Source organism: Streptopelia decaocto (genome assembly GCF_964273445.1).
Source record: "Streptopelia decaocto genome assembly, chromosome: Z".
NCBI lineage: Eukaryota > Metazoa > Chordata > Aves > Columbiformes > Columbidae > Streptopelia > Streptopelia decaocto.
The window spans coordinates 25,725,697-25,869,875 of NC_138657.1; the positions used below are offsets into that span (position 1 = coordinate 25,725,697).

General features: G+C 39.4%; 3 protein-coding genes across 8 annotated transcripts; 2 read left to right on the forward strand and 1 right to left on the reverse strand.

The window, feature by feature from the left end:
• Positions 1 to 3,856: 3,856 nt before the first annotated feature.
• On the reverse strand, positions 3,857 to 17,181 carry LOC309450927 (uncharacterized protein C9orf85 homolog). Its single transcript, XM_082074171.1, has 4 exons — positions 16,985 to 17,181; positions 7,918 to 8,024; positions 5,061 to 5,174; positions 3,857 to 4,300 (listed from the first exon to the last, which is right to left on the reverse strand). Exons 1-4 carry the CDS (start codon positions 17,084 to 17,086, stop codon positions 4,123 to 4,125), a joined length of 501 nt encoding a protein of 166 aa, XP_081930297.1. The 5' UTR covers positions 17,087 to 17,181; the 3' UTR covers positions 3,857 to 4,122.
• Positions 17,182 to 17,502: 321 nt separating this feature from the next.
• ABHD17B (abhydrolase domain containing 17B, depalmitoylase) lies at positions 17,503 to 35,175 on the forward strand. Of its 2 annotated transcripts, XM_082075559.1 has the most exons (5): positions 17,503 to 17,642; positions 18,275 to 18,347; positions 23,846 to 24,320; positions 32,595 to 32,774; positions 33,668 to 35,175. In XM_082075559.1, the coding sequence occupies exons 3-5, from the start codon at positions 23,854 to 23,856 to the stop codon at positions 33,885 to 33,887; spliced, it is 867 nt and encodes a 288-aa protein (XP_081931685.1). In that variant the 5' UTR covers positions 17,503 to 17,642; positions 18,275 to 18,347; positions 23,846 to 23,853; the 3' UTR covers positions 33,888 to 35,175. The 2 variants fall into 2 exon arrangements, with proteins under 2 accessions (XP_081931685.1, XP_081931684.1); XM_082075558.1 differs by lacking the exon at positions 18,275 to 18,347 and having other exon boundaries at positions 17,510 to 17,642.
• On the forward strand, positions 17,606 to 109,418 carry CEMIP2 (cell migration inducing hyaluronidase 2). 5 transcript variants are annotated; one of them, XM_082075555.1, is made up of 24 exons: positions 57,114 to 57,205; positions 70,365 to 70,701; positions 75,594 to 75,734; positions 76,253 to 76,814; positions 79,376 to 79,545; positions 80,691 to 80,879; positions 83,674 to 83,843; positions 88,122 to 88,331; positions 88,713 to 88,918; positions 89,498 to 89,567; positions 92,326 to 92,454; positions 93,675 to 93,763; positions 95,668 to 95,799; positions 96,300 to 96,335; positions 97,039 to 97,194; positions 99,633 to 99,810; positions 100,298 to 100,513; positions 101,196 to 101,404; positions 101,965 to 102,150; positions 103,310 to 103,529; positions 104,125 to 104,223; positions 105,374 to 105,522; positions 106,245 to 106,351; positions 107,105 to 109,418. In XM_082075555.1, exons 2-24 carry the CDS (start codon positions 70,377 to 70,379, stop codon positions 107,299 to 107,301), a joined length of 4,146 nt encoding a protein of 1,381 aa, XP_081931681.1. In that variant the 5' UTR covers positions 57,114 to 57,205; positions 70,365 to 70,376; the 3' UTR covers positions 107,302 to 109,418. The 5 variants fall into 5 exon arrangements, with proteins under 5 accessions (XP_081931683.1, XP_081931681.1, XP_081931679.1 ...); XM_082075553.1 differs by lacking the exon at positions 57,114 to 57,205 and adding an exon at positions 58,111 to 58,252; XM_082075554.1 differs by lacking the exon at positions 57,114 to 57,205 and adding an exon at positions 58,564 to 58,963.
• Positions 109,419 to 144,179: the final 34,761 nt, after the last annotated feature.

The window sequence follows — 144,179 nt, forward strand, 5'->3', positions numbered from 1 at the left end:
TTAATCAGTAGCCAAGATAAGAAGAGCCAAGCCCATGCAAAACTAAAAGTACATCATCGGGCAATGTTTTTTATATCACCTTATACTTCAGAACATTTGATGACTGGATGTCTCAAAGATGCCTGTGTACATTGACAGAGAAGACTGTTAAGGAATTATTCTAGGAGGCACCACTCTGTCTATGCTAGACTCTCCTCATACTGCAATGAATCCAGATTGTCCTAAGAAATCCTTATATATGGGAATTTGGCTTTCTCGAAACTTGTACAAGTCATCAATGACAAGTTCTAACAGTTCAAGCTATGATAAGCATTTCCCCTTGTGAAGTGAGAAGCAACTTGCATGCCTGCCTTAGGCATGCTGGTAGTCCATTATCTAATTAATTACTGTCAGTGTTGAGTCACACTAAATGAGAATTAGTAGCACTCCTAAGGACAATCAGTCAACAGGAATCCAAGTGTGACAGCAGCATCACTGCATCTCCCTTTATTCTTTGGATGACAAATTCTTAATATCTATCATTCTTTTCTTCAGTAATGTACTCAGTAAGGACCCACAAGGTCCAGTTGAATTCCTAAAATCTCCCATCAGTCATCCTAGGTAGACAGTTTTAAATGCATCTCAGTATCTTGCAGGCATGTTGGTATTACTATTTTACCTCTTTCAAAGCTTACTAACACAGATTCATTATTCTTGGTGAAAGAAGAGTTAGAAACCTTTCAAAATCTCCATTAAAAACTCTAAAGATTGTTCCTTTTATGCAACTACCCTAAAGATTCCTAAAGGAATCTCTTTGATGACTTTTGATCTACTCCCTTTTTTAAAAATTTATCATCTATGTAACATTTTACTGAAGATCAGAGTTGAAAGGGGTCCTGCCCCTGTATAAGTCTCTGTTCAACACATTCTTCACAAAAAACCCTTTGAAATTCAGAAATACTACTTAAAAGTATAAGGCAAATAGTCTTATTGTAACTCCAAATTTGTTCTAACTTTAATCGAAATTAAACAAGGAAACTATAATTATTCCTTCTATTTCTGTTAGAAGTTGTCTTCAGCAAAATACAAACTCCTTTTTCCTGTAACAGCAAATGTGCCCAAACCCTAAGTTAGCAATTTTGTGAGCTGACTCACAACCACCGTCATACATGTGTTTAGTAGCAGCCATCATTTCCAGCAGCCTATCTTTTAGCTGCAGTTACGACCAAAGACAGAATGCACGCCAGAATGAAAAGCTGTCTACAGGGAGGCTGGACCAACACCAGCCAGCCACCACTGCAGCTGTGCTCACCCACAGCCAAGTTCCACCAGCTGGACCACCAACTGCCCTTGTAAAATCCAAATAAAGTATTAGTTGTGCAACATGAAGATGCTAAATTCAGAGGACTTTCCCTAATGTTTGTGTTTTGTTGGTACACGTTGCTCATCTGTGGGGCACTGTTCTTCTCCAGTACCAACAGCTTGTGTCACCACTTTGAGAGCCCTTACCCTTATTTTCTCACTGTACATCTCCCTCCAGTTCCATGACACGTTTTCCTATCATTTCAGGATTTCCTCTCACCTTTGGGCAAAGGGCTAGGCCATTATCTATTTTTTCCAAGTGGAAGAACATTTCCTATACGTGTGTCACTTTCAAAAGCCAAGATCACTTTTGGTGACAGTCACAGTTTCCCCTCCAGACCCGTTCTGAAGCTAACTTCAGATCACTTACTAACTCGCCTCTACACTCCCGCCCAGTCACCTCAGCCTGTGGGAGGGATTTTCTTTGTTTATTCCATCTTTATCAATGTCAACTGGCAGGACAACGGGCAATGTCACATTAAGGCAGACGTCACTGCTGTCCTGTGCACTCCTGTTGGGAGGACTTATCTGTCAACACAACATGACCTTCAGACCAATTTCCAGTCACTTCTAAACATACCAATCTCCTTTTCTGCCATTAAGCACCTATTTGTCTCACTGAAAAGCCACAAAAGTCACGATGCATCACAGGAACAAAGAAAATCAGTAAAATGTTTTTTGATAGTTTACTGCTAGTGGTTATCACAAAACCTTAGCAAAAATCTACCTATGCAAAATATCTACATGGGACAAAAAATTAAAATAATCTTAGGGAATCAAATTCGTCAACAGCAGATGGGCAGCATAAAAAAACCCAAACAAACAAACAAAAAGACCCCAGATTACTACTCCCTAGAGATCATCACAAAATATAAATTTAAGATACAAACTTACCAATAGTTTAGAAAATGCAAAAGGGTGCTACAATGTACATTAAAAAGTGAAAGACAAATATAAATAAATAAAAAATTATTTTAAAACATCTTAAGAGAAGGTCTTATGTGCAGTGACAAGCACATATGGTTAAAAAAAAAAAGAGTAAGAGCTGTTTCATGACTGATTACAAGAATTTTTGTGTTGCCTATTATTGTCAACACTAAATAATAAATTTGACCTTTAAATTAGAACAGTTTCTAAGGTGTTTACTGTTGAATGTCTTAGTACTCCACATCTCAGTAATTACATTTTTTTAAAGGCAACTACAGGAGGCACAGGGTGGCTATCTCTACGCAAAGGACAAAGTTTCAGTATTTCCCCCATTGCAGGGGGAATTATGTCAGAGCTGAAGTCCCTTACAATTAATTTGAAGAAGGTAGCTTAGAAATAAAATTTTTCCATGCCTGTGCTGGTTTGACTGAAAATGGGTTAATTTTCTTCTTGCAGTTGGACACTTTTTTTTTTCCATAGCTAGCATGCTCATTATTTGGACTTAGTTTGAGAACAGGAGATAACACCCCAGCACAGAGTTAATGATTTTAATTGCTCTGGTCTGAGAGCCAAGGACATTCTGAGCACTCTGCCCACAGGTGTGAGGCACTGAGGTAGGGGCACATGGATGGGGCAGAGCTTCACTGACATCCATAGTGATCAATGAGAGCATTCCATCCCATTAGCATCATGTTTCATATACAGTCAGGGCCTTCCAGTTGGTCCTGCTCTTCTTGCTGGCTCTGGGGCACAGCTGAGGGAGTTTTTGGTGTGGGACATTTAGCCCAGCCTTTTGCCATTTTGCAGAGGCCTCTGGTATTTTCTACCCCCTACTACTAATCAGGTAGAACACCATAGCAGGTGTAGCTGTTATGCAGTTAGTTAAAATAGCATAGTATATTGTCACAGGCTAAACCGTTTAATTACTAGGAAGCACTTACTCAGTTTTATTCACAGAGGTAGAGAAGAGATCAAACCATCTGGAATCACATGAAGACAGCTACTGCACATTCACAGAATCGCAAAATGTTAGGGACTGGAAGAGACCTCGAAAGATCATCTAGTCGAATTCCCCCACCAGAGCAGGAAATTCAGTTAAGTTCTTCCTAGAGCTTAATCTACATTGAAATAACCCCCAGGAAAAACTGAAAAACAGGAGGAAAGTAACTACATAAGCATCCCTACACTAAAGAAGTGTTTTCATATCAGATCAAACTACCTTAGATCTGCAAAGGAAAAGGTGAGACCTGTTCAGGGAAATTCTAAATAGTCTTCAGATTGTTTATTTTCAAAACATTAGTAGTAACAAGGTCACAAATTTGTAATGCATACTTATTTATTGTACTGGTGATGGCACTCAGGGCCATTTTAGCACAGAAAAGAAACAAGAGAGTGAAGGGTAATGATCACTTGGTATTTTGACCCTGTTTGGAAACTCCTTGACGGAAATCACAAGTTCTTCCTTCAGCGAACTATTACAGTTGGTTTAGCTCTTCCTTTGTATGACAAGACACTGTATTTATTCTAGACTTTCACAGAGCTTTCCAAGTAGCAATACAACAGTCACGTAATATCGAATTTATAACAATTACACAAACAGGCTTTATTCCAGAGAAACAGTAAGTTTTTACAGGTAAGAAATAAACACGCTTTAAGATTCAATTTCTGAAGGTTTTCACAAGAAATTCTGCTCTTAATACAAAAAAATTATTTATACAAAACTCCCAACATATGTCAAAATACAGTGCCAAGATCTATATGCAAGGACTTTAGAAGGCAAAACAGGTTTTCAGAGCAGTTTAAGGTAAACATTGGTTCACCATTTTTTATTGTCTCTCATATAAACTCAACCTTTTAGATCTCTGTCCTTTGAAAATTCATACTTTTAAATTGTTCTTCAAGTACATCAGAATCTTCATCACTGTCTGTACTACTGAAGTTTGCATCAAAATTCAGCTTGGACTCCAATCCACTGCTGTCTTGGTCATTTTTAGTAGTCACACTCTCAGTTCTGTCTTGTCCCTTGTTAATCCTGCAAAAAGCAAGAGGATGTTATCACCACACACTTTTCAAATTTACCTTTCTTTTAAACAAGAATGGGATGGAAGGTAGAATATGCTACCAGGGATGAAAAGGGGTGGGGAGGAAGAGGAGAGGGACAATAACCTGAAGTTGCTTTCACATTAAATAGGAAAGATATAAAAGACAATAAAGGAAAAAGTTTGTGACTAAAAAAGAATAGATATATAAACAGTTTGACCAACTATGCAAAGGCTGGCCAGTTGTCATAAACTCATAAATTAATACAGGATGTTCAATATGGAGAGAACTCTAGTAAAAGAACAAGAAAAAACAAAAGCCTGCTAAATATATTGCAGAAACTGCTCAATATCAGCCCTTGTTTAGTTTTTCTGCTCACTAGTAACTAAATCATCAAATGACAGACAAAATGCAAACAGTAAATTGGCTTATGCATATTTTATGGTGCTCCAGACCAAAATCCATTTGAAATGCTTTGTTCCAAAGAAAGATTTTCAATTTACCCTTTGGTATTAACACAAAGTGTCTTATCCATTAAGACTTTTTTTAGCCCAGCCCCACTATCATCAACAGGCATTTCATCCACAGTTTCAGCAGAAGAAAGTGAGGGTCATGACTCCTACTGACTCCTGTCAAGATTATTCAGAATATGGCACAAAGTACAACAGCTTCTTGGCAGTTTCCAAACAAGCTTTAATAAAAGCAGGATAAACAGTGCAGTACTGAAACTATGTAACCTATGAACTACTTACGGAATTACTATTTCTTCTTCTTTTCCACATTTCGCACAAACTTCTAGTTTACCAGCACATGGTCGACAAATAATATGGTAAGGATCTTTTACAGTCTTCTGGAGGCACTTCACACTGTGAAGAGAAAGAAAATACAATTAAAAAAATATTTGTGGACACTTATTAAACAGTCTGTGTTCAAAGACAAAATAGACATACTTTTCAAAAGAGGAACAACATGTTATAAGCTGGTTTGATAAGAAACAATTGGTGTTTTAACAGCAGCACTATTAAAATCATTGCCTGTCTTCTCTCTCCTGTACCTTTTTCAAGAAGAATTATTAAAACAAGAACTGAAGAGGAAACATAAAATCAAGAATTTTTATGTTTAAAGTAACAAAATAAACCTTTCCATTAATTTCAGTAGGTAGTTTTACTTCAAAAGCTACATAACAATTTCTGGTTTAATGATAAAAGAAAACAAGAATATGGTATAAAAAGATGCATACAATTTACAAGCAAAAAGCTTTCAGTTCAAACACGACAATGTCCTTCTCTTGAGCTTCTAAATACGCAAGGCCAGTGCTGAAGTTTGGTTTCTGTGAATATAAGCCTCAATGAAACTGTATTCTGAACAGAGCCAACATACCCAACCTAATTATGTATAGGGTTTTGCCTATTATTTTTCAAGATACAATAAAACTCTGTAGATTAAGTAACTTCTAAAATGCTATGGCTTTACATTCGGCTGACATTTCTAAAGTCTTGCGTTTTTGGAGAACAGAACCCAAAACTATACATCCCATGTAAAGGTGCTGTCCTAAAAGTCAATTTTTCTTGGATCCTCAGGCACTCAAAATCTGTCAGGAAAGACTTAGCATACAGTTCTGAACAGTGGATTTGCAGACTTGGCTAAAACAGGCTGAAGGAAAATATCAAGTGGTTCTGCATGCCTTATAAGGAGAGATGCACTAACTGTCCCCTAGGAAATACCTGCAGTTAGATGCCACTGGAAATGCCTACTTAGGGTTTTGATTTATTTCTTCTATATTCAGTTGTGCTAGTATTAAAAAAATGTTTACAGTTCTTCCCAGCCATGTGACACCAAACAGGGGCACTTATCAATGCAAGGTGGATAAACTTTTTTTAAAAATACTTTTATTTGTAATAATTAAATACTTGAAATAAAAGTAGAGTAGGGATAACTTGTGGTTTTTCTAACAATTATAATTTTGAAGAGTTAAAAAGCTAAAAATAAGTTGAGGTGTAGAGAAGTCCTCCATTCCCATTGTCTGTGACGTGAAGAATTAATTTTTTTCATATAGTCACATTTTGAATGTCCGTAATGTGTTTACTTAACCTAGAAGCTTTATCCATTGAAAAATCTTCGTACTCTTGTCCTCTCACTATAGCAGCCCACTCAGCCATTGTACTGCTGTAGTGTGGCTAGAAACTGCCACCTGTAGAGCTAGAACAGTCTGCAGCCCAATTTACTTGCTCAAAAATGACAGAAAACATCACATATTTTGTCATAAGCAGCTTTGCGACTTTTTCTATTTCCAATTTTTCTCTGATATGCATGCTTTTTGCCTGCTTTTTTTTCCTTTGGGGATAGGCAGAGAAGAGGTAAAAGAAACAGATCCATCACAACATGATTTGTTACAGCTCAGTACTTTAAAACAGGATGCATACAGTCATTTGAGAAAGAGTTTAAAAAGGACAAATCCCAACTCCATCAGCACTGAATGAACCCAGAATATTTACTTTGAGAACCAGTAAGACTTCTACCGAATATTTTCTTTTTACATGAAAGGATGAAATTGTTTACTAAAACCAAAATATTTGTTGCATACGGTTTCATATTAAAAACTGTTCACAAGTGGAAGATATAGCATGAACAAACATTCCTTCCCTTCTAACCTACTGAAAATAGAAAGAAAATACACTGTCATTCAGGGAACTGCAGAGATACATTTACAGAACCTCTTCAAGCAGTTCCTAGCTATTTCAGAAGTATGTGACTAAGCACAAAACACTAACACAGAGCGAACTACTCTGACAAAGCTGGCTGCATCATACACCATAGCCCAGCTGCAGTTGCTTTGAGTTCACTGTTGCACTGTTGAAACACTGTGCAGCCACAGAAGGTCCTCTGTAGGTGACCAAGTAAGAAGGGAGCAGAGTGCCCACTTCAGAAAATTAATCTATCACAAACCCACAAATTATTTTAAGATATTTATCACCTTTATTATGCATTTATCCAAAAACACTTAAAACAGAACTGTATGCAAACAATGCTAAGCATTTAATATTTAGACTTATACTTAGTTTCATATACAAAAGGAGAAAACATGCTAAGAGGTAACAAAATGCATATATGGCAAACATTTTGTAGGAACTGAGGCCTCTGTAATGTTGAGAACAGTGTTGCTGATGAGTTTTGATATGACATAAAATTAAAACTTTCTGCATTTCTCTAACAGATAGTCTTTGTAAAATACAAATGTTAACAGATGTGCAGATTCCTCTAGTACTGACTTGCAATGAGACCTTAGAAAACCATGTTACAACTGGTTCACATTTCACTTTTTGTTCAGGAGGACTCACTGATGGTTTTAGAAATCTAGAGGTCCACAATTCAAGCATCTTAACAGCAAAAAGGGAAGCAGTTGCTTTTCCATTGTGTTTTCTTTTCAAAAGTTTTAATGACTACTGAATTAGAAAATTAACATTGCATACATATTGTAATTACAGACCCCAAATTTGAAGAGCATCATATTGGTAGCAGTTACTACTTGTGCGTTCCCAAAACTAGAATATTTTCTAAAAAGTCCACAAACTACACTATCAGCAATTAATAGAAAGTACATTAACTCACCATTTTTTTGGTTTTGATAGTGGTTTGTACTTGCTGAATTTTACACGCCACTCCAAGATACCTTTGCAATGCTGACACACTCCATCATGCAGCTTAGCATTTATTTTCTGAATAAATAAAAATTAAAATAAGAAAACATTGAAGATTTCCTACTTTTACAAGTATAATCTTGCTCAGAAAGTATTTGCATCCATCATGTGATTAATACAGTATGTAGAAAGTGGTTTGATATTAACATAAGCATTTCATATACATTTACTGCTAGTAATTTTCTTCAGTGGCAAGAGTGTTAAGGTAGTCCTTTACCTCAAGGTAGTCTTCATTATTATTATTATAATCTTGTTAGCAGTAGTAGTTATTTAGGGTATTATATTGTCAAAAGTAGATGATTATATTTTTTTTCATCTCTAGAGATTTTACAAAACAGATTTAAGTAGAAATAAGCCCTTCAATATGCAGTTTTTATCAAAAGAAGACAGCTTTCAAGCTTTAACATTTAACTTGCTGTTGCTCAATCTACCATTGTACTACATACTTCAAGAAAGTAGTCTCAGAATTTTTTCTCAGATCACAATAAAGTAGAACCCACTCATTAATTGCAGTCAAATCATTCAATGTCTCTTCATCAAAATTTCATTTATGAAAATGTAACATATTTTTGTGCTCAAGTATCTAAGATAATATCCTCAAAATGATCATTTAAACTACAGTATATTTTCAAGACAATGCAAGGTTTACCTTAAGATCATCTGCAACATTGTGGGTTGTTTCCTAAAGAATACAATTATGTCAACTGGCTACTACTCTTTGCACAAGAGAAGTTATTCTGAGATGGAAAGTAGCACCAAACTACATGTTATCTTATACAAAAGCAACATATACTTGTATATTCAACCTGCTTATATTCTCTATCTAAAAATGCCAGCAGCAACTTTATCTATCATACTGTTTTGTGTATTAATTCAGAACTTCAGATGTAGAAACCTCATAATTTAAAAAATGCATATAGCAAAAAATTTATGTTGTGCCTTTTTTTAGATAGCTTAAAAATGGCTACCGTACCGAAATTACATTATTAACATGGTCTAAAACACATCTATTTCTTAGAATGCCTACAAGTTCATTGGAACACATTCTGCATTAATTGGGATTAGAGCTTTCATTTTATTTGTAAAAGAATAACATAAAGTCATTCTATGCATTCTGAAGCTTCTGCAGTAACTTCCTGGTTTTACGACCCACAAGAGCTTCTTACTACTCCAAAAAGTTCTACTTCAATACACTAGACAAAAGAACAAGCCTAGCTTTAAAAACACAGTATCTTATCCTACTCTGAAAAATGTATGTGGCAGAGGAAATGCTACTTAAAAGTAAGACTGTACCATGGGACTTATTTCCCATTGTCTTCATTTTTATTAAGCTTCAAGCATTCAGTATGAATTTTCCCACAGTGCAGTTAAGTAAAGGTGTGATGCTTTTGGTTCAGATGCTTGCTGGTTCAGCTAAAAGACAGTAAACTTTTTTAAAATGATCAAATACAGACTTGAAAGAAACAAGGTTTTGCAGAATGCTTGAATACTGAATATGAAAAGCTCTGGTTCTGATGTCAGTCATGCATTATGAACTAAATTTTCCAATAAACACAAACGTTTCACTAATGTGGAAACTTTCTGAGAAAAGAAAATCATTGGTAAGTTCTCAGCAGATATTTGTTAAATGGCTGGCAATTCAAACTGCTGCCAACACTGACTCTGTTCATTCTTTCAAAATTCATGCAATTTGAAGATTAGCCTTCTTTTCAGTGCTTAACTAGCACAAAGTAAGGCTCCAAGTAATATAGCCTGAATAAGCTTCTAATAACCTGCAAACTGTCCCAAACTTCCCAATTCTCAATCTCACTCTCCCGATTTGCATTCATTAGTAACGAAGGAGGGGAGAAAGACATAAACACTGTAATTTCTATTCCCAGGTATTCTTTATTGTGATCAACTATTTTTACTATTGCTAAGGCAGAACCAAATAAATACCAAGACTGCAACAGTTCAAGTTGAAGACAGCTGGCTGTCTTTCCAAAGGGAGTTAGCTTTCTTGCTGAAAACTACCTTGTTTCAAATAATACCTGCTGACATCACAGCTGAGGATGGGAGTGTTGTTCTTAAGTGATGCAGGGACAGGCTCAGCAACACATAATACACTTGGAATGCAAGAGGCCACACTCAGGACTGCATGTGGCATAAACAGTGTCAAAGAAGAAAATAGGAGCTACTTTCACCTCTCATGTAAAGGAAATGCAAAGTTTGTCAAACAGGCAGCGTATTATAAATTTTGCTAAACATTTGCTAAGGAACAAGGAAATATGCATAGTTATTATTAATGGAGCTTTAGAAAGTTCTTCCCTCTCCTGATATGCTTATCATCTGGCTTCAGAATATACAACAATCATACGGTGATTAATTTATTTTCTACTTTTGTTTTTTATCAGACAAACTAAACCACAGACCATCCCAAATTACAAAGATGCCTCTTCATGTTACTCATACTCTTTGCATGAAAATACCACTTCATATCAAGGCCAAGAGACTAGCAATGTGACATAAAGACTATATTACTGTGACTTCTTCACTTTTGCTTCAAACAATAAAGCCCTGCATCTTATCTGATGCCCTCATCCCACTGTGAAGGGACAATTTGTAATGTCTTTAAAGTAAAAGAGGGGAGATTCAGGCCAGACATGAGGAAGAAATGTTTTACAATGAGGGTGGTGAAACACTGGCACAGGTTGCCCAAAGAGGTGGTAGATAACCCATCCCTGGAGACAATCAAGGCCAGGCTGGACGGGGCTCTGAGCAACCTGATCTAGTTGCAGATGTCCCTGCTCATTGCAGGGCGGCTGGACTAGATGATCTTTAAAGGTCCCTTCCAGCCCAAACTATTCTATGATTAGTCCTCCCTCTACATTAATGCATTGTTTCACTGCTGAAAAAGGTCTTTGGAAGACAAGTAATATACAACAAGCTCTAAAATAAAATAATGTCATTTTATTGCACACCAACAATCACATTATCCACATAAAGCCAATGAATCTCTATCAAACTGGTCTGTGTATTTAGATTACTTCTACACAGTCACATCTGAACTGTTCCATTTTCTTGGTGACACTTTAAATATCCAGTGCAAAGATAAAGATTAAAAACATTGACCAAAATGCTGCCTAAGAGTTTTTACACCAAATTAGATTGTAGCTATGAAGATCACATTTATGTGTAACTTAAGATCCTGATCCAGGCATAAAGATGACTGGACTTTTCAACCTAGCAATCTGTAGGATCACAAATATTAAACAGCAAGTAAAAGAAATCACATGGTATCTGCTCAAAAGGTAACAACTGGAAGACAGATGACTTTCAAGTTCTAATTTCCTCCTAACAGGCACATATACAGCACAGTCTCTTCCCCCTCTTCAGCATTTTCCTGTATTTTTTACTCAATGTTAGCACTTCAAGTATGGGGTGGTGTAGTTAAGTCATTGTCCCAGCACATATGACTATGAGAGAGACTATGATTCTACAATACTTTTACCAGGCTTTTGATTTAGGAAGTCAAAAGAGAATGATGGATTGATGTAAAACAAGCAAACAGGGAGATTTACAGAGTTTGACCTTGACTTGTGTTTGCCTTCTAAGTTTATTTTGCTGAGAAAAAAAACTAAACACCTGATATTTAAATATTACTATTACTAAAACAAGTTGATAATTTACTCTGTTTTTTTACACCAAACTCAACACTTCCTTTGACCAAAAAAAGTATCATATCACTTTCAAAACCTGCACAGACCTGAAGAAGCAAAGAAAGTTGGCCCTAATTAACTCATTAGATTTGGATAAGCTGACTTTTCAGATCTTTGCAATCACCACAGAATATGTAAGTTCTCCTAATAAACTGGAATAGAAGCTTTCCTGGTATCCCAGTTTCCAGTCAGAACGGGGAAGCTATTAGTTAAATCAAATAAATCCTTCTGTTGCTTATTTTTCCTATTAATATTTACTTTATACTATTCTGTACATTGTTTAAACTTTAATATATTCATATTTTCTTTCTTTTGTGCATTTAATAGCTTGCTTTCCTTTAAGGGTACAAAACCACAACCTACATAGAGACCTGAACAGGGTTTGTAAATTTCATTATTCTCTTCCAACTTTTTGACACAGCTTTTATGCAAGTAACTGGCTTTCACACACAAAGAGGTGGTAATGCTTATGGTCTAAAACAGATTCCTCTGAAAGGTTATATTGTTTCTGCCACAGAACTTTCTCCTTTTTTTTCTTTTTTTTTTTTTTTTTACACTCACTTCCCTGTTTCAGCCAATAGATCTTTCCACTTTTCCTCTGCCACACCTCTGTTCAAGTGCAACTCATATAGTGCTTAGAGTATGTCTACAAATTCTCCAAAGAAGTTACAATTATGCAAAACATACATACATAAACAGTCTTAAATTATACAGTCACAAAATATTCCATGTGCACGTTATATACACACTGTCAGGTCAACTGCCTTAAGGAAACAGCATCCTCTGTATGCTCATGTAACCCAGTATTAAATGATTTAACAACTCGCCAAAAGCAGTTCAGAATGTATTAAAGTAAACACATGCACCTACACCTACTAACTTGGCACACAAAATAATCCCTAGCTTAACCCAGCATTAAAGCACTCACAAGCAAGATGTAATGATGGGGTTTCAAAGAAGCTTCACTACCTATTTTGAAGTTTCTAATTATGTGTGAACTCATGGGTATTTTGATTTCCTCTATTGAAAGCAGACTCCTAGTACTAAGCACACATCAGTGGTCTATTCTGCTGTAAATGAATGCCATGTCAATGCCATCCATAAAATTCCTTGTCAGAAGCACAGGTGATAGTGCTTCAATCAACAAGGCTGAATGCAACATTTCTGAATAACTACACTTCTCACAAAAACAAAACTCCACAGGATCTCCAGCGGATGACTACAAAGCAGAGTAGATCAGTGCAGACTAACAAACACAAAACTGTGATATGAGACACCAGCTTTTCAGGGTTCTAATACACATTTCAAAGCCCGAAATCAAGTCCCCCAAAGTACTTCACCTGATCTTGTATTGTATCAGTATTACTTTAAATCCCATTTTCTACGCAGATATCTTCTCATCTCTTTCTGAAAATAAGTACATTTAACATTTTAGCCAAAACCTTCAAGTCTTCCTTGCATCCATTCTAGTTACATATGGATGGCTATACAGCTAGCATTTAAAGCCCATTCATGTTTTATTGCTATGGACTTTAAAACGCATGAAATCAAAAGCTTTCTCTAAGCCCAATTCCAAACGGCCATCTTAGAGATCGGGATGGTTAGGTTTTTTTCAGATCAGTGACCATGGATCTGAAAACATGCCAGTAATCAACAAGAGAATGTACACGCTTGGAAGGACCAACAGTCAACTCCCATCCTCTTCCCCACAAATAACTGAACACACTCCCACACACACTCTCTCTCCTTAGCCACGCACCCCACTCTGAGTTAGGCTGAAGTCCAGAATAGATGTTATGCTTGCTCCATGTCTCCATACATGAAAGGCTATAACCTAGACCTGCATGCACTTCTGAACCCAGATTAATAGGGGTGGCCAGAAAGTAGACTTTAGCCTACCAAGTAACCCTATGTTGCAGCAAGAACAGAAACTAACCAAACTCCAATAACTGTTATCTGACAATTTCAGTTTGCTAACGATTTACCTATATCACCTCTCTGAGCTTCAAGTCACAAACAGTGACTCAGCACTTAAGCTCTGTATTCACTGTTCTGTTCCTACTGACTTCCCACAATCTTGACCAGCAACTCCACTGAAACAAGTTATTTATCCATACAGACAACTGAAGAAGTAGCTGACATCAACACCACAGTGAAATTGAGGTTCAGTTAATAACCTCTGAAAATTAGGGAAATGCAGATTATCATCTGGGATGCATTTAATGAGAGGAAAGAAATGGAGAAAGAGATCAGTTGTTTGGGTGTAAATATGAATCACTTTGTGGTTTACCATCTTATTACAAAGGAGTTCTAAATGTTCTCATTGAATGCTACCTGCTTTCATCTCTAGAACTACTCCAGCATCCATGTTGACTTATGTAATATATTTTACATAAAATGTATATCCATATGACAATGTATATTCCTCATCTCAGTGCTGCAAACAGCTGTTTCTGGAACACACTGTGTAAAGCAAGCACCCATAAACAAATTACAAGATTCAATAACTAACAACACCATGCATCTTACCCTGTCTTCACTCTTCCTTCTTCAGTTCATCCTAGGATGCAAGCTTTCCCAGAACTGTTGTAGACAGCTACCCAAGTACAGTAGAGAGGCAGTGTACTTTACTGCAAGGGTGTTCCACCTCAACTAGCCTATCGCAAGGTAATGCTTCCTTCTAAGGCTGATCATTAGGGGAAAGACAGATGGATCTTTCAGCAAGTTCTGTAAGCAATCAGATCTGTGGCCTTTAGAATTAGAAAACCGATACCAAAGTCAATGTCACAAAGAGAGCACAAAAACTTTCTTAAAAACCCACAAAACAACTGAATAATGACTTCCAGCAGGGAAAAGTCAAAATACCATTAGATCATTTTTTTTCTGCAGATACTGATTCACTGAAAGAAGCAGCAATAACACTGCAAATAACTACCTCAACTCCACCCACAGTACAACCTGATGCTACTGCAGTTAATATTCAACATTGCTAATGCAGTAGGATAAAAATTTTAAACTAGAAAGCATTCTGCAGTCTTTCAAGATAGTATTGCATTGCACAGTGTATAACAGTGGTCAAAGATAAGAGAATGACCCTCTTTCAGCAGCTCTGAGCATTCTTCTGCTAAGCTAGTGAGAGCTGGAAAGGAAGAATGTCCCACTCCTTTATCAACCCTTGTGATCAAATTCCTGCTATTTATTCCTTTCCCTCATCACACCTTGAATGCCTGTGGCGTATCTGATCATTCAGGACTACACAAGACAAAGATGGAAAACTGTAATCACTCAGCATAGTCTGTATCTAAATTATGACATTAATCATCACTTAACCTTTCTTAGTCTAACTCTTTTTCAGATTTATTGAATAGCAGAATCAGGCCTAGTCACCATTATGAAGGTCCCTGCATACCCCTTAGCATTAGAGTTTGTATATGACAGTACATTGAAAGAAAAATGCACCCTTTCCCTTTAAGACACGCTATCTAACCCTGTAATAGGAAGTACCTTCTTCAAGAAGCTTCCTCCCTGTGTTCAGCCATCTCCATGAACTGGCAAGCACAGAAAGAAAGCATTCACTTGAAATAGAAAGGAAAAAGACAATCCTATATCACAGTTTTGCCCACAGTGAATCTTTGCTACATTCAAAAGCTTTAAAAAAGTTTACTTATGAGTGCATGGTACTGTGTAGCCAGTCCTATACGATGTAAAATATTTAAAAAGGAAAGAAAAACAGCCATGTGTGTATTACAGTGATTCTTTCTGTTACAAAACTGATGTCAGAATTCAGTTTTTCTTTGAAGATTCTTCTGATAGACCAATTCTTGAGGATATTTTTGCGTGTGTTTGTGTGTAAAGGTCAGACAGGAAACTACTCTCCTATCAGGTATCATGTAATGACTCACACAATAAACAAAACTGGTGCTGCTTTGAGCCCCAGGAAAGCAGTCTGTTCAACTTGCAGAACCAGTCCTACAACATCTTTAAAAAACAAACAAAAAAACAACGCACAACCCAAAAAACAACACACACACAAACACACACACGCTCCCTCTTTGGTGTTATTGCTTTAATTTAGTACTTTCTTCCCATTCTCTCAGTTCTTTTTGACAACCCAGTCAGGTTTAGTTAAAGGGATGCTGACATAAGAGCAATAGCACCAGATAAGCCTCTTCTAGAATGCTCATTTTGCCTTTTGTTTTATTCATCTCTTTCAATTTACCTTGTAAGACAAAACATCCCATTTCCATTTTACTGCTCAGAGACACTGCTTGGTCTTCATCCTCTCCTGCACTGCTATTTATGTTACCACAACTACAAGCATAGAGCTTGTTCCAAAAATAAAGTGTAAACCATTTCCTTTTCCTTGCTTAGAAAAAACAACAAAAAGACAACAATGGTCTTTTCTAACAATAGTGTGAAATATCAAACCATGATAATGTGTAACAAAAGAACTGATAAAACCTCTGAAGACACCTTTCTACATAACTTCTCAGAAAAGCCACTTAAGATTTTTTTTTAAAGCCTTAAAGCACATGTCTTTTGTAAGCTGTCTCAAAAGTACACATAGTGAAACATGATATTTATATGGATGATGGCAGCGTTGTTAAAAACAAATTCTCAAAAGGTTAAGACACCTGAAGTAAGACCACGTCACAAAGAAGACCAAACACCTTTCAAGAAATCACACGGACAACATTGCAAGGAACATTTACTCCTTGCACAAATGTTTTATTTCCGTCTTCCCCTTAGTAATTTTTTGACTTAACGAGGGCCTTCCATATCATAAGTATGCTTCAGGTATCACACCATGTATTTGCTTATGCAACAGCCTAAGACATGTGGCCAGGTGATAGCTGACCAAGACGGCTTCTAACAGATTAACAATCGCAGGGAGCCTTATGGCCACTCATGGGCCAAAAGTTTCTCCGCCACTAAAACGCAGAGGTCTCCTGGCTCCCACCGCTGTCCGACCCCGTTTCTGATCCCGAAGCCCTTCCAGCAGTAGGCCGCAGAGGGACAGGCCACTGATCCGAAGGCGCCTGTACGCCCAGCAGGCCACAGCAACTCCTCTTCGCGCTTTCGTGGCCAAACACAACCAAACCCCTCCCGCCGCTTCAACCCCCGACCGCTCCGCCGCCTCCAGAGAGGTGGCCCCTGCCGCCGCGTCTCCTCGCCCGCCTGCGAGGCGGCCCGGCCCGGCCCAGCGCAGCGCCGGGAGAGGAGGGGCCAGCCCGGTCCGGTGCCGGTGCGGTGGGGTCCCGGGGCCGCCCCGCCGCCTACCTTGCGCCGGGCGCTGGTGTCGTACTTGTCGTTCCTGAAGGCGTGCGCGTTCTGGTACCGCTGGGGCCGCGTGCGCGACACGTTCCCTTTCTCTGAGCTCATCCCCCGGGCAAAGGCCACTGCCGGCCACACTTGCCCCGGAACCGCTCCGCGCTCCCTCCACTCCGGCCTTACCGCCTCACCATTGGCCCGCGGGCGGTGTCTGTATAACCCTCTGCCAGCGACGGTTCGCTACCTCTTTGCTTCTTCCCGCCCACCCTCCCTCAGGCGGGGAGACTCAGTGGCCGGAGCGGTGCTGCGGACTGCGCCCCCATTGGTCCCTTGCAGCCGGCGGCTGGTCCCGCCCCGCCGCCCCCTTGGCCACTCAGGCAGCTGCTCGAGCCGATGAAGTCGCGGGATCCGGTGCAGCCGCTCCGTGAGGCGAAGGTGGCGCCGCTTCTCTAGGCCGCGCGGGGCGGGGAGCAGCTCTCCAGGGGCCTCGCGTTCTCTGCCGCCGAGCGCGGCTGCGGCGCTGCGGGCGCCGGCCGGGGCGCCGACGACCTCCCACCGCCGCGCCGTTACTCAGCACAACCGGCAGCCCTCCCCGCGCCGGCCGGGCGGTCGAGCGGCGGCGGCTGGGAAAGTGTGGGGCCGCCGCCGAGCGGAGCGTCAGGCGCAGGTACGGGATCCCCTCCCCCCGGCAGCGGCGGGGCCGGGCGGGTGGCGCTGAGGGGGTGCTGCGGAGCAGCCGGTGCGGCCCCGGCTCGGCGCTGGCGGCGGTTCGTGAATCCGCTTCCGAGGTGTGCCGGCGAGTTGACCCCTCGGCAAGCCCGGCCGTTTCTCTCCTGTCCTCCGCGGTCCTTCTCTGTCTGGGGACGAGCGTGTGGCTGCCTCCCCCGCGGCTGGAAGGGCAGCCGCGGCAGTGGCTGCTTCTCGGTGAAGGAGGCGGCGGCTCAGTTCTCCGACCCGAAACGGCAGGGAGGTGGCGGCCCCGGCGACCCCCCTGCCCGCGTCCAGGCTGTGGGCTCGGTGGCCTCTTCCCTGCTGCTCTCGGTGCCCCCAGCACCGGGGAGCGGGGGTGTCGCCTGCCTCAGAGGGCCCGGGGTGCTGCGGGCGGGCTGTTCCGGGGCTCCCGGCTTCGTGGTCTTGCCGTCGACGCCTTCGTTCGGGAAATGGGCAAGCTAACTTCTTAAACACTTGTTAAATTCTGGCTTTCAGTGGGTGTAAGTAGTGCCTCCCTGTCAGCGTTGTACGCTTCTGCGAAACCGTTTTTAGATAGAGACATCTGAGGAGTTCATTTATTTCTCACAGGACTGATTCAGTGTATTTCTTCAGCTTCTGCTGTTGATGGTGGGAGCGACGCTGGCCTTAAAATTGCTCTAAGGTATTACTAATTTAAAAGTTTAAAGTGTTTGGCCAGAAGGTAGCTAGAAAAATACATGACTGCAGAAACCAAAATAATACCAACGGAACGTGGAGCAGTGTTAAAAGCGTGGCTTATTAGTGGTTGACGGACTGGTGCAGTGAAGCACCAGACTGATGTGGCTGAAATAGCGTGGGGGGCTTCAGTTCCTGTCAGTGTGCAGGTGATTTTAGCAGAGCAGTTCTGAGTCTTGCTTGGGGCATGCAAAACATGATGTAATCCCATTTAATCCCGCAGTGTCTATCTGGGATCTTCAGAGGGTTGGTTTGCTCTTTAAATGAGAAGAAATTACTAGTTTTTTCATACAGTGTTTCCTGTATTCCTTTTCATTTTCCAACTGTGCCATTAAGTTTTGAGGTATGTAAAGAAACCAGCAGCAGAAGAATGTCTCTATATACAAGTTAAGCTTTATAATTTCCTAGAATTTGTGAGAATAGTAAAGCTGTTTATTTGTTTAAAATCAAACTGACCACAATGAAGTTTTGGTCCTATCAGGCTTCTCTGGTGTTATGTTGCTTGTTTTGCTCTTTGAAAACTACCTTAAAAAGTTACTTCATGGTATTTTTTGGTATGGCTTTTTCATTATTGAATAGACTTCCTCTGTGTTCTTTTCCAGATGTACCATGTATTCTTTCTTAACAATTTTATTAGTTTAATCCTTTTTATATAATACTTAATCAGACACAGATTTTTTTTTTTTCAACTAAACATTTTGTTACTTCAGCTTGTGAAGTAGTTGAATGTTGATACGCTTCTGTTCCATTTTTAATATAACGCAGATGGTGAAATAAATATTGTTTCAGTAGTGGCTTGAACTCAAGTTTTCATTGCATTGTGTTTGATGAAAGGGAAGCTACTTCAGAGTTTGTTATTTTAGCAGTACATAATGAAAAATGATGATTTAAAAAAAAAGAAACAGAAGAACCCAGCAATTTGAATAATTTGCCTCTTACAGTTAGAGCACCACTGAAATTTACAAACCAGCAGCTGTATTTATGAGTTTGACTTTGTTCTTGTGAATAGTTCCTGTAAAATAGTTAATTTAATTTAAATATAGAATTAGAGTAATTTAAATTTAATGTAAATATAAGATTTCTAGACAAGTGTTTGCAACAGTTGGGCTTTTGAGGCTAATATGTAGTGAAGTACTCAAAGATGTGAATAATAGGAGCCACTTTCTTGTTATTCCTGTCTTCTTCCATCTGCACATCATAATTGCTTATGTGAAAGAACTACATTTGTGTTATCCTAGGAATCACAAAATAAATATGAGATGCTCTTTCAGATTAGACTTTCCCCCTCCTCTTCTTTCAGCCTTAAGGAAAAGGTTAATTGCTGAAGAATGGTTTGAAATTACTGCCTGTAGGCAGTTCTACCTTTGCATTTTCTATGTTAACTTTTTTATTCATAAGAGCGCTGAAGAGATAAATTTGACAAAATTATCTTGCCTTCCTTTTAAAAGCTATCCCAGAAGGCATGGGTGATGCTGCTTGGGTATGTTTTGTTTCTTAGCCTTCCTTGGTGCAATAATATGAGTTTATTAGTTTTCCACTATTTCTTCCACAGAATTCTCCTACTTAATTTATATGAAAAATGCAGTATAATTTTAAAGGATATATCTTTCCCTTATTACGTTCTTTTTGTTGTCAATAATTTTACCAGCATTGGGAACTGCATTTGCAGAACAGCACTGTATTCTTTATTAGTACTAAAGTGACAAATAGAAGGTGAAATAGATACGTTGTTGGGATGTGTTGATCTCTGTGTCTGGTGATGCTACTGTAATGAGCATGAAGATTTACATCATACTTGCTCAGGTGTTAGACTATAACTTAGGTATTCACAACACATCTTAGGCAAATGGGTCCCCTTACAGAGATTCATCTGTATTTGTGGAACTGTATGTTTAAAGGTAATTTGTGGTCAATGGTGGTTTTGGCCTGGTTTCACTAAGAGTTCAGATAAAGCATGTGTCAAGCCTGTTTGTTGTTGGAGTGATTTTTTTTTTTTTTTTTTTTTTTTTTAATGCAACTTGACTCATGATACCTTGTTTGCTGCCCTTAAATCATGTTTTAGACTTAATAAAGTAACTGGTCTTTCTTAAGACTGGTGGTCTCCAAAGCTTTTACCAAGCTTGGGTAATGCTAAATGAAGGGGGTTTTGTGACTTTGAATTATTACCATAGTAATTTCTGGCTGTATGAATCATTAGGCAGTCATGTTACATGTTTTATAACATTAAGAACGTTAAAGAAACACTATTGGGGGTAACATTAAATTTAATCCCTCATTGAATTATCTGAACAGTATAAGTTTTGAAGAAAGATGATGCCTGTTTGTTTGAAGTTAAATTATGACATCTGGTGGATAACTACTACACTGAAATGCTGATTCAGTTGAACTTTTAAACGGTGATATCAGTTGTACTCTATACACCCTGGGGACTCTCGCACATCCTGGTTCTGTTCCAGATCCGGAGGCTGAGAACATGCTCGTGAATACAATGGATGACAAACCAGTTCTAGTATAATAGAAGCATTGTTCGAATTTAGTTGAAGGTATCCTTTGAGGAAGTTCAGTAGGTGTTTGTGTGAGATTTGTTCAGTTAGTGATGCTAGGAATCTGCTGTTTTTCTTGTGTCTTCCCAGTGAAGAAAGTAGCAAGTATTTGTTTTAAATAAGAGTTGGTGCACTTTGGATGGAGAACCCCTCTGGAGTAATAATCTTTATGGTCACTAGATAGAGTTTCCATTGCATTGAGTGGACACTATACAAAGTCTACATTAATATAGGGGAGAAATAAGACTTTAGCCATGGTCTTCAGCATAAGTCATTTGCCATATGTGGCAATAGCCCATTTTTTCCAGTTTTCTGAAATGACTTTGACAAATAGCAAATATTTTCATAATGAGATTGTATTTGTAGTGTTGCTGGGCTGTTTATGGTTATTAATAATGTAAATTCCTGTTTTAATTCTTTCTGACAAGTGGATAGAGAAGTTAGTAAAAGATTCTGTAGCTTTCATTGTATGCTGGAATAGAGTGCAATTTTCTGTTCCTGGCAGAACAGACTATTTATACCTCACTTTTGGAGTATGCTTCTAAATTTCTCATGTAAATTTTTTTTTTTTTTTTTCCCTCTAGATAGAATAAATCACAGTATCTAGCTTTGTCCTTCATCTTTTCTGAAAAGATGGGAAAACTTATTCGGAACAGATTAGTTTAATAGTTTCTGATAGAAATAGAAGTGTAGTTGAATACTGGGTCATAAGCCCTTCTTGCAGAAAACAAAACAAAACACACAACAAAAACCTGTTGAGGCATCACAGCAGTTTCTCTGGGCTGTGAACATGAGCTTTCTATGTAGAGGTGAAAGGAATTGCTCCTTTGGTGCTCACAGCTGTAAGAGAAAAAGGAAAAAAATTGAGTTTTTCCTCTGCATGAGATGGCCCAAGCCTTTTGCCAGTCCATAGACCTCTTCCATAGACCTCCTCCACTTATTGTCCTGATTTGCAGGTTAAAATTAAGCATAATGTCCAGGTCATATCACCTGATGGGGAACAGATGAGACTTTTTGGATTTGAGTGACTACTTGTGCTGATTACATAAATGCATGAGGTTGTTTTTTCTTTAGCTGGCAGAAATAATGGTTGTTTATTCAGGATCTTCTTTTAAGAGACCATCTACCTTTTTGTGGGAGGTCATCAGCATACTTTTCCTACCATCTCCTCTAAGTTGGAAGTGTCAGTCACTCATGTGTGATTTCCCTCTGTTTTTAAGAACACTGGAGACTAAGAGTGAAAGCACTTGGCTGTAGCCGCCTGTGGGGGGGGAAAAAAAAAGGGTTTTGTGGACGACAAAGAGGAGTAGTATTCCAAGAATGATCATGCTGTTTATCGAACTGTCTTGCTGTGCCTGTGTTTACTATTCTACAAGTGTAGTCTGTGTAACATTGTGTGCAGTGTGAATTCATGATCTACTACAGGGAAGAGACATTCACACATTCACAATGCAGGTAATTGTTCTGTGATCTGTATTCAACAGTTCTTACAGCAGTGTCCTTAAAGCTTTTCTAAACAGGATTTTGTACATGCATGTAAACTATGCTTGTATATGAGTTAAAGAACAAACTTTGAAATATGATCTAAATATTGCCAAATATTATAGCTAGCAGTAAGATTTTATTTTTTGATTACCCAAGTAGTTCTGAAACAACATGGGACTGTAGACATCAGGAATCAGTTTGTTTTATTCCCATTTGTAAACTTGGATCTAGCAGTCAAAGTTGATACATGAAACTGTAAGAGCGTTTCTGTTTGCAGTGACCTGGCAGGAACTGAGTTTGAGACCTGTAGAGAGATTTGGGGTGGAAAAGTTGTTTGAGATGAAACTTGAGATACCTTAACACAAGGAAAGTAGTGTAAATGCTTATCTTAGGTGTGCTGGTTTCCAGCATGGCTCCTGGCAGATTTCATTGCTCTTCCTACCTTTTAGGAAAAAGTATTGTCACAACAAAGGATCCCCCCCTCCCCACCACCTTCTCCAAACTGTAAATTAAAAAGACACAGTGCCTGCTTTTCAGGGCAACTGTATCATTATCTAGCTTGCTTTGGGTGTATGTCTGTTTACCTTTTTTTTTTTCTCTTCTACCGCTCTGTTAACCAATGGTGTGAATTGATAGTATAGATTATATTGATTTTGCAAGTATCTGTGATAGAACATTTGTTTTGGGATATTTTTGTTAAAGCGCAGAAGAAAAATAGCTATATCATTACTATAATCCCAATTCCTGTGTGCAATGCAGGAAACCATAACTAATAATTTATTTGAAGGGTTTGGAAACATGTCAGCCAGTATGTGGAGCAAGGAAAAGTTTATGACTGGATTGTAGTGTACAGTGTTTGCTAAGCCAGCAGAAGCATCTTGGTTTTCCTTCTAGGTTTTGACCTTCATGCACCTTTCATATGGCTGATACTGCTTGCAGGAGCCCATAATTGATGACTGCAATACATATTCTATTTAGGAAATACTATAGTGATTTTGAGCTGCATAACATTAGTATTGTGCAAACACTGAAACATATTTTAATTGTTCTTCATCATATGTATTTGTCAATGGCATGAACACTTCTCTTAAAGGCTCAAGATGGTGTACTTCGTTTCCTCAAAAGAAACTCTCCAAAACTCATGTTTTCTTTCCCTGAGTAATAATATTTTAGCTTTAATATCTGGCAGGGATTTCAAGTTACCACTCTTTAATAATATGCTCACTCTAGTAATATCTTTAATAATATGCTCATTCTAATAATATCAAATAAGCTATTATATATGTTTTGTTAAATGTTTCCACTAAAATGATGTATTATCTTCTAGAGAGTTTAATTTTACATTTTCTACAATTTTTTTTTTTTAATATATAGGATTGTAACTAGAAACTGATACCATTCTCTTTTCCTGTTTCAGACTGGAAGATGAATAATCTTTCCTTTAGTGAACTGTGTTGCCTGTTCTGCTGTCCGCCATGCCCAGGGAAAATTGCCTCCAAACTGGCATTCTTACCTCCTGATCCCACATACACACTGATGTGTGATGAGAGTGGTAGTCGCTGGACTTTACATCTCTCAGAGCGAGCAGACTGGCAATATTCTTCTAGAGAAAAAGAGGCCATTGAGTGCTTCATGACTAGAACAAGTAAAGGTAACAGGATTGCCTGTATGTTTGTGCGTTGTTCGCCTAACGCCAAGTATACTTTGCTCTTCTCACACGGAAATGCTGTTGACTTGGGTCAGATGAGCAGCTTTTACATAGGACTGGGTTCACGGATTAATTGCAACATATTCTCGTATGATTATTCTGGATATGGTGCAAGTTCTGGGAAGCCAACAGAGAAGAATCTGTATGCTGATATTGATGCTGCTTGGGTGGCTCTTAGGACAAGGTAAGACGTTAGTTGCCATTTTTCTTTTACAGCATGCATTTCAAATGGTTGTGCTTGGTCTGCGTTGGTCGTTTAAAGAGAAATGCTTTATTTTAGGATTAATGAATTTATATCCAAGCTGACTGGTGGTGCCTTATGCTGCAGACATTGTCAGTATTGTGCAGGATCAGTACTGATATACTAGAAAAATTAAAATGGGATGAAATTTAAGAAGGTATGTTTCAGTCTTGAATGATGAGAAGATAATCCTTATTGTTACAGTTTGAGATCTTCTCAGTTGGAAATGTCAAAAGACAGGAAAAACCTATAATAATCAGTTTTCCAGTAACTGAGCTGCTGGTGTGATGTGGGTCAGAGAAAATGCAGGTTGGTTTTACAGGTAATTCCATGACCTACTGTTTTGTAGGAGGAGCAGCAGAAAAGCTGTTGTAATAGAACCTGGTAAGACTCTGATTGGATTTCTGTATGGTGTTCAGACCACCTTCGTTTCAGAATTCAGACTAGGGGCTACAGAATTTCCTAAGATAGCTTTCTATGTAAAACAAAAAGATTATTGCTGTTAGGAAAAGATAGTGTGTGGGAGAGATTGTAACTGATCTGTGTAAATACATTATGGTGGGAACAAAATTAGTTATGTTAGATCAAATACATTGAAACTGTACAAGGAAAAAATGCAAATAGGAAGGACGTTGCTTCATCAATTTCTGTTTTCTAAACCTCTGGTTTTAGGGAATTAAAATAGTAAGATGAAAGATTATGGAGGCATTCTTTGACACAGGTAAGAATCCCAGGCATCAAATAAGTGCAGCACTGAATACCCAATTCTTAAATTCAAGAGCATTTTTCACCATGGTTTGTTCCATTTACAGCAATATGCCTCTTGTGTTAGAGGTACCCAAACTACAGGGAGATTATTTTTAAAATTCTATATTATCATAAGAATAGATGTTCACCAAAAGAACACCCATCATATTGTGCATTTTGAACCAAAAAAGCTGTGAAAACCTGAATTTAATATAGAGCACCGTGTTATGGTTCAATCAGTGCAACTTGAGCATACTGTTTAATAACATAATATCAATTATGTGACTTGGTGGAAGGACATGCGTAAAAACTGGAAGTCCTGGAGCTGGTTAGTTATCACAGTGCATGTAGAACTTGATCAATGTGATATTAACTATTTTCCTAATATTTTTAAGAGAATTATCCCTTTTCAGTGTTTTAAATACACATATTGTCTTGCATCTCTTTTACATTCTAACAAAGCTGTAGTACTTGTTTTTAAAGTAGAATATTTTATTCATATATTTAAGTAGGGGGAATGCTTATTATCATAAATCTCATACAACCACAGGGGACAGGTATTCAGCCTCATATTCAAAAACACGCGTACTCTGTTGTTAGAGTATCTTTTGGCATTTCTTTTGATTACAGTGGAAAGCTGAGATATAACTAGACATCCATTCTGTAAGCCAAAAGCTGTGGCAGGTGCTCTGGTGACTGTGATTTGTAGCTGATAGATGATCTAGAAGATAGCCAGTAAAATTGACCGCAATTATAATATGGTTTGTGAACAGTGTGAGAGATGGTCTGAATTGTTTAAATCTACCAGAAAATTGAAGAGAACTAGATGATGAAACTTAATCGTTTGTTAATTGTCAGTTTACAGGCTCTGGTTTATGAACCAATTTGTAATTATTGTTTCTTCCTCCCCCTGATGATTTCTGATTGAAAACCTAGAAGGAAATGTGATTGCAGCTGGAATTCTTGCCTCCATTCTTGACCAATTCCTAGTGTACCTTTCCTGATCAAGTAAGGTGGTTCATTATAATATCCCAAGTGAGCATGCCCTTTACTGAACCGTCGTTGTTGGGCAGAGCTCTAAGTACATATGGATTTATCAGATTTTCCCTCTTCCATTCAGGAATGACCTCACCTCTGTCCAGTTTGCCGCCTGCACTTATTTTTTGTGCCAAAACTTCCTTTAGAAGTACAGAATTCTGTATAGTGTGTAGAGCTTGGATTGGTCTGCCTAACTTGTGGATTTCACAAATATGAACTGAATTGTTTTTATGTTGGTGGTGATTGGTATTACTAGTTTCCACTGTGGTACTTTAAGCAACTTTCCAGTTGACAGACCTGGTCTTGCCTTTGTGTCTGAATGTAGCAGGGAGAAGTTCAACATGTGACTTTGGACATACTGGCTCACACAGTCCATGGTGTCGTTTTGAGCCCTGGAACAGTGCTCAGTTGTGTTTAAATACTTGATGAGTATCTGGACCAGAATGTAGCCTCTGCACACTTGCCGTGACATTGGTTCACTTTACTAGCATAGACTGTTCCGTCAGTGTCACGTTGGCACTATCTTTAACATTTTATAATAAAAATGCTCTGCAAAAACAAATTATTCAGTGGATTGTTTGCAGGATAGATTTAAGTGTAGCTGTAACTCTTTGTAATTCATATTGAGATGGGATGAGAGAAGAAAGGGACCTAGACTTTTAAACAGTGCCTCATGGATTTTTACAGGATGAAGAAAAGAATGGAGAAATTACCTTTGGAGGTTGATCACAACCACTCACAGCTCCGTGGGTTCCTTGTTATGAGAAATAGGATCAGAGAATTGAGTGCTAAAAGGTGTTTCTGGGGTAACTGAAGTGCTGATGTGGGCTTCGTTCTACAGTCAACCCAGTTGCTTGTGGTAGAGTAGTGTTTGTCTTAAGTTTTATATCTTGGAAGGACAGTCCAGCTGGTCATCTGTAAATGGGCACAACTGTTGAGAGGAGACTGGACACCTGGGGTGAAATAGTCTGGAACGCTTTTTTAAATGTGGTTGCTGTAAGGGTATGTGAATATTATTATTCCTGTAAATGAATACAGAAAGCTAATTTGGCAGCATATCAGAAGAGGTAAACAGTAGATACAGATGCTGAATTGTGTCCCTATTCTTTACCTGCTTTGAGTTAATTGGAAGCAGTAGCTATGTGTGTGGATGCTGACTGTGGAAGAAGGCAAGGTGATTCACTGCCATCATGTTTAGGAAAGCTGAACATTATCACATTCATGTACATAGGACTGTGTAAAAGATGCAAGTAAGGACATTCTTTTTCTGACTGTCAGAGCTACAAAGTGTTGAAATGGCAGAAGTCATTTTGGGATACGCCTATTTTCTGCCTTCCTGGTCTATGAAGGCCTTTGATGACACCCTAGCAAGGGTGGAAAGGTTTAACCAGCCCCAGGCAAATGAAGGGCAAGTGATGCTCATTCAGAAACCTGAAGACTTGCCAGAATTGCCTCATGACCAGATTTACCTTTTTAAAAAAACAAACAGCTTTTTCATTGCTGTTTATCATGGACTGTATAATAATTGAAAAATTGAAAGGCGAATATCACCATCAGACTGATGTGTCAAAGTGAACAGAATGTTCATCATTTGAACAGCTAAATATAGGAATAATGTGTAATCTATTTGGATGGTGGCCCAAAAGTGTTTTGAGTGTTCCCAAGTTGTTTGTTTTTATTCAAAAGTAGGGTGGGTTTGCTGGTGTGTTTTTGTTTTGTTGTGGGTTTTGTTTGGCTGCTGCTTTTTTTTTTTTTTTCATAGAAGAAAAAGTGCCTTAACTTTTACCTTTTTGGAGAGAAACTGAACTTTATTTAAGTTGATAGGAGAAAGTATCTCAATTTATCATTGAAAGAACTTTTGCCAATAAAATAAGTGTAGTAGCATTGTAAGGTTTAGAAAAGAACAAACCATCATGAGAAAGGCAGAGGAGGTGCAGTTTGTTGATAACTACCTGTGTGGTCAATGGGCTTACCTCTCATAAAACATAGTTCCCTATTTCTCCTAGTAATGTTACACGTATACACAAGAAGGGGAACATGCATATGAGTTGAGGAAGAGCTGTATGCTCATGAATTTTATTCATGACATGGAATGTTGATAGTTAAAGGTGTGGATGATGTTCATGCCCTTCATGTTCTGCAATTTGCAGCTCTAATTTTGTGTATTATGTGCATGATGACAAAAGGTTTTGAAATGAAATGTGCATTGGAAATTACTCAGGATGTTCTCCCTTGTTCCTTGTGCCCCAAGCACTGCTGTTGGTTAAATGTGTGTGTTGCAATAGCTTCACAAGCAGTAGCCTCTCTAAAGCATCTATTGCATCTCTTCATTAGTGTGAACCTGAGAAGTACTATTGGAAATGTAGCCTTTCTTCTAAGGTTGATTTTCCAGATGCTTTATTTTGTTGTTGTAAAGTGAGAAAGTCTTCTAGATTAACAGCAGTAGTACAGAAGTAAAATGATAAATTGCATTCTGTCTCCCTTAGGTGTATCAAGGGCAAATGGCAGGTAATCTAAGAGCCTACAAGTATAGGTAATTTCAGCTGGTATTTCGTTGTTAAAAGTAACTGAAGTTCAAAAGAGAAAAAATAAAGCCAGTCCTTAAAGCCAGACATGTAGTTTGCATAGTGCACATCATGGTAATGTGATGTATATCCTATGAAAAGTATATAATATAATGTGATGAATATCCAATGTAAGTGATGTATGATATATATCAAATTAAAGGGTTCGAGGTAAGGTGGATGAGGCTTTGAGCAACCCAGTTTAGTTAAAGATGTCCCTGCCTGTGGTAGGGGACTGGACTAGATTGTCATCCAACCCTAACTGTTTTATGATTCTATGAAAACAAAAAATGAAGTGGGACACTGGCAGGTAAGAGGTGGACTGCCACTATAGATAAGTGTTTAGTGAAGTGCAGAAAAGGTCTTGTTACAGAGAAATAAAAAGAAAACCATGAGAGAGTTTCTGCTACATCACATTGTGAAGTTTGTCACAAAGGGGGGAAAAAACCCACTATTTCATTCTTGTTTAGCAGTTGTTTTCCTGCCAGAACCTGAAGACATCAGGCAGGAGTGTTCAGGGTTGACTCTTTCACAAAAGACTATGTATATCTCATCAGCATACATAAGTTCACAGAAGAGGCTTCATTAGTCACCCAGTGTTAGCTTGGGCCTTGATTCTAGGGAGTGGTCTGTTGGCATAGTTACAACAATTTATTGACTAGTATGATGATAGGGCAGAAGGCTGTGAGTGCTCAGACAGTCGTGTGGATGCTAGCAAGCTTATGGCAACAGTTGTACGTCTAGTTCTACATAAAAACTACTCTTCAAGTTCCCTGTGCTTTCCAGGCAGATAGCCCTTAGGTGCATTAACATAAAGGATGAATCAGGTGTTAAAAGGAATTGAAATCTCAGTTGCTGTGGGAGGGAATAATGTTGTGGGGAACCTTTAAACTGCAGAAAATATCTATCCAATTTTTGTACCAGGTTCAGTCCAGAATAACTTGTCCCTGAGGAAGAGTGCTTTCTCTGAGAAGGTATATCTGTGCACAGCTACTTGTAAGATTTTGTTCCAGGGTCCTTTCTGGTGATTATGGCTTATAAAAAACCCAAACATAAAAAACCCCACCATTACTACCACCAACAAACGGAAGGCCTGTCTATTCTCACACAAGTTATTCAAGATTACCTGAGTAGACAATAGTGTTTACATTATTCCTATGATCAACATCATGAACACTCAAAGATATCAACAGTTTTTACAGCATGTCTTTGAGCTCCTGTCACCGGAAGAGCTGCTTAGAGCTTATGGCTCTGTAATTGTCATGTTCCACTTCCTCAGGATAGCCTGTAATTCTAATGCACTGATTAAGAGAACAATATTACTGCCACTTTTTCCTCTTCATCTGACACTCCCTCATTTGGGAGACCAGGTGTTTAGTCAACTAATACCGAACTTCTTGAAGTTTACCTGGAGTTTACATGACTGATGAAAGGAGGCTTAGGTGAATTTTATGACTAGGAAACTTACTAACCGTTGTCTTTTCAAGAATTCTTCTGTTTTAGATGAGAAAGTGATCCTTTTGGAAGAGGGGAACAGTTAGGCTCTTCATTTTTCTCTGGACTTTTCAGAAGCCTACTCAAGAGAGGAGACAAGTCTGGAGACAGACAAAGCAGATGATGCTCTCTGGTTTCCAGACTTCTTGGGATTTTTTTGCTGTTGTTGTGGGTGTTTTGTATTTGTTTTGTTTTTCCAAACCAGAATATTAAGAAGTCTGGCTGCTTTGAACCACCACTTCTAGTGATTGACCTATTTTATTTTCCAGACAGTGAAACAAATAGTTTTTGGTGGGTGCTGTGATGGAGAAAGCATTACTTTAATCCAAATATAGTACATGCTTTTCTTGGATTACTTTTTGTAGCTAAGATTTAGCTATCTTTAGACTGAAGGATTTAGATCCAAAAATAGAGGGAAGAATAATGAGAAAGAGGAGAATATATGCTCCAAAATACACTGTAAAGTTTTGCTTTAAATTCTGTGCACTGGCCTGCATCTTGTAAAAATATCTGAGGAAATGTGTGATAATTTGGAAGGTTTTATATTTGAGAACTAAAATATGTCATAATGTGCTGTGTGAAAGGGGTGGAAGGCCATACTTTCAGAGTGAACAAATGTGATTTGAATTATTTTGAATTGGGAGATTAATTGTAAATTTCCAGGTGTTTGACTGTACTTGGGTGTTTTAGAAGAGTTACAAAAATATGATTCTGTTTCAAAGCTTTAATTGATTGTATTTTTGTGTGTTGGAATGTTGAGAAAATCTTTCTTAATCAGAGTGCTTGAATTGTTTTTAATTCTTTGAGAACTGTTATGAGGTGGAGGGCTTGCCTGTAGTTCCAGGCTGATGACTGAGTCTTAGTGGTTTAGAACTCTTAATTTGATTATGATCCTAGAAACTTTCTAGGAAACACTGATAGTAATTAAGTAGCCATGATACAGACAGATTCTGTGAAAGTATCTGTGATAATACTTTTACAGCTTTGTTTTACTGTAGCAGAATACAATTTAAATAGATGGACAGTTAAATATGAATGGTGGATTTTAGCCCCAATTTAGAAAGCTTATTGTGGCGCCTAATGAGTTCTGCCAGTGATACTTACATTTGAGTAATATTTAAATGTGATTTTGTTTTTCTTGAAGTCATCCTTGATTTTTTTCTTCTTTTAGTTGTCTGCCACATACTGATGTAGCACATAGGATGTTTTCTGGCTTATTGAAAAGTACTTGTGGATTTTGGGGTTTTCTTGGTCGGTAATTGGAATGTCTTGTTATGTGTGAAATATCTTAAAATCAGGAACATTAGGAAGAAAAGATTTTTAGACATTACTAATTTTAGTATTTGGTGACCTATACAGTTACCATACAGTTGTTTAGCCGTATTTATAACATACTGGACACTTCACCTCTGTTTCTGTGGATTTACTGGAGGTATGCAAAATGTACTAATTTGAGAACTCCTTTGTGGGCATGGGCGTTGTTATCTAGCTTTGACAGAAAAGATGAATGCATTTATTGTAGAAGAGGTAATGTTTGCGCTTCAACTGAAAATAGTTGACGGTCAGTCCTTTTTAGGATTATAGTCACTTTTCCAGTGTTACTTGGGAACCACCTGTTCTTTGTATCCATATTAATGCAGAAAAATACATTAGATCTGACTTGTATAAGTGTTAACTAGATGTTTCATTACTCTTTTGTTTACCTCAGTTAATTACAGAAAAAAAATAGTTTTCTTTTTATGAGGATGGAATTTTTGACTTTAATTTTGTAGTGCTTATTGGACTGTCTTAGTTGTGGGTTAGGTTTGGATATTTCTCTTGCTAGCTTCCATGTCAAATCACCTATAAGAAAGAAGAATGTCAGTTATTACATAGAAAGCATAATATTTTGGCCACTGTATGAGCATGCTTTAGGTCCCACTAAATTGCTGAGCAATGTGACCACCTTGCAGTTTTTGTCAGGTATCAGTAGAGTAAAGCTTTCCAAATCTTTGCAGATTTGACTGTGCTCCAGTTGACGATAACCATAGAGCCAGTAAGTTTTAAGTCTGCTAAAGTTACTAGCAAAGGCTTTCAACTACTATGCAAGTCACAACTGCATTCACAAATCTGTATTAAAAAAATAACCCCATATTTCATTCTCATTCAGACATAAGGCAAAAAAAGATTACTGTGAATATAGAGTAAATAATTGTCCCATTAGTCAGGAATGTTATAGAATATACTTGCTTGCTCTTCTACCAGCTCCTATTTCATAGTGTATCCTCTTCAGGAAATTTTCATCTTCAGAAATGCTTTTTTTGCCTTGCTGTGTAGTTGTGGTTTTGCTCATTTCATTGATATGCCACTTTTGTTAACATTTTCAATTTTCTAGGTACGGAATCCGCCCTGAAAATGTGATTATATATGGCCAGAGTATAGGAACAGTACCGTCTGTGGATCTTGCTGCTAGGTATGAAAGTGCTGCTGTAATTCTTCATTCTCCACTGACCTCAGGAATGCGGGTAGCTTTTCCTGATACGAAGAAGACCTATTGCTTTGATGCATTCCCGAAGTAAGTTGTAGTATTTTTTATTCTGCATGCATTTTTCTCTGTTACAGACGTTTTAGACTAGGTAAACAAGTAATATGGCAGATTTCTTTCAAGGGTTAAAAAAAAAACCAAAAAACTATTAGAGAAAAATCAGAGTGAATAACAACAAGGAACATTTGATTTGAGGGAGTTTACAGAGCTCCATAAATGTTCTAGGTTTTTCACATCTCTAATCATTTCAGTGGGTATCTGTTAAAGAAGTGATTCTTTTTCCTATATGTTACCCCTAATATCGCTAATTCTAACAAGCAGTTCTGGTTCGATGAATTGGTAACTGACCAACTCCGGACAAAGCCCTTTGCATTTGTTGCTATAAATAGCAAAGACTAGAAAACCAAGTAGACCTTAATTGAAGAAAATTCCTGTCACATGTTTCAGAATTATGTCACTAGTTGACCATTACAAGCTGGTACACTTCTCTCAAAGAATTGCTTACATTTTGGAAGCCTAACTTCAAAGACTTGTTTTCCCTGTAGATGATAAAATTTTAAGTGCTAAAATACTTCCACATCTGACAAGCACTTCTTTACTGAAAAACTCTGAAGTAACATTTTCATCAGTCCAGTGACTTTGTTTTTTTTCTAAGTGAACATGGTAATGAATACCACTTTAAGATGGATTGTTCTGTTATTCAACCCTAATAGTTTCCAGTTTCCTTTCTGTGTGGCTTTACATGTACTACGGTAATGGCTTCAAGGGTGTTGATAAGATCCAATTTTCTAACGATTTAAACAACTTCAGAATTAAATCTTTAAAACTATAATGTGTAATTAAAAAGTAGAATTAACAGTCCAGTCCTTCAAAAAAATTTAATACAGCTCATTGTGTTCATAGATATAATCTTTTTCTTACAGCATTGACAAAATTTCTAAAATAACTTCTCCTGTGTTAATAATCCATGGAACTGAAGATGAAGTAATTGACTTTTCACATGGCCTAGCATTATTTGAGCGTTGCCAGAGACCTGTAGAACCACTGTGGGTAGAAGGAGCGGGACATAATGACGTGGAACTCTATGGACAGTACCTTGAAAGATTAAAACAGTTTGTCTCACATGAACTGAAGAACTTGTAATTTTCTTTGTATATTTACATGCTTTTTCATTTCACTTCAGAACTGCACGCCTTGATAAATACATAACATAAAACCTGAAAGTTGTGTTTTCAAATCTTCTTGGTTGCCTTCATTAAATGTACAGGTAATGATTTGTCAACATAATTAATGAAGGTTTTAATGCCAGTATTATAAACTGGAATTACATGATCATGCAGTCAGGCTTGACAGTTTATATTACTTTGTGTTTGTTTTTTTTCTTCTTAGATGTTAAAAAAAATCACAAGGAGTACTGTATGAAATTTCGATTATATAAAATCAAATGCTGTAAAAGTGTTGCCAAATGCTTTAGCATATCAAAAACAAGTTTATAAATATTTTTAAACATCTCAAAATGTACTGTGACTTACTCTGTTGCACAGGTGTGAATTAAAATCCAGACTTCTAAGCAGTTGTTCTGTACAAATGTAATAGCCATGAAATTTGAGCAGATACTAATGTATGTAATAAGAATAGACAGTCACTGGAAGTGACCCTTGCCCTGTTATAGGGGGAGGGGTTCAAAATAGATCTTTTTTTCCATATTTTTTCATATCTTATGTGCTTAGTGTTACTTCAGTTGTTCTGTTCTTGTTTAACCTGAAAGGTAAGGGGCAACACAAATTTAGCCACTCATCTTCTCAGCAGCCCAATCTTGCCAAAATAATGCCACAAGTTATCGTTGTTGTAATGTAAATGCCATTCACATGATTGCTGCTGAGGCCAGTAAGTACTTCTCTGAAACCAGGAAGATTTTTAGAACCTAGAAGGCTTTGTGGACAACGTAGTTTTGAACACTGATTGCTTAGAGATGCAACATTTCATTAGAAAGAACCTGGAAGTTTATCCAACTGTGTAGTAAACAATTTGCAAGTTTACAGTTGTCTGATGTGGCTTACTTTTGGATGTTTAGTGTAAAAGCTTACTGTTTGGAAATTTTACTAATTGCGCCTGGATGAGGTAGGGGGAGGGTAAGAAGAGAATGATGTTTTTCTATTAACTGGTAGTAAAATAAACTTTGTAAGTTGCCTTTCCCTTGGATGCATTTTGCTTGAATAAAACTACGAAAAATAAACTTATATGTAGCCTATTTGTAAACAAAGTAATATTCCAACAATACACACTGTGCTTCTAATTTTCAGGCCTTATGTAGTTTAATTGTTCTGCTTGTTTTTTGTGATTGAGAAAATTGTATACTTAAATGTAGCTCCAGGTATTGATAAAACTTTGGTTAAGATGTGTTGATTCACAGTAAACAATATTCAACACACTTGCTGTTCTTCCTTTCCTTTTTAAAAAATGAAATAGAAACTGTTGTTTGTGATATCAAAATAGTCATTCCCCACTTACTTTAGGAAATCAGAAGTAAAGCAGTAACACATTTCTACAAATTGTTGGCACGTTTCTTTATCAGCAGCTACTGTTCTGATCACCCTCCCACCAGCACACCTTATTTCTTTCTGCTGCTCAGCATACAGGCTTTGTGTTGCAGAGCTACTTATAAATATTCTTCTGTAAAGAATTCAAATGTAGCTTGCTTTGAAATCATCAGTGATGTCTTGTGCTCTTTGGTTTGTTAATTTTATAGAAATTTGAATTGCTTCTTAAGGAATTGGATTCTTGTCTTTTTGATCAAGTGTGCTTCATTATGTTCTGAACTTCAGTTTAGTATTCAGGCACAACAGTATTAGACTTAGATTTTCATAGTAATCCAAGATTTTGCAATTGGAAGTGTATTTAAATAGATATGTCACTCAGGTTTATTACATCATACTGTATACATGGTTTGATATAATTTTCTTACTGCCTTCCAGCCACTATCTCTGATTTATATGGAAGTCATTATCACCAAGTGTTAAAGTGCTTTCTTTGTTATGAATGAAGTCCATTGTGAGAGTTCTCTTCAGAAATTCACAAATCAAGAATGTAGAACTGCAATCACTGATACAGACTGGCTGATGGTACTGCAAATTGCAGACGAATGATCAAGTGTCATCACAAGATCTGATTGTGCTTGGGAATATTATGGTACTCTGTAGCTGAAAAGACAGAAAAGGTGGCATAGTGGGTGTGCTGCTTTTGTTTTTGTTGAAGCAGAACAAAAGGCCTGACTAACAGTGTTTTGTCTTCAGTAGTTGCAGCTGTGCTGGATTACATCGGTGGTTAAAGGTTCTGGTCTCCCTGGCACCACTTATATGTGGTTAATTATTGCCAGTTTGTTCTGATTTCTATTTTACACTTAGATTTTTCAGACAAGTTGTTTACTGAAGGAATTAAAATTGGTTTTAGGCACAACCTGAGGTGTATTCAGAGTCATATTATGGCAGTAAATTTGTAACTGACATAAAGCAACTGAGGTATTGCAGTTAGGAGGAAAACATTTGACATGGTGGTTGTCTTGTCCCTAGGCCATCCTTTTGGTGAAATTGACAATAGGCTGTTGTTTTATGTTATAAATTCAATTGTCTCATGATAAATAAGAGTTGATTCAGCATTAATTAACAAGACAATGTCTCTATTTTAGGGAAAAAGAAAAGAGCATTTTGTGAACCACGTGGTCTCATTCTGTTTTCTTTGGGTTTTTTGTTTGTTTCATTTTTTCTTTGAGATGCAAATATTCGACAGTTAACTGTCTTTCAGTTCTGGAATTCTTGGTAAATCAACTTTAAAAACACTTTGTTACATGAGTTTACCTTCTAAAGGTGGGGTCTTTTTGGACCTGTTTTTCTGTCTCACATTCCCAGCTACCCATTAAGAAAAAAAAATAACACACACCAAAACTTTGTTTTTACTGTCTGGTTGTGGCAGCAAAGAATTGTAATGTATGTTCAGTTAGCTAGTCTTACTGACTGATTTCAAACGTGCTTTCTTTTTCAAGCTTTTTTAGTGAAAAAAAAAAAACATGTTTACTTTTGGGTCCCTTTAAGTGGATGACATTATGCAACAGGGATAGTACTTGGTGCCTCTTGCTATGGAATATCCCAGGTCCTACAGACAGGAGTTTTTCTCATTATACTATGGGCATTGTTAATATCTTGAAGACAAAAATAAGGAAAGAATGTTTGAGAACTAGAGGAAAAATCGTCCCGTGTAAGTAGGGGGCTTGTAGCTTGAAAACAGCTTTGCAGAAAAAGATTTGGTGACCCTGGCAAACAACAGGCTGACCACAAGCCAGTAATGTACCCTTACAGCAAAGATCACCAAGAGCATCTTGAGCTGCATTAGGCAGAGACTTGCCAGCAGGTCGAGGGATGTGATTCTCCCTCTCCACTCAGCACTGCAAGCAGAGACACATCTGGAGTGCTGGGTCCATTTTTGGGCTCTTCAGTGTTAAGGAAGGTATGGATGGACTCAACCAAGTCCAGTGTCGGGCCACAGCTGTGACTGGAGTATGTGACATAGGAAGGGAGGCTGAGAAAGCTGGGACTGTTCAGTCTGGAGAAGAAAGGGTTTGGGAGGATCTTAACCATGTGTGAATATCTGATGGAGGGAGGCAGTGGAGAGAACTAGACTTTCCTCAGTACTGCCCACTGAGAGGACAAGAGGCAAAGAGAACACACTGAAAAAAGGGAAATCCAATCTGAATACCAGAAAACTTTTTTTGTGAGGGTGGTCAAACGCTGGAACTGACTGTGAAGGTCCCATTTTTACGGATATTCAGAACCCAGCTGAACCACAGCCTTGGGGAACCTCCTGTAGATGACTCTGCTTCCAGCACAAGAGTTGGACTGGATGATCTCAAGGGGTCCCTTTCAACCTCAGCCTTTCTGTGTTGTTGTGAAACATGCCATGCAAATCCCTTAGATGGCTGGCACTACACGTACTTGCACTCCATCACCAGCTCTGAAGTGGAGACTAAGTTACAGCAGTTATCTTCATTTAATGCTCTGTACATTTGATGGCTTATTTTTCAGCAACAGAAAGCAACAAAAAGACTGCTATGGAAAAAATGGTTTTATCTCTTAATCCTGAGACCATCACTGATGTGCTGTACATAAGACTGGCTCCAGTAGCAAAATTTATACCACTGACAATGTCATCAGAAGTCACATTGCTACCCTACTACAAAAGAACGATGATTGAAAAGCTAGATGTAAAGTATAGGCATGCTATTCTGAAAAGAGAAAAAAATGCTTGAAAGATGTCTTAAACATTCTCAAAGATGGGAATGTTGCAGTCACAACTATAATCCTATGTGCTTGGCAAGCAGCAGACTGAAGATAGGGTTGTTTTGAGTTATTTTAATAAGATTAGTTAATAAAGCTAGTTCTACTTCACTTGAAAAGTGTTTATAAACCAAAAACTGAAAGTTATTTATCTTCTCCTTGGGGAAAAAGAAAAAAAAACGTTTTTCATGAGCTGCTAACTGTGCATCAGGATTGCTCCACTTTTATTTAAACAGTTCAGTAACATCTGACTCTCTTCAATTGTTACAAGTTAGTGTAAAATCTCATTTCAATCTGGTGCTGCTCACGATCAATGTCAGCATGAAATAGCCTTAGACCTCTTAACATGTGAAACTTCTTAAACAATTTGCATTGAGAGAATATTAATTGCAAAACAGCCATAGAAGAAAATGGTTTCCCTGTGAAGAAATTCCATTGTGTGGTGATAATAAATTGCACACTATACCTTCTTCCTTTAAAAAAAAAAAAAAGGGTTTTTATTTCTCAGGTAAGATCTCTTGCTCTTTCTGTGGAAGGAAGTAAAATTCTAGCATATTTCTGGTAAAATTGCAAGGAAGATGCTTTAAGAAAGAGCTCAGTGTGAAGAGGAAAAAAAAAAATTACTCTGCCACTGAGGAAAAGGGCATCCTCAAAAAAAAGAAGTATCTGAGTATCTCAGTATTTCCCTAGAGGTATTAGTAAAGTATAGTAGTCTAATTATTTGAAAATAATCAGAAAACCTTAAAAGGGTTTTTTGCCTAGAAGAGGTTTTGTGTTTAGTGAATGAGGCATTGTACAAATAATTGTAATTTTAATGTTTCATTTTCAAATTTTATTTTGCTTACAGAGGTCAAATAGTTTTGTAACCTTCAGCACTGAGGAGCAGACATGGAAGAGAAGTGACTGAAGATGAGATAATCAATTTAGCTTCCTATTATGATAGACAATATGCATATCTCAGGTAGCTGTCTCCTACAGCATAGGGTATACCCACATGAATGGAATCTTGCTTTCATACTGGGACTTTTTTTTTTCCAAACCTACAACACCACAAACCTTTTTTCCTGAAGTTTTCTTAAATGAGTAGTATATTGTTCTAAAACAAAATTATACCAAAGCTTCAAATGAGCCTTAAGCTAGAACAGCATTTTAAGTTTGATCAGTAACCCATCTAGTACCTTGAAGAACTATAACAGCAGTGCAAGGTGTTTTCAAGCATCTTAAGCATTGCAAAGGTCCTTGGTTTGGGGAAGTCATCTGCTTATGAATATTGTACAGTCTTAAGTACTCTCCATACATAAAAGGGTTGTAAGCCATCCTAAGGAGACCAAGGAGGGTATGGACTTGAAATCACTAGCAGCTTTGTTAAGTGCGTTACTGATTCGGAGGCACATATGATGTGTTGTGATTTTTGCACCAAATCTTGGCTAAAATAAGGTTTTGTAGGTCCATTTGGTAGATGCTGCACTCTACAGGAACAGAACTGTGCTGGTCACTGGTTTGAAACAGTCTCCCAGGATGGTGCTGTTTTGTTATGTTAATGGCAATGTTTTAATTCATTAGAAGCATGTTCACAAAATATTTGGGTCATCAAACTGAAATGCTAACAAGAGACATCGTGGTTTTCAGATATTTCTGCTACCCAAGGTGGCATGTGGTGGTGCTAAATATATAGTTTACTTCATTATTTGATATTTGGCCAACTCTTTCATAGCATGCTGTACAGAGAAGGGCAAGGTGTTGCATGGTTTACTTACCAAAATTCTGTTTGTGTTGTAGCATGATTTATAGTTAGCAACAAGCTTGAATAAAAGCCACTACCTGCCAAAGGTTTTGTGGCGGTTCAAGTGGTATAACACAGACCATATGCTGTATGCTTGGAACCAGAACAGGAGGATAAATGAAGAGTACCGTCTTGAAAAAGTGTGTGAGCTCCTGTTCTGCTGTAGTTGTAGAAGATATGTAACAGCTAACCTGTTACTCTGTCATTTATGATTCCTAAACAAAAAGAATTGGAGTAATTCTAAAAGTTAAGATGATATATTGTCTGTGTTTTATGTGTTTCCATGCAGTCACCAAGTCTAGAGGGTTTTAAGGAAAAGCTGAGATTTGCTTGTCAGTAGCTAAAGCTCTTCACAGAAACGAGGTATCATAAGACATCTTAAAACCATGAAGACTGGCAAATCTGAAAATGCAGTCCTGGAGGCACATCCAGAATAATGCAGACAAGGAAAATGTTAAATCTAAGCCATGACCATTTCAGACCATGCTGTTACAATGTATTATTGCCATGCTAAATTTTAATTTGGTAATGGTAAGGAGATGCTTTTTATGTAAAGCATTGTTCGTGAATAACAAAATCACATTGTATTTGCCTATGACTCTCTGGTCTGTGACATTTATCCTTGCTCTCTACAGAAATTTGCATAAGCAGGTTTGTTTACGTGGATATTTGGCGAATAGCTACTCTAAAAAAATATAATGTGAACAAGAATGTTCATGTGTGAACTAAGCATTATGACTCGTTTCTATTTATTGCTTTGTCAGTGTACAGCAGCTCATCTGGAACGAGTTGTCTCTTTCTGTGTACAGTGTGTGAGGACTTGGCCACCCATGAAAATGTATGTTTTTAATAGTAATTTTGTTGTTCTTTTATTTAAACTTTATCAATTGTTCTGAATTGTAATTAGTACTGTATGACTTTGGTGACAATTGGATTTTATAAGGAATCATTAAGGTACAGGTGTGTGTTTATTCAAGTATTTGATTAATATTTTTTTAATATACACATCTCCATATAGCACAATCAGCACACAGAAGACTATTAGATACCTAGCTGTTGTATAATTGTATGGTTTCATCAGAGCAAATAGTGTGATCATTTATGATAGCCAAGGGTTTGAATCTTATTCATAGTGAGTGATTTGACTGGCTGCACTGCTCTTCTGTGCTTCTCTTTTATGGTTCATGGTGGGTTTTTTTCCTGTTACGTAGACATAATTAAAGAAGCAATTTGGTTATAATGATGGGAGCTAATCCACTCCATTAAGCTTCCATGAAAAATACATCCATTTCCATATCTAAATTTTATATTATTATTGCAGTTTTCTGGGCTATGTAGATTGCATGCACAGCAACAGGATATGGGTGTGCAATAAACCAAACGTATCACTTTCCTGCAATAACCCTGTGACCTTACCCACAATAAATGCAGGATTACTTGTGCTTCTTTAATTGTATCACACTTGCACACGGGTCAGAACATGCAAACAGAATTAGCAACTAATGCACAGTAAATGCTTTCCTTGCAGTAAATTATTTTTAAAAGTGCCCTAGTGTGTCAGGTAAGTTGTCCGTCTGTCCCAGTAATCTATTTGCAACAGTGATAGTCGGAGATGCTGTTTAGGAAGAGCTTGAAGACCCAGATATGCTCAGTTGTCACATCTCATACTCCACTGACATCCTAAATTACAGAACTAGAAATGTTAAAGGGTACATCCAAACCTATGCCCTTTAAAATCTATTTATCTTTTTATGCGAATTTGTTTATCCCCTTCTTGAACTGTTGTTACATGACTACAAATCCAAGAATTTAATTACTCTCTCTAGCAGAAGTACTTTCTTTTCTCCGTTTTAAATCTTTCTCCTAAAAATTTCACTCCAAAATGAGTGTCTTCCATTTTGTGTTTGCAGGATTTGGGGAACAGTTCTGCCATCATCTTACACCTAGCAGATTTCACTCTGTTTTTCTTTGTAAAGCAAGTTCACGCCCATCTTAATCATTTTAGTTGTCCTTTGCTATGTCCCGTTTGATAAGCAGTAACTAGAGTGCACAAAGAGACTGCATTACTGAAAATATGTGCACATGCTTCCAAATTATCTGTTACAGAGAGAAGACCCAAAATGTGTATAGATTATTTTTTTAATACAATTAAAGCTGTAAAACCATGTATCAGCACATATATTGAGGACTAATTTAAATAGTCATCTATAACTTGTTAGTAAAGTTATCTGGTATGTACCATAATACTTTGCGATATTTTTGGTCAAAGGTGTGTGTATACATTGATAATTCCTGTAGTGGCCCTTTCTTTTAGCTCCCAGATTTTTCTAAGAAAAAAAATATGGAGTGCCTACATTATTTTTAGCTTACACTTCACTGATGATTTCTTATGCCATTTTATATGCTGAAACACTTGAGTTAATGACTTTCGGAAAATTGCAGCAGCAGGCAAACAAATAATCTCAGACTGCAAAGACTTTCGACCACTAAGTTGCATGTTGCCACACTTCTTATTGTAACGATAGCTGCTGTAACAATACTTGAATTAATGTCTTCTGTAATGTAATTGCCAGCTGCGAATGGAGGAGGTCTTTCCTTGAGTTCAGAATGTCTTGCTCTTTGGCTTCAGCACTCCAATGCACACGGGCCCATTTCTTGCTGCGGATTCTTACCCCCTGCTCCCTTTTTTCACCCCTGCGCTCTGTCTCGCTGTCCCTGCCCTGCTCTTGGTGCTTCACAAGCCGGCACATCCTCCCAGAAATCTTCCAACCTGCTGCCAGATGTGGATGAGGCTCCAGTGGCTGCATTTCGGTAACGCAGAGGACCTCAGACAGGAGGGGGCTTGCTGCAGCGAGTGGTGAGCTGCTCCTGCTCTCACAGGGGCAGGTTTGCTGCCAAGGAAAAGGGCATCCGGAAGGCTGCAGGAAACAGAACACCACAAAGGCATGTCTCTACTCCCAAGTATTTCTCTTCCATCTTTTTATGGGAAAAGAAAATAACAGGAAAGAGAGGATGTGGAAAATATGGAGTCCCACTGGGGAAAAGGTTACGGTTGGTGGGGAAGGGGAGGGGGAGGAAACACGCAATGGGAAGAGCCAAAGATGGGTCCGCAAATCAGATAACAGGGGCTTCTGGTTAGGTGGAGAAGGGAAAAAAATGTAGGGTGAGACAGATAGCGGGGAGATGCCGGGAGTACGGGGAGATTGTGACAGAACTAGGCAAAATGAGAAAAACAAAAAAAACTTAAAAAGACAAAAGCACCTAAGAGTTTTTGGCTTTATAAAATAAAACATTTTTGAAAGGAAAAATTAACTTACCCAAATGAGAGTGGAGAAGTTCATAGATGGAGACATGCCAAATGTAATGAAAAACAGAGGGGAAGAAGGAAAATAGAAAAATAAAAGGAAGTGGAAAGGAGAGAACAGGGGGAAACACCCTACAAATATGCTTGTTTTTTCCATATCCTGTGTTTTGTTATATGTCCCTGGGGAATCCATTTGTTCTGATAAAAGAATTTAAGTGTAAAGGTGGCACATCGTCTACTTTTATTAATTGACACCATTCCTGTACTAGAACTAAGCCAGTGGTCTCCAAACAGTTTTGACGACGCACCTCTGTGGGTAAAACATTTTTGAGAATGCACCCCAATAGGTGTATATTTAGTTATTTATGAAGAATAACCATGTTCTATTGTACTAATACACTGCATACATTATAAAGCACATACAAATATAGAAATTTTAAAAGTAAGGTATACAGACAAAACAAACACTGTTTTAAAAATATTTTATTTCATTTTTTAATGGTACAAAACATATTCCTGAACCCCAGCAGATGGTCTTGCACACACTCTGGGGTGTACTCAACCCCACCACACACATACACTTGGGAGATCACTGGGCCAGACCCTAATCCAATGTCTAAAGCTTTGTGATGAGCTCTTTCCAAAGCTTAGTGTATCACAGGGTGCAGAGCTGTCTTTGCTCTTTGTGTCAATGTAATGTAACTGTTTCCAGTGCTGCATGGGAACAGATCCTCATATAGCTAGTTACAACACTCAAAATCAATTTATGGTCCTTTAGTCTGACCACACTTGAATTTTCTAGGTTCTTGGCATTTTTACCACCTACGAGGGCAGAAATTACAGTAGTCAAAAAATATGCCCATCTTACTGAAAGCAGTAGCCATGACTTCAGAAGTGTCTAGTCCTGCTACAGCGAAATCAGACCTAAAAGTGTTTGCTAGAGACACTGAAAATTTTATTACAATTAAGGTCTTTTTTATTTTTATAGTATTCTTCTCAAAGTAGGATCAGTCAGTTAAAATCAGTTGTGTAAGTCCTTTGAATTATACCTACAATCATTCTTTCAGTTGCACAGATAAGGTTAGATTAACTGCTTCAGGAATAACTTTATTTACATGTGTTGATTCTTAATTTTCAAATGTATTTAATGTAATACAATGTGAAATTCAAAACTTCAGTAACAAATCGCACTGGGCTTTCTTGAAAAGGGTAAGTCTGCAAACACCTGCCTTCGTTTTGTCATCTTCCAATGTGCTTTCCTGTGGAAACCCGTATAACAAAGGTTATGGGAAGGTAAGAGCTGTAAGAAGGTAAGCAGAGAGTTCTTCTTAAATAATATTTCTTTATTTTTAATACTTACATTTAATGTTCATGAAATTCATTTTCTTATTCCTAGAAGCAGCAATTTCAAGCAGTAACAAAAGGTTGATGTGGATAGTGAAACAAAAGTATGCTAAAACAGTGATTATTGAAAGGTATTTTTAGATTAGAATACAACTGAAAGCTTTCTGATTGTCTTTGTGCCCTCTGCTGACATACATCTGAATTACCAGACATTAATACATTTAACATGCTAGGCTGAAAAGTCTTTGTTAGAAGGCAGATGACTTGACACAATCTTCGGTTCAATGGAAAGGCTCTGGGTTTGACTGCGCTAGGAAGGTAGGAATTTATGCCAGTACAAAAATTGGCAAATAATATTACCCTATTTAGATGAATTTATACTCATGTTTCAAATAGGTACTTCCAGTTTAGTGGGTTTTTTTCTGACTTCATTGTTATTTTACACATTTTCTTGAAAGAGTCTGTCAATGGTATTGACTGTCTTTATGACAATCAGTTACAATGGTAATGATGTAAGGACCAGAACAGGTAGATCCCAAGAAGGTATGTTTAATCTTCCTGGGTTTGACCTTTCTGCTGAGAATATCAAATAAGACTAATTGTTACAGAACAGACATAGGCTTGCATAGAATTGGACTGAGAAGGTTGCTTGCCTTCAGTCTGCTTCCCCACAGTGGCATCGGGCAATTTCTGTGCACTTTGTTGTTAATGCAGTTTATAAACACAAATCCATCATTCTTTTGAACTATTGGAGTACTGGTTGAAGTTGACTGGAAGATGAAAGGGTCTGTTTCCTGTTAGCTGTCCACTACCCTTTAAGTAGTAGTTAATGGTTGTACTGTTTGTGAGACAATACTGGCAGAATTATATGAAGACAATACTGCATTGTGAAGTAGAAATGATATTATCAAGAAGATAGTTTAAAAAAAAAAAAAAGAAGTTCCCTGTGGAGCTGTGTGTAGATAGTGTGTCTGGAATGTAGTTCCAAATAGAATGCATTCTGTAAAGGTTTATAAGAGATCTGTTTCCCTGAGGATGTTTATGAGTCTTTTCAACAAGGAAGAACTAGTGAACTCAAGCCCAGCCCAATCTGGTATATTAAAAACATGTGTTGGACTGCAAAAACTCCTGAGCTTATCCTCCTCCTTCAAGACACACTAGCACAAGCCTTGTCCTTTTGATTTACCTCCTGCATTTTGAACCTGCAAAAGACACAGAAATTATATTTCCAAGCTCCAGCTTCAAAACAGAAGCTAAAAATACTTCATTTTTAAAAGAAAGCTTTGATTCTGATGTAGTCATGGCATTCTGGAAAGAACAGAGAATCTTGAGACTGGAAGGCAAACATTTAATTAAACTTCAAGCTAATGAAAGAGGCCTGAGGTTGTCACTGATTAATACCTTGGGGTATGTGACAGGAGAGAACACAACTTCAGCTTCTGCAGTTCCACAACTTCTCTGAGTTTATGCCGTTTGTAATCCACAGGGGATTTCAGTGCTGCAACTGGAAGACCAAACATGTTGCTAAGTGTCAGCCAGCCATCAAATGTAGCAGACTCATGCTCTAGATTGCCTGGTCCATAGTAAGATGCAGCTTTTCCTTTGATAGCATTATCTGGTGTTTAAAAGAGCCTTAAGCCGTAACTTCCTCCTAAGCTTCTGTGGCTTCCAGTTCCTGTGCGAAGCCTAGGAATCATCATCTTTTCTAGGGGTCTCTTATGCCTTGCCCATGTTCAAGTCCAAGGGAAACAAAAATGACCTTCACCTGACAGTTTTGTTCAGATCTTAAATACTTCTTAAGTTCTAGTTCAAGGGTAGTACAAAGAAAGAAATGGGCCTCCTGTGAAGTTTCAGGTGTTGTCAACTCTATGTGAAAAAGTCAGCATTTTATTGATGAAGTAGCTGTCTGCCTTCCTTATTGAGTAAACATTTGAAAATTTGGCTAGTAAAAGGAACATCCCGTATACCAGGATGAAAGTTAAATGCTTTTAAAGGGAGGAAGAAATCTCTTTCTCCAGGCAAGCAATTCCAAAGAGCAAGTATCTGCTCCACTCCAGGTTTGGAATATGACACTAACGAACAGTGATGGGGAGTTATCAACCATACCAACTTTTTTTTTTTCCCCAATCAGGAGTATAGTAATTACTAATATTTCCCTTTAAAATGTCATTGCTGAACTTCAGGATTAGCACCCATGGGATGTATGGGAGCCATTCACTTCTGATGCCTTTTGTTGTACCAGTCAGCAATCTCTGTCATTAAGTTGATAAGCAGTCTGTATTTGAAACTTAATTGTAGCGCTGCAGGCTTTCCAAAGCAGATATTAAGGCTGCCTGAATAGATTTCTGTATATCTCACAAAAACCTTAAAGACACTGAATTGTAAATACATCAAATAAAATAGGATTCATTTGGGGGGGGATGAGAGAGGAGTGGTAACCCAAAACTTAAAACTTTGGAGACCATATATAGACATATCTTTCCAAAAAAGAGGTCATTATTAATGAATAGTCCTTTAGACTTGTATCTAGCAACAAGTCACTGAGTGTTTAATATACGGGATAGATGGATTAGGTAATACTGCTTCAAATTTGATGATATTCTATGAGAAGAGATCTGAAATAACTGTATGCAAAGACATTTGTGTCCATTATCTCATTTTAATTCATTATCTCTACAGCAAGTGCACCTTTTACATTGAGAAGGAAATTTTAAAAGTGGAAGTGATTTTTGTATTTTCTGTCTTTCAGACAATTTATGATTTATTGTCATGTTCCTCTGATTCTGAAAAAGTGTTTTCTTTCCCTGCTTACTTGTGGCAGACAAAACAAATTGTGAAGCTGACTAGAAGTAAGCTGTTATCAGAACCACGAAATGAACAGGGAAAAGCCTTTTTAAAATTCTCTCAGTGAAAGTGACATGCCACCAAGAATGAAACTACTATGTAATCGTGGTGGGTTGACCTTGGCTGGCTGCCTGGTGTCCCACCAGCGGCTCTCTCACTACCCTCCTCAACTGAACAGGGAGAGAAAGTACAATTAAGGGCTTGTAGGTTGAGATAAGGACAGAAGGGATCACTCGGCAATCACTGTCACAGGCAAAACAGAGTCAGCTTGGGGAAATTAATCCAATTTATTACCAAACAAATCAGAAAAGTGAATGCAAATCTTGAACAGCCTTCCCTTCACCCCTCCATTCTTCCTGGACTCAATTCCATGTCTGGCTTCACCACGTCCTCCCTCCCATCAGTATAGCAGGACAGGGAATAGGGTTTGTGGTCAGTTCATCACACGTTGTCTCTGCTACTCCTTACTCCTCACTCTCTTCCTCTGCTGCAGCCTGGGGTCCCTTCCACAGGAGACAGTTCTCCTCCAACTTCTCCAAGCTGGTTCCTTCCCATGGGCTGCAGTTCTTCACAAACTGCTCCAGCATGGGTAGCTTCCACGGGGTGCAGTCCTTCAGGAACAGACTGCTCCAGCCTGGGTCCCCCATGGGGTCACAAGTCCCGCCAGCAAACCTGCTCCAGCCTGGGCTCCTCTCTCCATGGAACCACAGGTGCTGCCAGGAGCCTGCTCCAGCACGGGCTTCCCATCAGGTCACAGCCTCCTTCGGGCATCCACCTGCTCTGGAGTGGGGTCCTCCATGGGCTGCAGGTGGGTCTCTGCTCCCCCATGGACCACTATGGGCTGCAGGGAACAGCTGGCGTCACCATGGTCTGCACCATGGGCTGCAGGGGAATCTCTGCTCCAGCGCCTGGAGCACCTGCTGCTCTCCTGCTCTACTGAGCTCGGTGTCTGCAGAGTTGCTTCTCTCACATGTTCTCAGTCCTCTCTCACAGCTGCTGTTACTCAGTTGTTTGTTTGTTTGTTTGTTTGTTTTCCCTTCTTAAACATGTTATAGCAGAGGTGCTACCACCATCACTGATAGACTCAGCGGTGGGTCTGTCTTGGAGTTGGACAGAATTGCCTCTATTGGACATGGGGGGATCTTCTGGTGTCTTCTCACAGAAGCCGCCCCTGCATTCCCCACTACCCAAACTTACCCAGCAAACCCAAACCAGTAATTTACATGTAAGATATCGGTTTTTGTCTCCTGAAAAGTGTATGAGTTGAAACAGTAATGTCAAAAGTTTTAGATATTAGACAACTGAAATTAAGTAAAATAACAAACATCCTGAGAATCTCTATAACTGTGTAGTAAACAATGCTTTGTGTATAGCAAGCGATTTGATCTGAAAGCACTCATAGCTTTGGCAAAAAAGAGTATCCGACTCTTTGCCTTTTTGTTTAGCAGGACTGTGAATGTCTAAGGGCTGGTGTTCCAACTGCTGAGACCTTCAAGGAGAGCACACAAATTTTTCCAGTCTCAACTTCTTGTTCTGACCAGTGCTGCTCAAGAACTCCTCCTTTTCTGCAAGTGTAAGTAGCTCTCAACATATGATTTATGTAATTTTTACCAAGTTCAACTCTTGACACCTTTGTTCTTAATTTCTTAGGATCAGAGCATGATTCTGGATCATGTATAGGTGGAGGTTTAGTCCAAAGACTGCATGAAGCTCATCTCGGCAGCAGAGGCCAATGAGAAGCTTCTGCACTGCTTAGCCCCCTCCTGAGTTTTAGTCTGAACCCATGGAAGGGTCTCATCATTGTAATAGCTCAGCACCACTGGTGATTCTTTGTGCTTGTAAATGTAAAGGTATGGTAGAGAACACCATGGTTAGTGGCAAATGTTGGCCAAACAAGTCTCATAGGCAGGTTGTGCAATACATAAAGCCAGCAGGACCTTTTTTGTTCAATGTCTGTTCCTGTGCAGTCATTACCTCTGATTCTCTAAAGGCTTGGTTGTGTGGGGTTTTTTTGTAGACCCACACCCTTAGCAGTGTTTTTCCCAGGGATTGCTTTAAATTACAGCTGAGTTTTTAATCAGTACTGTTTAATATCCTAATCAACGACATAGTGGGATCAAGTGCACCCCCACCAAGTCTGCAGATGACACCAAGCTGAGTGGTGAGGTTGATACCTGAGGGACAGGATTCCATCCAGAGATAACTGGACAAGCTCGAGAAGTGGGCCCATGTGAACCTCATGAGGTTCAACAAGACCAAGTGCAAGGTCCTGCATTTGGGGCGGAGCAATGCCCGGTATCAGTACAGGCTGGGGGGGCGTGAAGGGATTGAGAGCAGCCCTGCAGAGAAGGACTTGGGGGTACTGGTGGGTAAAAACCTGGACATGACCTGGCAACGTGCACTTGCAGCCCTGAAAGCCAGTTGTGTCCTGGGCTGCATCGAAAAGAGCGTGGCCAGCAGGTTGAGGGAGGTGATTCTGCCCCTCTGCTCTGCTCTGGTGAGACCCCGCCTGCAGTCCTGCATCCATCTCTGGAGCCCTCAGTACAGGAAAGACATGGACCTGTTGGAGAGGGTCCAAAGGAGGACCAAGAAAATAATCAGAGGGCTGGAACAGCTCTGCTGTGAGGACAGACTGAGAGAGTTGGGTTTGTTCAGTCTGGAGAAGGCTACAGGGAGACCTTATTGCGACCTTTAGGTACTTAAAATGGGCCTGTAAGAAGCATGGGGACAGACATTTTAACAGGACCTGTTGTGGTAGGACAATGGGTAATAGTTTTAAACTAAAGGAGGGGAGATTGAAACAAAATAAGGAAGTATTTTTTTTACAATGTGGGTGGTGAAATGCTGGAACAGGTTGCCCAAAGAGGCAGTAGATGCCCCATCTATTGAAACATTCAAAGTCAGGTTGGATCTAGTTGAAGATGTCCCTGCTCATTGCAGGGGGGTTGGACTAGATGACCTTCCAACCCACACCATTTTGTGATTCTATGATCTCCATAAAGTTTTAACTCTAAGTCAGATATGGAGAAAATTACTTTGACAGATATTTTGTCATCAGTATGATCAGTTTGAAGTTTCAGCTGAGAAATTATTGTCTAAGAAAACTTTGCTGTCCGAGTTTTGGACTCATTACAAATATGTAGTATGTTCCCAGCTGTAGTTTTTGGTGTGTGTTTGGGGTTTTTTTGTTTGTTTATTTGTTTGGGGTTTTTTTAATCCTTTTGTTCCATACAGCTTGCTCCATGGAATTTTGTGGAGGTAGAACTTAACTATAAAATGTTGGTGTCGGTCCAACATCTACATCTGGCTTGCTTAGTAAATGTGCTTCTACTGCAATAAAATAGGCAACAGGGGAAGGGAGTGGAACCAAAAAGCAAGAGAGAAACAATAGTCTGGTAGCAGGAAAACTTGAAGGAAAATTAAGGGGTCAGCAGAAAATAACTTTCCTGATCTAGTATCTAGCCTGAAGTGAATAAAGAGTGGCGAGCTTGCACTGAGAACACTCTTGCCTTGAGCATGTTGTATACTTTATTTGGTATTTTTCCTGTTTTATTTTCCGCTCATTGTTCATCTAAAATTAAATGACAGTGTTTGAGGAGACAACAAGGGTGTTCTATTTTCTTAAAAGAGCTGGTGTGTTGCAAAGGTTATCATTTTTGCATTGTTACTGTTTTGTAACTGACACAGAGTAGGGACATGCAATTAATCTGAACGGCCATTTCTTCTTAAAAACTTGCTGGTCTGATTGTGGTAGCATATGGTACTTGCAAGCTGTTGGGAAATCGTAAGTAAAGTTTATGTACACAGTTACGGGCTCTGAACAGTTATTGTGCAGATACAAGGTCTTGGCATTACAATGAATACTACGTAAACATCAGCTCAATATTTAGTGGTGGCCAACAAAGCAAGAAGACTTTAGAGATGATTTGGGGAGAGAAGAGAATAAAAAGAAAGTAGATTTTTTAATCCAAAGCGCCCATATTCTAGAGCCTACTACAGTTCTGGTTCTGTCATGCATTTAAAAAGGTGCAGCAAAAATGGCAAAAGAGCAATAAGGATGGCAAGATATGAAATGGCTTCCATGTAAAAACAAAGAAATATATTTTGTTAATATGTTTAGACTTGGAAAAAAAAAATAGAGAATGAGAGAATGTGATGGTGTGTCATGAAGAAGGTGTTTCTTTCAACATAGGAACTATGGGGTATGATATGAAACAAGTGGAAGCTCCAAACCCAACAGAAGGAGGTATTTCTTCTTATGAGAAGCAGCTATGCTGCAGAACTCCTTGTCACAGTATGTCATGGATTCTATGAAGTTATGTGAGTTCAGAAAGCAACAGGGTTTTTTTTAACAGAAGCTGGTAAAAAGAAGTATATCAATGGTGACACAGAGCTGGAAATCATTGGAAGATGAGGTAGCAGTCAACCAACTGTTATGTATGTTTACTTACTTTATTTTTTTTTTTTATACTCTTGTCATCTCTTATCATCAGCTACTGTTGGAAACAGGCTACATTTCTAGATGAAACTCTGCTCTGGTATAGGGAGTCCTATCTTATGATCACTTTGTGTTGTTTTTTAAAGAAATGGATCTGCAAAACCAGTAATTGTCATTGTGCTTTCACCTCAAGCTCTTATTTTAGGAGCTGACTCTGAAAAAGTGTGATTTAGGATTACTGAATATCTCAACCTGAACTTCCAGTTGTTTAAGGTAATGCATGTTCTGCAGCACTGAAAATGCACCTCTGAGAATCAAAGGATTAATTTCTGATGGACAAACAAATACTTCTTGTTTTTACGTTTGGCTGTCATTCATATGAGACTCTTCAATTCCTGTTTTTGTAAAAAACAAAAGGTCAGGATGATATCCTACGCACAGACCCAACAGATAACTTTTCCTGTAAGAGTGATTGGCCTTTGTATTTGTTCTTTCCCAAAAGGAAAAAGATTCAGTCAGCCATTTGGTGACACGGCGTGTTGACAGAAAACTGAAAATTTACTGGAAAGAAACCCCTCCAGTTTTACATGTGCATATGATTGCTTTAGTACAAAACAAGGTAAGGAACATAACTGCCTTATTCTACAATATTACTTGAAAGTGTCTCAAATGTGTTTTCACTGAATTTTAGAGAAGTTTTTTAAGAGTATAATTTAGAGGACTGTCGTCTGAATGTGATCAGAGTTGAGAGTGCAAAGCTTGTGAAGGAAATGTGTTTTGCAGTGTTTGATGGAAAGTTCTCTTTCAAACTTGGATTTAGTGCCATGGAAATGAGCATGACCTTGGATTCCTAAGGCTGCAATTTACCTGTTTCAAAGACACAAGAAGTATTTCTACCTGCATATGTTCCTTCTCGGAGGAAGTGAGTTACCAGCAAATACAGCTTTTCAGCACTTTTCACATCTGTTTTTGACAAAAATCTCAAAGCATTGTAGCTTCGTTCTTTTTCCAGAGATATTCATTAATGCTTTTTAATTACGTAATAGTCCTGAGCTTTTCTACCTGTGAAAATATTTATATTATCTCTTCAATCAGATATGTGATAAATAACCATAAAAGCAAAGCACATAAAAGGCACTTCTCTACTGTGGAAGTCAGGCTCTCTTTTATTCTCCAATATTAAAACAACACAATTTTGTCATGTATCTGGCTTACTTGTATTTATGTACTAATGTGAATGGGCATCAGAAATAAGTGGTTTAAACTCTGCTCTTGTAAATTTTACAGAGTCTTAGCCAAAGTCATTCTATGCTAAGAAAAACATAAAAAGCAAAAACAAATCAGGGCATAAATTTATTTAATATAAATATTATGTGCATGATTTTAAAGCTATTACACTGAGCATATAAATGGTCATAGATATTCCAAATAGTCCCAGCTAAAGGCTGGCAAGCCATTATGTGTCTAACAATTATTTAGTGTGCCATAGGGATTGTGGAACGTCTCATAATCTGTTGTATATCAAAAATTTCTGAGACATGTAAAGATCTGTTGCTTGTGCCTTTTGGGTTATTAGCACAGCACTCTTAACTCTCATGGGACTGACTAGCCTAACAGTTGATGTTGTTACATATTGTTTCTCTTTCTTGACCAAACAAGTAAATAGGGCCAATAGTCGTTACAGTTACGATTCTAGTAACTCATTTAGCCATCAGTTTCCATCAATATTTCCACTAAAAGCAAGCCAAATTTAGTATTACAGTTTGCTTTTAAATTTGGCTTAAATGTCAACCCAATTCACATTAAAATAAATATTGACATGACTTGGAAGGTTGACACCTTTCAAAGGAAGCCTTCCATGGAAAAAGTGTTAAATACAGAAGGCAATCACAGTTACATGTTCTTAATAACGTTGAACTAAAATGTGAACACAGTGAGACAATATTATCTGTGCTTCTTATTGTGAGTGAATGGATTGGTCTGGTGGGGAATTGTGACTTTTATTCAAATTGTATCAAAAATTAATGCAATATGAATTTGTTGCATTTTGTCTTTCATCAAACTGCCCTTCAGAAGTAGCACAAAAGCCAAAATACAGCTTCCCTGTACCCATATCTGCCTTGTGTTTTTTTGGTTTGGTTTTCTTTTTCCTTTTGTCTCAATTATTTGCTCCCCTTCATGTTTTCCATCTGTTTATATCTGATTCCTCACAGTTACCCCATTTTCTCTTTACATTTGTTTTCAACCATTTTAAAAAAAAACCAATCAATTTATGAATCCTCCTTTCAACCTTCAGTGCAGCTTATGCTCCCTTCATTAACAGGAATCTTGAAAATATTTTGCTAAATCACTGTGAGCATTTGAATACAGAGGAGAAATCTAGAAGACACCAAACATTTGTCAGTTTTTGTTGGGTTTCAATGGTTTCTCATCTTTGTATGACCCAGAATCTTGAAATTCTGATATGTCTCTCCACTGTAAAAGTTTTGATAACAGCCAGAATGATGGAGGAGAGTGAAAGGTAATATTTAGGCAGAACTCAGTAATGGTTCATTAGGGGAAGCTTTAGGGAAGTTGGTGAAATTCTTGAGGCACCCAGAGCAGATACTGCAGTCTTGAGGCCACATCTTCTGACAGCATCACTGCTATGGGGAAGAGTCATTATCAACATTTTAAAATACTTTTTGTGTAAGTTTTTGTTGTTTGCTTTTAATGCTGTTAATTTCATTAATAATAAATGAAATCTCTAATAGCTTTCTTTACACTTTTTCATAGACATACGAAAAGCAAATGTGTTGTATGTGGGTTTGTTCTGACATGCATGAAGAAAAAGCATGATCCCTTAATGGGCAAGGGAACGTGGTACACTGAAACCGTTTACTAAATACTAAAACTTGTTTAGAAATTACCTCTGCATTCCCCTGGTAGGCATTTTAAACTCTTGTCTTCTCCCTTAAGCTGGTGTTATATTTTGTTAACTGCTATTAACTGTGTTTGAAGGCCAGTATGTCAAAGTAAGAACAGACTTTTACCAAGAGCAAACTTCCCCTTACTGAGACAGCCTTTGCATTATTTAAGAAATTTAACTCTATTTTTTTTTGGCACTTGATGTGTTAGATTCCCAGAGAGGTAATTAAAAATCCATGTGCTTAGCATGATAATTTAAAACACAGCTACTATAAGGAAAAGGTATTACCACAGTGTACCTGGGACATATGCCAGAAAGGCTTAAATAAGGAAAGAAATATGTATTTTTGCTCTCTTATCTCAATAGACCAACAGTAAGATGTTCTAAATCACAAGGATCTGGATGGGAATTCAGATAATAGGACATAATTTTAACTAGTCACTTGATATACTTGCCACTGTTCTCCCTCCCCCCCCAATTCCTAGTACCTCTTTTTGTATAGAAGGACAGAAGTTGGCTTCCTTCTTGCTTGTTTTGCAATCATCAGACCATAGTGACTGCATCAATGACCTCTTTCAAGTCTGTCTTTTGCTATTTTTAAGCTTTGGGTTATACCTTTGGCCAAGGTTTTGTCTGCTTAAACACAAAGCAATGCAGTGAAAGAAGTCATACCAGATGAAAATGTAAAGCTTTAGTGTGCCATTTGGGTTTGATACAGAGATTTCAAATACTCGGCAATCTTAAAGTCCAATTTTTTGCATATGCACAGAGTTTAAGGACTGTAGTTCAAATTTATGCATCACTTTAAAAAATTATAGCTGCTGGGTGATAATTCCATTCTATAAGAGGACTCTTGGACTCCTATCTTTCCAATGGATAAGCAGTGCTTTGTGTTAATTAAAAAAGGATAAAGAAAAAAAAAAGCATTTGAAGAATATAACTTTTGAAGAGTTTAGTTCTGCTATTTAATGGCAACAGAAAACATATCCACCTGGCAAAATCACATTTACAGATTTTTTTTTGTGGAAGTACCACATTAAGAGGAAGTAATTTCCCAAAGAAGAGGAAAGACTTAGCCCTAAATAATTTATGAAATACAGGGATTTCTACAAATTAAATTGCATTAATGTTTTGTCACAACTGGCATTCCTGAGGAATAATTCAGCATTATTTTTTTATACAAGATTATATGACAAAGGCTAATTGAAATAGTGTTTTGGTATTGAAAAAACAATTTTCAGAAGGTCAGACATATATCCAAAACAGTGCATGCAGTAAAAACAGCACACCTACTAGTCATTTGCTAGTTTCACTGTACCTGAACATAATTTGTCAATCCAAGTAGACAACTGGATTAACAACTGGAGGCATGCATTTCATGGACAAACATAACATTACATGTGTAAAATGGATGTCCCTTGCTGTTGTTTTTTTCTTTTTGTTTATTTGTTTGTGTTTGTTTTTGTTTTGTAACTGGGCATTTTTTTCAGCTGAGATGTTTGAATTTCACATAAACAAAGATAAGTCTACCATAAATTTTATTTCAGCCAAAGTCATCGGTAAATATACATACTGAGTTTGCATGTGAAAAGATTTACAGCCTCATGGCTCACGTGCTCCTGGGCATTAAAAAAAAAAAAAAAAAAAAAGAAAAAAAGAAAAAAAAAAGAAAAAATTGCTAGAGAAGAAGGAACAGAAACATGGAGGCATGATCAAAGTGAAGATGAAACTGCCTTGTTCATACACCTAAGGGCTTCCTGCGCTGTGGTTTAGTGAGAAAGGCAAGTTAGGGACTGCCCCAACCCATTTGTTGTTTACACAGACCAATCTGTCATGAGTGAAGTATTTCTCTAAATCTCAGTTCTGCAAGCTGTGGCCCGAAGCTCAAGCTGTGCAGTGGAGACCCAGTCATGGTCGCTGCTTGAATCGGTGCAGCTGCTCATTCCGTCACAGTTCCTGCATACGGAAACTGATATTTTGTGGTGTGGTGGTTTGCAGTCGTGCCATCCTGAATGCTGCAGTCCAAGTGAAATATTGCAAACGAAGGATCCTAGTGTCATCTCTTGGCGATTTCAGACTAACTCAAGCTGATTTGCACTGTATTTTTTAGTCACTAGATGTCTCCATATGCTGTAAGCAAACACGGGCTATACTTACTGGTAAACAAAGAAGAAATAGCTAGAACTAAAGTTAAATGGGACAGTGTTTATGGCAATATAAATGCTTTATCACTTGGTTTCCGGCTGTCTGGATTTTTCCCAAGGAAATAATGACGTTGGAAAACGCTGGCCATATTTCCTGAAGCATTTCATTGAAAGCATGTGGAATCTGATCAGGGAGCAGTTTTTTGGGGTTGGTTTTGTTTGGTTTTTTTTTTTATGATGATGAGTTTGGCCCGGCCTCGGTGCACTGGAAACGGTGGGAGGTCCCAAACTTAAGAGAAGCCCGTTGTCAGATCTACATCAAAGTTAACAGTCTAGGAGGTGCCTTGGAGTTCGGGGTCCCCAGCAGAGGTAAGTCCTGGAGCTTCACAGTCCATTTCAGTTTCTAAACCAGATAGATGTTCTTTGCTGTGGAACAGCTGCAGGCACTGATTATTTGAAATTCTGAACATTTTGGGGTTTGGTTTGGTTTAACTTCAAACTAGACTTAAAAAAGAAAAACAAAAAATCCCTGAAAGCAGAATCAGATTTTCTAGCCAGCTCTTTTCTCAGGTCCAAGACTGCCCGGGATACGACTCTTGTAAGTAAGTTTATTCCCTTTCGGCCCAGTAAGCCTACATGTAATGATAACCGCCTCCTACCTTTCCGCTCTTTGCTAGCCTTGACTCCGATTGAGTTCGCATGTTCCTCAGCCCTCGCTACCTGCTCTCGTACCATGGGTACCTTTTATACCACGTGTGCTTATATTGTGGATTATTTTTTTTTTTTAATCGGTCATGGGCATCTAACGTTGTGTTTGCTGTTTTAGCTGTAATTTAGCTTTTTCCACGCTGCCTGGCGGAGAGCCGTGGGTCAGGGCAGGGGTGCAAAGTGCCGCCGTGTCTGCTCCCCCGCCGCCCTCAGCCCCGGGTGCTGCAGGAGGCGGCAGCCGACCCCTTCCCAGCGGGTGAGAGACCCGGCGCTGCTGCAGCTCGGCCGGGCCGCGGGTGCCCGGGCATTTCCGCGGCCAGGCCGGGCCGGGGGCACCGCCGCTCCCACGGGCACGGCCGGGGCGGACCGGGCTGTGCTCGTGTGTGCAGCGCGGCACCGGCCGGCGCGCAGGGCGGGCACACCCGGCGCGGTGCGGTGGGCGGGCGGTGCGGCGAGGCGAGGGGCGGCCCCGCTCCTCCCCCGGCGCGGGGGCGGGGAGAGGCGGGGCTGCGGCGGCGGGGCGCAGCCGCCTCCTTTCGGGGCTGGGGATCGTCGCCCCGGGGGGGCTGTGGCCGTTGCCAATTGCGTAAGGGCGGCAGCCGGGGCGGGGAGCGGCGGGAGGTGCCGAGCAGCCGGGCGGCCTCCCGCCGTGTCCGGGGCGGGGAGCGCCATGCCGCCGCCCTGAGCGCGCCGCCGCGCCGGGCCCAGGTGAGTGCGCGCCCGGCCGGGGCCGGGAGCAGCGGCGGGGCTGGAGAGCGGCTTGGGGGCGGGAGGGGGCGGCCGACGCGGGCGAGCCGCCGGGGCGTGGGCCGGCCTGCCCTGCTCCCCGCTGCGGCACCGGCCTCTTTTGTTCCCGGCGCCTGCGGGAGGGAAGAGACGGGGAGAGAAGGGAGAGAGGGGAGGGGCGGGAGCGGGGGCGGCGGCGGCCGGGTGGGGAGGGCCGGCGGCGGGCGCAGCCGCGGCTGCTTGGAGGAGTCGCCTGCTCCGCTCGGGGCCGTGCGAGCGCGTCCCGGGCGCTGGGCGCGGAGCCGGCTCGTGCCCCGGCGTGAGCCCCCCCCGCCCTGCCGGCAGGTGCGGGCTCGGCGCCCCTCCGCGGGGTCTGATGGCAGGTGCCGCGGCGGGGGGGCATTGGCGGGGTTTGGTTGCTTTTGTGAGCCCTCCTGATGAGATGCTGCCGGAATCACGCTGGGAAGCAAGGCTGCGTGCAGACCGTTTCCACAGCAATAACTCTGCTGGGACCTGCCCTGATAGGCATCCCCGAGTGCCTGGGTTGTGATGGACTGCCTTTCCTGGGCCTGATAGCCGGCAGCCTGCTTTACTTGCACAGAGACACGGAGAAAGCAGAGTGGGAGGTGTATATCTCAACACTTCTAACAAAAGAGGGTGTGCGGTGGTGCTACATCACAGCTTAGATGAGAGGTGTGTGCTGAACATACTAACCTTTATATTTTAGTGTGAATTAGTGGCATGGGCTCTTTAAAAGGGGAGAGGTTTTATATTCCTGAATAGCTATAAAAATGAAATAGTGCCTGGGGCTTGACAAAGACAATGCAATAAGGAATCTTTGGGTGGCGTCAGTCAAGTTTTGATGGATCACAGGAAAAGGTTTGTAACAGTTTATCTGGATTATTGATGTGAAATGGCCCATGGGTAACAGTAGGGAGGAGGGGAGGTTCATATTTGTTCTTAGGAGTCTGTAGCTCTCAGAGGTGCTTTGTCTACATGGATCCTGCACATTGCCCACACTCATGTGAAATCTGCCAGATCAGGTTTTTGGGCCTGCTCCTCTTGCTCCCTGCTAATACAGCACCCAGCAGAGAGTATGCTGGGTACTCAAGCTAGGCAAAGTATCCAAAAGAATGACAGTTTTATGTAAACCATAAGTAATGTCCCCAGCTACAAAGGGATTCATGAAGAAAAAGAAGAAAAAAGGAGGGGAGGGGAAGACAAGTGAGAGGACTGCTGTGAGGCCCTTGCTGAAGTGAGATTGCAGAAGTGTCTTCTGAAATTTGGCATCTGATATGAACAGTAGCTGTGGCGTTTGCTGTTTTGAGATGTGGATAGATACTTTTTTCCATGGTGGACTTTAAAGTTTTTTTAATTATGAACATTAATGTTTTAGTCTAATGATATTTAGTGGGAAAGGTGGTGCTGAGGGTTGGCTGGAATTTTTTTTCTTGTTCATCAGACTTGTTGCTAATTGGTGGGGACACTAAGCAGTAGAGGATGGTGACCCCTGTGTGGAAAAACTGTTGTTTTCAACAGGCCCTGTAAAATCCACTAAACATTTCCCAGCTGCAGCTGGTCCCATGACTGGAAGACTTTCCGTTTGGTGGCACAGTTCACATTTCTTCCAGGTTGTCAAACCAGGGGATAGCGCAGGGGAGCAAAAAGTTTGATTTTCCTCTAAGGCGTGAATATGAAAATAGGTACAGCACAAAAAGATCGACTAACCCTAGAAGCTTGAAGAACAAACAGTGGGCCTTCCTCAGCTATTTTACAGCTTGGCTTTTTAATTTCTTTTTTTTTTCTAAACTTGGTTGATACGTATTTGAATAGCTTGCACTTGAATGGAGGTTAGGAGGTTTTATTTCCTTGAGTAATGATAGGGTATAGTGGGACAGGTGCTTTTCAGTCTGATTTAAATGCTTGAAAACAATATTATTATCACTCAAAGATGCAAATAGGTGCCTGTGTACCTTGGACAATCTGGACTACAAATGTTCTTTAATTACAGGTAACTTATTAATTTACTTTCAATACCAAGGATAGCCATTAACTTCCTTTATCATGTGTTCAACACATTGCAGAAAAATCTTTAATACATAGTTTTAGCTTATTATTTTTTGTGCATTCTGAAGTAAGTCAGTTCAGCTCCTTGGTGTGAAAGTCTTGTCTGCAGAAAATGACCACTGTTCTGCCGGTTGTTATTTTTCCTCCACATGAGGAAAGAAAAATGGGTATTAGAAATGTCAAGTGTGTTATTTAGTGATTCAGTTATGTTTATCTTACCTGTTGAGTATGGGATAGCCCTTTGCTTCCTTACCCCTGGGAAGGCACTGACCACCCTCTACTCCGTGATCAGAGATCCATCTCCTCTTTGTTCTGACTTGCACAGGGGATTGGGAGAGGCTGTGGAGGAGGGGGAACTTGTTCCCAGGTGTTTGCTGGGGGCTGATGCAGCTGCCTCCACAGCTGTAGAGGTACACCCCTGCCCCATGGCTGAAGGAGCTCCTCAGCTGATGGGCCACACCAGGCATCTCTGCAAGGAAGCTTGTCCCACAGTGCTTGTGGTGACTCTACTTTTCACCTTGTGCATGCTTGCACTAGTGATTTTAAAACTGCTGACAGAAATTGGTGGGAAAATTGTCATCTAGTAAATCTCCTTTACTGTATATTAAAAGGTTATATGATAGGAGCGTAGTCTGAAGTATATCGGTAAACTTCATTTGCTGTGTTAGAGGGCAGTTCTATAAGATCACCTGAAGTATACATCAATATGTGGTTAAGATCTGTATTGTAAATTACAGTTTCTTGTTTGGAATCAAATCACAGTTAGACTTCTTCAGTTCTCAGCTTGCTTTTAGTAAAAGGGATTTCACTACTGGTTTAGTGGAGGTGTTTTTAGCAAGACAAATGAGAATTAATTTTTTATAGATGTGGATGTAGAAATCCAGAGAAGTATTTTCTTGAAATACTAATTCTGAGAAAGGAAATGGAGAGGGAGTAGAAAACTATATACCTTGAAGAAAGATATGACGGAGAAGAGTGATGTATTTGCCAGTATGGAAAGGAAATACTGAAGACATTGACTTGCAACTGCTTTTATTCCTTTATTGTGAAGCAGATTAACAAAAGTAAATGTAGTAGTAGCTCTTCTATCTATTTTGGCACATGGGATTAAGAAAAAAAGAGTAGTGCAGTCGTGCAAAATTCCTAACTACACCTGGCAGGATATTGCAGGGCTTGGCTGTTGGGTGCAAAGTTCTTGGAGTTTCCTAGAAAGGAATTTACCACAGTAATCCAAAATATGAATGCAGCTACCAGCTCAGCAGAATGCGTGCTTAAAAGTAAATAGGAAGGTTTTTTTTTTTCTTTTTGAAGACTTACATCTGTTTTGAGATATCCCAAATATGCTATTTGTAGGTTTGTTTTGTTTTGCTATTTGTAAAATTGTACAGGAGTTTTACGTTGTGTAAGTTAAATCACTGTATGTTATTCACCATACTCTCAACTCGAATTTTGTGACTCCTGTGATACCTGAGAGCCATAGAGGATGTTGCATTCAGACACACAGTGAAGTTATCCTACTTAGCTGTAGAAATTATTTTTCACAAAACCATTACTTTTAAGGCTTTGTGCTCTCGTGGATTTAGCTGGTATGTGCCTTGCCCTTCTGTTGGAGGTCACCATTCCTACAAAAAAAGTGAAAACCCTTCCCATGTTTCAGCTACTATACGTCAGTCTGACATGTTAATTTACACCATGAGGTAAAGGTGTAATTTGTGCTGCTAATGTCAACAGACAATGGCAGTGGCGGAGCTGAGGGAGGTGGCCCTTGTAGGAAGAGGTGATTTTTGGAAGAGTGGGGGCAGGAAACAGTTAAATGAGATCTTAAAGCATAGTAGAAGAATGGCCACATCATATCAGACAAAGTGTTCATCCAGACAATTACCTGATGGCTGACAAGGAGGAGTAATAGATGTCAGGTAAAGATATTACATAATGATACTGCTGCTTCCAGCCTCCAACTGATTGTGGTTCAACGACTTCTTAAGCTCCAGGCAATATTATTTGTTATTTATGGAGCAATCCTCGACTGACTTCTCTTTTGCAACCTTGTTGCTCTTTGAACCTACACAAATTCTGGAAGTCCCTTCCATCCAATACTGACTCAGGTTCAGAAACCTCCTTAAGTCTTTTTTTTTTTTTTTTTTTTTTTTCCCTTGGAAGAGACATGAATAGTCATTTGCATTCTCAGTGCTACTCTGACTGTATGGATCTGTGTCATATATCCTCTCTCTTAGTCATCCATCTCCAGGATGAAGAATCCTATGGGGGTTGGAACAGCTAAGAGGTGCTGATGTCACAGCTGTTTCCTCAGTGAATGCGATTTGGAGCTCTTAGCTTTTGGAGCTCTTAGCTTAATTATCTTTTTAAAGCAAACTCATTTAACTTGGCTCGCACAAATGCAAGACAACTCTAAAGGAATGTGGGTGTGCAGTTACAGTAATCAGCTTCTCAGGCATCATTGCTTTCTTTGTGGCTGATGCCCAATTGAAAACTGCAGAGACAGTCCTTCAAGGAAAGCAGAATAAGTGATGGAATATCATTTACTGAAATTTGAGTTGAACTGAAAATAAATTATAAGACCTTGAGAGCTTCACCTGAGAAGGAAACTGAGATAAGTATAAAGAAGCAGGATGAAGAAGAAAGAAATTCATATACTGCTATGGAAGAGAGCATGTTATGCTACTGATTAATGTTTTAAATATAATTTAAACATGAGAATCCACTGGTTATTAAGTGATTGTATCAATACACTCAGGAGTTTCTTGGAGTATTTATGCTTATGTCTGTTGACCAAAGCTAAATGTGAGATCTGATTCTTCTCCCCACTGCCTGTTATGTTCTGTACTGTTGTATATGCTTATAATCTATTTATGAAAGCTTTCCTAATTTAGTAAGAAGAAAATAGATAGCTAATCTCACCTTCCTGATCTTTAATAGATTGCAGGTCAGAATTCTGTTTCATCAGTGACTCAAGGTAGTGCCAGAACTGGACTTCACTTCTCTGAAGTGTATTACCATTACATAGAAAATTTTTCTGCACTGAAGTCCTAAGCTGTAGCTGTTATGGATGGGATTTATATTCTTCTAGAGACTGCAGATATCTGTATATACTACTGCTTCTCATTGTCAACGTGAGAAGTAGTTTAATTTTTTTTTTCCTGTTTTCAGGTTTTTTGTTTGTTTGTTTTTTCCCTACCATCTTTTTCAGGTTCCAAGGTGAATACTGCAATTCGGTTAGTTTCACATGGAAGCTGTTGACTGAAACAGAGCTATTTATTTGCTTAAAAGTGGGCTTGTACTCAGATGCATTGCTGAGCTGAGGGAGACCAAAGTGTTCCGTAAACTAACCCTCACGATGTCCCTCTGAGGCTGGTAACCACTTCTGTCTCCTCACGTTACAGACTGGTGGCCCAAATAAGCTGTTACTCATGCAGCAAGCGTGAATGCAAGTTTCCACTTTTGATCTCTTCTTCAAGTTATTAAATCTTTCATTTCTGAAAAGGAGAGAAACAGTAAAAATATTCCATTCATGTTGCCTGTTTCAGCACACATGCCATATTTCCTAGTGTGCTCTTTTGAATCCTCTGTATTTAAGTTATTGGTTGATTCCCTTGTATGGTTTTGAATAATCTCCTTCAGCAGAATGTGCTATTGTTTTAACAATGAATGAAAAAGAGAATAGACTTTCAAAATTTGTGAGTTATAAGGAATAACTGTGTCAAAAAGAAACCCAGGGGGAAAAACTGAAGTCCCTGGAAGTGGCAGGCATGATTTTAGATAGACCACAATTAGATGCTGTGGATTCTGGCTTATGTTTTTTTGTTTTGGTGGGCAAGATCTGAAGATGTTACAAATGTATTAGAAAAGACTGAAAATATTAATAGCAGTGTATTGAGGTCAGTTAAGAACACTTGAATGCTTGCTGGAAAGTATTTGGTGTTTAGGAATTGGAAAAGACCAACATGTCCCTGCAGTTTTTGCAGTAAGACACATCTCTGCAGAACTATGAAAATCCCTAAATTTTGTACATGAACTTTTTGAAAAGACAGGTATTACATCTTCTGCATCACATGCTTTCCTGACAGTTACACAAGTGAAACCAAGTGACTGCTGCAGAGCTGTTCGGCACAAAATGTGGGTGAAGAGCAAAAAACACATTTGTCATTGGAGAGGGGAACCATTTTTCTTGAACAAAGACCTCTCTACCAAACACCTTCAGAAGAGTCTAGTAACTAAATTAATGGCTCTCCTATATGCTGTAAGCTATGAACCCAAAAGTGGTTTTGCTTGATGTGCTGTAATTTCATACTTGTTCCCACAGGCAAATTCATATTCCACAGGCTACAAATTACCTGCCTCCTTCCCTTGGGCAGCAATCTTTTCACCATCCTCTCTCCCTCCCTGCCTCAGCATCCTTTAATCCATATATAGTAACTAAATTGTTTTGCCTATCACCTAAACACATGTAATTAAAATTTCACTACTTATATATACGTCTGAAATTTACTTCTTACCCAGAGAGGCTTTAGTACTCAAAAGATTACATTAGACCAGCTGATGAAGATTACTTCTATCTACAGACCTTATCTTATACTGTAAATATTACATAAATATGCATGCTTCAACTTCTGTCTCTTGTCTGTGGTACTTTGGAAAGACTTGTTTCAGGAAATGTGGTCCTCAGCTTGAGTAGTTGCCAGTGGCTGAGTATCTTGCAATTTTGTGCATTTTCTCTGTGCCGAAAAAATCGGTAAAAATTAATAGTTGCTACACAGGAAACTCAGAAAACCTGGTGCAATATAACTTATTTTGGACAAGAGTTTTATCATTCTTACCATGTTTGTATCTGTGTTTCTCACTGACTGTTGCCTTTTGTCCTCTAATGTTCTTCTGAAACTGCTGGGCAACGGAGAAGACTCAGTGGTAGCATGTAGTAAGCAGCATATGTGACAGAAGTTGTCTATAGTCTTTACACTTGCAGTCAGCTGGGATTTTTCAGGCTGTTACAAACATTGTCGTGATTTCCAACAATTACTTAACTGTGCACATGATCTTTTCAACTTTTATGCATGCAAATGGGAAAGTAGAGTTTTACAAACGTGCTGTCTGCTATCATAGTGAATAGATGTAATTTCAAAAGAAGGCAGTGGAAGAAAATGTGGAACCAGATGGGAAAGGATATGGACACCCCATGTGTCTACTGGGAACCATTCATTTTCTTAAGGATGAGGTTAAAATGTGTTGAACTGGGGACTTCTGAGGCACTTGAAACATCTCTGTTATAGTTGATAAGCTTGGATGCTTGTGAAGATGCGTGTGTCAGACTTCAGAAGTTTGCTTTACACCACTTACTGTTCAGTAATTGCAACTACTTAGGAGCTTTTTAATACTGACTTCTTGTCCTTTCCCTTTTGGGTTTCTCACTCATCTTTGATCTTGCACCAGATAGGTGCCTGTGCCAGGAAAGCAGCAGTAACTGATGTGGTGCCATATTGCATGGGGAAATATTTTTCTTGATGTGTGTGGTTTTCCCTTACCTTTCCCCAGTCTTCTCCTTAGTGGCGATTATATACTTTGAAATTAAACAGTGTGCTAATAGGTCAGCACTACAGCTGGTGATGTTTGATAGCCCAGAGCAACAGAAGTGGGGTTTCTTCTTGTTTCTCTTTTGTTTTGAGACCTGTGAACTATGCATCCTTAAAATACGCATTAAGGGAAGCATTACTTTCTTTACACTGTATGGAAGAAAGCATACTTGTTTACAAAGTTTTGAGAAGGTGCAAGGGTGAGGAATGTTAGTGCATTTGACATGTTTTATTACACTAAGTATTTGACAGCAGGGAAGTGAAATATCTTGGTATATTTCTCACATTTTGGGTGGTGTCAGATGACGTTTTGGATTACCTCGTGAAAGAATCCGATTCCTTTCCAGGAAACCAACCACAAACCAAGTGGCAGATAAGCATGCCGCTTACCTCTGAGCTCATGCTCACCTCTCAGGAGGTTCAGATGTTATCCCTTGGTTGTACAGTGCATATGTTTCTAGTTTCTGCCAGTCTGCAACAATGTGGGCTTGTATGAATGTGTAGTGGTGGCACAAGTTAAAAGTGGTGAAGGAGTGCGTAAGGAGACCGGAGGTGTTGCAGCCTGTTCAGTGGCTCGTTGCTGTCGGCTTGCTGGGGCTTGCTGTCCATACAGCTCAGAAGCTCTGTTGACAGAGCTAGACTTGCAGGTAATCACTATTTTTACTTAGATGTTGTGCAAAATAACCTTTTGTTGTTGTTGTTATTTTTGTGGTGAGTATGAGAAGTACATGCTTGCTTGCTTAGATTGTGCAAAGGGGTGCATGTGCAGAAATCTGGATTGTATGGGGTCCTCAGTACAGGAAAGACATGGACCTGTTGAAGAGGGTCCAAGGAAGGCCACAAAAATGATCAGGGGGCTGAAATAGCTCTGCTTGGGGTTGTTCAGCCTGGAGAAGAGAAGGCTCTGGGGGGACCTTGTTGTGGCCTCTCGGTGCTTGAAAGGGACCTGTAAGAAAGAGGGGGACAGACTTCTTAGCAGGGCCTGTTACAATAGGACAAGGGGTAATGTTTTTAAACTGAAGGAGGGGAGGGTCAGGCTAGACATGAGGCGGAAATGTTTCACAATGAGGATGGTGAAACACTGGCATAGGTTGCCCAGAGAGGTGGCAAATGTCCCATCCCTGAAGACATTCAAGGCCAGGCTGGGCGGGGCTCTGAGCAACCTGATCGAGTTGAAGATGTCCCTGCTCATTGCAGGGGGGTTGGACTACATGACCCTTCCAACCCAAACTATTCTGTGGTTCTACTCTTGCAAGAGAGTGACAGGTGAATAAAGTAGCCTTCCAGCAGTTGGGTGGCAACAGGTACATAGTGGGCTGAAGCACCTGAGATGCTCTAGCTGAACCTGTGCGTTGGAAGCTTCCCTGGTACTGGTGAGCTAGAAGCATGTGCTTATGTGTGGCCCTGCCCAAAAGCTGTGGTGCATAATAGATTTGAAAATATTGCGTAACACACTGTAGAAGGCTGAAGGACAAGAAGTTTGGGAATACTGAGATAGCAGCCTGCCTAAATGACATGGCAAATAACAGATTTGTATGGACTGAATTCTGTATACCTCAGATATGATAATCGCTTGTATATTGTGCAAGAACATGACTACTGACACCACTCTGAAGCAAGCTGCAAAGTAAAATACTACATCACTTGCTATACTACAGTACAATTGTAAAAGCTGGGGTGTTCTTGTCTAGAACTGCACCATCAGGAGGAGATGCCCCAATCATGAGCTTCTTTAGGAGACCTCCTACTTCTGTTGGGTTTAGGAGATCCTGGTGATAGGAGTCAGTCCATTTTGATGTTTTTAATTGCAAATGGTCTCTTGAGGACTTTGATCTCAACATTTTTTGTTCCACAGAGTGCAAATAAACCAGTTTTGAATCAGAATATTGATGTGTCTTAGTTTTAAAGAAAAGTCAGTAGCTGCTTTACAGGATAGAAAAGATCCTTCTTTCAGCTACAGAATTTCAAATAACACAGGAAGAGGGAAGGAAGTGTTGAAATTATTATCCTGTTGTAATGGAAAACTATATAGTAAATCTTTTGATTGTGCAAAGTGTCTCCTTATGGCTTTGTTTAATAATTTTTATTTTGTAATGGCTAAGAGAGGGATTCCGCAGCTGCTTTTCCACCTGTCCTTGGAGTGACCTATATTTGCACTTGAGGGGTATAGTTGGAAAATTTTTACAGTTTGCAAAATGAGTCTTTGCAAACAAGGTGGAATGCTCTGTACAAAACAATCTGCTTGCAGTATCACACAAGTGTTTTCAGTGTCTGTTGTAATGAATTATATTTTTCTTTAAAGGGCTAGCAGTACCTTAAGAGGCCTTATTAGGCAAAACTGTGGTAAAATTACTGCCAAAGTTAGGTTTTTCGTAACCATTCTGCATTTAACTGATATAGCTGAGCAGTTAACTAACTCCTTAACTCTTTGTATCATGTTACAATGAACACTCTGTAGTCCTTTTGTCAGTGTGATAGATAAATGCCACATCTGAAGACTTTTTAACCAACTTTGAGTTGGGAGTCCAAACCATAAAAAAACAAACAAACAAACAAAAACAAACACACGCATGCACACAACAAAACCCCCCAAACCTCAATGCTGGATAGATTTATTGAAATTTTTAGTCAAAAATATATTTCAGGATTTGTTTCAGCTTGACATAAATACTGCTTTTGAACTAGGTGAGAAGCTCCTTCTCTACTCAGCTTTTAACACCACTTCTGAAATGTAAGAATGATTGAGTTTCCACTGCTGAAAGATGATGAGTTGAGTGTAAAAGCACATGTGGTGAGAGCAAGCTGTTCCACAATGCTCGTAACACATTGGGTAGTTAATTTTGAGAGCTGAGGATTAGGTTTGGGAAATAGTATCTCAAAGAACAGAAAGGAGAATGGTGAAAATCAATTTACTACAACAGACAGGTGCAAGAAACACTGCTGGAGGACTTGGCATAATTTTTGCACTCTAGGATGGCTACTCCAGTTAATGTTTCAGTGCCTTTGTTGTCACTGTGCATGTATCTGAAGATGCATTGTCTCCCATTAAGGGGTAGTCCAGCCTGTTCAATAATAACAACTCTTTTGCCTAGAAACAGTGAAGTATCAGATTTTGCAGCATGTAAAACAAAAGGCTTCTTTGGTACTTCTCAGAATAAGATTACAATTGTCACGTTTCTCCTTACCAGTGTGCCTGGCACTTCAGAATATAGCTCAGACTTCCCTTTGTTAATGGAAAAGAAAGAGGATCTTTATGCTCTTCCATTATTGGTAGTTTTTATTTTCATAATTCATTTTGCTATTTAATACACATGACTTATGCTTAAATCTCCTTCAGGATTTAGTTTAGAAAGTTAGGTTTCAGTTAACTGGAACTTGAGCAGCCTTCTCAAAAAATCCCATCCCTAGGAAATGTTAATTAAAAAAAAAATCATGCCAGCTTTGTGAGTACTCCATGCAATGCAACACAGTTGACCAGAAAGCCTGAGAAAATGGTCAAATGGAGTTTTGTATACCAGAAAAATATGGTAGGTTAGAATGGCTGGTGAGGATGAGCTAGGCAGTGCTGGTTTTGGTAGGCTTTCCTCCCTGGTTGCTTCAGAAGAAGATGGAAACAATACTAGTGACTGAAATAAAAGTAGCACTCACTTCTAGAGTGGTTATAGGTACAGCGATCTGGAGGAGTCCTGTTGCTTCCAGGTTTTGAGTCCAAACTCAAACCTCTCAGCAATGAGAAAAAACCACTGGGTTTGCTGAATGAGATGCAGATGACTTTCTTACAGGATCATTCCTGATGCACCTTTACTAGCACTGAATCCTGCAGTGAGTAGAATGAGAATGTGTGGGCTCTATATGCTTCAGCTAATTAAAAGCCTTGACTAAGTTGCATTGCTGTGAATATAATAAAATTGTGTTTGGTATTTTGTGTATTAAATACTTTCTACTGCTTCCATTGTGGAAAGAAGGCTTGTTTCTTTCAGCTTCTTTTCTGTAAGGGAAAACAATTAGGAGTTTGTTCAACTTTTGTGTGCAGCAGAAATACATTTAGGCATTCTTAGCATAACTGTGGGGAAGCAGGGGTTGCTAGCTTTCTCGTTTTTCGGCTTGTTCCTTAATCACGTAAGTAAACTGTGAAAATGCTATGTGAAAAATACCTGATGGAAATACAAAGAAATGGCCTGTGCTGTACTGTCTTCCAGATGCTTTTAAATTTTGTTCAAGTTATATGTACTATTGTTTCAAGCTGTTACACCATGGCAAATGACCAGTAGCAACTGAGTGACTGATACTTCATAAAAAGCCACAGTTTCCATGGCTGTTCTTAAGGCATGTGGCTTTAAATTCTTTTTTTGTTTGGTTGGTTGCTGTTTTTTTTTTCCTTTATATATTGTACTCTGTATTCTGAAAACCTGTCCCTTATTTTTATCCCGTGTGTGTTCCAGTGACTTTATAACATGCAAGACACTGATGCCAGGGGGAGCTCCCCTGCTTTCCTCCGTCCTCAAAATGGGAGCAGTCACAGGTCTTCGGGGTACATCCCAGGGAGGATCGCCCCTCTCCGTCCCCCGCCGCCTTTGCAGAGCCATGCTACAGCCGAATTTACCTCTGCGAGACAAGAAGCCCGGACAAGACTCCCAGCTTTACCAGTGGATCAGCCCCGCCGCCAAGCAGAAGCCAACAGGCATAAAAATACTCTCATTTGCTTTGCCATTTCTAGCCTTTCACTTTTTGTTGCACTGGGGATTTCTTTGGGAATAGCTTCAAAATATGCTCCAGATGGTAAGTGCTTTTTGCCAACAAGATCATCCTATCAGTTAATAGTCCCTATGAACATAATTCAATGATTCAGCATTAGGATTAGTGTTAAAAGTTAAGTGCAAAAATAGGGTGCTTACTGCAATTTTACCATGGAGGGAAGCAGTGTTTAGGGGCCGAGATCAGATCCTTTTTCTGATATCAGTGTTATTTTTATATGTTTCTACAGTGAATGTTTTTATTTACTTACATGAAGCAAAAATGTGGCAGTAAATAGAGACTATTGGTGAGCGGCAAAGAAGCATGAATACAGTGCAAGTGTTATTATTTTTGTTTGCAGAATAAGCTATCTGATAATGTTCACAAATTTTAGACAAAATGGTACCCTGTCTGTTTAAGCAGTAATTAAAGAACATAGTAAAAGAATGTTAAAGTGAAAACATTTTAAAATCTGTGGGAATTTATATGCACAGTATGTGTTTGCTTTGTTTATACACAGACTGGGCAGGGACCTTTTTGATCTTTTAGTCCTCATTATTTTTTAGCTCATTTTAGAAAAGTGGGCAACTTTTATGGAATTCGGAAAACCTTGCAAATGTGTCAGTGCTTATAAAGCATTAACAGGTGATGTGATTAGCTGCTGATCATTAAGTACGTGTCTCTCTGGCCAAATACTGCTAGAAGTTACTATGAGATGCAGTTACTAAAGGTTGGTAGTATTTGGAGCATGGGTTGTTTTGTTTTCTGTGTATTTTTGTTCACTTTTGTTTGGTTTGCTTAGTTTTGTCTTTTTTTTTTTTTTTTTTTAAAGGCAGAAGTTGGCTTTCTAAGAGCTAAACAGGGTTTTTAATTGAAACTGTTGGCTGTTGTAACGCAAACAGACTTACACTCCTCAGTGGCTTTTGGCATAATAACTCAAAAGGTTCAGTTTTCCAAAGTCAATACAACACAGGCTGAACAAATTAAATAATCAATGGGAGATTTCAGGTGACAGTACAAAAGGAATGCACACATCTAACCAGAACGCTCTTGGTGGTGGCTTGCAGAGATCTCTTCTTGGTTGAAGTTACTGAGTGTTCCTAATAATTATGAAGGAAAATTAAAAAAAAAAAAACACAACTGAGGAAGTAGTAAATGGAAAGTTACTGCTACATTGTGATCCAGGTCAACAGTAAGAGGGTTATAGCCAAATTCAAGAGAAGGCTGAAGGGTGAGTTAGCAGTTGACTCTGAGAAGGACATTTGGGAGGCAAAAACCTTTCTGCTTTGATATCAAGACTTTAACTTTCAATTAACTAGAAGTTGTAGATTTTTCTGATCATTTTAGTAGAAGTGGGGTGTTATCGTGTGCCATGGGATACTTAAAATAATAATCCTTTTATGCTCTAAAAGCTGATAATGTGGAGATGGCTTGCCTATTTCAAAAATGTTAGCGGTTTTGGAATGGTTTTGGTTCAGCCACAGTAGCTCATTTCAGAGGCATTGCGTTGTGCTGGTTTTTTTGCACTGAATGCATGGTCAGCATGTGGTCGATGGATCACCAGAGATATTGAGGATGTTGTAGGAAGAGTTGCTTTGTTTTAGTAGATGCTCGTGGTGGTTGTTTTTGGTTTTGTTGGTTTTTTTTGTTTTTTTGGTTATTTTCGTCTAAGATAATGACTTACATAAGAGCTAAGGAGTAACCCAAGGTCATGACTGCTTTCCTTCCATGTCCCACTGCTTCTTGATGGAATTCCAGGCCAGTTTTCAGCACTAATTATTGCATTGTGTCTTTCTGAAGTTTCCCGGCATTATCTTTTAAAAAAAAGAAACAAGATGCACCCATAGAATCCCTTGGAAACCCTGGCACAAGAGAAACTCCTCCAGGCACCAAGGAAAGTATGGCTGAAACTTTAATCTTGCAGGAACTCCCCAAAAGTTTCCCAAGAGGTTGAAATGTTAATAAGCTCAGCTCCAACCTAGCAGATGCTGTGCTGCAGCCAACACCACCAGTTCCAGCTAGGTGTGTTCTTCGTAAGGGCTAATTGGAAATCCATATTGTTGGGACTTTTAATGGCTGTTTAAAAGGCAGTGGAGGGAATGTGAGACTTGGTAGTAATTACGTGTAAATCCTAAACCTCCGGCATACCTTCCCAAAGGGAAAATGATACTTGTCTGCTTTTCTGTTCCTGCCTGTCAGCTGGTTTCTTCCCCCTCGCTGTTGCTTTTATCTTCCTGTCATCATCATCTCTTTTTTTTTTGTTTTTTTTTTTTTTTAAAGGAGTCCTGAACACTGGAGATCAGGGAGAGCACTGGAAATGCAATTTCCTTCCCCATTTCCAGTGGCTTGTGCTGCAGGGTCAGGATGACAAGCTGGGGAGGTTTTCAGGAAAAAGTTCTGCTTGGCCTTTGTAGCTCTCGGCTGGATCTCGCCCATGGTAAACAGGATCCTCAGAAAGTCTGGCTGCCAAACTGTGATAAACCTCTCCTGAGCATAATATAACACTGATAACTTTTTCCCAGAGGCCTTAGAAACTCCAGACTTGGTGGCTAAGCAGGTAGAAAGCAACTATTTAACTACATCTTGAGAACTGTTTCCTGTCTTTTCTGCCAAATTTCATGTCCTTGTTCCAGTACATGGAAGATTCTAGAATTTTGGTTTTTTGTTTGGCAGGGTATTCCTTTGTGTGCTGTTTTTTTAGGTTTTGGTTTTGTGTTGTTTTTTCTTTTTCCCTTCATCCACCATTTGCAAAAATTTACTTCCTCCCCCCCAACTCTATTAGAAGCAATTAAACCTTGAGGAGAGCTGATCCATTTTTACAAAAATCCTCTAAAGCAGAGGCTTAACTTAAAACATTTTCAAGATGAGTGGTTGGATTTGGCAAGGCCATAACTACCTTTCTGGTTTATGTTTCTGTTTTCATTTAATGTTAACTGTAGAGGCAGTGACTGTGGTCTGTAAAATCTAATCAGTAATTTTGGAGGTAACATATGGTGAAGTACTAAATATTTGATGTTTCTGTGCATCCCACTGCAGTTGCTAAGGGAGAATTTCAAAATACTTTTTCTGAGCACATCTGATCTCCTTGCCAAAAAGTTGATCCACTGTGCTTCAGAGTCATAGTTGCGTTACAGGAGCCTGTATTTCTGATGTTGATGTCTTCCTTGCTGGATTGTAATGTAAAAGAGATATTTTTTTTGAGTTATTGTGCTGTGCCTGTTCTTTCTGACTCAATAGAAAAATCCACAGTTACTAGATCTTCTGTGAATCACACTAAGCAGAAATCATCAGGTTGCTGACTCATGGTTTCCTCACATTGCCCTTTGCTACCAGCCAGGAAATATGTATTTCTTCACAGTGCTTGTGTGTGTGGTGTCTGGGGGAAGGGGTTTAGTGACTCTGCATGAGTCAGGCAATAGACTTGCGTTTATCCGGTGAGTGTTCAGCAGTCTTGCTGATCACAGTGCTTCTTACTTTTAGGCTTTCCCTCACGTTGAATTTCATTTTCTAAATGTTGTCTTCTTAGGATCCCTCCAGAAGATTTTCTTTTGTTTTTCTTTTTATGTTACTATTGGATGCCTTTTGCCCTTTCACGATTCTGCTGATTTTTTTTATTCTCCCCGCGCCCCCCCCCCCCCGCCCCGGTTGTCAAATCTTGGTTTGTGTGGATTTCCTGAGTTGGAAAGGATTTGAAATGTGGAAAATAATACCAAAGGAAAAACATGTCTGTCAGCAAAACTAAGTCTGGCTTGTGTTAAACTTGTGGATAGGTTTTGCTTTCTTTAGGTTTTGCAAGAATGGGGTATTCCTAATAGCTTTTTGCCCCAAAGTTGCATTACAGATGTGTGAGTGTTTTTTTCCAGAAGATGTGAAAAAGCTAGTTTGACTGTTACTCTCAGTTGGTCTGCTAAGCTGTTTACTTTGGCGTCTTTTTGGTTATCTTTTGCTTAAGAAAAATGTTTTCAGTCTGACTTTTCTTTTGGTAAGAAAATCCAAGGAATAAACTTCCCGTTTCTGTTTTTGTAGTATGTCTATGCTGCTGCATTACTCACCTACTCAATGTGCTAAAGATGCGCGTCTCATAAATACTACATTGCCGTAACTTCATCTGAATTCGCACAACCGTGTCACTTCCTGCTGCTGCTTCTGCTTTCCTGGCCTCGTAGCGTGGTGTTATTGCCTGTGTAGTGCCAGACCTTTAGCAGGGTTTCAGCAAGGACTTAATGTGTCTCAGCTGTTGATGTGGTTTCTAGCCTGCCTTCCTAAGGAGTGCAAACCAAGAGTTCAGACCCAAATGTCTTGTCTCCTACAAAACTGCTCTAACCAGTAAGATATTAGCTATTAATAACCTATATTCTAAATGTACTAATGATGTCTTGTCCCTCTTTATCCCTTACCTGCAAACCTACACTGAAAGAAACAATTTACATACTTAAAAGTGAGAAGGGATCAGCCTTTGGCACACAGGGAAAGACCTTGAGGGAGGTGAGATACTGAAATGCTTTGCAACCATGATAGTTGGCCTTGGTAGCTGGCCCAGGACATCCAGTGCACAGTGTGGTTGCTGTGGATCTGAGTGCTTCCCACTTGCCTCCCTCATTGACTGCAGGTGATGTGGAACATCTCACAAAATAGGATGAGGTTCAAAAGTGTCTATCATCAACAGTATAAGTTGATAGTTCAGTCTGTGGTCATCAGTTGCTTAATTCAGTATAAGAATGCCTTCTTACCCTTGAGAGTTTAGTGACTTTTCAGGTGTCTTTTTGCCTTATCAAATACAAACAGTAGCATCTGTGGCTGCAGCAGTGTAACCACAGTAGGAGGTGGGAATCCTTTGTGGATGACTGACTCTGTCTTGCTCTTGTTCGCCCTAATGCTGCCTTGATTGATGTGGTGGTGCTTGTTTTTTAAAAGCTGAATTTCACATTATATTGCAGAAAATTGCCCCGATCAGAATCCTCGTCTTAAAAACTGGAGCCCTGGGAAAGACACTGAAAAGAGAGTTTTTATCAAAAAAGGGGATATGTTTCGTCTAAACTCAGATGCTACAGTACACTCTATAGTTATACAGGATGGAGGTATGAAATGGCAAGATGAACATCATGCTTCAGTTTACTGCATGGTTTTTACTTCTGTGATTACATGAAAAATGTGTTGAAATTTTATGTTGCAGCTTATTGACCAAATCCCTTACTTTTCATTTTCAACCTGCTACCAGGCCAGGAGTATCATTAAAAAGATGAATGACCACTGTAAAGTCTTTTTGGTGGAGAACTGACTTTCTATATGATATAGTTAAACAAGTCTTGTGTAGTAGCCTTCGTAGTACAAGATCTGATTGTCTCCTGATGGTTACTGTGGTATGTTAGTAATTCTACCAAGATGGCAGAAAGAAATAAACCAAATCCTTAGAAAGATAAATCGTCATTGGTGGGAGTTAATCTCCCAAATATTCTTAAATATATATGAGCGTAACAGCTTAATTCATGGGTGTGGAAAATAAACCTGGAATTTTTCTGTTGTCCTTATTGCAGAGCTTGGTTCTTTGAGTCCATCTGAATTTTGTTTTGACCTACATAATTTTTTTTTCCTTTAGGGTTACTTGTTTTTGGTGATGATAAAGAAGGTTCTAAAAATATTACCTTGAGAACTCGATTTATCCTGATAAAGGATGGTGGAATGCTTCATGTTGGAGCAGAGAAATGCCGCTATAAATCCAAAGCAACTATTATTTTGTATGGGAAGTCAAACGAGGGTGCTGATGTGCCAGAATTTGGCCAAAAATTTATTGGTGTGGGCCCTGGAGGAACGCTGGAGTTGCATGGGCACCAGAAGTTATCATGGACTCTTCTGTCGAAGACTCTGTATTTCTCAGGGCTGGCCTATGGTCATTATACCTTTAAAAAGAATTTTTCACGAGGACTAAATGTGAGAGTGATCGATCAGGACACAGCAGAGATTTTGGAAGTGCTGAAGTTTGATACTCATGAATTTTCAGAAGACAGCTTGAAGCTCCAGAACTTACTGAAAAATGGAAGTCCTGGTCGCATTGTTGCTATTGCTGTGGGAGATTCAGCTGCTAAAAATCTACTGGAGGAAACCAGAGTGACTATCCAAAATCTTCTGGGAAGTAAGTTTGTTAGAGGATTAAGTTACAGGTAAGTAATTTATTTTCCCTTTTGTGCCCAGTAAAGATCAGATACAGATGCTGCTGCCTTTGGGGGATTTGTTAAACTTTGACACTGTCTATGCTTAAAGGCTTCAGAGGATTCTCAAGTGTTGTATGTAGTATTGTAGTAGTAGAATTCGGTGTGCACTATTTTGATAATGCTGAGACTGATAGTTACACAGGTATCTGTGATACATTTTATTACTTATTCATAATTGTTTTCTTTCACTGTTCTTTACAGAAATTAAAATTGGGTGCAGCAAGGATTTTTTTTCTTCATTCAAACACACAGATGGAAAACACTTGCTAGGTGAAGCTTTTAGTGCATATGGTGTTATGTTTGAGGAGCAAGGAATGCCAAGCTAGAATACAGGAAAGGGATGCTAGTCCTGTATTATTCACACCTGTACACTGTTTAAATAAAAGTACGTTATCCCTCTACTGATTCTGCAAGGGAACGGGTCTGTAGAAATATTTTCTTTCTGAAATACACTTGTAGAGTGTTTCTGTATCTCCTTAGCGTTCTTTTCAGTTGGTCAGGGTTTGGATGGTGGGACCGTAGAAGAGGTGTAATAGGAATTATTAAAGCAGGACTGTTACACTTCTGTGCTGTTCGTTTAGTTGTTGCAAATGAATCTTCGCAGTGTGTGTTCTGAACTTGGCTTTGTGCTGCAGAGTGTTCACAATACAAGCGAAAGGGACACCAAGCGTCCTAACTAACTGTCCACCCGTCCTTCAGCTCCCATTTAATTGGTGTTGTATAACCTGTTTCTGTTTTCCAGGAAATCAGATGTTTAGTTTTTCCTTTCTATGCTTGCCCCTCACTATCCCTCAACATCTGAATTCCGGTTAGTTTCCTTCCTCTGCTTTGGTGGAGGTAGGCTGGAGCGTCACTCGGGGTGGCCTGTTCTGACCTCGGTTCCTGTCAGGAGCAAGGCTGTGTCAGGGGCTGTGTCAGCCTGTTCTCATGGGCTGGAAACTCCCTGCACTGCTGCCTCTGACGCAGTTTAGTCAGAGGTGAAGAGTCCTGGGTGGCCTGTAAGTGCCACCTCCTGAAAGCAGTGGAGCCTGTGTGGTGGTTGTTCAGCTTGTTGAGGTGGTGGGTTTCTAGTGTTTGTCTTTGCCTGTGACCTCCAGGCAAGTTTGAAATAATGAACAGCAGCCTTTCTTCCGTCTCTGCTGAACTGATTCTTGTGTGTTCTCTTTGGTCAGTAGAGGCTCTCTAAGCACATAAAGTTGTCCTGTTCTCCTGTGAAGGACCGGTGAGAAGCTCTCTGCAAGTGCTCACTGAGGAAAAGCTAAACCTGTAAAGCTAGGAGATTTCAGCATGGAGGTGAACACTCCGTTGCATCCCTCCCCCTTCTGCCTTTTCTGGCAAAATAGCAAGCATTAAAATATCTTGATACTTCTTTTTTATGTTGGTACATGAAACGTTCAGCTTGTTTGCTGCTGCTACCGAAAGGCTGGCCCAGTATGTGCTATTTCTATGAACAGGCTAACATGAAACAGTTTCATTTAGCCTTTTCATCCCAATCAATAAGAACATTATGAGATGACTGAAAGGCAACTGTATTGAAGTTAATTCTGCCTTTGAATCAATCATTAGCAACAGACTACAGTCCAGCTAGCTGACACTGTTTTAATTTGGGAGTAATGATAAAAATTTAATGCAAAATTGTTTGGATTTTTAATAGATGGCCTCAGCTGCTTCCTCTCCACACATAACTATGGCATTACAGAGCAGTAAGGGACAGCAGAAAAGTCTCGTTTTATGAACTTGATGGCAGCTTTCTGTGGCGTGCCGTTTGTTTTTCATTTCCAAAAACTTGGATGCATTCAGCAGAGCCGTAGGAAGGGGAAGTTCATCCAGGACAGTTCTCTGCACCATGCTGGTGTTCAGCCAAGTAGGTGTCCAGCTGAGGGAAAGGCCAACGAGGGGGAAAATCAAAAATCCTTCATCTCAGTCTTCAACAACATCACTGATCCCTCTTGCAAAGGTTGTGTGCCAGTATGCAATTCCTTTTCTGGGTCTGAGCATCTTGAAAGATTTGAAAAGGTATTGTCTGTGCAGTACAGTGATGGCTATGTGCATCCTTCCCGGCCTGGTGCGTGTGGCCACCACGCTGTCATGGCGCTGGCCCCGCACAGTGACCCCTGCAGCAGGAGCACCAGCACCGGCTCCTGCGCTGCCTCTGTCCTGGTAAAGCTGTTTGGGAGTAGGATCCTGTGTCGCTTCTGTTGCTCATCATCATCTTGTGTAGTTTGCTTTTGGAAACAGTATGTCTTGTTGGATACTGTACTTTTCTCCATTCAGAGCTGTCGTATTTGCCAGTTTGTATATGGGACATCCATTTCCTTTAAACTATGTTTCTTTTCAGTGAAGCCTGCCCATTTTTCTTCTGCATTTTGAAATTGCATTTTAAAATTAATTTGGAAGAGCAGACAAAGGGATTATTCGTTATTTACTTGTTCCTTGTCTTGTCCTTTACCTGATGGTGAATAATTTGTTAAGGACTGTTATATTTAAACATTTACTTTTGTCTTTCACAGGCAAGCATGGGCTTTTGTTGGTGTACTAGGTGGTGGAAATTCTTCCTGTAATGAATCAGTGAGAAACTATGAAAACCACAGCACGGGTGGAAAAGCTCTTGCTCAGAAAGAGTTTTTCACAGTGGATGGTCAGAAGTTTGTTGTGAGAGCTTACAGTGAATGGAACGAAGGTAGGAAAGCATTTTGTGAAATTCTGCCACTGGGGAAGAAGTAAAAAGTATTGTATGTGCTTTTTTTTTCCTAGAACTCTTGGTTGCAATTTAAATTTCTGAGTGCTGCTGTAAGGGTTTGTTGTGGGGTTTTAGTGGTTTTTTGTGTTGTTTTTTTCTTGCTACGGATAAAGCATGAGGACACAATTCTTCTATGCAACCTGTTTTCTCAATCTATTTGCATATAGTGTATGAACAGCATGACATTGTGTCCTCATTTTAGACAGAGATATTTAGACAGAGATAAGGGGTCTTATAAAAGGATGAAACAGACTTTTTTCTTTTAGTCATGTATATTTTAAATCTAAGCTTCTGAGATGATGATTATAAGCCTAAAAAGAAAACTTGTTAGAAACTAAGAGAAACGTTTTGTTCTTCTTACAATTTTCTATTACCATTTGATGCTGAACTCCAGGCAGTTTTTCTCATACCAAGTTGAATCATTTGCTTTTATCCTTTATTTGTGTTTCTGTTCAAGATATTTGTGATCTGAGTTCTCCTTTTTATGGCCAGTCATCTTTCTCTGTTCGTAGAATTGCTAAGCAATATTGTATTTGCCTCAGAAGAATTTTTTTTAATGGTAGTTAGATATTTAAGAGTTACGGTAAAGAATAAGCAAGAGTTGCTAAACTTATGTAAGTCCATCACAAGACAGTGAAATAACATGTGCATGTAATTTAGCCTGCCAAACTGTTTTAGCATTGTGAATAAAAAGGAAAGTCTCCCTGCTTTGTTTTGCCAGGTCCTTGATTACATCTGTAGAGCTTTAAATAGCAGGAAAATGTCACTTGAAACAAGTAGAGATAGCTGGACCTACAAATTGTTGCCATATGATACTATGGTTAAAAAAGGAAAAAGTAAATAATAAATTTTTCCTGTCACTTTTAGTTCCATCTTTTCAATTTGTTTTATTTGAGATCCACCAGATAAGCGGGCTGTGTCACACTGGCATGTTTCAGAGTGGAGTTGTACTTCAGAGGGTTTTGGAGCTCGTGAAATCTCATGCAGTTCTTACCAGTATCTTCTTGGAGATGGTTTCATATAAAGGAGAATGGAATCTTATCTTGTGTTAACTTTTTTTTTTTTTTTTTTTTTTTTTAAACTAGGTGTCCCAATTTCAGGCTTCCAGGTGGAAGCTGTAGGTGGAGTGATACTGAATCTTCTGGATGATGTTAGTAGTTGGAAGCCTGGAGACCGGATTGTGGTCGCAAGCACAGACTACTCAATGTATCAGACAGAGGAATTCACCCTCCTTCCCTGCCCAGAGTGTACGAAGCATCAGGTCAAAGTCAAAGGTACAAGAGCAGCCACCACTTGTAGATTCGTGTGAAATACATGTTCCTGGTAGTTAGACCCCAGACAATGCCTTCCAGTGGGAGCAGTAAAGAACAGCCTGTTCACCTGTCTGTGTATTGCTGTGTTGCCATATAGGGGAATGTGTACTTCTCCTTGCTATAAAATTACCCTGAATAGTGTTAGGTCTGCCTCACAGTTTACCATACTAAATTTTTTTCTTCTTTTCTTCCTGGGCTCGTGGAACACTTTTATTTTCTTCCAAGAGGGCCATGCTTGTTTTTATTTCTGTGGGTTTTTTTCTGTCTTTTCACTTGTCCTCTATAGGTGCTTGAATGCTTGTGGGTATTACCATTTCCTTTTCTTTTAGTGCCCTTCCTCTCTTTTGGAGTGTTATCCTTATAATTCAGTCTGTTATTAATAAAGGAGAAAGAACAAGAAAAAGGAGGAAAAAGAAAGTGGCAATCTTTGAACCTGTCTGTTTTGTTTTGTTTTGTTTTTTCCCCTCAGTTTGCCTACCACACCCCCCAACAAAATAGTTATGAAATAAGTGGCATTTGTAAGCCTCTGCTCACACAGGATATCCCTGAGCAGTTGCAATCTGTTTTTCCTTTGAGCGTGATGTACGCAAAATGGTCATGCATGCTGTTGACCGTTTCCTTTTTTATTATCTGATTCATTCTGCCTGACTTCAGAAGGCCCTCTCGTGGGACTGGCTCCCCAGCTCTGCCACCGCCTGTATTTTCCTTCTGCTCCTCCGTGCCTCACCATGCCAGGCCCTCCTGTCTGGTGCTCCACCAGCCTTGGGTCTGGAGCTTCCCCTCTTGCTGCCTGCCAGTGCGCTGCAGCTTCAGAGTAAAGCACAGACCAGCTGGTGTTGGTTTGTTGGCGGCAGCCCATCTGTGCTCTTCAGGATCTGGGTTTGTGTCATTCACCTCTGAACATACTCTTCTTCAAACCACTCTTCTCCTCCTCTGTTCTTGTAAGATTTCTGTGAGCGTCATGAAAGTTTCACGTTACCCCATGTATTAAGGGGCTGCCAGTTCATATGTCCATTTTGCAGTGCAGTTTGCATCCCACAGCATTTGGCTCAGATATGTTTTACTGCATTGTGAAGTCACAGACACAAACAAATAAAATATAAGTTCACCTTATTGTATGTCAGAGCATATCAGGGTGAGTGAAGCCACAGAGCTTAGTACCATCAAGCATGACACTTCCTGGGCTTTGTTCTCAGGTGTCTCATGTTGGGTGTAGTATTGAGCACGGTATTTTAAAGAGCAAGCTTAACTTGAAGACTGCAGTACAAAGTTAAAGAAGTACTTTGTCACCACTGAACAGTGCAAACTCTGCTTCATCTTGGAAATCATCTACTGTGAAAAAGCAACTGCTTTTTTAAAGGTTTTTAAAAAAACATGTTCAAGATGTACAATATGGCATGACATACAAATTCTTAGCTTTTTGTTGAAACTAAATGCTATTTGAGCATATATATCTGAGCATATAGATCTTGAAAAGATGATAAAGGAGATGAAGGTTGCCCATCTTGAGTTTCTTTTACCCCCACTATCAAACTTCATTTGTCATAGTAAGGGATACAGTTTTAAAAAATCCCCAAACCACCCTATATATTTGTTCTACAACTAATGAATTTTCTGTGTAATGGCAAACTTGACATGCTGAAGGACTCGCCATGTTTTGATTTTTTTTTTTTTTTGTGTACTTTTCACAAAGCTTTTAGCTATTTTGGTCCCTTTGTAGAAGGAAAACTAGAAAGTATTGATGGGTAGGAGGCCTAGTTGCTCTTTCTTCACTTGATGTGTATGCTAGTCAAATACAGGGAAAAAACAACAGATAAGCCTTCAAGGAGAGGAGTGCAGTCCCACTTACAGACATCAATTGTCTTCTTAAATCCTTAAGTACAGAATTAATACCGCTCTTTTCTGCTTCATATTGTAGTAATGACCAGTTTAGGCTTGTATTGTTTTGTAAGCTTTGAAGCTATAGTGATGGTCTAGGCAATCAACAAATGGAAAAAAAAAAAAGGGGTGGAAGGGAGGTGAATACTTTTAAAAAACATGTAAAAACTTTTTAATAAGGTTTACAGGACCAGATAATTTTCTCAGTTTGTATAGACAAATAAGAAACAGTTTGTTTCTTTGGAGGAACAGTGTAAAACAGGAGTATCATGTTTTCCCTAATTTTAGTTTGTGTCTTCAGAATAGCTATCTACGAAAGAGAAAATTAAGTTAGGAAAGCAAATCCAAGCAAATCCTTTTTTTTTTTTCTTTCAGAGGGTGGTGAATACCATATTTTCTAAAGGCATTTTGGCCTCATGTTCATTTCTAAATTTTTATTTGGAACAGATTAAGCTGCCAGTGTCTTTTTTTTCTTTTAAAGCAAACTGCATCTATGTTTGTTTCACTAAAACTTCTCTAGATACTTCGGATTCATTTAAACTCCTCTTTGGTTTTTATCCATTCTTTTCACAAACTATTGGACTGAAACTAAGATGCACTTGTGAAAAAAAAAAAAGGGATTAGTTGTCTTACTAAAATGAAAAATACATAGATGGCACTTTGCTTCATCTTAGCTGGGTTAATGTTTATAATGTAAAAATTATGTGCTTTTTATGTGCCTTAGCGTAAGAAAAGCTAACAGAGAACAGCATATTAAGGTTTCAGAATGCATGGGGTTTGGTGCTGCAGGTAGCTTGCTTGTATAATGTGGGTTGGTTTTGTTTTTAATCAGTTACAACTCTTTCCTGCCACTCATTTCCAAACTGTTTTTGGACAGAAAATCCTCAGTTTCCACATGTAGGAGAAGTTATTGATGGAGTGGACATGAGGGCAGAAGTCGGAGTTCTTACGAGGAACATCTTAATCAAAGGAGAGACAGAAGATACCTGCTATCGTGAAAAGGAGTGCCAGTTCTTCAATTATGACACATTTGGTGGACATATCAAGGTCTGAAAAACCTTTTAAAGTAGCTTTCTGTCATGTAAAGGCATGTCAAGGACAAAAAGATTAATTCTAAAATTTGAAGGATTTAAAAACTTAAAGCCCGTCAATTTGTACAGCTTCTTTGTGTAGAAATAACTTTGTTCTCAGCTTTTCCAGAATTAGGTTTAATTCTCCAAGATTTAGTCTGCAAAATCGGAGGAAGGGATATCAATGCATGAAATGCTGGTAGGAATATCCAGCATATATTGCAACGTTGTATAGCAGGGATTAAACCTTACAAATTACATCCATGCATGTGGATCCTGTTGTATTACAGAATAAAGTTTGATCTCCCTTTTCACTGTCTTCCCTCTTTTCGCTGCCTTTCTCCCTCCCCAAGTGATGAGCATTGGATTGTAGAGATCTGCCTGATCTGAAATTGGGCACCAGAGAGACATGGAGAGGAAAGAAGTTGGACAGTGGTGATTTTCTATTCAATTTTCGTAAAAATTGGAAGTACTAAGGTTAGGTAGAGAAAACAGCTTCTAATTTCTGGTATTATTGTAAATGTAAAGAACACTGAGGGAAAGCAGTATTATAGAAACTAATATTTGAACTCATATTGACTTAGGTTTTTAGATGAAAGGATTGAGCAGCAGTGTTTCAGCTCTTCACTGATGCTGAAGGTGTTTGAGGTCTTGCATTTAAATGAAAATGTATTTGTGCTTATTATGTGCTGGTCACAGTTTAAATATCTCTTTCTAATATATTTAGATGCAGATTTTAATTTTATAGTGGACATAATGGTGGTAAAGAAAATATTCCATTCCCTACTGTGTGGCAGCTTTTGTTTTGTGGAAGAGAGTGGAGGAGCTCAAGGCACTCTTTTGTGTTTAAGATAATGTCATGAAAGAAGATAATGACAAGCTGTGAATCTTGCAAAGCGTGGCCTTCATTGCCACTACAGTGCAAAACAGCAGACCCCTCAGATGTCTGGAAGATAGAAAAGAAAACAAACATTTGGAGTCATCAAAGTTGTTATACTGTTCCCAGGAGACTGTTGAGAGTAGCACAGTGTCTGCTGCCAAACCAGACTTCAGCAATAAAAGCATTTTCAGCTTATGTTAATCTTGCATGCTCAAGTAGAGGCAGCCCAGGCACTCACAAGTGTTAATGGCCTCAGGGGTTTTATCATCGTGGATATTCTACTGGTCGCTGGAACAGCAGCATAAAGGAGGCTTAATGGCAGTGAGGAGAGGTGTTGTAGTTTTACAACTGCATCAGTGCTTTTAAATGTTAACAGTTGGAGGTCTCATGGATGCCTGTTTTGGGCCATCCTGCTGTATTTTAGGCATACAAACTTAAATCAGAGGAGGGGAAAAAAAAGTCATGTTACTAACATCCCTAGAGGATAAAATACTTACGAAAATGGTTACCTTTGGTAAATACCTGTTACAGATAAGTTAATAAAATAACAGAAAAGTGTTTGTTTTTTTTTTTTTTTCTCAGCTTAGCTCCTTGCAGTGAAGCTGTTGCTCTTGGTTTCTGTTTTCTTAGCAGGTTAGGTGGAAGAAAATACTTTTGCATTCCTGTATTACTGGTAAAGCCCCTTTATGTATTTACTTTGTATGATGTAGTGTTACTGTGAAGTTGTATGATCACAGAATCACTAGATGATCTTTCGAGGTCCCTTCCGATCGCTAACACAGAAAGTTAGCGATCGGAAGGGACCTCGAAAGATCATCTAGTCCAATCCTCCTGCCGGAGCAGGAACGCCTAGATGAGGTTACACAGGAAGGTGTCCAGGCGGGATTTGAATGTCTCCAGAGGAGAAGACTCCACAACCCCTCTGCGCAGCCTGTTGCAGTGTTCTGTCACCCTCACTGAGAAGTTTCTTCTCATATTTAAGTGGAACCTCTTGTGTTCCAGTTTGTACCCATTGCCCCTCGTCCTATCATTGGTTGTCACGGAGAAGAGCCTGGCTCCATCCTCATGACACTTGCCATTTACATATTTGTAAACATTAATGAGGTCACCCCTCAGTCTTCTCTTCTCCAAACTAAGGAGCCCCAGCTCCCTCAGCCTTTCCTCATCAGGGAGATGCTCCACTCCCTTAATCATCTTTGTTGCCCTGCGCTGGACTCTCTCCAGCAGTTCCCTGCCCTTCTTGAATTGAGGGGCCCAGAACTGGACACAATATTCCAGATGCGGTCTCACCAGGGCAGAGTAGAGGGGAAGGAGAACCTCTCTTGACCTACCAACCACCCTCTTCTAACACACTGCAGGGTGCCATTGGCCTTCCTGGCCACAAGGGCACAGTGCTGGCTCATCGTCATCCTGCTGTCCACTAGGACCCCCAGGTCCCTTTCCCCTATGCTGCTCTCCAACGGGTCATTCCCTAATTTCTACTGGAACCTGAGGTTGTTCCTACCCAGATGCAATACTCTACACTTGACCTTGATATAATTCATTAAATTTTTCCCTGCCCAACTCTCCAGCCTGTCCAGGTCTCGCTGGATGGCAGCACAGCCTTGGTGAGACCCTTGGTGAGACCATGTTGACTGCCCCTAATGACCCTCTTATCCTTGATATGCCTTGAGATGGTGCCAAGGATAAGTTGTTCCATCACGTTTCCAGGGATGGAGGTGAGACTGACAGGTCTATAGCTACCCAGGCCCTCCTTCTTGCCCTTTTTGAAGACTGGAGGGACATTTGCTTTCCTCCAGTCCTCAGACACCTCTCCTGTTTCCCACGACTTAGCAAAGATGATAGAAAGTGGCCTAGCAATTACTTCAGCCAGCTCCCTCAGCACCTGCGGGTGCATCCCATCTGGACCCATGGATTTATAGATGTCCAGATTGCTTAATTGCTCCCTAACCCAGTCCTCATGAACCGAGGCAAACTCGTCCATTGTCCTGCCTTCCTCTGGGGTCACAGGGTTACAGGGCTCCTCAGGACAGCCTCTGACAGAGTAGTCAGAGACAAAGAAGGCATTCAGTAATTCTGCCTTCTCTGTATCTTCTTTCACCAGGGCACCTATCTCATTCATCAGTGGGCCTACATTGTCTCTGGTGTTAACCTGCCATGCATTCAAAGAAGCTTTTTCTGTTGTCTTTAACCCCTCTCTCAAGGTTTAATTCTAAGGAGGCCTTAGCTTTCCTAGTTGCCTCTGTGCATCCTCTGCCAACATCCTTATATTCTTCCCAAGTGGCCAGCCCGTCCTTCCATAATGTGTAAACTCTCCTCTTCCACTTGAGCTTGCCCAGCAGTTCCCTGTTTAACAACGCAGGTCTCCTGGCTCCCTTCCTTGACTTCTTATGTGTCAGGATGCTCTGATCTTGAGCTTGGAAGAAGCAGTCCCTGAATGCTAACCAACTATCTTGAGCCCCTTTACCTTCAAGTCCCCAAGTATGATTCTGAAGGCAGTTTTGTATCTTCTTTATTAAAGGAAGTTCCTCTGGAGTGCTCTGCCCAGTTTTGTTTTCCGATTGCAAAGAAGATGTAGGTGCACTGGGGTTTGCCCAGTGAAGGTGATATGTGAGAGTATGTGATGATGAGTGAGGAGGGGCTGAGAGAACAAGGGTTGCTTGGTGTGGAGGAAGCAGAGATTACTCTGTTCAGGCGTTGGGAAGGGTTCAGAGAAGCCAGAGCAGTTCTTGTAGGTACACAGAGGTATGACAAGAGGCAATGGTACCAGGCTTCAACAAGGCAAATTCTGCTTAGATATCAGCAAAATGAAAGGGAAGAACCAGTTGACTTCGTATGAGCATCTCTGTGGCTGGAGGTATTCCTTGGGCAATGTGCTGAGCACTTGTCTTTAAGATGACCCTGTGCTGAGCTGGCAATTCGACCAGGTATCTCAACAGGTTTCTTGAATCTGTGTTATTCTGTGAACTAAGCCTGTCCCAGGTGAGCTACATTGGTGCAGCTTCAGTGTAGACAGGCCCTAATGTGGGTGTCTTATGTTTATTTGGACAGTATGTGGTTATAGATAAAGAACATTTAATGTGCCAGGTGATAAAGACCAAACTGTACGGTGTGACAACATGTCTGGTGAAAATTGCTCTGTTATAGCCAGATGGAGAATTAATTTTTACAGTTATTTGCAAAGGGTACTGTTTTGTAAAGCAGGATATAGGGCAAGACAGAAATGATTGTTCTAACTTTTATTGTGTTGGTCTTTGGTAACTATGTACATCTAACTTATGTACATCTGGTATAGATGATGTATTAACTTAAATTTCCATTAGTTAAAAAGCAAATAGTTGCTTATTCATTCTGGACTTCTCATTATACTTTTAGATTTTGAAGAATTTTACATCTGTTCATCTCTCGTATGTGGAGTTGAAACAAATGGGCCAGCAGCAGATTGGAAGTTACCCTGTTCACTTTCACCTTTGTGGGGATGTGGATGAAAAAGGAGGTTATAATTTTAAGACTTACCTGGAAGGTCTTTCTATTCATCACTGTTTTTCCAGATGTGTGACTATTCATGGAACTAATGGCTTGCTGGTAGGTACAAGGAGAGTAAAACACACTGTGTTTAAATAAATGTTATAAATAGCATTTAGAGCAAAAATAGTCCCCTCCTTTATTGAAGTTTTATGCTCAGCAATGTTTTTTTATTTCAATGAATAAAGGAACAAGTGCAAACAGTAACTTTTAGCATATCTTACCATTTTCTTTTTTCAGATTCTTGCAGGCAACTAAGCTCTCCAGACATAGTAGTGTGTTTGTAAGAGATAAATAAAACTGTGTGCTTGATTCATCTGAACTGCTGATACTAAAGCTTCACTCTGCAGCTGTGCCAAGATAGTAAAACTAAATGGTACTTGTCAAATAAATCTCAGTGAATGCTATTACTACTGACATAATGAACTTGTATTTCTGCAGATAAAGGACACCATTGGCTATGACACACTAGGTCACTGTTTCTTCACAGAAGATGGCATTGAGCAGAGGAATACTTTGTTCCACAACCTTGGGCTAGTCACGAAACCAGGCACTCTTCTTCCCACAGATAGAAACAGCAGCATGTGTATTGGTATTAGGGATAAAGTGTATGGAGCTTATGTCCCAGTGCCAGCCACAGACTGCATGTGAGTATTTCATAGTGAAAAAGTAAAACCAAACCAGCTACAGCAGTTAAACTGCTGGTGATCTCTTGACAATATACAGATGGAAGCGTGTAGTTTAATGAATGCAGACAGCTTAAATGTCGTTCACGTAGTAGTGGTATTTAAAAAAAATGGGAAAAAAAAATTAGTGTTTCATTAAAGAGAGAAAAAATGTTATTTTGTGGGAAAACTCTTGTTTCTTGCAATACTTGTTCAATAGACTTTTAAGGATGTGTCCTTACTTCTTCGTAAAGGTATGCACATTCTCAAGCTGTCACTGCTGTTTTTTCTGCTACTAATATCTTGTAGAAGCTTATTCAAACAGTTTTTATTGCATGAAGTATCCGAACAACATTAATAAATAAAATACTGCACATTGAACTAAAGAAAGAAGCATTTTTGACTTCTAAATGTGGAGGGGGTTGTGATTTTTATTTCATATGTGAAGTAGTAACTTCAGACATCAGTTTAGCTTTTTCTGATGTGCTTGTTACAAAGGGGTGATATTTCTGTAGGAGATAGAGCTCTTCCATAATAACGTCTTTCTGAATAATTTTTCAGGGCAGTTTCGACATTCTGGATTTCTCATCCCAACAATCATCTTATAAATAATGCAGCAGCAGGTTCACAGGTGAGGCATATGGATATAGTTCAGCACAAACTACTTGTGCCACTGCTATTTGTAAAACCTGTAACATCTACACTGCCAAAACGACACACATTTTTCCTTTTTTTAAGTATGAATATGTTCAGCAGGGTGTTGGCATTACAAGCACAGTTTGTCAAAGTGTGCATTGAAGAGATGCCAAAAGTCTTTGTTCTGGCTGGAACAGAGATTCTTTCCTCCTTTGTAGTTAATAGACCTGACAATAGTATCAATGTGTGTAGGTAGAAATAAGTCCTTTTATTTCTGAAGAACTAGTGCATTTCATATTAAGGCATCTGTATTTTCTGTAGGTTGTAATGAGTTTACTGTGTGACTGCAAGATTTGTCTTCATAGCTGTAGTAACTGGAATGAAAAAAACTGCAAAAAATGTTCGTTGTGAAAGAAACAACGAAACACTTCTGTTGTCAGTCAGTTATTAGATTCCCATCAGTGATTGCTGATATGCTTTTTTCTTGTTATGAACCTTATATTCGTTCAAATCTCTTGTCTCAGCTACGTGCGAAGTACGTGTTGTGGAGAAGGGGGCTGGAGTCTGTTCTAGGGCTACATTGGATGAGAGGCTGAGATGTGCAGAGTTTTGAGTGGATTTTTGTGAAGAGATAAGTGGGAATGGAAAATGGGGAAGATGGTGGTGGTTGTTGTTGCGAAGGCTCCAGTGCTGGAAGTAGAATATGTGTATGTGTCAGTGTATTCTTAGGCACACAATACATAAAACTGTTTTTAACAGAACAGGATTCAAAATATTTAAATGACTTGAAAGATCTAGAATATTAGAAAAAAAAACAACAACAACAACAACAACAAAACGGGAAACACAACACTGACAGTTTTATTCTACTTTTTGTGTGGTCTGTCTCCTTTTTTTTTTTTTTTTTTTTGTTGGACAAACTTTCCTAGTTGACTTTCTACCACTAGAACAGATCTGGACATACTTATCAAATCAAACCAATTATTCTCTTCCCAGTGCAACATCTTTCTATTTTGTCTCCTTTATGACCTATTCAGTTACTGTGTATTAGCATTCCAGCCTAAGTTAAAGGAAACAGCTTCCTTCATCTAGTGCTTAAAACCCCACTTTTTTTTCTGCTTCTGTAGTATATCCCAGTAAATGTCACTTCCTGTTGTTACGAGAATGTGCGTGGTCAGAGCAAACATTTGTGCGTGGTATGAAGTTTTGCCACTCTGATATACCTCCCTTGCATGGGTATAAACACGACAGTATAAAGGGACTACAGCTTATTATGTTTCAGAAACAGAATACTTCAGCTGTGTTGAGACAAACTCTGCACTGTAGAGCTTTTGCTGGTATAAACTATAACAATTCACATGCAAATAAAATAATTCCAGTGCCACTCCGGCTTCTTCATTGCACAATGAAGCCTGTTGTAAGGGTGTATCAGCAATAGATGTTTCTTTTGTTTGAGCTGCATATGAGAGAGGGGGAGGAAAAAACCGTTTTGATTTTTCCGAATGCTTGCAAGTGCTTAAGGAGCTCTTAAGGTTATTAAACTTTTTTTCCAAGCATCAGGATATGTTTTGGATAAAAATGACTTGAGTCTGCCAAGCACAGAGCTGTATTTAATTATATGTGAAGTAAGATTTTGGTATTTTTATTAATGGAACATCCACATTTGCTTTGGAATTGTTAATCACCAGAAATGTCAAAGTATCTCATCATTACGAATGGGAGTATGTTACTGAGAAGCAGAATTTCCAGGACGGTTTAGAAAATAAGTATATTTTCAGAGTGAAATGCATGAAATCTTTTAAGCCCAAATGAATTAGCTTTACCCATGTTTCTTGAACTGAAGGATGATGACTATTTTTCATGAGATGGACCACTCAGTATGCAATGTTCATTTAGCTAGTGTCTAATCCTTTTATGTGCCTTATGCAATATTTTTTTTTTATTTTATAAGGGCACAGAGCATGTGGTCAGGCAAAATTTTTCATGTTTATAGGTATCTGCTGTGCAGGTGCTGTTGCGATGCCACATCTTACGAACCCAAAAATGGTTGAAAGGGGAACTCTTAAAGGTCTCATTTAACAGATAAGTCCAGCTTCTTTAAGAACAGGGATGTTGAAGAGGTGGAGAAAATGAACAGATGCTGAAATTATTACTGCATGTTATTGGCACAGGGCTCTGAACTGGCCAGACTTCTTGATGTGCTTTTTTTCCCTTCTTCTGAAAGCTCTTGTGGCTTTTTTGGCTGTGTCATTAAATTCTGGTGTGAGTGGAGATGAACAAACCTTAGTCAGACTGTAACAGTAAGCAGGGAAGAAGATGTTTTGAGTATTTTGCTGTAAATGGCAAGATTTACTAGTAAACAAAAGAAAATAGAGTGTGTATGATGAAATATAACTGAAATGCAAAAATTACATTAACTCTAACAGTTTTCTGGTTGGAAGTATTAGAGGATCTTAAATATGTGGTGTTGCATGGCTTCACTGAGAAGCAAAACACTTTTTAGTGCATATTATTCACTAGAATATAGCCTTATTTACAAACTTCTGCTTTCTCACTGGGCCATTGTTTGGAGACTTCATTTTGAAGAATATATTCTGTTTTGCACAGTTGGTTTTAGATATGTCCTTGTTCTCTTCCTTGCTTAAAATATCCAAGTTTGACTTAGTGTACATTTATTTTCTGATTAGAAATATCAGCACCGATAGTAGTATCAGCCTCACTTAAAAGTAATGTCATTCTCTCCTTACTTGCAGGATGCTGGAATATGGTATTTGTTCCACCGGGTTGCTACAGGAGATTCTCATAGTTTAGCTATTGAAACCAAATCAGAGCTTACACCCCTAGGAATATTCTATAACAACAGGGTTCATTCTAATTTTAAGGTAACATATTATCTTATTTAAAATTTTTTTTAAGTTCTTTGTTTCTAACTATTTTGTATTAGGACTTGTCTGTTTTTACATTTTAAGTTGGTTAGATGATGGATTCATGCTGTGTTTGAACTGTGTGATTCTAACTAGATATTGTACAACTGTATAATCAGCACGTGTATAGTTTCATGTTTTGAGTATTATCTGTGTAAGGCACAAACATCTAAAATCAATTAATACATCTAGTGAATTATATTATCTCAGACGTAGCATTTCAGATGCTCTTGTCTTACTGATAGCATTGTTTTCTACTCTGAAGAAAGCTGACCCTTGCAACATCAAAGTTTATTACAGTTGTGATTCATCCAGTAGCTTCCTGGAGTAGGCACTAAGGTACTAATGTACAGTAACTCAGGTGTTACCATATCATGGCACAGTCTCTAATTGGAGATTAAGCTTTCAGGTTGCCTTCAGGAGCCCAGCCATTAGCAACAGTTTTTTGTTAGAGAGTTCTCAGCCTAGATACGTGTTTCAGCTGTACGGCTTTTATCTTTAAACAAGGCTGGCAGTTTGTGTTTTAAAATTCCGTGCTAAAAGAGTGAACTCCACTAGCAGGTCAGAGGAGCACTCCTGTAGGAGCACTCAACTCTAATCACAATTTGGATCAGAGGTGAAAGTAGCTGCAGGTATTTGTGTATGTAATTCAGGTTAAATAACACAAATGTTTCCTTCTGCTTCTGTTTCTCAAGTAAATTATTTCATACTGGATTATTGAGTTTGAAGCTGATAATTGCTTGAGCAAAAATCAGCATTAGTCGTGAAGGTAGTTTGGTTTTAAAGGAAATACAACATTGTGAAAAATGCTTTGTTTTTTTTTCTTCCATTTGTGAGAATATTTTGAATTCACCACAGGATTGACTTCCAGATTTTCTAGAACAGCATCTGTAAGTAAGTGTAAACCTCAAATAGTTAGATATTCTGAAAGAAATCTGAAAAGAACTTAAATTTTCCATTACTTTTTGTCCTTTATAATCCCAGGCAATTATTTTCCTCTATCCAGATTATTGTAGGCAGATGCTGTTTTTCTCTTCCACAATGTCAGTTAAACCCACACTGAAAGATCTATGAGTTTCTAATATATGTATCAGACGGAACATAAAGTTTAAATTTTAGAAATGTGATGTCTAGTTTCACTTTTTATAGTATGAATTTTCTTTCCTTGCTTGTTTCAGGCTGGTTTGTTCATTGATAAGGGCGTTAAAACAACTAATGCTAGTGCTGATGATCCCAGAGAATATCTTTGTTTGGACAACAATGCAAGGTAAAGGATATTTTCTTCCAAGTGAGTGAAAATGGCAAAGTTCTGAGACTGATAGGAGGAAAAACATATTTTAAACAATATAATTACTTATTTATAATAATCAAACATATATATTCTTTCAGATACTCATATATTCTTTTCCCTTATTTGTTCATCTGTTTTGGGAACAACAGAGCACAGTGAGCCTTAAAGGAGTTGGTTTTTCCTCTGAGTCCTTGCTCAGGGTAGTTTTCAGCCCCTTAGAAGGCATCACATTAAACATGCTCCACTGTCATGCTTAAAGTGTTTTTTGGAATTGCTGTTAAAATCAAAGTCTTACTTTAAAATCTGCTCTTCTGATTTATGACTCAGTTTTAAATAATTCTTAGAAAAAGGCTTGAATCCAAGTAATACATTCACGTGCCTTTCCTACTGCTGAATGCTTCCTGCTGTACCTCCTAGACATGGAGATCATAGTTTTGGTGCAGTTTTACTGAAGGCTATTTGCAAAGATAGTATGGTCAGCCACATTTTTTGTAGTTTACCAAGTGAGAGAAAACAGTGAAGAGTCTAGGAAGATTCCAAGTCATACTGTTCCTGGTTAGTCTTGTCCTGAACTTCAAATAAAATAGCCTGGAGTAGTGGTCAAATGACAGTATTGGATAGCTGTCAATGTTTCAGTGTGACAGCTAAGCATTAAGACTGAAAATATAGTTCATAAGGTTATCTTTATTTCTGATTAACCTGTGTTTAGGGTGAGGATAGTTAAGTGATAATTGCAGATGCAGAAAGGAAAGTTCTCAGTTTTGCCAGTGCTTGATACTTCTTGATCTAGAAATTAACCCACTGGTATGAACTTTTGACAGAAAACCCTTAGAACCCTTGTGGATTACCTCACTCATAATAGGCAGTCAAGAGGAAGATACGAGGGGCAAAATACCCTGTGAGGACCTGTAGCGTTTTGACAGGGCATTGACAGAGGATGGGGGAAACCCAGTGCATGACATGTGGTTCATATTTCACAGCAGCCAAAGAAGTAGTGAGGCACTCTTAACTACACGAGGCCACTAATCACTGTACGTGGAACCAAACTGGAAGGGTTTAAACATTGAGGAGCCCGAGACTATCAAAACCAAACATTCACCCATTCTCCCCTTCCTTCTTTGGCAGCGGAGGACAGGGCAAAGCCAAATTAGAGTACTAGATGATTGGGATAAGGGGCATGTATTATCTTTACCCCCTCAAAATGTATATTTGTTGTTTTTTTTTTTCTTAATGTATTACTTTTTCTCTGAAAGCTTCCAGCAGTCTTAAAACAGGCAGTTTCTTCCTGTTGTCTAAAATAGGTTCCAGCCATAACTTACTGTTTGAGACCATCTTGCTAGCAATGCGGAGTGTCAGGGTTGGTATAGAAAAATACTTCAGGTGTGCTTAAAGAAGCAGTTTGAAAGATCTGAAGGAGCATTTAGACAAACCTCCAGCCTTTTTATTTGTGTAGTGCATGTCAGTCCTGTGTATCCTTCCGAGGAGCTTTAATTCCCTCCATCAAACTTTCACAATATGCTCCAGTACAAGTGGGGAGGGAGTACTTTGGGGAGGGTGAATAGAAAAAGCAAGGAGATAAAAGGAGGTGAGATGCAGCTAAAGTAACTTGGGGAGATTGAGCAAAAGCCTGTGAAAGTTACTGGAAAAGAGAAGTTTTATGTTCCTTCTTCATTATACCCCGAAGACACTTTTTTAGAAATAGAGCACTAGAAATGCAGCTCGTTTTGGCTTCTGTCATTCTAAACATGAAGCAGAGTGGATTTTGCCTATCAGATGTGCATGAGTGTTTATCTTTCAAGCTCTCTCAGCCCAACATATATGACACGTGTAAAACAAACGGTATTCTTACATTGAGTGTTTGGGGCTCTTATCTGTTCCAGGTTTCGACCTCATCAAGATGCAGATCCTGAAAAGCCCCGAGTTGCTGCCCTGATTGACAGATTGATCTCTTTCAAAAACAATGATCATGGTGCCTGGGTCAGGGGAGGGGATATCCTCATTCAAAACTCAGGGTAGGTATCCAGAAGCAAACAGCTGCATGTTGTTAAGAAATTTCCCCAAAGCTTTGTTTATGTGCATTGTAACAGGGTTATAAGAGAAGATTAATGCTTAACTCAAGGAACTTCTCAATATCTTGAACTGCTTTCACACCATTCCACTACTTGAAATAAAACAAGTTTATATGTGATTACATGAGAACTGGCCTTAAATGGCAAAACGAAACTATGTAATAAGAAGTCTAAAAGCTGGTGGAGACAGTAAATCTATACTGAGGTATCTGTGCTTTTCCTGAAGCTCTCATGTTCCTGCTTAAAATATATTAAAAAAAGACTTGATTTTTTTTTTTTTTTAACAGCAACGTTTTTATAAGAGTTAAATATGCGATGGTTCTAAATTCTATTAATAGAAAAATGCAGGCTTTCTTCAGTGTGTAGCAGGATGTGCTGCTCTTACCGTAGCTTATTGTAGGATAATCCAGAAAACTTGACTGAAGCTTTGAACTTTCTTTTAGGTTCGCAGACAATGGAATAGGTCTGACATTTGCTAGGTGAGTACTTTACATTAATTACTTCTGATTTTTCTTGCATAAAACCTTAGAAAATATATATCCATCTATTAAAATTAATAGGTATACTTTCATAAGGCTATAGTTTCATTTTGGGGCCCGGTTCTGTTTGCAGTGGTGCAGATTATGTGTTAAAGGCTGTAAACTGACACAGCTGCCAAAGCTTGTACTTTAATTCAACCTGTGCTTGGTTTACACCACAATTTGCTGCCTCTTCACCAGAAGGGTTATGTTTATCCAGGTGGTTTTGGTATCGTATGATTCCTTAGGCATTTTTGATTTTTTCCTCCTGAACAGTTGAAAGTGAGTAATGGAAAAGAAAGGAGATGAGCTTTTAGAGAGGGCAGAATCTATTTCTAATGAAAAAGAATCAAGTAACTTAGTAAGCCAAAAGTGCTTCCCTTGGGGTTATGACAAACTGGTTCTAGGATTGCAGAAGTGGACTGTAAAAAAGTGCTGCACTGCAAAGGGAGATAGAAAATTTAATGCTCAGCTGCGTGCTAGCAGTTCAAACAGCCTGTAATACTGTTAATGATTACATTTATTAATCTATGTACTGTAAATTAAGTCTAAATTGTGATGCTGTAGGAGGACTGTTATAGAAATAAAAGCAGGCATATGCCTTGGTATGTCCATCTTCGGAAGAGTCTTGGCTAAAAGCTTATCTTTGATGTTGCTTCAATAGTGATGGGAGCTTCCCAAACGATGAAGGTGCCAGCCAGGAGGTATCAGAGTCGCTGTTCATAGGTGAGAGCAAGAATTATGGGTTTCCAGGAGGCCAAAATAAATATGCAGGAACTGGAGGAATAGACAACAAGGCGCGCACTCTGCCTAGGAATCGGTGAGTACATTCTGAGTGAAGGAAGTAGATTATACATGAAACGTTCTCTGGTTTACATATAAATACTATTCTTGCTCAAGCTGTGAGAGATTAGGACTGTATTTAAGGTGATTTCCTATTTTTCTTTTTACTGCTTTGTGCGCAGCTGTGTCATTCTCATCTCTTTACTGAGTTGGTTTTCATCTGATGCTACCATAGGTCACTTTTCCATAGTGATTTTAAGTTATCCTGCTTTAGTGAAACCTTAGTCTTAAATGACATTTAGGCCTGAAAGAGAGAAAAGGATAAAGGGTAAAGGATAAGATAAAGGGAAAAGGATAAAGAAATCTTTCAGATAAAGGGATTTCAAGAGTCAGTTTAGGCCTAAAGACTCTATGTCTCTATGTGACAAATCCCAATTTGTGACCATGATCCTTTTCTACCTGGCTTGCTGTGATGCTTGTTTAACATAGTGTCAAGTCCTATCCTTGCCACAGAATAGGAAGGAATGGTGAGGCAGGTCTAGGTGACCCTGTTTTTTTGCTGCTTAGCCAATTGAAGGGAAGAGGTTAATATGGTGGTGATATGAGGTATTCAGTCTAGTTGAGCAGAATTACAGAACAGTTGAGGTTGGAAGGGGCCTCTGGACATCATCTTGCACAACTCCCTGCTCAAGCAGGGCCGCCTAGAGCTGGTTGTCCAGGACCATGTTCAGTTTGCTTTAGAATATCTCCAAGGATGGAGACTCCACAACCTCCCTGGGTAACCTGGGCTAGTGTTCACCTTCACGGTGAGACAGTTTCTCCTTATATTCAGGAGGAACCTCCTGTGTTTCAGCTTGTGCCCATTGTCTCTGGTCCTGTCAGTGAGCACCACTGCAAAGAGCCTTACTCAGTCTTCTTTACCCTCTCCCTTCAGAGATTCTTATACATTGATGAGATTCCTGCCTGAGCCTTTTCTGCTCCAGGCTGAACAGGCTGAGGTCTCCTAATGTTTCCTCCTATGAGAGGTGCTCCAGTCACTTAATCATTTTTGTGGCCCTTCATTGGACTCTTTCCAGTAGGTCCAGGTCTGTCTTCTACTGGGAACAAGAAGTCTAGGTGTGGCTTCACAAGTACTGAATAGTTAGAAAGGATCACCTCCCTTGAACTGTTGGCAACACTTCTCCCAGTGCAACCCAGAATACCGTTTGTCTCTTTGTGTCAAGGACACATTGTGGCTTGTGGTCAAATCGATTTCCACCAGGACCTGTAGGTCCTTTTTGCTGGTGCATAGGGTTGTTCCTCCCTACGTGCAGGACTTCACACTTCCTCATGCTGAACTTGATGAGGTTCCCATGTGCCCTTTTCTCCAGCCTGTTGAGGTATGTTGGGATGGCAGCATGACCCTCTGGTGTGTCAGCTGCTCCTCAGAGCTGTGTATCCTCTGCAAACTTGCTGAGACTACACTCATCCCCATCATCCAAGTCACTAATAAAGGTGTTCAACAATATTGGAACCAGTATTGACCTCTGGGGTACACCACTAGTTACTGACCTTCAAGGAGACTTCATGTCGTCACCCTCTGGGCCCAGCCATTCAGCTAGTTTTCAATCCACCATACTTCATGAGAATCGTATGGGACATAGTGTCAAAAGTCTTACTGAAGTTTAGGTAGACCATGTCCACTCCCCTCTGCTCAGCTATCAGGCCATTCATTTAATCACAGAAGTTTATTAAGTTGGTCAAGCATAACTGCTCCTTGATGAATCCATACTGATTACTCCTGATGACTTTCCCATCCTTCACGTGCCATGAAATGGTTTCCAGGATTATCTGCTTCAGCACCTTCCTGGGGATCAAGCTGGGGCTTATCAGCCTGCAGTTCCCTGGGTGTTTCTTCTTCAAGTTAGAAGTGACATTCGTTTTCCTCCAGTCTATGAGCACTTCTCGCAGTTACCATGATCAGTTGAAGAGAAATAGTAGTCTCCAGCTGTATTCCTGTATTTGGAAAGTGACACATTTGCAAATGGACAGTGAAGTCTCTTTCATCAGGAAAATTCAAAAGAGTGGGAGATTTTTTTTGTCTCATTCTAGACATGAGGAAGATATTTTTTACAATGAGGGTGGTGAAACTCTAGAACAGGTCACCCAGAGAGGTGGTAGATGCCCCGTCCCTGGAGACATTCAGGGCCAGGATAGGTGTGACTCTGAGCAACCTGGTCTAGTTGAAGGTGTCTCTGCTCATTGCAAGGGGGACTGGACTAGATGACCTTTGAAGGTCCCTTCCAACTGTAACTATACTATGATTCCATTATTAAAGTGCAGAAGCAAGTTCTACTTTACTAAAATCTAACCCGCAAGTTTTTCTCTTCACGTTGCTTTCTTGATTCGTCTATGAAGAAATGCATTTGTGATACAGTTTCAGGTTTATCATGGGTTTTGTTACAGGGTGCTATAAATATTTGCTTGCATTAACAGGACATTTCCAATCAGAGGCTTTCAAATTTATGATGGTCCTATTCACCTTACCAAGTGCACATTCAAAAACTTTGTGCCAACTCCAGACAGATTTACCAGTGCAGTTGGATTCTTGATGAAAAATCCATGGCAGATGACACCAAAAAACAACATTTCTCTTGTGAAGTTTGGTCCAAACGTAAGTTTATTACAAGTTTTCCTTAATTCTTGCAAATAGCTTCATTTTCTTTTAGGTGTATTTGAAATTAATGTCCAAGGGCCCTAGCTGATCTTTGCTATACATTCCTACTCCAGAGATTCTCTCTTTGTTGAAAGTCACTTTTGTCCCCCAAGCAAAAATAGTACCAAGGAAGATGTAGGCTATGCTACAATGATGATCTCTTTCATGGCTAATGGTAAAGCTGAAATGATATCTTCGTAAGGTTTGGTGTATCCGTAGTAATGAATTTTCATTTGCAAATATTAACGCTGTTCAGAAGCAAAAGCTGGCCTGAGCCTATTACTAAAAATCAAAATGTCCATTTTGCAAGATTATACTGTCCTTTCCCTAAAGTTTTTAATCAACTTTGACTAATTCCTGTGTTCCTGCAGGTATGCAAATGTTAGTCTGTGCTTCGCTTGGGGAAAACAAACAAACAAACAACTATTTTAATTGTTATTGCTAGGTTTCTTTGAAAGCATTCTTTGGAAAACCTGGTCCCTGGTTTGAAGAAGGAGATCTGGATGGTGACAAGAACTCAATATTTCATGATCTAGATGGTTCAGTGACTGACTACAAGGACACCTATGTGGGCAGAATGGATAACTACTTGATTCAACACCCCAAATGCATTAATATTACAGAATGGAGTGGAGTGGTTTGCAGTGGGACTTATGCACAGGCTAGTACTTTCTGTTTGGAGAAAATTTACAATATGAACAGCTTGTGGGAGCATGGGGAGTGTAATAACAACACAATTACCTATCTTCGGATTGAAAAATTCTTTGACTTTTAAAAACACTTCTGTGCATATTACACTTTTCAGCCAGTCGTGTATATCGTGTTCCCTTCATCGTACAAACTGGGAGTACAGTATTAAATGCTGCAAGGTAAAACCAAATGTGTATGCCTACAAGGAGTTCCATGTTGGAGCCCTATCTGCTAAAACCTTTTCCTGTTGGAGGTCTTTTCTTCCACTGGAGCTCTGTCTTTTTTCCACGGAGTGGGTTTTAAAGGGCTGCTTTTTTCTTTCTCTTTATTTTTTTTTTTTTTTTTAATAATGATGTTAAATACCACCTTCTGCATACAAATCTCACATAGGTTTGATTCCCATTCTAGTTCCCGTTCTGTATGAGTTTGGCCAAGTACCACAGCTGGTTCTATACATATTTTTTTCTCCTCCCCTTTTTTTGTCTGTAAAATGGGCAAAATCTAAAATAGTTTTTCAAATAGGGCTCTTCTTCAGGAGAAGAAATTGTAGTGTTGTGGCTAATAATGTACTTACTATTCTTCACTATTTCATTTCCTTTTTTACAGTCTCCAAATCTTTCCTCTTTTATTTCATCCTCCTTTATATCATATAGGTTTATGTCCAAACCTGGAATGGACAGAATCTTTCTATGACTATTGTACGAGATGAGTACCCAGCCAATCCCATGGTTCTTAGAGGCATTAATCAAAAAGCTGTCTTTCAACAATACCAGCCGGTAGTGATGCTCCAAAAGGGCTACACAATACATTGGAATGGAAAAGCTCCAAATGTCACCTATCTTTATCTCATTAACTTCAACAAGTACGTTTACTTTCTTTCATGTCATTGATCCATAAGGCAATACTGAAGTAATGTCCTGCAGATTTGGAATCATGAGAGCTTGCAATCATCAGTAAGACTGGATCTTGTTGTTTTGGGGGTTTTTGTTTTGTTTTGTTTGTGGGGTTTTTTTTGATTTGTTTGTTCATTTTTAATAATTACAAAAACTAAAGTGTGAAAAACAAGAGAGAAAGTGATAGACCTGCACCTGAAGTTAAACTTCTGTCTAGTACAGTGTCTTTACAAATAATCCGTTAAAGAAAATGTGCAAATAGTGATGTTGAACAGAACTGGAGTTGAATAGTTTAGCATACTTGATTTTGTTGTCAGCTAAACTTGTTAAATGTATAAAGCATGAAAACAAATATATCCTGAGAGAACTGAAGTTGTTATAATGTTTAATGATATAGTTTGTGTAGAGAAGGAAAGAAAGTTCTGGTTGAGAGCTTTTTTGTTCCCGTTACTCGTTTTTTTTTGCATGATCTCTTTGTTGTCATCTAAACTGTTCCTGTGTTGAATCATACATTTTCTTTTGTTTTCAGGAATGACTGGGTTCGTGTTGGCCTTTGTTATCAACCAAATACAGATTTTGTTATAGTATTGGAAACATTTCAAAGGCGGTCATCTGCTCTGTCAAGCAAGGTGGAGCGCTACATGCCTGTATCTTCAATGATGGAGCTCGAAAAGAATCAATCAGACAAGAAGTTTTACTTTGACAACAGTACTGGGTAACTTCTTGTAATTTTATCTTATTGGAAGATGTTGTATAACCCTAAAGTATACAGTCTGATAAGTTTTAAAAGCAACTGATTGAGACACCTGCATAAGAGGAAGGTTGTTGTGGAGAAGTCCAAAGCCTATTTGACGAAATACTTCGTGACTTTGAATCTCCAAAATACAGTGGTTGTCACTGAAACGCTTTAACAAGAGCACCACAGTTGCCAGAGAAATTTCCTACCCCGTGTGCGGGGAAAATGTGGTATCTGGTGTGCTGCAGAGCAGTGTATTTCAGGAAGTAACTTCTAAGTCTTCAAAGAAAACGTGCACATTCTTGTTAAACTGAAAATTCTAGAAATTTGCAAGAAGTTTTCTGTTCCAAGAACCTTTCAGTAATGTATTTCTGAAAATCCTAATCTGTTTTCAGCCTTTTTGAAGTATTTAGTCCTGTTGTCTCTTTGAACAATACCTGACAGAGGCTGCTGAGATCCTTCTCAGAGGTTTAGAATATGGTCAACTTAGAGTAAATTAAGTCCTACATACATCACTTCGATGTTTTGCTTTAATTTGTAATTTATTCTCCTGTTTATTTTGTTCCCTTATCTGCTACATTGTCTGTTTGTAGTAAGTGTGCAGATGAAAGTAGCTTTCAAAATACATTTAAGTCTCCTTTGTCTAAGAGCTACATTGATAACAGTCAAATACATAGTGGAAGAATTACCAGTCTTTGTGTACTGGAAACATTAATGACCATTACCCCGTAAATTGCATTTCCAGGCATTTGGAACAGTACAATTACATTGTCTAGTGCTGGTCGGTGAAGCTGAATATCCAAACATATCTGCAAATATCTATGATCAAAGAAAACATTTATGCTCTGTAGTTTTTTTGTTTCCTGTAAGCCACTGATTGGTGGAGTGGCTGGTTTTTTCCAAGCATTTGCATTCATGATGATGTCTCCTTTGATTGTTGGAAATTTCAGATATGCCAGTAGAGACTTCCTAACTCTAGTAAACTGTAAATATTTTGAAAAAGTCTGAACAATGGTGCAGAAGTGAATACCATAGTTTCTCTGCTTCTGAAAACCATGAAGTAGAGCTGTTAAGGTTTAACATAAATACCTGTCTTTCCAGCAATTGATCTAGATTATTTTTCCCCCCTTTTGTGTAGGTTACTGTTTTTATTTCTTCAAGCCAAATACGATAGGGATGGTCACAGTTATTGCTCATCTCAGGGATGTGAAAGGATCAAGATTGTGACCAAAGATTCAGCAAAAGGGATCAGTAACTGCATAGCAAAAGCTTACCCAAAGTACTACCAAGGACCAACTGTCATAAAGCAGATGCCAGTAAAAACTACTGTACCATGTACAAAGTGCGGCACAACTCAGGTAAAATAAAATAAGCAAAACGTTTCATGAACTGCGTAGTTGGTGTTGCTGTCTACTCATTTAGGGAAGGATTAGAGTCTTTCAGCACAGAATACTGCACCTGCCACTTTGCGATGGTCACATCATTAATCTCCTGTACAACAGAAGGCAGGGAGTCCCTTGCTCTTTGAAAAGAGTTTTTGCTCTTTGAAAAATACTTTTCACCTGTCACTCGAGTGCTACAGAGAAGGGACATAGGTAGATCTGATGTCTTGTGCTACAGTACTGTCTGTACTCTGTGTAGGCTAGCTTTGCTGCAGAGATCTATATGTTTTTGACCAGCTTTCTCTCTTCTTTGGATCTTCGCTTATTAGCATCATGTTGAAATTATATTAACCAGTTTAGCTATAGAACTGAGAAGAATACTGAAAGCAAGGAATAAAATGGGTTACACTATACAACATACTTATTAGCATTGCTAGTGCCATAAATAATGCTGCTAACAAATGGATGCATTTGCTTTGGAGCATGGGTGGTCTGCTGTAAATTGCCTGGCATGAGAAAGTGTTGAAGACACATGGATTTGTGTACTTAACATGTTTTGTTTGATATCCAGATGGTATTCACCAGCGATCCTCACAAAAACTACCTCCTTGTGCAGATTAATTCATCTGGTAAAAAAGAATTAAGCAGAGGTCAGCAAGCATTTATTTCTGTAAGTATTATTTATGGTTTTCTTCTATGATCTTTAGCAGTTTGTATTACAAAAGCTGTACAGCTCTATAATGCTGACCTCACTTTTCTTCACTTGGATGAAAAGTGTTGGTTCATGGTTTAAAAACACAACAATCAGAAAGCTGATGTTTTAACCTCAGAAAATGGGGCTCTAGAGCTCCATTTTTATATTTGAATGCTTTCCTGCTGGAGAGAAAATTGTATCAGTACAGGAGAATTTAAAATCTTCAGACTCATGTTGAAATCTGGATGGATATAAACTTATTGATGGCTGCCTTTGGAAAAAATAAACAAACAACAACCAAACTAAACAAAAAACCTGTTAGTTAAATCTGTGTTACTGAAATTAGTTTTGTTCTAACAAATTGGTGAGTTAATAGGATGCCATTCAAACCTTTAAGCTTTGCTAAACTCCTTCAAAATGGCAATTACTAAAGAATCCGTAGAGGTTTCTGTATACGTTCTGATGCTGTCCTGATAAGCCCACTGATGTGATCCGGTATAAAAAGTAGTTTAATTTGACTTTTCTATTCGGGTGTTGAAGGGGAATTGCACGTGATGCTGAAATAGCATTTGCAGACATCCTCACACCACAAAAGTCTGTATGTGGCTTATGTTCAGCAATGTCACTGCGATAGCTTGGTTGAAATAGTAGAACTCTTGAGTTATTTAAACAGATAAATGGCACGTGAGCAGCGTAACCTCAGCGTCAGCAAACTTCTGTGGCAATGTATGTGCCGTATCCAAAAGCAGTAGGAGCACTCTGTAGGGAGGAACTGGGTTGCTGCACAGACAGATTAACTGTGCTGTTGCTGAGAAGTCCAGATGGTTCAGTATCTGAATTTCAGCTTCCTGAAGCAGGAGCAATTACTGAGGCAGGTATTGAGCCACCTGAAATGCATGATCTACTGAAGTCTCGTGCAATTTCAGAAGTCCCACTGAAAGCCTCCCCTCAAGGGTGAAAATCAGGAGATGCTGGAAGAAACAAGTATTTGTCCAGAAATCAGTACACCACTGTGTCTAAACTAGATGAAGATTAACACTGGGTGCAGTAGAATCACTGTTTATTTCATATTAACTTTAAGAAAGAAAGAAAAAAAATATTTTCTACTTTTCTCCTCCCTTTTTAGGTCAATGACACTATGTTTTCCTTCAAGGATGATGGTATACTTATTGTTGTAGTTGATGCCTGCATTGGCACAGTGTCAGGAAAAAAATTCTTTTCTGCAGTAGATATTAAGCGTGTAGATGAGTATTTAAGATCTGGAATTCCACAAAGGTATGTGTAATGACCACTTATTTCCACTATATCCCATAAGCTGTATCTCTGCTCTCTAACAAGGATTTAAATAATGATATCTATACAGGAGCACTGAAAATGAGCAAAAGCTATATCTAAGTTGAGGAGATAGGGGAAACATAGGAGCATTTTCACAGACATTAAGCTTATTCGAGAAGACAGAGTAACTCTAATTTTGAACACTTACAGTTTTCCAGTGCCGCCTGTCTTTCACCTCAAAATAATTTTTAAACTAAATATAACACTGCTTAAAACAATAATAACTTTATGTTTAATTAATAAGGTCACTTAAGGACAGTGACAAAAACTATGTGACAAGATATCATACTGTTCTCTCCCTATCTAGGAAGAAAAGTGCTTATCGTTAAGGAAAGATAAGAAGTTAGTGTCAGAAAAATCAGCATTCTAATATTCTAATTTTGAATCAATATCTAAACTTGATTTTTTGATAGAAAATATGAAACTATATTTGAATAACACTTTCTAATGATTTTGAAGTTAAGTTTAAAAGCCAGTTTAAAAAATCTAGGTGGGCTGTTTTCGAAGTGCTGCTTTCAGAGGTGTTTGACTGTGTCATGAGATGACATGGCGTGAGTACTCTTAAGCAAGTGGACTATGAGGCCAGCTAGCTGTAAAAGCCTGTAGCAGAATATTAAGAACACTTTCTAACAACTGCTGTCTGTGCACTGTTTCTTCTGCAGGTCCATTGTTCTACTGAGCACAAGAGGTGATGTAGCAAATCCTAATAATTTATCAAAAGCCTTAATGTCCCTGGGGACAGCCAAACCGCCTTATCTTCAGAGCAACGGTTGGTGGAAATTTTGCACATTTCTTTGACGCCGCCTTGGCCTCTGTGTTTGTGTTGGCGTGGTGGCGTTCTCACGGGGTGTGTAAGAAGGACGCAGCTGCCGGGGGATGGCTGCCAGTCTGCACTGGTGTGGGCTGCTGCCTTTCAGTCCTTTTTGAGAAGGGGTTGGGCAGCCCTTCAGCAGATGGAGCTGAAGACCCTTCCCATTGCCCCAAAAGGGTGTTTGGGAAGCTTGTTGCAAGCAGAGAAGTGGCTAGCGTTTTTTTTGGTGCCTGTTGCTTACAGAAAAAGAACCCCAGGTTTTTTTCACAGAGCCTGTATTGTGCCTCCCCAGCAAATCTATTTTTAAACAATCTCTTGTGCCAGGCTGGTATTTCCTGTTCTAACAAAATCTGGAGGTAGAGATGAGAAACTGTTGTTGTTTTGAGGGATGATTTTATAGGCCTCATGAGGTAGCTCTTGTCTGCTCAGGGCCTTGGCACAAGTCCTGTCTGAGAAAGCAGGTTTTATAGCTGTCCTGCTATCTGTGTTTTCAAATTAAGATTTCAGAGTATTTAATACTGCCTATTGGAAAAGGAAATCGCAGATCAATATTTCCTAGCGAGGTGCATGTGAAGCTGAGAGTGGATTAATGACTGTATAAAATCTGGGGGACAGAATTTCAGAGAGCGAGCTGTTCCTTTCCCAGCCGGTCCCATGTTATGTTTGGATGGGTTTGACTGGTTTGGTAACACTGGGCTGTTTTTGTTACAGGAAGCCTGGCCTTTCTTGGCTTCAGAGGAAACCTTAAGCCGTCCTGGATTAAGCTGTTTACTGGTCCTGCTGGGCATGGGCTCGTTCAGATAGAAAAATATATCCCTTTACAACTGGAAGAGTATGGCTGTGCCAGAGCAATCAAAAACAGGCGGAAAGACCTCGAGCTTCTGCAGAAGGCTACGCGATCTCATTAAAGACTAAGATGTACATAAAAGCTGGGGAAGAAAAAATGTGAACTAACTTATTTTTTAATTTATGGCATTTTAAACTATATTGTTATCCAAGTAAATCATGTTATTGTCTGACAGATGTTTGCCAGCATTGACCGCTTGAATGCCAATCTGTGCACCTTCTAGTTGTACAAAATATTAAAGGATTTATTAGTATTTGTATAAACAGGTTTCAGAGATTTTTCAGATGTTTGTATTTACTGTAAGCAGGTTCCTTCTGTTTAATACTCCTTTTGTATGTATGAGGGTGTTCATAAAAGCCTTAAATTTTTCATAACAGGTGTTAGAGTGCATCTTGGATTACTTGAAAGATTAACAGTGAAGTCTCCATAAACAGTTTGAATTGGTCATTATAACTCTTGGATTTTCCCTCAGCTGTTTGTTTGTTTGTTTGTTTGTTTGTTTTCCTGAGGGTTTACTTAGCAGACAGCTCAGTTACATTCTCAGTCTGTGTTCCAAGGTGTTAAAAACCAGTTTGCCTTAGCCGTGCAGCTAACCCAAGAGGTTTTAACTGCAGTAAAATTTTTGCATTGCTGTTTGAAAGATAGAGAGGGGGAGATTCAAAGATGCATCCCAGGGCTGGATGAGGATTGTGTACCATGCAATAGAGTTGACAAGGCTATGTGTACCAGCATGGCATACAGAGCAGAAAATGGCTAGCATTCTTTGTTTACTATTCACCCTTAAATATACAGGTGTGTGTAACAGTTACTTCAGTAATCAATCTGGGTGCTAAGGCTGCAGTCTTGGGTATGGCTTGAATTCAGCTTTCTCTTTGAAAGCTTTTAGCCAGGAGGGCAAAGCTGAGATACTGTTATTCTCAATTTATTATGAAACTAGTCTTATACACTTGCAGTGATTTTGTTTGTTTGTTTGTTTGTTTGTTTGTTTTCCCAAGGCTATCCCAGCTCTGACTTTTAAGTGAATGGGAAGTGCTCTCAGTTCATTCAGCCACGTTATACCTTTTGCCTTTGTTTCTTTTAATATACTCATGTTGCTGATCCCTACTGTTTTTCTGTTAGGTCCATTTGATTTCTTTTTGTTTTTGTTGCCATTTTTTTGACCCTTTCTGCAGATAGTGTGAAAATCTTTTAGAAGAACTGAGGCACAGATGCCCTTTTTCAGTATCCTACTCTTTGAAGTTAAACTTCAGAGACTGTAAAGAATGCATTTCATAATAGGCAACAATAGGTGCCTTAGAGCTAAAATGTTACCATAGTTCTAATGAAAATGACCTAGTTCCGTCATCTTGCATATGTTCTCTTTCATTCTAGCTGGTATGATATATCTACCATTCAGAGATGCTTTGTGATTTGAATTCAAAATGGAGTGGCTGTTGGATATGAACTATATGCCTGTCTTCTCCAAAGAAGTTGAAAAACTCTGGGGATTTTTTTTTGTGTGTGTGCTTTAAAGGAGAGGAGGCACAATAGCAGACTTATTATTCTGTTCAATTAAAATATGCTACCTCAGTGCTACAATTAAACTGCCTGGTCTAGTATAGTTTCCCAAGATAAAGGGGAGGGGAAAAGAGCAAAACACAGGAGATAAAGTTAACAAAAAGATAACTGATGTTATTTTTGTTGTAAAACCAAGCCAAATGGATGATAGTGTATTTTGCAGTTGTTTTGATGCACAGTTCTCTTACAATGTTTTTTTTTTTTAAAAAAGGTGTTTTGTTAGGGGAAGATGTGGTAAATCTTTAAGACTAGATATGATGGTTGGTGTTACTAATGCAGGGCAAAGTGATTTAAGTGTTCTGAGTGCAGTAGTTATAGTGTTTGGGGATTAAAATGGTTTTAAGACTTCCGCTGTTCTGTGGGTCATGCTCAGCAGAGAAATACCAATGACGTAGTGACCTTCAGGCTTGTGAAGCTGGCCATTATTTATGAGACTCTGCTGTTCTAAGCCATCTTGTAAAAATTGTGCTTGGAAGTGTCAAGGGTATTCTGATGTAGGGCTTACTGATGGACAATTGGACCTGAAATTGAAGTGTTGTCTTTTGTGTAAATTTAAACACTTGATAAATAGCATAAATAAATTTTTACACCTGACAAGGCAATAAAATCTTTGGTCTCTTCTGTTCTTGTATCAAGCAATTTTCTAATGTTTGTTGAGTGAATTCGATAGAGTCGAGAAGATGATGGAGTGGAGCATCTCCCTTAAGAGGAAAGGCTGAGGGAGCTGGGCTTTTTAGCTTGGAGGAGACTGAGGAGTGATCTTATTAATATTTATGAATGTGTAAAGGGTGAGTATCATGAGGATGGAGCCAGGCTCTTCTCGGTGACAACCAATGGGAAGACAAGGGGCAATGGGTACAAACTGGAACACAAGAGGTTCCACTTAAATATGGGAAGAAACTTCTTCTCAGTGAGGGTGACAGAACACTGGAACACATTGCCCAGGGAGGTTGTGCAGTCTCATTCTCTGGAGACATTCAAAACCCACCTGGATGCCTTCCTGTGTAACCTCATCTAAGTGTTCCTGCTCCGGCAGGGGAATTGGACTAGATGATCTTCCGAGGTCCCTTCCAATCCCTGACATTCTATGATAAACTATTTCAAACACCAATAAACCTGTGAAGTTTATGGAACATATCCTACTCTTCATTCAGAGACAAGTCAGGAATACTGGGAAGGGGAACATTGGTCGTGACTGAAGTTATGGGCATGTCTCTAGAGTCTGTGATCTTATAGTCTGGCTGATCTGGCTGAGTGTAGAGTCATTTTAGCTTGGTGGGAGCAGTATTGTCGTCTGCTCTGGGGCATCTTATCCATGTCTATAACTACCTGATTGGGGGAGTAAAGAAGGAGCCAAGCCCTTCTCTATGGTGCCCAGCAACACAGGACAAGAGGCAGTGGGCACACATTGAAATGCAGGCAGATCCACATAAACAGAAGAAAGGGTGATTGCCAGAGAGGCTGTGGAGTCTTTGTGGATGCACAGCAGTAGCTGACCCTGCTTTGAGAGAGGTGGTATCCTGGGCCATCTCCAGAGGGTGCCTGTGTGCAGTTAAAATCACCAATGCACCCATCCTCACTTCCAAGCACCCCAGCCAGCAAGAGCCTCTTGCATGAAACTCTGTGACATCTTAAAAAGGAGGCATTTCTGCCCCAAACCCTGTCCAAAAGGCATTGTAGTTGCCTCTTGATGGTCAGGCTTTCTATACAAACAATTGGTTTCCATTTCTTACTCAAATGGTGTCATTCTGCAGTAAATAAATCAAAAACTTATCAGGCTAGAGAAAGGAAGGTGAGTTTAAAGCTCTAATGAAATGTGTGTAAGCCTGGTCTCAGGTTCTTCCTTCACAGGTTGTTTTTTACATTTTGTTTAGTAATTGTTATTATGTTTTTAAAACAACAACAACAAAGAAACAGCAATAGAAGAAACAAACTTAACTTGGAGCAGGGGTCAGATTCAGTATACTGTCAATAAAGCACTCTCTGGCTAAAGGCACCACTGAAAATCCACTATATGAGGGGCTGGAGACCCATCCCTAAAGAACTAGGATGATGGCAAGGACATGTGTTGGGAAAAAAAATAGACTTAATTCTGCGAACTGTGGGACTGCAGTGACAGCTGAAGCCCCAGATAACTTGACACAGGACATGAAAATAACTTTTCCTGTTCAGAGCAAGTACTGTGATTTCCTCTGCTTCGTTTCAACTCCTTTTCACATCATGTAGGAAGGATGTAGGTCTGAGGACAGTCAGCCAGCTCCAACTGAAAGCCCCAGTTCACCACATTTGATGATAAGCTGTCATATGGTGCGGTGGTCAGTGAGTGTCAAAAGGGTATGTTAAGGCTATATTTATTTAAGGTGATCCCGGTGCCATTCTAGGGTCCAAACATCTATGAAGTCCAAAGAAAAGCAGTAACTGCTGAATTTCAAAATCTCATTTATGTGAGTTTTTTTCCCAGTAGTTACTTTTCTATCTATTCTGGTCATACTTGCTCTAGCACTTCTGGGAAGGTTCTGTCCTTTCCTAGAGTTCACAAGCATATTTTTCTTTTCTAATGCCTTCTTTTTTTCCTGTGTCTTGTGCTAGTCAAAATTCTAAAATAGTACTCAGTATGGAAGTATGTAGGGCCAACTTTTGCTTAAGAGAATTTATGAACTTTTTAATTATACAGCCTGGGAGTACTGCAGTTTTGCACATTAAATCATACTAACAATTGTAACTTACTCAAAAAAAAAAAAATCTTGATCTTGTCTCACCACTGACTTCCGTGATTTGAAATTATGAGATTGCCAAGTCATAGAAATCCACCTCTCCTTTTTTACATGATGAAACTCTGAAAAATAAATAGTTTTTAGATACAATAGGAATAGTTTTGGGAGAGAGCAATCTGGAGATCTCCTGAGATCAGTCTAGCCTTCTCTAAGTTATGTTGTGCCTGCTCTTGTGTCTTTTCCTTAACCCATGCCAAAAAAATTCAGACTTGTGCTTTTCTTGAAAGGTTTGTGGTTGTCAGGTTTGGTGAACTAGTGAGAAATTGGCTTTGTCAGATCATAGAAAGAATGTGAAGTAATCAGTACGTATAAACTTTATCCTTAAAGGCTAACTTTTTCACTTTTCTGACTTCTATTGTATTTAAAAGTACAAAGCAGACTAAAGTGCCATGTCTGGGAGGCAAATTCTCTGTTTCATCTTTATCCAAGTTGAATGGGATGACAGCTGAATATCCTGATTTATAACTTTTTTTCTGAGGAAATGTTCTTATAACATGCAAAGGCCTGTCTTTATATATAATTCATTCTAAACAGAATATAAAAACACAGTGATATTTCTGGATTAGTTTTTGTGTGTGTGCAAGTTCATAAGTAACAACGCTGTAGTAGAACTGCTATAAACAGAAATACAATTCTCTCTTTCCAGTTCAGCATTTCCAGTGACGTTTTCAACAGATTCACTAGGATCAGTTCAGGGTATGGTAGCTTCTAGGATGGATCTCACATGATGACATCATCTTTTTAATATCTGTGAGGTTTTTCAGCAGAAGATGGTTTTCTCCATCTGCAGGGTGTGAACTATGATCTAATAGTTTTCTCCCATCTCTGGTGCAAATGACTGGCGCATGTTCTCAGTAATAGCAGACAATACCACAGTTCTGTGGTGTCATAATATTTCTGCAAAATAACTCTTATGATGAGCATCACTCTGCAGCATATATTGCACTTTTCTACTTTTTAATAGTTTTTTAATAGTGTAATATAAATCTCCATATAGCAGCATGTTCTGGGTTAATTTTTTTTTTATATTTGTATATTAATACGGGTTTTTTCTATCCTTCACAACAGTGAAATGCAAAATATTAGAAGATACAAGTATGTATACTGACACGAATCATAGCAGCATGTACAATTGCAATTGGATTCCTTCTGCTAGCTAGCAGACATGAAATAACAGCTCGTGTCAGGCTTCAATAGTTGGACGTGGAAGAAAACAAATGCAGGTTCAAGAAAAATTTCTTTGCAGTCTCTTTTCTCTATAAGCCATATTTACCTTTCTCCTTTTACTTTGTAGGGGCAGGAGTCTCCTCACTACTTCCCTCTCAGTCCATAAGAATCACATAATGTTAGGGATTGGAAGGGACCTCGAAAGATCATCTAGTCCAATCCCCCTGCCGGAGCAGGAACACCTAGATGAGGTTACACAGGAATGTGCCCAGGTGGGTCTTGAATGTCTCCAGAGAAGGAGACTCCACAACCCCTCTGTGCAGCCTGTTCCAGTGTTGTGTTACCCTCACCAAGAAGAAGTTTCTTCTCAAAGTTAAGTGGAACCTCTTGTGTTCCAGTTTGTACCCATTACCCCTTGTCCTATCATTGGCTGTCACTGAGAAGAGCCTGGCTCTATGCTCGTGACACTCACCCTTTATATATCTGTAAATATTAATGAGGTTACTCCTCAGTCTCCTCTTGTCCAAACTAAAGAGACCCAGCTCCCTCAGCCTTTCCTCATAAGGGAGATGCTCCACTCCCTTCATCATCTTCATTGCTCTGTGCTGGACTCTCTCCAGCAGTTCCCTGTCCTTCTTGAACTGAGGGGCCCAGAATATAAGGTCTGGGATGATGCTGCAGATAAGCATCTTGCTCCCATAGAACTTTCAGTTTCTGAATTCTGAATGTTTTGCTATCTGTGGATTTTTCTGAGTAATTGTCCATCCTTCCTCTTCATTAATTTTATTTCCAAAACATCATGGTGGAGTGGGTTGGACTGTTCCTGTTTTACCACGCTTTTAGTTTACCTAGCCTGGTTTGAGTTTCAAAATGTAATCTTTCTCTTTTAACAGAGCCATAACCCAAAACAAACTTGTTCCATTAAGTTCTCTTTTCCCCATGACTCACGTTCTAGCAACATGTTCAAGATCAGACAGATGCATGGAAATATCTTTTGCAAGTAAGCATCAGGCGTGGTGACACTGCCAACATCAAACTGAAGGAATTAATGGCACAGAACTTGTGTAAAATGCTGATCTCCACTGCCTATTTTTGCGTGCAAGTGTCGCTCGCTGAGCTTTAAACAGGTCCTTTGTAATCAGGAAGTCAGGACAGGTGTGAATTCTCCTGTAGCTATCACGTTGAATGAAGCAGATTAAATACTCTAAGCTCCAGAGTATAGAATTAAAATGAGTACCAATGTGAAGCTTAGAAATGTTGGTATCTACTCTTTATAGGAATAACTGACTGTTTTTTTTTCTTTCGATAACTTCAGTTTCCTTACTTTCACGCTTAAGTCACTGTGCACCCTTCCCTTCCCCACCCCCCTTGCCTTGGGCAGTCCTACACAAACTTCATGACATCATTATTAATAGAGACACACAAGCCAGTTTCTAAAATGAAGCTTATAAATTAAGTTCACACTAATAAGCATATGCCTAGCAGTTACTGATGATACAAGTAGTAAACCAGGGTCTTAAGAGAACTGCAGTTTCTAGATTTATATGTTTAATGCATGAGCGTGCAAATAACTGCATTAATGTATTTACCAAAGTAGATCCTAAAACTATAAAAATATTTCTGTGTGCAAGCAGTTTCCCTTTTTGCCTTTGAAAGCCTGGTGGTCAGGATCTATGAAACAGTAAATGACATTGCAAATTGCTAGGAATCTACACTGAAGTTGTTAAGGAAGGTTATTGCTGGAGGGGCCAAGGACATGAAGTTTCTACACAGAGCTTAATAGGGAAGCAAATGATCTGTTAGGAGCACATTCTGTCATAAGTTTGAGTTAAAATAATGTTTTCTGTCACATAGGTGCATATACATACACTAAAAGCAATATGTGAACCCATGCCTATAGTTAACCAAATTCTGATTAAACATTTAAAAGACTCACACACTCTGTATCTTGGTTATAAACACAAAGAATTCTCAGAAATGTTATGCCAAAGTAATAAAATTGAGCAGAGACCTGCCATTTCCTAGAATATACTTGCAATGTGAAAGTAACAAGTGAGAAGGCATTTCTCATTAGGCAAAGACACAACAATATAGGTGCAGACAAATTGTTAATCTCTGAAGACAGTTGTTACCCTTGACATTTTTGTAATTTTTTAAAGTTGTCATCCTATAAATGCTTAACCTATGAACAATCAGCTTCATGAACTTGTAGTGATAGGAACAAGTGTTCGAACGTAATTGTGGTTTTTTGTTCATGAGAATTGTTGCATCAGTGGTTTGGCAATTTGTACCTAAGGAGAGTGTTTCATTCTGCTTTTATTTTGTAGCCTGTTAACTCTCGCTTTAACTTCTGCTTCTTGCAAACCAAGTTCTTATATTGGATGTTCCCTAGCATTGATACATTTGCAGTATAACATCTTATTTTTCATGTGAGACAGAGAAGTTGTATGGATACAATTGTACATCTTCTTTTGGAAGATGGGAAGCTAATTATGCCGATACCAAGAAAATGCAATCCATGTGTAAATACATAATGCATTAGGAATGCATTAGGAGTACCCAGATCTTTGGGGCTGGTTTTGAAATCCAAAGCAGTAATTATATATATAAATAGTTTAATTTGCAGACAAGAAGCCAAAGCTCATCAGAAAGCTTCTTTCATTGGGTGTGTAGTGATTGTCCCAGACAAAATGTGGAAGCATCACAGAATACCCAGAAAGAAAGCTGATTCATCATGGAAGAGGGCAAGTTTAGGAAACAAATGCCTGTAAATGCTGGTATGATTTTTCTTTTTCAGATAAAGTATACCACAAACAGGAATTGGTTCCTATGCAGGAAACAGCTCTTCCGTAAAAGGGGCCAGGGAACAGAGTGTATTAGGCCAAGGCAGTGGCAGAGCAAACAAAACAATTACAGCGGCTACTGATTTCCTTCCTCTGTCATGTCACAGCATAATTTATTGCAGAGCTGCAGAGAAGTAATTACTCCAGCTTTCAACACGGTTGTCACCTCTGATTCAGATAGAGAGTAATGCTTGCTCTCATCCTAAAAGATATTTAGATCAAAAGGTACCAGCTATGGAAAAACTAGTGCAGACAGCTGAATATATTTGCTATCAAAATAAATTTCCTTGAGATATTACCAGAAAAAGGGAAGTTCTTTTATGAAGGGAACTGCTGAAGTAAAGATTAGCATGAAACTATAGAGTGCTCGACTGGAGGATGTTACATTTTTGTACCTCCAGTTAGCTAATGCTCATAAAGCAAGAAGTGCTATGATGTACAAAACCAAAACCTACCCATACTGATTTTATAAGCACTGCCAGCAGATGCAGAAAAAGCCCTCCCATGCATATTGTGGCCTCACACTCAGAAGAAACGTACACAAGCTCCCACAAGAGAAGCAGAGTCATCACACCTCCCTGGCCAGAGCCAGCATCCTGTGAGAGAAAGGATGTTTCTGAGCAGAACAGAAATAAAAGAGGATCTTTACCCAAGTATTTCTGAAGTGAAACATTTTGGAGTGAGGCTTCTTGAAACACAACTTTTCTTGAGTCTTTTAGGAGCATTAACTACTACAGGGTATATCAGACCCAAGGAGGCTTGAGGTTATTTGCAATAGGTGTTTTTGGGGTGTCTCAGCTACAGCCTGTGATGGTGAGCTGACTGGAGCTTTACTGGTTGGCACCTGTCCCGCAGATATTGCTTCCTCTTAACAAGATATCCCTGCTAGGCAAAGCAACAAAGGCAGGCTTGCCATCACATTAACTGATTAAGGTGAAGCTGCTATAATGAAAAGGGGGGTCACTTTAATTAATGGGTTAATGTGAGCCTCTAAATTGAAATCTTGATGGAGGGAATTAGAATAACCTCTAGGTGAACTTAGTTGGAGCTCTCTGCCAAGCTTTGCATTGAGAAATGTGAAGTGTGGGTTGTTGGGAGCACATATGAAGGAGTATCATGTGTGGGAGCACTGGGAAAATGAAGGAAGGATTAAAAGAGACAATACAAATAACTGAAGATTTTTCTTGCCTCTTAGCTCCCACTTCATCTTGAGCATTGAATTCCAGATGCTCCCCACTGAAAATCTCCAACAGATGTCCATCTTCAAACAAAAACTTGTGAGTAGGCTGTTGAGTAAAATCTGAGGCTGTTTCTCAGCATGACTGTGGATCATGGTTTAATCAACCAGCAAAGATGTTCTCAGGTAGCTCTGCCATAGCCCTCTTACCATTTAACATTGTAATTAAAACCACAACAATAAACCCTCAGAAGCTGTTGCCTCTTGAGTAAAATACGGCAACAATGCATTGGAGAAAATGAACTTGGTTGGGAGGTAGGAGTCTGGTATGCTTTGCTAATTTTTTTTTTTCTTTTAAAGCTATGCTTCTGTCAAAGTAATGGCTATTAGTCTGTGGACTCTAAAGAGCAGATCTGCACGGCAATAAAAACAGCTTGAGTCTTTCAGTACCAGATTGAAAGGTACAGATGGAGCCAGACGATGGCAACTGCATTGGCATATTTGGTGCCACCTGACAACTGCAGAAACGGCCTGCTCCAAAAATGCTGCATCAGACCTTACTGGGTTGTTTATTCCTAACTCAGTGCCTATGTATCTTCTTACACTGTGCAGAGGCTCAGGCCCTGTGTACTTCCTGGCATAGAATACCAGAAGGGGCCATTTCCACTTCTGTCATCTGAGTCCCTCCTTCCTGGCCTGTTCCAGAGTTCTTCCTACTGGATCAGTTTTTTTCCATGTGTCAAATGTCTGAAGCTCATTAGTCAACATGAGTTCAGCCTTAAGCATCCATTAGATGTTCTTCTCTCTGCTGTTCTTAGTCATGTTGGTTTCCCACACCCATTAAGAAAGAAGGCAGTCAGCAAAATTACACTTACTGTTAACCCTTCCTCTTCAAATTGAAAGGCGAGGTTAAACAGTAACTCAATATAGATATAAGCCAGAAAACATTTATAAAAATCAGGTTTTTGACATTCTAATACCTATTTTCAAAGTTCGCCAACAGCTTAATGTTTCTTTTCTCTATCTGTGAAAGGGAAAGACATATGCGTTAGCATTTATATCTGCATTGGTATGGTCAGAAATGCTTTCTGAGGTTTTTGCCAGGAGCCATGCTGCACGGTTCACATAGCAGAGCAACAAAGTTGGAATCAAAAGAGTTCCCAACCACATTACTGTGAAGAGAAAGCCCAAGGTCCCAAACAACATTTCAAAATTATTTTTATCACTTATATATTGAACAGGAAATATATCATTCACATGCCAGGGGGGGAGGGGGGTTGGTGTTTTTTGTTTGTTTTAGTTTTGGTTTGTTTGTTTGTTTGTTTGTTTGTTTGTTTGTTTAAATATTCTTTTTTTTTTTTTCATGTAGGGCTTTATGTTTCAGCAGAGGGCACTGTGACGTTATGTAGAATTCAATCTCCTAATTGGGCCTCTTGTGCATGGAAAAAAAGATACCGCTTTTCCTCAGTATCAGTCCTTAAATCACAGGGTTATATATGCAGGATTTACTTATTCTCTATTTTAATCACTGACTCATCATTGTGGCTAAAAGACTGGAAGCAAGTGAGAAAAAAACACTTCATGGAATTAATATATTAAAAACAAACAAACTCCTTACTTTTCTGTAGGGGCAAAATTAGCTAAATAAAGACTTGGACTTTTTTCCTCTAGGGTAACAGTTTCCCACAGTACAAACTCCAGTGTAGGCATTTTAACAACAACTTTACTAGATCTGCTGTATCAGAAGATAACAAAAAAAAAAAAAAAACACCCTTCAAAACTCCCAGACCATACTGATGTGTACAAGTCACTGAAGCACAATGTGCTGTTCTGTGCACCACCACCCATAGAGGGCAAAAGCACCAAACCCATCTCCACTGCAATTAAGCTTGGGGAAGGCCAGGACAGACCACCAGTTTGGCACCTCTGCTTTCTGACAGGAGCTGAGCACATGCTGTAAGCCTCAGCTAGCCCCAGGCTTCCTTTTGGGCTCAGCTCTTGCATTTCAGCATCGGCACATTGGCTTCTGAGGCTTGTTTTGAGCCTTGACTGCTGAGCGTGTCGGTAGGCACTAGGGATTTTCTGAAATGAGAAAGAAGTGAGGAAAAAAGAAGGAGGAAGAGGGTTTCTGCTACCTGTCTCCCCACCAGGCTGGGATGTCCAGCGTTGCGCCAGCTCACTCTGCTGTGGAGTGTTTCATGATGAGCATCTCACAACAACAATGGGAGACACAGCTACGAGTAGTGCAAGTGGTGTGAGATGGTGCCCTGCAGCGTGGTGGGGCCACGGGTATCACCTGCTGCAAGATACCAGCGTGCCTGTGCTGTAACCAAAGCTAACCACCCCATCCCCAGCTTCACCAGGCTGGCTGTGAGGCTGTCCCTGCTTTGTCAGATGGTGTGAGCCAAGCAACTCCTGTGTGAATGGGAAGCAAAGATGTTACTACCAGTTGCACTTTTACTGGTTCAATTTGTTCAGCTGCTGCACAGAAAAAGCCAGTAAAGGGGTAGTAATATAAGGAAATCTTTTATGTGAGGCCATTTAGATAGTTGATGATATTCCCTAAAAGATCAGTCATTATTTCAGGCATGTATCTGTGTATTTGTAGCTATTAAAAATGAAAAATGAGATCAGGATAAAGAAAAGAGACTGATAGAGGCTAGTAACTCCATCCTTTACATTTTCTTCATTTAGTAGATTTTATCCAAAACTTTCAGCTGCTATTTTATCCAAAGCTGGTAATTGTATTCCTCCTAGAGCATACATAACTTGGCAGGAGGGACAACTGTTGCTTTGAGTTTCCCGGTTAGGAAAACTTACTTAAGGTGTCTCCATTTGGTTTTGATGGTACTATGTGTCTAAGGAAAAACAATAGGTTTTCTAAGAATGACTGTCTTCTTTCCCTCCCTTTCTGGGATTAAATATGCTGCTTTTGCAAAGCAGAAATATGAGCTCCAGTCGCTTGTGCTTTAGACTGCAGGATTATAATCCTGAGTATTTAGGGGAACTGTGATGCTAGACACCTATTATTTTCTGTGACCTGTGAACCATTCTGTATAGCTGACCAGCTGGTGTTGGTTGTCATCCATTTATACACTGCTTCTACCAAAAGACTCGTGGAAATACGATTCGCAGGCCAAGCTGGAGCCAGGTAATACAACTGGCGACTTCCCTGTGGGCAACTTGGTAGAGTCCCACCATGCTGGAATCAAATGTCCTGAGAGTTCAAGCACAATAGTTATACACTGTTTGCAGCCAAAAGTTTGTGGCCAACTTGCCCACCACCTTTTTGACAGGCTGTCCTACTAGAAGCTGTGAGCAGGATCCCTCTAATGAGACAGCTGTTTCTTCACAACATACTAAATGAAAGATCTACCTGCACATGAGAGCCATTTGCCACACAACAGTGACCTCTAGCTAATTATTGTTCCTATTCCACCCACTGCACCCAAAAGAAGGGTTGCAGCAGTTCTATTTCTCTGACTTTCTTTACATCTTTGATTTTAGGGTAAACATGACAGCTGAAACTAACAGGGATGCTCTGTGACAATGTGAGAACTATGTCTTGCTTTTTACTTCTGTTTTTCATTTGACATCTTACCACCCTTGCTGCTTTCAGATTGACAGGTTTCACTGTGTGGCTCCATTTGCCTGGTACAGTTCCCCCACTGCCCCCCAGCTCTGTGGCCACTCTGGCCAGGATGGTGAAATCAAACAACTTCAAAACCTGACTGACCCCAGCATCGGTTTGTGATTCTAAATTATGCCATTTCCATCATGTTCAAAAGCCTCTCTGTTTTGTCTTGTTGTGAGTCCGTAGGCAGTGCTGGCTCCTAAGAAAGCAGTCTCTGTACACACATCACTTACAGTATAGCTGCCACTTGCTCTTTTAATTGTTTTCTTGTCTTGTGAAATATACCAAGAAATCCTACCTACTGCAGTGCGTTTTACTTGCCACCCCCAAGCCTATATAAAATGGAAGGCATGGAAAATAAGGTCAGATGTTTAACTTTTAAAGAAAGTTTTAAATTATTTAACATTACGGCAAGGAGAAGGAGGAAGAGAAATACAATGTGTGGCTGTACTGGCTTGAAAAGGAGCAGGTTATGACCACAGGTGAGAACAAATCCTGGCAGGACTAGCATAAACCTTTCACTTCATGTGAAGATGGTATATATGTAGCAAATTTGTCATTTATATCTATGGATTTCTCATGAATATATTCTTCAGTTGAGTTCTAAAAATTTGTAGCAAATCCATTGCAACAGAAATGAGTTAGAACTCCAGCCTGCCAGTCTAAATAGCATTTTTGTCATGTAACATCATCAGCTTTCATTTCTTGTGGGTTAAAATGCAAATTGCAACCCTGAAAGCAGAACTGTACCCTGCCAGGCTTTGTCAGACTGCACAAAAAACTGATTTTGGTGTAATGGTGTTCTGCAGAGGTGTGTTTGAGAGGAAGATGTGGTCTGAGAAGGGGACAACAGTGAAAACAAGCAACTGTGGTGCAGAGAAGGTACTGGAGAGAGGGGAAACGTGTGTGAGGCTGGGTGGCCCCATCATTTGCAGGAGTGATCAAGGACCACAAGCAGGAGCTGGGGGAAGTGCAGCGTTGTTCACAGTGGCCATGGCAGAGCAGGGCTGGTGGTGGAGCTTGGTGTCCCAGGACCAGAGCAGGGTGTCTGGGTGCTCCTGGGGAAGAAGCACCCCATGTTTGAGCACATACCCATGAGAGCTCCCCTCAGCTGCACACTTGTGGCATGCTCTGCTGTGGCCATTGGCAGACAAAGGAGCAGTGGGGTTCCCTGGGGCAGAAGAGAGGGCCAGGAGACTATGGTGGGGATGTCAGGAAAGAGAAAGATGATCTGGTTCATAATTTCTTCCCCATCAGCTCCTTTCCTCTGCCCCTCTCTTCATTTCCTTACATACTCCTGCAGGAGCAGTGTCTTTCTGACTGTCCATATCAATTATACTCATTTTGTCCATGATTCTGAACATACTAATTCATTTAAGCTATCAATCATACTTTATTCTTTCCTTGCAAAATGTTCTAAGTGCCACCTTCAGGGCTTAATGTTCTTCCATTTACAAATATTGCAGACTCTGGGGTCATGGCTAGGATTTGATTTTTAAATGGTACAAAGGTGTTATTCAATTGTGATTATTTATTTGGTAATTACTTTTGCCTAATTTAGATCTGATAGCTGTGAAAGTGATTCCACTTTGAACTTAACGTTGGCTGTGGTTTCTTGTTATAATTCATGCACAAATCCACCAATTCTTGCTGATTTCTTTCTGTTTTCCCACTTCCACTTCTCCCAAGCTTTAATGCAGTTCTGCAGATTTTTGGTTAACCCACTCAGCAGTATTTTTCATGACAGATTTTTGTAATATCTGCTGCTGTCTATATACACCAAATCTAGCTCTTAGAAACTGGGTGACAACACACACGTTCCATTGTGTAATATAATGGGAGTGAACTCAACATTGCATACCTGTTTTCTGAATGCTGAGATACTAGCAAATGTTTGCAGGCCCTGGATGTTGTGACTTAATGTGTCTTAATTCTCCAAGCAGACGCTTGCTTCTCTTAGTCTAACAGGGTACAAGGGAATCAAGGCTTTCTGAAAATTTGTTGAATATGGACACTGGTTAAAGAGAAGAGCCTTCTCTGTGCTGAGACTTAGAAACTTTGACCTGAGAACAGTGACATGGTAAGGAGAGTAAAACCTTGAGTCAGCCCAACAGCAACTGCTTACAAAACTATGTCCTTCAAATCCATTCGTTTACAATCTAAGCACATGTTTAACCCAGCAGGCAACACTGCATTATAAATGCTTTCAAACACAGTTTAGAGCCAAGAACAGCAGACTATGTTTACCTCAAAACCTAGCTTTGTTACCCTGCAATGCTGATGGCATGAAAATCTCCAGGCATACTCACACAGAATTGTACAACACCTCAGGCTGGAAGGGACCCGTAAGGATCATTGAGTCCCACTCCCTGCTCCTTGCAGGCTAAGAGCATTGTCCAAACACTCCTTGAACTCTGAGTCTCGATGCTGTGACTACTTCTCTGGGGAGCCTGTTCCAGTGACCCTGTTTAGTACTACCACGATCTGATGAAGTGCTGGCATTTTGAAAAAGCCTTTCTGTGGCAAAAGCATCCATTTTGGCATGTGTTGTTTTGCCACAACTCTGCTTCTCAATTAGATGTTTTTGCTTGAAAATTGCTGGGTTTATACTGCAGCAAGAGTTTTGATAGTTGCTGTTACCAGGAGAGAACTGGTAGACAGGTAGTTATTACAATAGAAATATTTTTGAACATGTTATTTTCTGCATGCAAGACGTACTGTTCAGATACTGAGATACTGTCCACAAGACAGAGTGAAAATGGATACAAATGGATAGGTCTTTAAAGATACAAACACTTGTGGGATCCCGACAGCAACTTTGGCTCTCAGTGCTCATATGCAGCAGGCACCACAGCTGCTCTTTCAGGCCCTCACTTGCTCAAGGTGAAGTACCATCAAATTCACAAAGTCATCTCCCTTACATGTGAGATAATCACATGGAAGTTTTTGTTTCCGAGCTCTGAGTTAACCCCTTCTTTGGTGCAGGAGGCTTTTCTCTGTTTAGGTGAATCCTCAGTTATCACATATTGATGAGGAAACTTCTTTGCCTGAAAATAAGACTTTTCTGTCACACAGCTCTGCATTGAGGAAATAAAATTCAAATGGAGATTTTCAGGAAAAAAATATTTTGAAGCAAGATCTATTTTATCATGAAATATCTTCAAGCTATTCATTAACCATGCATGTCACTATTCAACTTCCCCTGTTTATGCTGGACTTCATAAGTAATTGGATTATTTTCATCATGATTTTGTTCTGGGGAACTTATAGAATGAACTGTTTTTCTTTTTCCTCTTATGTTTTGATTCTTTTCTCTGTAGTATTTTTCTTTATTTTTTGTCATTGTTCCTTTCTCGTTGTTTTGAAGAAGTGACCTAGATACAAAAAAGACTTGTTCAGAAGAGTGTGTTCTATGCCTAAAAGCTGACCTATAGACAAAACTGTTGGATTGCTGATTCTGGTGGTATTTGCAACAGATAAGTATTGCAAAGGAGTGGTATCAGTAGTCCGGGTGTGCTAACATTTTGCTAATCAACTAATCTAACTTAATAAGCTGCAGAACGGATGGAAGCCACTGCTTTGATGTTTAAGTAAGGGAAATTATGAGGTTTAAGCCAGAAGCGGTTTAAAGTCTGAGTACCTTTTGTTCTTCGCTGATTTCCATGGATGCCAGAGAGAGATAGCCTCTGGGTTTTAATGATTTTCACCTCATAACCATCCCCTTTTCCTTCTGATATTGGTGCTGCTTTGCTGCTCAGCATCTTGTGTGCTTCTATCTTCAAACCCGCAGCTGCTTTCTGCTCACAGCTCCGTACCCTTTCAGCCAGGCTGTGGGGACAGTGTTTCCCAGAGTCTCTGGTATGGTACTTTTCCTATATTGTTCCCACACTGCTGTTGATATGCTGTTGGTCTCATGGCCTTGTACATGCCCACCCCTGTGCCATTGTTATGGCAGGTTCTCATGGGAAGCAGTTGCCGACAGCATGAGATTCATTCCTCTCCTTTCCCCGTACTGCAGCTGCAGCTCTGGCTTTCATTTGGAGACTCAGTGATGCGTCTGCACAAAGCTCAACATCTGGTCGGGTGTGCAGCACCTGCCCACACTAGACCACGCTCCTGCCCGCTGCAGAATAAGCACGAACAGCCAGCAGGGACTTCAAGCAGGTCCTGATGGAAACCTCTAGTGTTGATATGGGAAAATATTTTGAGGTTTATCACTGGCTGCCCGACAGAAGACACCTACAACTGGGAGGACGTTCCTCTGATGACACCCCATCACTTTCTTCTCTCTCTCTCTCACTGGCCTCCCCTCCTTTTTTCTCTGTAACTTTGACCTTAGAGTTGAAAAACATCACCAGTTACACATCCTGCCAACACGTCTTTGTGTATGGGAATCTGTATCAACACATTTTGTATGGAAACTTTCTCCCACTGCTGCGAATTGTTGTGAAGAGCATTTTTGTGAGAGGCCTTACTTACACTTTGTAAGATTTTATATACATATGCTATATTTGTGTGACATGCTTAGCAGTCTTAAGCCTGGAAAAGAAATAAATTATTTTGAAGCAAAGTGAGCTGCATCCTTCAGAAGGCTGTCACATTCAAACTTGTTATCTAATGATACGATGTGTGGGGCTGCTTCTGTCCATGGCTAGATTTAACACATTAGTTTTGCAGTAATGCTTCTGCTCTCTGTCCTATCAGGGACCCCAGGTACAGCTATCTTATATGCTCCTTCATGTTCCTCTTAGAGTGCTTCAGTAATGAAGGAGCAAAGAGATTATACAACATTTCATGAACAGCCTGTCTGAGAAACAGAGATTTTCCTTTATGCCTTCCACTAAAGATTGCAGTATATTTTTCTCTGATCATATTCTGCTCTTCCCTCTCTTCACTGACTACCTCCAAGAAGGAAGAACGTGCTCCCTGTAAGCTTCTTGCTCCAGTCTGAAGCCTTTTTTGGCGTAATTGTTTCCCTGTGAGTTATCATATCACACACTCATAAATCAACCTTAAAAAACACAAACTAATGAACTTCAAGGTGTTCTGTAATGTTGCATGTCAGACTCTTGTAATAAAAACATTTCATGTCAAATGCAGAAATACTGATGGAGATACAGTTCTTTCATCACTTTCAGTTTGTGAAGACCTGTGTAAAAGTGAAATGTTTTGATTAATGAAGGTCAGGCTAACATGGGCTCACTGAAAAAAATTGCACATATTGTGATGCAGCACCTACAACATTTGCCATCTTATACAAAAATGTCACTGTTTTAGGGCTTTTTTGCTCCCTCCAAGGTTATGTAGAGATGTTAGAAAGACAGACAAGTTTAGCACAAGAGGGGCCTCCAGTCTTGTATGTGCCTACTGAAGTCTTTTCGGCTTTAAGAAGAGAAAGGTAAGGAAACAGTGCTACTGCAACCACTTAATGGCCCAGCTGGAGAAATTCCCCTTAGATATTAGGAAATATATTCTTTCCGTAATGGTGGTCTGGAGTCAAGTTGCATGGGCATTTCATGTTATCTCCACACTTGAAGCTATAACAGATGTGATATGTCCTGAGAAAGCTGCTTGATCCAGCCCTGCCTGAGCACAAGGTTGGACTAGACATCACCTGGGGCCCCTCCAGCCTCCCAAATTCTGTCTTGTCATTATATCAGCCCTCCATTTCCTCTTCTGTTTGCCAGGCTGAACCAATGCTCCTTCCTCAGCTCCTCCTTGTCAGGTGCTCCTGCCCTGTAACCGCATCAGTGACCTTCACTGCTCGCTTATGGACATCTCTCTGGTGCTACGGAGACCCAGGCTCTCTTCCCTTAGCCTGACACTTGTGCTCCTGCTAATGCTGCCCAGTATGTGCTTGGCCTGTACTGAAGAAATAAATCTCAATACCACTTTAGATATCTCCTAGGATGAATAATATTCAGTGCTTTAATTTGTACTAGTGAAACCTTTTGCTAATCAATAACAGAAAGAGTAATGCTGGTTTGAATTTTGGAAGGCTCATCTCCATTTTTCTTGGTCAGAGTACAGTAATAAATGAAAAGATACAGACACACAGACACAGACACACACGTATGTTTGACTGTTCAGTCTTTTTCCCTCAAGTACAAGCATATGCTTTAAGAATATTACAGGTACAGCTATGGAAACCCTTTGAAAACTTGGCTGAAATTGTGCTGAAATTGTTGAGCTATTGTTCTAGATAATCTGAACATGTTTATATTGCAGAATACTTAAACTATACAGCTCAACACAGTCTTCTGGCTCAGACATATCTATTTTAGAAACCCATAATATAATTTCAGAACTTGTGTGAAGACAGCAGTGTAGCATATGCATGTCAGTCTCCATTTTGCCTAATCTTAACTAGACTTAAAACTTAATCTCAGCAAAAAAAAGTAGGACCACGCGTTCAAGGATGGAAGTATGATGCAAGATTTTGCAAATATTTTTTTCTAGTAATTTTTAAATAGCAAGAATTGCTACTTTGCCCATGACTTTTAGAACACCTCACTGAATGAAAGTAATCAAATGAGGTTTGTAGGTACCACTAGCTCTTATGTGGACCCAAACCTTGAGGATATGATATAAGGCTGAAGTATAAATATGAAATCAGAGTTACATTAGCAGTCCAGTGCCTCTATGGACAAGCTTTCTTTATTTGTTTTATTTCTCTTTGAAAAAATTTAATACCATCTGGAAAGCTTCATGCACATTTTCATAATTAGCATCCATTGTCTTATTTTAGTTTTACTGTAATATACTGATAATTACAGCTGCATCTCATGCACCAAAAAAAAAAAAAAAAAAAAAAAAAAAATTTGCTTTCCTGAAGGTATCCACTATAAGAAAGTACACAGCAGAAATGGTGCAGCCATGGTAGCCTAGGTACGCAAGTGAGGTGCACCTTGTGGAGTTTTAGAGGAGGGAGAACACAAACTCGCAGGGACACAGCCATATTTGGAGTCCATGTGAGACCAAAAGGATGTTTGCTTACTTTCAGGGAAGTTTTGCTCACCTGGAGAGTGAAAGTTCTCTTCCTCCAGAGCTATTCTTCAAACAGGAAAGCAGGTAGTTTCGTTTGTTTGAGAAACAGTGTCCCCTGTATTTTGCTACCTGTTAAATTCTGTCTAGGTCACAAGGATTTTAAATTGAATGTTCTTCTAGGCTCCTCTGTATTTTATTTGATTTTATTTTTGATTGATTTTTATCTTATATTTTTAAATTTCATTTCCTTTAATTTTAATTTAATTTTACTTATTTTAATTTAATTTTACCTTTGTTGTTAACTGTGGTGCTCTCCCTTTTTCTCAAGGAAGTAGTTCTGAAGTGGGTAGCCTTGCCTGCTCAGCACTTTTCATGGTGGGGCTTTCCTAGATGCTCATTTTTCTGTCCTTGCCTGATTCCTCATTTTTCCCATTGCTTCATTTCGTCCAGCTCTTACAGGGTTTCTCCTGACTATGGCAGCAGTGCACAGTGGTGCCACTGTGCCCTCATCCCAGTCTTTGGCTCATCCCTGCTGAGCTGGACTGTGTTCCTGCACCTGCTGGTGGCCATGTCCCCAGGCTCTCTGTGGCTCCTGCTCGTGTCCCCCGGCAGGGATAGGTGGGCCTTTGGCACAGCCTGCACCTCTTCACCCTGTACTGGGTCCCCCCCATCACTGTGCTTGCAGCCTCTCAAGGCAGTTTGCTATCCTTCTCCATGGCTCCACAGGTTTGGTCTGGCTTTCTAGTCTGGCCTTTTGACCTGGCATGCTCAGTGAGTTTTCTTGTTTTGATTTCTCTGCTCTGTTTTGATGTTACATTGGCCATCTTAAGTCATTTTATGGATGGTAGGAGAAAGGATATACAATTGTTGTGGGAAAAAAAAAAAGAACATGGCAGTTTGAAAATAAATTTAGTATAGAATAGAAATGTCCTAAGAGAAATGTCTGATATATTTCTCTGTGCATTAAAACATTTCCATATTTACAGGTTTTTTTACACAGAATACTCTGTGGCAGGTCGATATTGCAGTCCCAACTGCTTGCCCTCTTCCATCAGCTGATTTTTGATGCAAAACACATGTATCTTCATCAGCATCACCTAGTTTTCTCTTTTGGGGTTTTATTCTACATTAAGTACAGTGCCAGGAGCATCCTCTAGCCTGTGACTAGAATTTCAAGAAGGCTGAACCATTTCAAATTGTAATTAGACCTCGCTCCTCTTTAATCGTTTAATCAGAAGAACCCACAAATGTAAAAGAAATTATGTAAATATTTATATATATAACACAGTAATGATACAGTTGCTCTTTCATCCTGTTAGTTTATTCTCAGATTTTTACTACTAGAGGGTACAAACATGAGAGAAATACAGCATTGAACTCACGGAGGCCAAAAATTCTGAGACACTGTTAAATAAATGACAGTGATCTACATAATCCTATTAATGTATATGCAGAGTGAATTGGATACCTTCTGCTCAATCACAAACTGTTTTTTCCAAGTTCTCCATAGCCATAAAATATTTCTGCAGTGGGAGGAAGGTTCCTAAAAATATACAAAATTTATTGACTCTGTACAGAGACAGGTAAGTATCTGTAATTAGCATACAGAATTATGTTTGAGATGTTATTAAACAGTTATAAAGGACTCATTCTCTTCTTGTTAAATGCTTGCAGAGACAGTCTGAATAGCAGCTTAATCTGTTCACGGATCTATTATCAACTAGGTTGTTCCATCAATCTCCAAACATTAATTTGAAGCCTAAATGAAAAAAACAACATCCTGCATTAGTATTTTGGCTGTAAGTATCCTTTCATTTCTGAGATTGAGAAGCATTGTCCTGAGAGCAGATGAGCAATAAGACATCTGCCATCTGGGATTTCTTGAGGGATGCACACCCCATAATGCCAGCCCTTCTGGAAGCTTTCACTGTCCTGCATGTTGGTGGTGGGTTAGGACAGCTGCTCTGCTTTTCTCAGCCGTGGATGACATCCGCTTTCTGCCATGTTCTAATGTTCTAATACATTTTCAGAGGTCTGGATGTAAGCATCTGCATGTGAATGCCATTAAAAAAGAACATGCCACCTGGCTGGCTCCTTAAATCTTGGTCCAGACTCCTCTCTGCTTGAAGGATAAATTTTAAATGTGTTATCAAAACAAGATGAGAAGCTCTTAACAAATTAATTTCTGATTTTAAAAGAATGAAAAATAGTGAAAGGTCATGAGTGACTCATGTTGCCTGTCCAAGGGATTGTATTTCCTACCTGTTATATAGTTGGGAAAATGAAGTATGTGAGCCATGCAAATGTCTCGCTCTGTTCAGAAGTGACAGCAGGAGTTAACTTTTCAGAGTCAAATGTCAGAGCAGTCCAAATAAGTTTTCCTGGCCAACACTAGCTATTTTGTTTTTAACCTTTTAATATATACATTTTGGTTTAAGAATTCAAAATGTCTCTATAAAGAAACACTACTCCTATGCTAGTGCTGGGGAAAAAAATCATCCTGTAGTCACAAAATGCAGTAGCAGTAGTCCTTAGTGCATTTGGGTCTTGTGCATCTCCACTTGAAAGCACTGAGAATTTAAAGAAGTTCTGTATTTAGGAAAAATATTAGCATAAGCGAAATTCAGAACTGCCTTAAGCAATTCTATTTACTTTTAAAATTATTTTTAAAAATATTATTCCCTAGTTCCTGTTATAAGATAGAATTCATAGTACAAGGCGAAGCACACAGTTTTTCTCACTACTCAAAGAGTTCAATACACTAAACATTTAAAATCTCTTTTTGAAAATGTTTTGTATTACGGATCATCCACAATACTACCATGCTGATCCTTTTTATTACCTAATTTATTACTTGGTTTATTTTGTTTTCTTACTCTGATAATATAATAATCAGCTATTGTTCAGACAATCCTTGTTGATAGGGAAGGGTAGTTTATATGTGATCTTGGGTTACGAAGTGTGAACAATGGCTATGTATGTTACGTAAATATTTCATTCAGGTCTCTTATTTCTATGGGGAACAGACTGAAATAAGTGCATTAAATGCAGCTGAAGTACATTGAATGATCTAGTTTCTACAATATGGGTACTATGTTTTACATGTTTACAAATATGTGAAACATAACAACACTCGGAACATAGAAATTACATATATTTTCTACAATTCTGTACCCAAATAACTAATTCTTAATCCACCCTTTCTAAACGTGTCATTAGTACTCCCCTTCACTTAACTGATGGAGAACTGGAAGCAGAGAAGTATGTAATGATTTTCTCCATAGAACACGAAATTAGCTTTGTCACAGACTGAAGATAGGACTTCTGAATCCACAACCCTAGGGTGCTCTTCAGCAGCACACACTGAACCCTGTCTTCAGAGAAGTTCTTCTGCAGTAAGAAAAGCTCATAGACCAGAAAAATGTTCTGAGCACAGTTTCTGAAGTGTCTACCATAAGCAACACGTGCAGATGGAGTTCCCTTCCCATATGGCAGTACGAATGTATTGCTGCAGAAATGGTTCAGCTGACATTAGCTGAGGAAGAAGCCAGACCCTCTGGCTGTGGAGGGTGGTTTGTGCCTTGCAGCAGTGAACCCCAGATCTTCTCTGATCTTTCACACTCACCCGTGGCTCTGAGCGCAACCAGCCGTGGGCAAGGCTCCCAGCAAAACAGAGGGGATGCATATCGGCTGGTCTACACACAGATTTGGGGATATGTTTATGTTGATTTAGAAAGGTTTGTAGCTCTTTGGCTTGCATCAGTGAATTTATATTATCATCATGTGGCTTTCCAACGCAATGGGTGATTGTTAAGATTCTCTGTTGGAAAACAAAATATGGAACATTGGCTAGCTAAAGAATTCCTCCTGCCTGCTGTTCTTCTGTTTGCCTAAGATCATTGCAGCTTTTTATGAAAAAGGACACACCTTTAAAGTAAATCTCAGCTGGAGTATTTTCTCTAACCTTAAAGAAAGGAAGGGACAGAGTGACAGCCTGGAGTTTCAACTGAAACTAACACAGGTGTAAGCACATGTTGAGAGAAAGGCAGTTTAAGGCCATCTGTGGAAGAAGCACTCAGCATTTAATTAGTCCATCAGTTTCTCCCATGAAGGTCAGGAGAAAGACTCAAAAATCCATTTTCTTTGATATACTGCCTTTTTTATTTTTTATAAAGAGGACTTGCAGGCTGGAACAAATGCTAAGGTTTTGTTGTTTAGATAGCTAAGAAAATCATCAAAGCTTAAAAATGATCCAGAATGATCAACATTCCTCACCTGTCAGCCAGCAAGGCAGGTAAAACAACTGAATGTCAAGAACACAATGCTGGTTCTCAAAACCTTAATAAAGCCTTAATCTTTCAGTACATCTGTTATGCATTTTCTACGTGTCATCTCAAAGTGTTCTGAGAAGGACAGAGAGCTATCTCCCTCCTGGTGAAGAGTGGATGCTAGGCAGAGGTTGTGAGATGGCATGCTGCAGTGGCTTGGCAACCTCAAGCCAAAGATACAGAGATGGGGAAAGACGTATGTGAATATTGATGTCGTTTTCTTTGAACCTGAGAAATGAAACTGTTGACCTGGGATGCAATCCTAGTGTAAAAAACCCTCAAAAATCCTTCTCACTTTTCTGTCAACAACATTACCAACACCTTTGCAACCCCCAGGAAGACTGGTAGTTTACACCTTTTTATAACATTGTGTTACTGTAAAAACAAAACAAACAAAGAAACAAAAAACAACAAAATTGTTGCTTGTATTCATTCAAGATGAAACATGAAGATATCTCCTGTTCGAGCATCTCCCAAACTTAGGTCTCAGCTCTCTGCTAAGCCTTTTCTACATAAAAACCTGTCCAGCTGGCACTTCCCTGTCTTTTAAACTAGAGAAGACTCAATGTTTTCCATGTCTTCACTGTGTAACTACACTACCTCATCTGAACACTCAGCCCCATTTTTTCTCTGTGCAATTACCTTAAGCAGGAAGCTAGAAGTACTGTAATATTTTTAACTTTGGAAATAACATAGATTTCAACTTATTTGTTTTATAGTTACCTTTTACATCAGGCTTTAGATGTTGAAAGACAGTATCTTTTGGCTCAGAGCCTGGCCAGGGCTTGCCTGCAAGACTTATCTGCATTTAGAAGAGCAAAGATAAAAGAAGAGAGGAGAATGTTCATCACATCAAAATTAATTTCTGCTTTGCTAATGGATAATTTAAATGTTGTGCTCTCCGGTGACACGGGTTTTGCTTTTTGTTTTTCATTAGAGATTTGAGCTACTTGCCAGATGCAAATTTTTAACTAGATGTGTCTGTTAGAAACAGAGGTTTAATATAAAAGTAGATGTTTCTGGATAGAAACTGTGTTTCAGCTTTCTGGCTCCACATCACGTCATAAAACTATATTAAATGAAAGGTATTCTGCTTAACCTATAACACTAAAACTTTTCATTATTATTTTCAATAGCAATGGAAATTGCCAACTATTCTTCTGTAGCATTTAACTCATACAAAGCATTTTTCTATATGGAATCATACTTTTTACAGCATCAAATGACTTTTACCAGCTCTAGTTTAGTCTCATGTTTCTTCTGTGTTTTTTAACATTTTTGAGTGTTCCTAAACCAGTTTCTGTTGTGAAGAAAGTACTGCTGAATTTTTAGGCTTGCTGAAAACAATTGTTTTGGCCTAATTCAATCATAACAGAGTCGCATTTGTAATACATGCAATGAACTTTAGAAGCCAGAAGAAAGTAAAATTTGTATATTAAAACCTCCCAAGATTAACAGGCAAAGCCAAAAGCTCTTGTCTTGGGTATCCCTGGAGGCCTGAGGGTAAAACTGGCTTTCCGGAATCATGAAGACAGTTTACCATGTGGGCAAGAAAGTGTGATGTGAACAATCACGGTACAACAGCTTTCAAATACCGGTCTTTACCCACATGGTGTCTTCCAGAAAGCATAGGGGTGCTGCAGACATTGTCCTTGTGACTTATAACTGTTTCCAGCTCCAGCAGTACTGTAGTCCATCAGTCTACAAACATGGAAGTATCTGCAGATACTTTGCTTTTTCCATATAGGAGCCATTTTCCCCCCCTGTTATTTATATCTCTCTGTTGGAAAAGATCCTTGCCTTAGTTTTTTTCTCATGTGGTGTATCTGTTGATTTTGGGGTTTGGATTTTTTGTGTGTGTGGTTTTTTGGGGGGGTGTTTGTTTGTTTTGTGGTTTTATTTGTGCTTTTGTTTTTTGTTTGTTTTTGTTTTGTTTTGTTTTTCTGTTTTGTTTTTTGTTTTAAATGTGTTGAGTGTTGATGTGATTCGCTATAATTTCTGAATTACTCAGAGCTGCAAATCACACCTATGGGTTGGAAGTGTTAAATACAGCTTTGTGTAAATATCAGAGTCTCCTTACAGGGAACTAAACTCTGATGTCTGAATCAACAGAAATGGTCACAAGAGATTCCAAAGTGCAAGCAGTCTGCTGAAGGAAGTACTACACATTTAATGTCAAACAAGTTAGGCAGAAAATATATAATCAAAGGGGAGCTGCAAACAAGATACAGTATTACAGCAGAACCAAATCCAAAGGAACAGGTAGGCTTGTGGGTGTGCATGCATTTCATGTGTGCACTGCATTGGGGCTGTTCAGTAATTGTTGCCAATAGTGTGACACAGATGAATATCGTAATCCCAAACAGGCCCAAGACATCAGTGGTACATCAAAGGTTGCTGGCTTCCCTCCCAAGCTTGCTATGCTATGCTGTGTTTGGTCTTTTGGACAGAGAAGATTGCTACAAAACCTCTCTTTTTAGAATCCAGGAGTGTGAAATCTTCAGCAGCTACATGGGAAAACTTATTCCTCTAGAGGCATTCCTGCAGCCGATACAAAATAAAACACACCACAAAACCAGAAAAGCAACAGACCTGACAAGTGTCGTATTTCCAGTAAATAAGAAAATCTCCACAGTTTTGGTTTAGTGTCACCATGAGCAGAAAAAAGTTGCAAACTATGGGTCCAGTTTGAGATGAGAAGAAGTATTTTAATAAGGATTGCAGTTGCTTATTTCAGAAACCAGTCAGAACAAAATGGGTTTACTGTTGCCTCTCAGGAGGCAGTGACGACCTGGTTCAGGGACAGCATGGCGACCACGCTCTGGTCACTCGGCTCATCAGCACGCAGACACCAATATGGTGGACGGCAGAAGAGGTTTATTTGCAGGTAACACAGGTTTATATACCTTGAGTCTACAACGTCACTTCCGTTTTGCTTACATCACGCATTCCTACCTGTCTAGGGAGGGGCCACTACCTTCCCGTACATCGCGAGATCTTCCGGCCGCCAGACCCTAACTACCTACAGGTAGTTAGCCTAACTACCTAACTACCTACACTGTTACCCACAGCTCCTGCTCAGTGTCATTGAGAATAATGTCATTTTCAATGCAAAAATTGTTTTTTCAAAATATACTCTGACTTTTCCTCTTCTATTGAGCTTCTTTCTCACAAAGACTGTCTCAAATGCTTCTTTCCAGCATCTCTTTATGTTCCTAATAGACTTTAAGGGAGAGGGTGTAACTTTCAGATGGAAGCGGCTTGGTATTTCCACCATGCACATATCCAGAAGGTAACAAATTTTCCCTCTGGGAACAAAAAGTATGCAAAGAAATATGAAGACTGATATTAGCATAATATTTTTAGATTAGATTAGGTGAGATAAGGCCAGTCAGTACAATCGCTTTACTAGGCTGTAATACATTCAGCTGAGTCCTTGCCTTTGAAAATGCTCACTGTGGGCTCTGGGCTTGGCAGAACTTAATCTGGAGGCACAAATCCTTCTCTGAATGCCCATTCTCCAAGACAGTATGCAATTTCACTAATTTAGACACATCCAACTGTGAAACTGTATATTTGCCACATAACTTAGAAAGGGCTAAGCAGCTTCAGGTAGGATCCTTCTGTGTCACTGCTTCATGTCTTTAATACATGTTTACCACCTCTGCTTCGTCATGGATATATTTTCTGACCCTCTTTGGTTATCCCTATTCATACCTATCCTTGCTTCCCCTGGGTGGGTAATGTTTATGCCCTGAAGCCTTATTTTCTGCCCTCTCCTCCTGGGACTCCCACCAGTCTACACTCACATTGACCTTCTCTTGTCTTCGGATGTTCCCAGTCTCTGTCAGGCTGTGGTAACAAATCTGGGTAACAAGTGTTCCTGTATTTCATCAGTCTGCACAGTCCTCCCAGTGCTGAGGAAGAAACAGGGTGGTTAGTTTATACTGCAGCAATAAATTCATTGAACTACTTCCTTAGAAACTGGGGAGCAGGAAGCGAGGAAGGCGGAGGAGGTAGTGATGGCAGTTTAAGCTCACAGGGGGCAATTCACAGATTTGCATTTTATCTCTGAGGTTCCAGTGACTCCTTCTTCATATGAACTATCAGATAGGATTAAAAAGAGAGGATAAATAATGCATGGTGTTATTGGCTGAAAAAATATTGCTAGAATTCACTTCAAACAGCATACTCTATTATACTGTTAGATTTTCAGAGACCCTCCATTAGTGCACATTTAAACATGTAATATTTTCCAATTAAATGTGCTGGTAGGAATTATTCGTTTTAATAATTAAAGCATTTCCAGAGCTCCCTGATGAGCGTTACCATGGAGGATTGGACCCTCTGCTGGGAACACTCACAGCATGCTAGTGTACAGTACAGGTCAGCTGCTTAATGTCAGTTGTGCAGAAGCATGAAATCCAGTCCTGAGACACATTAGTATTGGTTGCATATATTTGTCTTTTCTGTGGCTGTGTCAATGCTAGTCATTTGAGGTAGCTTTTAAATTCTGCAACCTACGCAGCCTGATGCTTGAGCACCCTCAGACAGGCTGCAAAGCTGCCTGTCTCCCAGTGCACATTATGGTGATGGCTTCCTCATATCTTTGGTCTTCTTAGCTTGTTTGTCAAGCACAAAAGTGAAGGCTTTTATGCTCTGATTATTAGCCTTGTCTCTCTTTTGGAACACTGCTAGTCCAGACCACCTATGAACTGGCATTGACCCTCCTTGTGTGAACCCGCGTTCTCAGCGTGCTCATCTTCTTTAATGATCAGAAATTAAAGACATCTGTTCCTTGTGGATATTGAAAATACCATAGCATGCTCTGGAGAGGAGGGTTTGATGTGGCATGCTTGGCCAATATTCCTTTTTCCCACTGCTGTGCAGCGCATTGGCTGGCTACCAGTTGGCTTGTGTGGCTGTCACCCTCCCACTAGAGATGGCTGATGCTCTATGTTTGTGTGTGGGCACATGAAATGAGACAGACAGACTGCAAAGTGCTTTACAAACAAGAGCTATCACACAAAATTAAGCTTCACTACCATCAGATCTCCAGCCTATATTCAAAGATGCAAACCTCAGACTAAGTCAAACAAAAGGAAAGCTGGAAAACCACAAGTGAAGATGAGAATCACAGAGGCCACAGAGGCCTTCCAATATCATAAAACTGTTTCTGTTTTTATTTTGTGTAAATAAAGAAGGAAGAGGAGTAGGGAACTGGTTAAGATGCTGAGAAACCTGAGGGAAGTTTGGTTTTTTTTTTTTAGCTAAGACAAACAATTAAACAAATCAAATAATTTAAAAGATGCAAAGAGCCACAGAAACAGCGGCCAACAAAATCATTGCAGAACTCCTTGCACTACCTACTTTTTTATCTACAGATAGAGAAAACATATTGGCTAGCTGTGCTGATACTCCTTAAAAATGTGACAAAAATCTGGACTTCCTACACTGTCCTAGTAAATCAATAATGCTGTGAAATATTAAAAGGTTTTCTTGATCTGATTTTCAGTGGTTATTTCACAACCTTATATTCTTGGAATGCTTGCAAATATAATTCACAGTTTTGTGTTCTTCAGGGTGTGATTTGGATGGAGAAGTATCACAGTTTGTGGGGAAACGTCAGTGGTCAAAGCTAAAATATTTCAGAATAAGTTGGCTTAAATAAATTCCTTGGCATTGAAAGAATCCTTAGAAAAAGAGTTCTGAAATCAGTACAATCTGACTGGCAAGAATTGAGGGAATTTTCGTCTTGAAAATATCAGCTGATTAGTATAAAATGAGTTGAAATTTGACCAAAACATTCAGGGCAATAGTTGAGCCACTCCATTAACAAGCAGAAACCGTCTTGTCTGAATTTGGCATGGACTGTTTTGAAAGGCTTGAAAGTTAACAACAGACAGGAAGATCATTTCCTGCCTGCATGTGATACTTAGTTAATACTTAGTAGCATCTATTTTTTAACACTTCAGAGTAAAAACAAAACAAACAAGCAAACAAAAACACACAACACCATCCCCCCCAAAAAAACCCCAAACCAAACCAACCTTCTGCTAGAAAGAACTTCATTTCAAAGACAAATACGTTTAATTGGTCCTTGTTTTCTGATGCCTCTTTTTTTCCTTTGGAGAGTCAAAATACGGAGTTAGATGAACTACTTACTGGTGGAATTTGGAATATTCAGCTATCTTCTCCTGTATTTTAACTGATGGTTAACATGAACGCATTATTTGAGTGGAAGCGTGATTATGTTTTGCAGTGCCTAACCAGAGCTTTTGGGATATATGGGTTATTCTGTATACAGTGCTGGCTCCCCGTCTTGCCCTACTTGTGCCTAGGAGTAGGCTGACAGGAGTCATCAGGGTGCCACTGCAGCAACCAAGGCTAATGGGCTGCATCTGCAGGGCATCACCAGCAGAGATGGAGACATGATCATCTCACTCAGCCCTTGTCAGGCTGCATCTGGAGCACTGGGTACGGTTCTGGGCCTTACTGTTCAAGAAGGATGCAGGCAGACTGGAGAGGGTCAAAGGAGAGCTATGAAGACAATCAAAGGCCTGGATAACCTGCCCTTAGAGGAAAGACTAAAAGGAGTTATTCCTCTTCTCCCTCAAGAAGAGACATAACTTCTCCCTGGAGAAAAGAAAGCTCAGGGGCATGATATCACAGTATTCCAACATTTAAAAGATGGATAAAAAGCAGATGGAGGCTTTTCCTTCGCAAGGAGACACATGGAAAAGGCAAAAGGCAACAGGTACAGGTTGCACTGGGAGAGGTTCCATCTCAACATAAGAAAGTCATTTTTCAGAGTGACTTTGGAACAGAGTGACACTGGAACAGAGTGACACTGGAACAACCTCCCCAGGGATGTGATGGACTTCCCATTGCTGGAAGTTTTCAAGACACAATTGAACAGGTGCTAGATAATCTCACATAGGCTCCCTCTTCCACACAAGGTTGGACAGATGATATTTTGAGGTCCCTTCCAACCTGGACTGTTCTGTGATTCCTTGAGTCCATAGTGTTGGACAAACCTTAAACAGTCAAAAAAAACAAAAACAAAAAGCTTAGATAAATCCACTAAGGTTTCATTTATTTTGTGCATATCAGGCTCACAAACTCCTCTAGATTGTTATATTTTCTTTAAATCATTCTAAAGTTACTTATGTGTGGAGAAATAAAAATAAGTTTTATAATCAGCCTGGTGTCTGTGAGACACCAAACACAGCTCAACTCATTGACCCACAATCTTCACTAAGGGTAGCCTGGATCTAGATCTGGATCTGTTCCTCTTCAGCCTGAAAAAGTGTAGTCAGCGTCTCATCATTTCTTGAACCTTCTTTGCCAAAGTGACTGCCCATAATTTTGCATAAAAAGGTGTGTTTACTTGCATTTTATTATCACTTGGTAAGCTTTACAAAACTGTCTCCGGGAAGTGCTGGCAATTAATTCTTCATGTTCTTTGTGTTCCTTAACTTGTAATTTATTTTATCTGATGAAAACAGATTGAGTTTAGTAGGACTGAATTAAGAAACAGGCAGTAAAACTGTCTTAAAACAATTCTGATTTACCGTTGTTTTTACTGATGTTACACTCACAGATGAGAGTAGTTCAAGCTGCTATTGTTGATTATACTTCACAGCTTTGGAGTTAAACACTAATTTGCACACTTGGTTTCCATCTTCTCAGTGATTTATCTGGCTGTGCAGCTTGTAGCAGGAAGCTCATTTAAGACACATTTGTTAAACTGAGATGGAATTGGAACAAGTGAATCATGCTGGGGGTAAAAAGAAACAATTGCTTTATGAGTTTTATAAAAGATAGTCCAGGAAGCTCTTTCACCTGTTTCATCTTCTCTGCTTTTACAGTTTGCATACTACAGCCTGTTTCAAAGCCGCCTCTTATGACAGTTCACATTTGTGCCTCTGAACTGATGAAGCAAGGTCACAGATAGTTGGTCTTCTTGTCAGGCTCTTGTCTAATGGTTGAGCACGAAAGTGGCCCCATGACAGAAGAGCCCAGACTAATATGACTTGGGCAGCCAAATGTGAGGGAAACAGTCTTGGCCAGAGGGCAGCTGGGTACTCAGACCTGACTAGCTGAGTAAAGCAAAGCAACAATCTCCCATCCAAGGCTAGAAGCCAGCCATTACCTTCTTCACAGTCCAGGGGCTTACTTCTGGTATGCCTCACAGACCAAGATGAAGAAATACAAAATCAGATCTTTGTCCATCCATTTTAATGCTGTGATTGCCCAAGCTGTGAGCATATGATCTTCTGGCACTGCATGCTCCCTCTGTGCCTGTCATGGCCACAGTCAACCTGTCCCAGCTCAACATGCTCTAGGTTGTCCCCACAGCTGGGACCAGAGGGATTTCACTGTCTCTTGGCTCAGATATCAGCAGGTTACATTGGAAAGGCTGACAAGGTTAATAACCTCCCAGCATCTACCTTAGAAGACCAAACTGGGAAGTTGTTCCTGATCCTGTGAAGTTCACAGCACAATGTATAAAGGCAAATCAGCACTAGTTTCTTTGCCCTAATCCATTGTAGTATTAACTACAGCCAATGGGGAATGAATTCTGCAGGAGTTATGTCTGTAGGGCCAGTTCTGATCCCATAGTAATTCCCTATATCTAGTTTTTCTTTTGTAAGCCTGAAGATTGCAAATGTTGTTGGGTTATAGTAATTCTTCAGGCACATGAAGACGCATAGACTGTGACTACACTGAAACACAAACAATAAACACAGGTAGCAGCTGATAACAAATTCAAGTATTTGGCAAAACCATATTCATCCCTACAAACTTTCTGCTTATCTCAGTTTCTCCACCACTTCTGGACATGGGTCAGAGTTCCCTACAGAGTCCAGGATCCCCAATACTAGAAGGTGTTTCTTCACCAAGGTGCAGAGTCTCAGTTTCTCTCTTTACTGCCTTGACATTCTAATAACTTTCCTTTTGCAATCAGTCACACAACAAAACAAGAGCTCTGTATTAGGAAAGCACCATTATTCCTCACTTCATTATCTATTCCTAGCTTATAAGTCTGATACTAATACAAAAAGCATTGCCTAACTTAAAAAAAAAAAAAAAAAAATCATTATTTTGGACACTAGTTTTATTTTGAAGCTCCACCTGTCCTGTTTTCCCAAGCTTCACCTCAGTGGGAGCCTTTCAAAGGGATGAGTCTGTGTAGTCACAGCTTGCATGAATGCCATTGCGTGGGAGAAGTTAAAGATGAGAAGTTTGTGTTCTGACCGAAACAAACTTAAGGATGTAATACACCAAACAGAAGTTCTTAGCACTCCAGTAAGAGACGCCTAATGCCACTGCACACTTTATTCTCTTTCATAATCGGAGAGACAGTGGCACCATTTTTTGGCCAGGAAGGGCAATGAATACCTTTGAAAGTATTAATACTTTCAGAGGTAAGTGTGGGAAATGGAGAAAAGGAGACAACCACTCACACTAAGAAAATTTGACCTTCTTGGCAGCTTCCAGTCTCAAGCAAAAACCTTCTGCATTTAGTGAAATTTGGCTGCAAAGGCTTTGAATGGGGTTGTCAGGTGGCCGCCAGAGCTGTTTTGAGGAGCTGATCTTCTTGGTATCTTCCCTGTTAGCTGACGAGATAATTAGAATATATATAGCCATTACTTACACCTTCCTCCAATTTGCGGTGCAGATCTAACCTGTTTCTTCTCCACTCACATCCCCCTCCACCCACCTCCAACTGGCTACCAATCTGTGACATTTTTTGCTCACTTGTTACAGTTGTGCAGGCTGGCCCTGCTGTGCATGGAAAAATAAACTGGCTCATTTCCTCTCTGCATTTCTACCCCATATACACAACATCAACCCAGGGCACTCTGGAACTATATTACTATAGCAACTGGTCTCAGATGTCTCTCAGATCTATTGTTTTCAGCAAAAACCATTCAATGCCATATAAAAGGTTTTTGGCTTGACATATTAATCTTTTCCATTTGACTTTATTGCCATGTTTTGCTCCTGAAAAAAACCAACAAACTTCAGAATTAGAGAATCAATAAAATTACTGAATACCTGGTAACAAACAGCAAGATAAATCTGTAAATAAACAATTAAAAAAGAACTAATGTCTTTTACTTTAAAACTTCCTTCAGGTGACATGTTCCACTTTAAATTTCAGTATTTAAAAATCAAGCAAATTCTAGCAAATTTTTCAAAGTTACTTTTAATTGGCAATAATTGTACAAGATATGACAAGAAAGACTCAGGTTTATGAATTTGGGGTTTTTTATTCCAAGTCAACCACTCAGCCCAATCTCACACGTATTTACTTATGTGATTATGATGAATGATTCTTTGAGCATTTGAGGATTAAGCAAAACCGTGTGTTTGTAGATTCAAGCCTAATAATGATTTTAGAAAAAAACCTTTCTTGATGTGCTTATTGTAAATCAAATGCTTCTGACTGTAGTTCAGTAACTAATAATATTTTTTAAAGATTTTACACTTATTGGAGCGGTGTCTCCAAGATTTTTTAGCTGGTGAAGGTCTCAAAAGAAAATGTAGTAGGCTTGAACACATGTGTGCACATTTACATACCAAGCAGAGTTTTAAGAGAACAGCTTAGGTCTGTAAAGACAGTAATGTAAGGAAGTTTGTAACTTATTCATATATGCACTGGCTGTCAGTGATCATCTTGGCAAGCATGGGAATACCAGCAAAGTTCACAGAAGAATACTGTGCATGTCAATGACTGCTTGAAGAAGGTCGTAAATTTTAGTGTAATTAAAAAAAATATGGAGGAAGATATCTTACATGCCATCTCCTTGTCGTATATCACCTCTGTTGTGTTATGCTGCCACTGCATGTCACTCTTAAGACAGCAGCAGCAAAAGGTTTTGGCAAGGTTGATGAAGTTCTGGTGGAGCTATCCTGCCACTTGCAAGGAAAGATCCACCTTCATTAAAAGCAAAAATAATTTTGAATTCTACATAAGATTAACTATTGATTGCCTTATGTTGTTATAATTTAAATCCAGTGAACGGCTCATGACATTCTCTGCTTTGTTCCTGGAGTTTACCATGTCACTTTCTTTCACATTAAATTTTAGTGGCTAAAGTACAGTTTAGACATTGTCACTATTATTTTGTAGTTTATATTTCAAAACAAATTTAAAAGCCAACACACCAAAGACCTGAGGTGTAAAGACAACCTTTTAAAAATTCTAAAGTGTTTTAAATTTTTTTATTTCACTACATATATAAAAGTTAAAACTGTTTCTTAAATTGGAACGTGTTCACAAAATTTTTGAAACACAGATATTACTGCATAACTGGAAGAAAAACATCTTAAATAATACAATTGATTTTCTTCCATTGCCACAACTTAGAAGACTTTAAGTTGTAAAGTGTGCACATTTTGACAGGACAATTGAATTCTTAGTATTAATTGATTTTACACATAATTAAGGTGGTAGGGGTAATCTAATTTTTGCATTGCAAGATTTTAAGCTTGTACTGTAGCTTTACATTTTAACAAAAAGAATCTCAATTATGTAGTTTTTCTTACCAATCCTCCTATCTTTTGTTTTAAAATAAACTAGATGGTAGTTGTTCTTCTCTCCAGGCTGAAATCTGGAGAAAGGTCTGACTCACACCTGCTGTTTTATCCACATGTTATCTTAGCTGTCAAAACCTTCACTGGAAGCAAATAATATGAGTGAAATAAAGAGGAAAAAGATCTTTATATCTCTCCAAGGTAATGTCTTTCTTTTCTTTCTTTTTTTTTTTATTCAATAATAATGTGATTTAGAAATTTTTACTGAAAAAAGCAGAAGTCTCTGCAAAAAGACAAAAAAATGAAGGATTCAACTTTCTTAAACATTTGACGAAAAAAAAATACAGAAATGCAGTTGAAACATAAAAAGAGTCTTGATATTTGGTACCTGGAATAATTTTTTTTTGTACCTGGAATATTATTTGGCAGAGAGACTCTCTTAGTTCAAAGCCCTCTCCATGTCGAACAGCAAACTACCCCAAAACAGCACTGGCTAAAGCTAGTCAGTAAGAAAACATTTATATGATCAGGGACCTTCATCAGAGCTTCTAAATGTTACACACAAGACTGCAGAGAGGTGTCTACACGTTCTCCAGAAGAAATTCTTAAAGAGACCTGGTCCTGGTATCCTATTTTTTCAAGGCAAGAAAATAAGATTAACTTATAGATGCGGAAAGTAGTGTCCGAGTCCCATTGTATTTAATAGCGTCCAGAATGTATTTAAAAAGAGAGAGCACTGGTTCAGCCCCTTTCATCGTTGTGGAAATCCACCCATGGAAATCCACATGTACGAATGGATGCTACATGCTGGTGGTGCAGACAAGTGGTAGGCTCCTGTGGGAACCCAAGGATGGGCAAGAGCAGCCAGAACCCTTATATCCTGCTGGGAACACCCCAGGAAATATTTGAAGTCTTCTGAGAACAA

Excerpts from the sequence above, each read along its gene's own strand:
- LOC309450927 (XM_082074171.1), bottom strand. The coding sequence starts at position 17,086 with ATGAGCTCAGAGAAAGGGAACGTGTCGCGCACGCGGCCCCAGCGGTAC. Across the intron at positions 5,175-7,917 it reads CTATCAAAACCAAAAAAATG|TGTGAAGTGCCTCCAGAAGA; the intron begins GTGAGTTAATGT and ends TTCTCTTCACAG. Across the intron at positions 4,301-5,060 it reads GAAGAAGAAATAGTAATTCC|GATTAACAAGGGACAAGACA; the intron begins GTAAGTAGTTCA and ends TGCTTTTTGCAG.
- ABHD17B (XM_082075559.1), top strand. The coding sequence starts at position 23,854 with ATGAATAATCTTTCCTTTAGTGAACTGTGTTGCCTGTTCTGCTGTCCG. Across the intron at positions 24,321-32,594 it reads TGGGTGGCTCTTAGGACAAG|GTACGGAATCCGCCCTGAAA; the intron begins GTAAGACGTTAG and ends TCAATTTTCTAG. Across the intron at positions 32,775-33,667 it reads TGCTTTGATGCATTCCCGAA|CATTGACAAAATTTCTAAAA; the intron begins GTAAGTTGTAGT and ends TTTTTCTTACAG.
- CEMIP2 (XM_082075555.1), top strand. The coding sequence starts at position 70,377 with ATGCAAGACACTGATGCCAGGGGGAGCTCCCCTGCTTTCCTCCGTCCT. Across the intron at positions 76,815-79,375 it reads GTTAGAGGATTAAGTTACAG|GCAAGCATGGGCTTTTGTTG; the intron begins GTAAGTAATTTA and ends TGTCTTTCACAG. Across the intron at positions 99,811-100,297 it reads TTGTGAAGTTTGGTCCAAAC|GTTTCTTTGAAAGCATTCTT; the intron begins GTAAGTTTATTA and ends TGTTATTGCTAG.